A 121896-nucleotide genomic window follows, 5' to 3' on the forward strand; every position below is an offset into this window, starting at 1 on the left:
AGTTTTATTCCTAGACCCAGTCCTGTGTTCTTTTTTCCTGGCCATGACACATCCTAGGTCTACCTTCTTTCATGAATCAGCTGTCACTCTTCACTGTGAGGCCTCTCCCAAAACTTCAGCCTATAGTGACTGCTTCCTCCTCCTCTGCATGCTCAGTGCCAGCAGTACTTATTCAGTCCTGAAAATGTTCTCTTCTAGTGTTGTATGTGCATCTATTCTGGAAGTTCCTTAAAAGCTAGAATACGGTTTTGGGTCTTCATCACTGCATGCAGGCTTTCTCTAGTTGTGGCAAGTGGGGCTATTCTCTAGTTGTGGTGCTCAGGCTTCTCATTGGGGTGGCTTCTCTTGTTGTGGAGCACAGGCCCTAGGGTGTGTGGCTCAGTAGTTGTGGTGCGTGGGCTCAGTAGCTATGGCTCTCGGACCTAGCGACTCCATGGCATGTGGGATCTTCTGAGACCAGGGATCAAACTGATGTTTCCTGCATTGAAAGGTGGAGTCTTAACCACTGGACCACCAGGGAAGTTCCTAGAACAAGGGTTGTTAATCAAGTTTCAGAAACAGAGAATTGATTGAAATTAAAAAGTGCTAATTTGGGGTTTGTTAGGACTGCAGGTGGAGAAGGCAATGGCACTCCACTCCAGTACTCTTGCCTGTGAAATCCCATGGATGGAGGAGCCTGGTATTGCCTGGAGAATCCCAGGGATGGGGGAGTCTGGTGGGCTGCCATCTATGGGGTCGCACAGAGTCGGACATGACTGAAGCGACTTAGCAGCAGCAGCAGCAGCAGGACTGCAGGATACACAGATTCAAGAAGCAGTTGAATTGTGTTCTGCCAGATCACAAAACGGCTTATAAGGGAAGAAAACTGAAGATTACTATGAGTTACTTGAATTATTTTTCAAGAATTATAATTGGAGCTGGCAAGAAGTAAGGGTGCTTATTAAGTAAGAATTGGTTGGAGTCTAAAAAGGTTGCCTAGTTACAAAGGGAGACCTTGAGACCACAAGGTTGCAGTTGGCAAGTGTTGTTTTGAATACAACTGGTAGTGTCTTTGGGTCTGGTACAGTTCAAATAGAGCTCAAGTTCTCATGGTGTAGAGATGTGTCTGAGATCAGATCCTCAATGGCCACCTGACTCCATTTTTGTATGCCTGCAAGTGTGGTTAATCCATTATTTCAATTTGTCATCAGTTCAGTTCAGCCGCTCAGTCGTCTCCGACTCTTTGCTACCCCATGAATCGTAGCACGCCAGGCCTCCCTGTCCATCACCAACTCCCGGAGTCCACCCAAACCCATGTCCATTGAGTCGATGATGCCATCCAACCATCTCATCCTCTGTTGTCCCCTTCTCCTCCTGCCCTCAATCTTTTCCAGCATCAGGGTCTTTTCCATTGAGTCAGCTCTTTGCATCAGGTGGCCAAAGTATTGGAGTTTCAGCTTCAACATCAGTCCTCCCAATGAACACCCAGGACTGATCCCCTTTAGGATGGACTGGTTGGATCTCCTTGTAGTCCAAGGACTTTCAAGAGTCTTCTCCAACACCACAATTCATAAGCATCAATTCTTTGGCACTCAGCTTTCTTCAGTTTGTCATCAAGATTATATATCTTCTGCTGGTGACTCCAAAATTACTTTACTAAGGAGGCTTAAAGATACAATCTGGTCAGGAAGAGAGTGCCTAGGGGACTTGACTGGAACTTGAATTTGCATAGCAGACATACTATTTTTATATGCAGTGATTGGGAGGGTGGGTTGGGAAGAGGTTAGCTGTAGCCCCACATACCATCCTTTAAGCCACCACTGTCCTTGACTACAATGGTGATTTCCAACAAATCAAAATTACCATGGCAGTCAGATTTTAAAAAAATACTTATTTTCAGGTCCTACTCCAGACCACTGAGCTAGAATCTCTTGGGTAGAGTCTGAGATTCTAGTGTTTAAGAGTCTCTGCTGGGAAATTCAAGCTGAAGGTATCTTAGCACCTTCTTGGCAAGTAGTAACTTCTTATAAATACAGGGTGTGCATCCAATCTGGAAACATAAGCAAACACATAATAAATGCTTTAATTGCTACTGTATATTACAATATACAATTAAGTGATAATTCTGTTTCCCAACACCTAATGCTGTTAGATTAATTAAAGAAGGAGACCATTAGACTGAGGTGGCTTTCATATCACACCTTAGTACCTTATGTAAGCAAACCAAAACCTAAGGCTGAAATGCATCCAGCTGAAAAAATCAAAACCTAAGGACAACCTATCACAAACAGCCAACTCGGCTTCCCTGCATAAGGCAACCACCTAACACTATAACCAATCAAATCATTTCCTTGCTTAGGTTCCACCTTTTCTCTATAAAACTCTTTCCCTTAACTTCTGTCTGTGAAGTGGTTCCTAACCATTTCTGGTTTGACGTGGCCCAGTTCCAGTCAATTTTTGCTCAAACTTTTAAAATTTTTAGTATGCCTCAGTTTATTGTATAAGACTACAGATAGCTTGGTGTAAAATATGCTCTAGTCAAATTGATTTTGTTGTTATTGTTTAGTTCCTAAGTCATGTCCAACTCTTTGGGACCCCATGAACTGTAGCTGCCAGACTCCTCTGTTCATGGGATGTCCCAGACAACAATAGTGGAGTGGGTTGCCGTTTCCTTCTCCAGGGGATCTTCTCCACCTAGGTATTGAAACCACCTTTTCTGCACTGGCATGAGGATTCCTCACCCCGGAGCCACCTGGAAGCCCAAGGAAGGTTTTATCTTCTGTTATTCATTGTGAAGGATATAAAAGAGGAATGAAATAATGACAAATAATAACAAAAATGTTGAGTTGGCCAAAAAGTTCGTTTGGGTTTTTCCTTACCATTTCGTGGAAAAACCCAAAGAACCCAAATGAAATTTTTGGCCAACCCAGTAATAATAGCTACCATCTACTGAGCACTTAATACGTGTCATGCACTTTATTAAATGCTCTACATGCACTGTTTCATTTATTATTTACCAGACTTACCTTCTGTGGAGACTGTAATCAGGACGAACTTATCCATTATGCTCATTAGGTACAATGCCTAGGACCCACAATGCTTTTAGAGGTCCATGAAAATGTTTAAGTTTCTTTTAGAATCAGAAGGGAAAATAAAGGAATATAATCTTCCCTGGATATTAGTTTTTCTCACAGCCATAAAATGTAATTTATAATATTTTTTATGGAGTAAGCATCCATGAGGGCAAAATGCCTTTGGGCCTCAGAAAGTCATAATGTAGCCCTTGCTATAATCATTCCCACTTAACAAATAAAGAAACTGAGGCTCAATCAAGTGGAGAAATAAAACATGCAGCAGAGCAAGAAATGGTAGAGATAATTTTGGATATAGCTCTGAGGGACTCTACTGATGACCCTTTTAAATACTACGCTATACATTAGACAACATTATGTAGCAAGAAGCTCACACCAAATTTGGAAAACAAATTTGTTTAACACTAATCAATTAGAAAATACTTCGGGGAAAGGAAAGAATATAATTAACTGCCCAAATTCAGGGACAGATCCACACTAAGTAGGACCTCAGGCTTTTACAACTTGAAAGATCTTCTTTCAGAAAAAACAGTAAAGTATAAATAAAAGTTAGGCCTACAGTTTTTGGAGGGAACTGTCCCAAGAAGGGAGCCTTCAAATGGAAGCCTCATTTTGTGTGTGTGTGTGTGTGTGTGTGTGTGCTTAGTCCCATCAGTCATGTCCGACTCTTTGCTACTCTACAGACTGTATCCTGTCAGGCTCCTCTGCTCATGGAATTCTCCAGACAAGAATACTGGAGTGGGTTGCCATGCCCTCCTCCAGGGGATCTTCCTGACCCAGGGGTTGAACCTGAATCTCTTACATCTCCTGCATGGCAGGCAGGTTCTTTACCACTAGTGCCACCTGGGAAGCCTGGAAGCCCTGTTAGCTTCATGGCAAATCCATCTCATCTAAATGTCCTTGCACCTGAAGAAGGCCAGACAAGGAATGAATCAGCGTCAGCCAGGAATATCAGCAGAGATTTTTAGGAGGAGAGGGACTTTGAAGTGTGGCTGTGATTCATGCTTTTGAACTGTGGTGTTGGAGAAGACTCTTGAGAGTCCCTTGGACTGCAAGGAGGTCCAGCCAGTCCATTCTAAAGGAGATTAGTCCTGGGTGTTCTTTGGAAGGACTGATGCTAAAGCTGACACTCCAATACTCTGGCCACCTCATGCGGAGAGTTGACTCATTGGAAAAGACTCTGATGCTGGGAGGGATTGGGGGCAGGAGGAGAAGGGGACGACAGAGGATGAGATGGCTGGATGGCATCACCGACTCGATGGACGTGAGTTTGAGTAAACTCTGGGAGTTGGTGATGGACAGGGAGGCCTGGTGTGCTGCAATTCTTGGAGTTGCAAAGAGTCAGACACGAATGAGCGACTGAACTGAACTGAGCTGAGCTGTGATTGGGCACCCTGAGTGTAAAGGCAGTGGGGAGAGTGTGAACACTGTTTGTTCACAGAAGGACAGAAAATACCACCTGCCTGAAACCCACAGTGACACTGGCCAGAGGGGAACCACTGGGTTTGCTGAGGAAGGCAGTGCCTATTTGAAATGCCAGGATGGAAAGTCTGCTGGCGAATGTTCATACATTCCTTGGTCTTACAGCATTACACAGTGAAACGCATCAAAAAGATGAGAAATAAGGACTTCCCTGGTGTCCAGTGACTAAGACTCTGTGCTTCCAATGCTGGGGTCCCAGGTTCAATCCCTGATCAGGGAACTAGATCCCACATGCTGCAACTAAGAGTTCACATGCTGCGATGAAAGATTCTGCATGGCGCAATAAAGATTGAAGATCCTGCATGTCACAATTAAGATCCAGCACAGCCAAATAAATAAAAATAAATAGTTTTTTAAAAAGAAAAAAAGAGGATGAGAAATCTGGTGCCAAGGGCAGGACTCTTAGGAGGGGTGGAAAGAGGCAAAGAGATCTAACTGAAGGACTATTATGGGTTTATTTTAATGAGTGCCTTATAAATTATGGGTGGCAGAGAAAAGGAAGGAGTGAAATAAGAGAAAGAAAGAGATTAAGAATGAAAAAAGATCAATCAGGCAGATGTGAGGACTAGACAGGGCTAAGACTCTGAAATAATTTTTACATTCTGACCCTGGTCAATTGAAGGAATAGCTCTGGGACTGCCAGAAATGTAGGGGGTGGTTAGATGTGGTTCTAGAGAAGCTAAATCCAGCTATGCCAAAAACTCAAACCAACTGGGCTACATGCATCCCTGGGAGAAGCTGAGTCCTGGGACAGGGAAATATCTTGAAAGAACTTGAAGGGGCTCTGCTGGTGTATTAGCCTTTACAGTCTTTTCCACATACCAACTCCCCATTGGATCAACACATTCTTTCTCCATTATGTTATCAGCATTTAGAACCCCCAGTCAGGTCTTATCCTTCTAACTGACTTAGAAGCATTTTGCTTTTAACATGGCTTTTGTTGAACACTATTATGAGATGAGCTATAATTTCACTCTCAGGGTTTCAGATGAGCTATAATTTAACTCTCAGAATTTCAGCCTATCCTGTGCCTCTCTCCAGGTGAGTGGTCAAGAAAACTAGTCACATTGAAAATAGGAAACATAAAGAGAATAAATATGAGAGGGCATTACCAAGATAATAAAAACAGGGATATGGAATTAGAAAGAGGGTGGAGTCTTCCAATGATTCAAAATACATTGACTGCATACTCGTTCCACGTCAGGCTCTTTGCTTGGAACAAAAGATATTACTGTGAAAGAGATGCAGTGTCTGCTTTGAAGGTGTCTGAGTTTTCAAGGATGGCTGTTCAGGAAAGTGACAGGGTCAGAGAGAGGATTAAAACAGCAAATTCTAGAGGGTAGGGAGCAAGATGATGAATTTAGTCAAATTTGATGTTCTGAAAAATGTATGCTATGTCTAATACACCGTGGCGAACATGGAAATGGTGTTCAGGAGAAAAGGCAAGGCAGGGGATACAAATGTTAGGGTATAGAAACCAGCATAAAGTCAGTGTCAGAGGCAGACATAGAGGATGGAGGGTTGGTTGCTTTTTTTTTTTTTAATATTTATTTATTTGCCTGCACCAGGTAGTAGTTTTGGCAGTTGGGACTTTCAGCCTTTGTTGTGGCACGTGATTAGTTGGGACATGCAAACTCTTATTTGCAGCAAGTGAGATCTAGTTCGCTGACTGAGGATTGAACCTGGACCCCCTGCATTGGGAATGTCAAGTCTTAGCTACTGGGTTACCAGGGAAGTCCCCAGTGGAGGTTTTCAAAAGAATGACAGTTGCTTCAAAAATTAAAGAATGATACAGAATTGGTTAAAAGAAAGGAAAAGTGTTAAACAGTGGTGACTATATCACAGACAAGTTAGCCAAACTTGGAGGAGGATCAACATCAGATCTTGCTTTTTGAGATAGAAATTTCGCTGTAAGTACTTCTTTACCAACATCCTCAAATGGTGATACATAGATTGTGTAATTCCTCATTTCTAAACATTACCCCATGAATTATTTAGCTATAGTTTCTAAGTATATATGGGGTTGTATTGGTCATGATAGATATATGATAGATATAGCTATAGATATACAGATTTGACTAGAGAGAAATTTAACACAGAGAATTGATTCCATGGTGGCCACAGACTGAGAAGGCAACTGGGGACACTGAGGCAATCCAGAGATTAGCAACAGCAGGAATTCATTACCAATTCTATGTCTGCGGGGACAACAGAAGGAGGTGGCTTCACCCAAGCTTAAAGCAGAACCCATCTGGAGTGAGTTAGAGCCAAAGAGGGGACTGCCCAACAGAAGCTGGGAGCCAAGAGAGACAATCCAGAGGAACCAAGAAACATCCTTTTCCCTTTCTTCCTGCTAATCTAGGTCAGTGCTATCAGTGCCTTCCGCTATCAGAGCCCAAGGAAGCCTGGGAATTGTAGTTCCCTTTCATAGGGGGAAGAGTAAAGGGAAAACAGCGAGGAAGTGATCTTTTTGTTATTGATTTGTAAATTTATTATATGGTGATCAAAGATTGTAGTCTATTTGATAATAATTATTTGTTCTTTATTGAAACTCATTTTGAGGCCTATGACATAGGTTTCGTAAATGTTCCAAGTTTTATTGAAGCGTATGTATTCTCTATTTTGTTTGGGCGCAGTGCTCCACAAAGGTCTGTCAGACTTGGTTTGTTAGTTGTGTTGCCCACACCATAAAGATATTAATACATCTTTATCCATACAGCTATTCTGATGGTATGAAGTCAGTTTTTGAAATAAGTTTGTCAAAAATCTTTCATTATGATCATCAGATCAGATCAGATCAGATCAGTCGCTCAGTCGTGTCCGACTCTTTGCGACCCCATGAATCGCAGCACGCCAGGCCTCCCTGTCCATCACCAACTCCCGGAGTTCACTCAAACTCACGTCCATCGAGTCAGTGATGCCATCCAGCCATCTCATTCTCTGTCATCCCCTTCTCCTCTTGCCCCCAATCCCTCCCAGCATCAGAGTCTTTTCCAATGAGTCAACTCTTCACATGAGGTGCCCAAAGTACTGGAGTTTCAGCTTTAGCATCATTCCTTCCAAAGAAATCCCAGGGCTGATCTCCTTCAGAATGGACTGGTTGGATCTCCTTGCAGTCCCAGGGACCCTCAAGAGTCTTCTCCAACACCACAGTTCAAAAGCATTAATTCTTTGGCACTCAGCCTTCTTCACAGTCCAACTCTCACATCCATACATGACCACATGAAAAACCATAACCTTGACTAGATGAACCTTTAAATTCACATGCCAGTTATATGAAAAATAAGGAACATGAATGGAAATAGTTGGAAGGCTGGTACACCAGGCCAGGTGAGAAATGATGGTAGCTTAGCCTAAGATGGTAAGAACATAGAGAGAAAGAGAAAGAGAAATTAATGGTGATTTCTAGGTTTCTGGCTTGGGAAACTGGGGTGAATGAGGGTACAGTTCACATATATGGACTGCCATTGACCAGGGATTTTTGCTTGAGCAAATTACATAAATTCTCTGGACTCAGTTTTCTTATTTATAAAAATGGGTATAATAGATTTTATTTCATAGGGTTATTGTGATGGTAAAAAGAGTTAATATATGAAATGTATTTAGCACCTAGCTAAATAAATATTCTATATAAGCTTTTATTATTATCAACTAATGTATGGTTAAACAAGTGAAGGAATGGGTTTAAGGTGGGAAATCAAGATTTCCTATTGAAGCTCATTATGTTTGAGTTGTTTTGTCAGTTACCTTTTAAAAAAATACTTATTTTTATTTATTTAGTTAGTTGCACTGTCTTGGTTATGACATGTAGGATCGTAGATCTTGGTTGCGGCATGAGAGCCCTTAGTTGTGGCATGCAAGATCTAGTTCTGTGACCACGGATCAAACCTGGGCCCCATGCTTTGGAAGTGTGGAGTCTTAGCTACTGGATACCAGGCAAGTCCCTGTAAGTTACCTTTTAGTAAAGAGAGTCTGAGTAATCTTGGCAAACACTGCTTAGGAATGAAAGAGGACAGAAGTGAGAAAAAGACCACTGTAAGGTCCAAGGCCACCTACAAGAGGTGGCAGAATCAAGGAAAGGAGAGTAGACAATAGCTTCAGGAGCAAATAAGGGTCACTTCAGAATGAGATGGAATAACTGAATAACAGCCCACATGTGCTTTCTGCTTATTTTTGTTTTGCAGTGCTACAGTGTGTTGTTGTCTGGCTTGGTTCTAGCTAAGGAAGCCAGTCATCCTGAAAAGACTGCAGAAGAGCAGAGCGTTGGGGGGGGGTGGGGGGCGGGGAGGGGAATGATTGCAATTAACAGAGCAACATTAATTTACCTCGTGTGTGATTTATCATAAGATTAGCAAATAGGTTACTCTAGCAACAGGTTGTTGAGAAGCCTGTATTAAACTTGTGATACAACTGGAAAAAGTAATTAACCTGACACATATTCATGAACATGTTTATTTCTGGCTTTGAGCTACTATGTGGAATAAAAATGGAAATTATGAATTCCATAGTATGCACTGCCTTGGCAGATTTTAGTGTGTGATTATGCATGACCACACCTCTCCCACAAGTTTGCACAGGCTTAGGAATTTTCTTATTAAGGTTGTTACACAATTTGCAATTTAGCAAGGGCATAGAAATGAATGGAAATAGTATTTCCAAGCATATTCATCTTTATTTATAATTATGTGTCCCCCTTCATTGGGTTAGTGCCGAATTATTTTTTTCTTGTCTGTAGTGCTAAGAAGGGGAGGAGGAAATGGCAACCCACTCCAGTGTTCTTGCCTGGAGAAACCCAGGGACGGGGGAGCCTGGTGGGCTGCCGACTCTGGGGTCGCACAGAGTTGGACACGACTGAAGCGACTTAGCAGCAGCAGCAGCAGTGTTAAGAAGGAGAGCTTTGCTTTAAGCTTATTGTAATTGAAGTCATCTTTCATATATCAGATTTAGATTGATCTCACATAAATTATAAGCTATATTCAATAACAAAGCCATTATCACATTTCACATAAATAGAAAATAAAAAGCAAGTTCTGTGTGAAGAGAGGAGATTTAACATGTACTTTGACTCTCTTGCCCTTCTGTTAGTGGGCTAACACAACCAGTGAAGGGATATTTTAAGGCTTAAACCCAATACATGGAGAGCTGGAAAAGGGATCATTTTGGAAGTTGGATAGCAGATGAATACATAGGGATAGAATAAAAAGAGCTGAGAAAGTTGAATTCAATCAAACAATAGAGAATACTAAGAAGTAATCTGATTTACAGAGAATCAAAGACTTAGAAACTAGGATTTCCCTGCAAGTCCAGTGGTTAAGACTCTGGGCTTCCACTGCAGGGGGCACAGATTCCACCCCTGGTTGGGGAACTAAGATCTCACATGCCACAAAGTGCAACCAAAAAGGGGGGGGTAGGGGGAGCTCATCTATTCACTCATTGAACCCTCACTGTGGGCCATCATGTGCCAGGCACCAAGGACACACAATAGTTGGGATGACCTCATCCATTTTCTTGAACAGCTTAAAACCTCAGGAAGAAGAAGGTTGGGGTGGGGGATGCTGCAGTAGTTGGGGATGCCTTCTTGGAAGACAAAGTAGCTTTTGCAAACCTGTCAAGAAGAGAATAAGCAGGAGTAAAGGAGGAATACAGAAACTGCTCCTTCCTTAACTGGCAGAGTGATGGTTTATCTTTAGAATGAAATAAAATAGATGGTCTGCATGGAAAAATATCAGTGCATTGAGGGCGAGAGAGCAGGACTATCAACAGGGGAATAAATGAATGTATGCATATTTGCTTTGGAGACATGTGATGTCTCCATGTGATAACATGTGATCTTTCTCAGTTCCGAGTCCGGGACACTGAAAGCTAGATCTTCACCCTCCTGGCAGGACACCGAAAGAGTCTTCTCTGGGAATATGGCCAGTCCGTGATGAAAGCCATGACATTGGAAAGGTACTGACATCAGAAATTTCCCCAATAGACAGCCCACCCTGATGCTCATATAGGAAAACTCACATCAGACTAGCTCATCTTTCACATCCTCATAGCTTTCAGTCAATATTTTAGTATCACACACTTAAATATTGTCAAGTACAAAGACTATGTATGAGAAATCTGAGGAAAGCTAACCTGGAAGATAGAAAATAAAATAAAGGGAAAAAAATAATGTTGAAAAATTAAAGACACTATAAAGGTCAAAAACATCACAAAGTGAAATGACTGTTAACTATGAAAAAGAACAGAATTCTCAGTTCAGTTCAGTTGCTCAGTTGTCTCCTACTCTTTGCAACCCCATGGACTTCAGCATGCCAGGCTTCCCTGTCCATCACCAACTCCCGTAGCCTACTCAAACTCACATCCATCATGTCGGTGATGCCATCCAACCACCTCATCCTCTGTCATCCCCTTCTCCTCACACCTTCAATCTTTCCCAGCATCAGGGTCTTTTCCAATGAGTTGGTTCTTTGCAATCAGGAGGCCAAAATATTGGAGTTTCAGCTTCAGCATCAGTCCTTCCAATGAATATTCATGACTGATTTCCTTTAGGATTGGCAGGTTGGATCTCCTTGCAGTCCAAGGTACTCTCAAGAGTCTTCTCCAACACCAAAGTTCAAAAGCATCAGTTCTTCTATGCTCAGCTTTCTTTATAGTCCAACTCTCACATCCAGACCTGACTACTGGAAAAACCATAGTTTTGACTAGATGGACCTTTGTTGGTAAAGTAATGTCTCTGCTTTTTAATATGCTGTCTAGGTTGGTCATAGCTTTTCTTCCAAGGAGTAAGCGACTTTTTAAGTTCATGGCTGCAGGCACCAACTGCAGTGATCTTAGAGCCCCCCCCCCCCAAAATAAAGTCTGCCACTGTTTCCACTGTTTCCCCATCTATTTGCCATGAAGTGATGGGACCACATGCCATGATCTTAGTTTTCTTAAGGTTGTGTTTTAAGCCAACTTTTTCACTCTCCTATTTCACTTTCATCAAGAGGCTCTTTAGTTCTTCTTCGCTTTCTGTTCTAACGGTGTTATCATCTGCATATCTGAGGTTATTGATATTTCTCCCAGCAATCTTGATTCCAGCTTGTGCTTCATCTGGCCTGGCATTTCTCATGATTTACTCTGCATATATGTTAAATAAACAGGATGACAATATACAGCCTTGATGTACTCCTTTCCCGATTTGGAACCAGTCTGTTGTTCCTTGTCCAGTTCTAACTGTTGCTTCTTGATCTGCATACAGATTTCTCAGGAGGCAGGTCAGGTGGTCTGGTATTCCCATTTCTTGAAGAATTTTCCACAGTTTGTTGTGTTCACAGTCAAAGGCTTTGGCATAGTCAATAAAGCAGTAGATTTTTTTGGGAAATCTCTTGCTTTTTCGATGATCCAACAGATGTTGGCAATTTGATCTCTGGTTCCTCTGCATTTTCTAAATCCAGCTTGAACATCTGGAAGTTCATGGTTCATGTACTGTTAAGGCCTGGCTTGGAGAATTTTGAGCATTACTTTGTTAGCATGTGAGATGAGTGCAGTTGTGTGGTAGTTTAAACATTCTTTGGCATTGCCTTTTTTTGGATTGGAATGAAAACTGACCTTTTCCAGTCCTGTGGCCATTGCTGAGTATTCCAGATTTGCCGGCATATTGAGTGCAGCACTTTCACAGCATCATCTATTAGGATTTGACATAGCTCAACCAGAATTCCATCACCTCCACTAGCTTTGTCCGTAGCGATACTTCCTAAGGCCCATTGACTTCGCATTCCAGGATGTCTGGCTCTAGGTGAGTGATCACACCATTATGGTTATCTGGGTCATGAAGATCTTTTTTTGTATAGCTCTGTGTATTCTTGCCACTTTTTATTAATATCTTCTGCCTCTGTTAGGTCCACACCATTTCTGTCCCAAATAAATAAACAGAATTCTACCCCCCCATAAATAAACAAACAAGTAAATAAGTGGAATGCTCCAAAAACACAGTGAATGTCTTAGAAATTAAATACAGTAACAGAAATAAAAATGTTTGATAGAAAGTTTAAAATATAAAGTGAAGGAATTTTATCAGCAAAAAGAAAAGAAGACAGAAAATAGATTTAAAAAAAAACTCTAAGACAATTAAGAAACTGATCATGGAAAAATTAGCATTAAAAAAGAGAGGAAAAATAAGAGCAGATGGAGAGGAGAGATAGGTAATAATGTGAATTTCCAGACTGAAAAATTTACCAAGTGAAAACAGATTCATGCTAGTACAACATTGTGAAATTTCACATTTAGGGCAAGGAGAAGATCCTGCAAGACTGTAAAGAGGAAAAAAAGTCCAGATCATACACATAGGATCAGCAATCAGTGAGAACAGAAATGTTCCCCCAAACATGGATAAAGGCAATTGTTCTATAGTCATGATAACAAGTGGCCATTAAAATGGTTTTAAATTCTAAATCAATCAAATGCCCCTCCTCCCCCCGCCCTTGAAGAATATGCCTTTGAAAACCAACCAATCAGCATGAGTTGCTCACTTCTGATCATTGGCCCATCAGGGATGGACTCACTCCAATAAACACACCCAAGGAACTGTGATTCTGCAGATGACGGCAAGCCACTGAAGCCTCTGAAAATCCACCAGTCCCTGAACTCTGTGCTTTCCCAAAACCCCAGACAAGCTTAGCAGTCTGCTTTGCTTGGAGAAATCATGCCTGACCAGCATAGCTCTCCTGTACCATAGCAAGCAGTATATCCGGCGTTACTCTTTTATTTCAGATATTAAGTGGTGATCTCATCGGCCTTTGACATAGATTTTTAATTTCTGAACAGGAGCACCTGAAGCTACAAAGCAATAGAGGGAAACTTTCAAAATTCTTAAGGAAAATAATTAACAACTTGGCTCAGTGGTAAAGAATCCATCTGCCAATGCAGGAGATATGAGTTTGATTCCTGGGTTGGGAAAATCCCTTGGAGGAGGAAATTTCAACCCACTCCAGTATTCTTGCCTGGAAAGTTCCATGGACTGAGGAGTCCATGGGGTCATAAAGAGCTAGACACAACTGAGCATGCATGCAGAGTTCTACATCCAGCCAAATTATCATTTAAATTATAATTCTTTCCTCATCCAGAAGGTAAGCCTTACTTTTAATATGGCACCAGAACTCCAACAGCCCAAAGCACAAGATCTTTTCCAACTACTATGTCATGTTTACTAACATTTCACTGGCCAAGGAGAATCACATGGTCAAGTTAGGAATCAAAGTAGAAAATGTACTTAAAGTTGCAAAGCAAGGAACATGGGCTATTAGAAAGGGAATTGTTGGACATTTCTGTTAGCAATCTACTACAGAGTTTAGCAGAAGTTTCCAGGAGAAAATTCTCTAAGAAGATGAAACTAGTAAAATGTAACTGATGTGTCTGAACACATTAAGGGAAAATTTAGAAAGCTGTTAAAGATTTTGGTATTGAATTCATAACAAATAAAAAGATAATTAAGGAGAGAAAAAAATACAGGCCATTATTAACTCTGAGGATAACAGAATGTTGTTAGCAAATAAAACTAACCACAATTTGCAACAGATTTAGTGTTAATTAGTGTTTAATTGGTCATAAATCAGCTGGTTAATACAAATGAAAATTACAATTTGACCAGACTTCCCTGGTGGTCCAATGGCTAAGACTCTGTACTCCTAATGCAAAGGGCATGGGTTCGATACCTGGTTGGGAAACCAATACTCCCACATGCCACGCCATGCAGCCAAAAAGAAAAAAAAAAATTTACCAAATTGTGAGAAAAATGAGTACAAGAAGTGGGTACAAGTAGTGGGGCAGGAAGGATAAAAGAGTGCTGAGTCCTACTCTTCCATTCTTCTTCTTGAATGGAAAATCAAGAGATCATATCTAAAACTGGAAAGTCAAGAAAGAGCAATGCAAAAATGTTATCTAGAAAAATGGAGGCAAATACCAAAATAATCAGGTGAAACTGGTGCCTCTGGGAAGGAGGAAATGATATGTGAGGGGACCTCCTGTGTTCCACAAAAAGTCACAAAGAAATATTTGTCTTTAAAATTATGTGTATGTTCACTTAAGTACAAATAAAAACTGAAAGAAAAAAGAGAAGAAAGTGATAAGTATCTTTAATCCAGACTGATATGTAATAATCTCCGTCTAATATCAAGTGACAAAAACTAAAATGTGGAGTAGTTTGTATACTAAGCTATTGTTTGCATTTTAAAAACAGAGGCAGAGGTGTCCTCAGTGGCTCAATGGTAAAGGATCCACCTGCCAGTGCAGAAGACGTGGGTTCGATTCCCAGTTTGGGAAGATCCCACATGCCTTGGAAAAACTAAGCCCATGCACCACAACTATTGAGCCTGTACTCTAAGGCCCGGGTATCACAACCACTGAGCCCATGTGCCACAGCTACTGAAGCTGTGTGCCCTAGAGCATGCTCAGCAACAAGAGAAACCACCACGATAAGAAGCCTATGCACTGTAACTAGAGGAGCCCCTGCTTGCACAACTAGAAAAAAAGCCCGCAAAGCAAAAAAGACCCAGCACAGTTAAAAAAAAAAAAAGTAAAAAATAAGTAAATAAAATTATTTTTTATACATAGGTAAATTTTTAAAAAATGGAGTGGGGATTTCCCTGGTGATCCAGTGTTTAAGACTTCACCTTCCAATGCAAGGGACAAGGGTTTAATTCTTGGTCAGGGAACTAAGACTCCACATAACTCTTGGCCAGAAAACCAAAAAACATAAAATGAAGCAATATTGTAACAAATTCAATGAAGACTTTAAAAATGGTCAACATAAAAAAAAAACTGAAAAAAAAAAAAAAAAGAGGGAGTGGAAACTATAAATATACACTTGTGTTGCACAGAATGGGCTTCCCAGGTGGTTTAGTGGTAAAAAGTCTGCCTATCCATGTGGAAGACACAGAAGACATGAGTTCTATCCCTGGATAAGGAATATCCAGGGATAGAGGAGGAAATGGCAACCTACTCCAGTATTCTTGCCTAGAAAATTTTATGGACAGTAAAGCCTGGTGGGCTATATTCCATGGGGTTGCAAAGAGTCAGACATGACTGAGCATGCATACACGCACTCATTGCTCAGAATAATTCATCAGAAAGCTCTGTTGAGTCTATCCTCAAAATAAATTCCAGTCCCAACCATTCCTCCCCTTCCATCATTCTCATCCTCAGTAGAGCCATCACCTCTTGCCTAGATGAGGCTAGCAATCTTCTTGTTACTTCACTGGCTTCACTGCCTCCAACCTTCAATCTAATCCCCACACAGCAGCCTAAGGTATCCAGTTAAAAGGAATATTAAATGACATCATCCCCCCACCCCCCACTCTCTCCCTGTTCAAAACCTTTAAAGTGTTTTGTTTTGTTTTTTTTAATCAAGTTGAGTAAAACCATATTCCTCTCCAGGTCTCCACAATCCCCTATGATCTGGTTCTGACCTCATCTTATTCTAGCTCATTCTTACTTCAACACATGGTCCCTTTGCCTAGAGTGCTTTTCCCAGAGACTGAGTCTGGCCTGTCACCCAGATCTCTGCTCAGATGTCACCTCCTCATAGGGACCTTTCCTCGTCCTTGTCTCTGTCTCCTTCTTCCCTACTCCCCATCTACCTATAATGTCTGTCACCTTACCCTGATTTATTTTTCTTCATCGCACTGATCACCTTTTGACATTTAGTTACATATTGAATGTTTAGTTGTTTACTAGCTGTCTCTCCCGATAGCATGTGGAGTCCCATTAGGGAAGACCCCAAGCACCTAAAACAGGGCCTGGTGCAGAGTGTGTGTGCCTAGTCACTCAGCTGTGTCTGACTGTTCGAGACCCCATGGGCTAGGGACCACCAGGCTCTTCTGGCCATGGGATTCTCTAGGCCAGAATCTGGAGTGGGTTGCCATTTCCTTCTCCGGGGGATCTTCCCAATCCAGGGACCGAACCCTTGCCTCCTGCACTGGCAGGAGGATTCTTTACCACTGAGTCAACTGGGAAGCCCCTGGGGCATAGTAGCTATTAATAAATTTCCTTTGAATAAATTAACTACAATGAAAAAATACAGGAGAACCCCCCCCCCGCCCTTGCCCCGCTGGCCAAATATTTATCATGAATGCTTTGCGGAAGGCAACTAGGAACTTGGGTGTCAGGGGTGGGAGAACAAGAGAGAATTATTTTCCACTTGCCTAGGTCCCATGATCTTTAATTCCTCCAGCACCCAGAGTCCAGACTGCACCCCAAGGTGGTGCTATAGAGCACCCAGAGTCCAGACAGCATCACCATGGTGATGCTCTAGAGTGAAGAAGGGAAATGTGAGAACATCTATTTAGGTTTATTTTTTTCCTAAAAGAAAGAAGGTATTATTAACATTCAATTCATCTACTTTGAGTCCATGTATAAAATTTATAAATTATATTTTGAATTTCATGTTCAACATGTTTTTGCTGACTAGGATATGAAATTTAAAAGTTTGGTCTATAAGTTGGATCACAAACCAATGACCTTTAGGTCTTAGATAAATTGGACATGTTTGATGTGTCCCATTCTGTTTAAAAGTATACGAATCAACATTAAAATCCAGAAATTTCACAGAAAATCTCAGGCGTGTGGGTTGTTTGAGAAACCAGAGTTGTTGGCAGTGCTGGTCCTTTGATGACTGAGGGCCACATGGGCGCAGCCCCATTTAAAAATGCAAGTGGATCCTGGCTCACTGAGGTTTTCTCTGTCAGCTTCCTGTAGGTTCTCAGATTCAGCTCATCTCACTCCCTGCAGGCATTTTACTTTAAGACCCTTTTCTGAATCTTTTTCTCAGTTTCAGGCAAAGCATTTTTATCTGATAGCAGTGAAAGTGCTGAAATTTGCTAATAATCAACTTAAAACAAATAAAAGAGACTGTGTTTAGACCTATCCCTATATTCACATGACACTTAACCCTTTCCATCTGCTGAGTAACAGGGGGAAGAGCAGGTGTTGGCACAACCATGATTAATAAGAGATTGTGTCCCTATGAATCATGGTGCCTGGGATTTGTCCCAGCTGAGAGCAGACTGAGAGCCACTTCTCTGTAGCCCACAATTTCCTAATTATATACAGTCCTTCACTGTTATATGTTATACAGCCCCATAGAAACTTCTTGTAAGAACTACTGAGTGTGTAGAACTCCTGAGTTCCTCAGAGCATCAAGTACTGAAGATATTTAATAAAGGTTTGTTGGTTAAGTGAGTAACATTAAAAAAGTGGATACTGCCAGTTTTTATAACTTATATCACCACAGTTTACATAGTTAAATATATAGAGATAGTAAATGAAGAGTACATACACACACATGCACAAACACACATTTAAGAAAAGCTAGAAGGAAGAATGTTTTAGTTTTGTTTTCCTGTAGTGCCCAGGGAAGTGCCATTGCTATAACAATCAGATAAATGGATGGATACATGAATGAATGAAGTTCACAATAGCCACCTTCATCATAATCACAGATACTATTTACTAAGTATTCTCTGTGGACTGGCCACATGAGCTAAGTCCTCAACATAATTTTCTCATTTAATTCTCTCAATCATTACTATGGCCATCTTTTTAATATTACAAATTTAAAATATAAGGCTTGGAAAAATGAAATAAGTAGTCCAGAGCCACATAACTATTAAATGGCAGATTCAGGATTCAAGCCCAGGGTGTCCCAAAGCCAGTGGTCTTTACTAAGAAATACCGAAAACAAACAAAACCCACTGGATGAGAAGTTGAAATTTCTCCAATAAAATATTCTCATACAATGACATGGCTGTCACTGAAAATAAACTCTAAAGTCAGCATATTCTGCAAAAGCAGAAGTTAAACATGTATTTAGTCAAATTAATAAACGGGGAGAAAAAAAGGACATTCAGTTTAGAGCTCAGAATAAGTACATGACCAAGGGAAGCTGAAACCTTGAAAAACAGTCAGTCAGTCAATCAGTTCAGTCGCTCAGTCGTGTCCGACTCTTTGCGACCCCATGTATTGCAGCACACCAGGCCTCCCTGTCCATCACCAACTCCCTGAAAAACAGTAGACGATTGTAAATTACTTTTTACAACAGCGGGAAGCTGCTTTTCAGCCATGACTTCTATTTATTGTAGATAAGAAGAAGTGACTGAATCGTTTTTTTTTTAATGTAAAATCAAAACTCCAGTTTTCATTCATCCAACGGGAACATTTCCTTCATGACAAAGGCCCTATTGAGCTGAAGAGATCTTAAACAGTTTGAAGGCTTAGGCTCCACACCCAAGGAGTTTACCATGTGCTAGAGATGCTGAGGTGTCTACATGCAACTGGAAAAGAACACTTGGTTAAGTGAGGCCCAAGCTGGAAGGTCTTGCCAGCCAGGCAGATAATGCTGGACTGTCACTTGGGAGCAAAGGGTTAAGAGGCCACTCTCTGCCCAGGCTGCATGTAACACCACACTCTGTTTGTTCACTGCAGAGAAAAAGAGATGTGGTAACCAGAGTCCTTCATGAGATAAGATAAAAGCTTTAAGTAAATTAATCGGAATTGTTCTGAACATAAGATAAGGGGTTTAGATGACTGAGGGTGAGGCAGACTAAGAAGAGATATACATATTTCTCTAGCAGGAAAGTGTTACACAGTTCAAGGCAGCTTGCTTAATAGAAAGGAAAATATGCAACTTTTCTTTAGATGGAAAGTTGAGCGTCTGCTGTGTGTGTACATGTGCGAGTGCAGAATTATAAATGAACAATTAAAAACTTCTAAGCTGGTTGGTAGACCATTCATGGGGTGATGTAAAAGAGATTTTGAGTTTACTTTAAAAATTTTTCTCTCTAATAGAACAAATAATGCACAAATATACTTTCCTTGCAAAAATTATAAAAGTTACAGGTCAAAATAAACTCCCCTTTGGCTATCTCTCAGTTATACCCTATTCTGAATCCCAACACCTCCTCAAACGATCTTCTGAAATTTGAAGTGCAAGTACCTGTGGTATTTGAGAATAATGACAAAAAAGGAGAAAAATATTTCAGTAATAACACTAATTTCCTCTTTATTAAGTAGGTGCTATGCTAGAATTCCATGGACTATATGGTCCATGGGGTAGCAAAAAGTAGGACACAACCGAGTTACTTTCACTTTCTTTCTTTCATGCTAGATAGTCACCAAATCATTAGATCATTTAGCAAATGTTTTGTGAGCAACTAAATGCCAAGGACTAGGAATACAATAATGACCTCAAAGAACTTGCAACTACCTCCTAACTTGGTGTCCTTCTACTATATACTGATAAAGAAAGCAAGACTGAGAGCTTAAGCAACTTACCCAAGGCTGCTGTGAGATAAGTGGTAATACTGTGGTTCAAAGCCTGGACTGTACCTCTTCAAAGGCTCACTTTCTTTCTTCCTCTACCGCTCAACTGTTTTCAAACTGTTTATTTTAAAACAATAGTCTTGGGCTTCCTTGGTGGCTCAGTGGTAAAGAATTTGCTTGTCGATGCAGGAGATTCAGGTTCTATCCCTGGTTTGGGAAGATCCCTGGAGAAGGAAATGACAATCCACTCCAGTGTTCTTGCCTGGGAAATCCCATGGACAGAGAAACCTGGCAGGCTACAGTCCATGGGGTTATAAAAGTTGGACATGACTTAGTGACTCAATCACCACCACCACCCTAAAAGTTCAAGTTGTGCAAGGTCATCAGGGCTAGTGAATTCCAAACCTGAAAGTGCCTGGGAATCACAAATTCCTGTCCCTCTCCCAATATTAAGAGCCCTAACTAAATAGTACTGGTGTTCCCATAAGAACAAATTAGAACACAGTTACAGAGAGGGAAGACTATGTGAGGAAACAGGAAGAAGATTGCCACCAACCCAAAGACAGGCCTCAGAAGAAATAAGTCCTCCTAATACCCTGATTTGGAATTTCCAACCTCCAGAATTGTGAGAAAATTAATTTCTGTTGTTTAAACCACCCAGTCATGGTACTTTGTTATAGCAGTCCTAGAAAATTAACACAGGCACTATCTGGTATTATTTGCCCTTTGAATGCAGGAGAATTAATGATTCTGTAAGAGAAGAATGAGATCAAAGGGGTCAATAAAAATAAAAACAAGAAGATGACTTTCACTTTCATCAAATTCAATTTCAGGAAATGGTGAAGATAACAATAAATGAATGAGAAAAAGTGGACAACAGCCAAAACAAACCTTTGTTGAGGAAAGAGTACCAAGATTTCTTACTCTAACAGAGATGCCTGTGTTTTCAGTCAGTGGAGGAGAAAACTTCCTGAGTTCAATGACAAAGAGGTGAGGAAAGGCTTCCATGGAAGACATGGAGGTAAAGCACAAAGGAATTGAGAAGCATCATGCAAGTATGTAAAATATTCAAGAAGGAAGAATATAGGAAAAGAAATAAATGTGAGTTCTGAGATTAAAGGAAGTAAAACATTAAGAATTTAAGGAAGTAAAAGGAGTTCGAAAGAAGCCTAGAAAAGCTAAAAATAAACCATATATGTGGGCCAAGTGTTATGTAAACCGGAAACAGGTCACTGAGATAGCAGTAGATCACTCAAGGTTACAGGCACAGTTTATAGGTATCAGAAAGGAAAGATTTAGGGTATAATTTTAAAACAAGAAGTAAAGTAATATGTGAAGAAAGACTGGGTTTGGTCATCTACTTTTTCATGTTTCCTGGAGCCACTGAGTCAATAATTTCCCCATTTTGTGTCAAGTTTGAAACCAACCAAAATAATAAAATAGCTATGAATGGAGGGAAGAAAAGTGATACATTTCTTTTTTGCTATGTTGAACAGATTAGACATAATTTACTCACAATAGACCTTATGGGCAAGCCAGTCATCGCACAGATCCATTTGGGAAAACCTGCCATGTTCTACCATGCTGCTGCTGCTGCTAAGTTGCTTCAGTCATGTCCGACTCTGTGTGACCCCATGGACTGCAGCCTACCAGGCTCCTCCATCCATGGGATTTTCCAGGCAAGAGTACTTGAGTGGGGTGTCATTGCCTTCTCTGCCATGTTCCACCATGACTGTTAGCTAATCTTTTAGCTCCCAGTTCTCCTACCTCAGCTGACTGGAGCCAGGAAGGAGCATGTAACCCCCAAACAATTTTATGGATTTATGGTCTTTGAGGAGGTTTGGCATAGAACCTTTGTCCAAGTAGGGATTCTTCTGGGTTAAGCAGACACTATCTTTTAGAAATTTGACAAGGAACTGAAAGGTTATGAATAAGCTGAAGCTTAAGTTATCAGAAAAGAGAAGCTAAAATCACAAGATATTCATAGGGGAGCTGAGAAATCTGCAGGCAGATATAGGAATGGTGGCAGGGCAGATGGAGGGATGCTGAGTCATGGCAGTATGGGCTCTGAACTCACCAAGACAGGAAGATGACTCAGAGCAGCAACTCTTCACTGGATGCCTCCAGTTCCTGAATGACTGCCAGTGTTCATGAGGACTGACTCCATCACTTTTCCCAAATTCCAAGAAGATTCTTAAAAGTCTTTACTTCCACAGATGTCCTCACAGTACCTCTACTTCCAAGCCTCAAATGAACCATTGTTCTTTGTAATGAAAGGATATTGACAACATCTCAGGAATAATAGCACTGGCTAATATTTATTTAACACCTATGTGACAAGCACTAAGGGGTTAACTTACATGTTCTTGCTTGTTTAATGTTTTCAACAATCTATGAGGCACTATTATTATTCTTACCAATCTATAGGTGGAGATCCTAGTTTAGAGAAGTGATCTCTCCTACGCAAGGTCACAGTGATTCTGTGGCAAAGTTGGTTCTGTCTTCAGATTTATACAACTTCAGAACCCAAACATATAATTAAATCTAACTCCAGCCAAGTCTTATTCTCTTTCTTTGGGGTCATGTTGCAACTACAAAGTGGGATTCAGTTACTCCAAATCATAAAATTTTATATGTAATGATTAGAACTTATAGGGAAGAAAAAAAAAGATTCATCATGAATTTTACATGCTCTGCTGCTGCTGCTGAGTCACTTCAGTCATGTCCGACTCTGTGCGACCCCAAAGACGGCAGCCTACCAGGCTCCCCTGTCCCTGGGATTCTCCAGGCAAGAACACTGAAGTGGGTTCCCATTTCCTTCTCCAATGCATGAAAGTGAAAAGTGAAAGTGAAGTCGCTCAGTTGTGTCCAACCCTCAGCGACCCCATGGACTGCAGCCTACCAGGCTCCTCCATCCATAGGATTTTCCAGACAAGAGTACTGGAGTGGGGTGCCATTGCCTTAAAATAATATAATCATGCATCTTCTGAAACTTTGGAAACTTCATAAATGGAAAGTTCTGAAAAATTTCCTCTGAGCAAAACATAGTGAAGGAAAGTTAATTACTAATTTCAGATGCAAAATATGTGCTAGTTGTTATTTTAATTACTGTTTAAGGAAAATAAGTATTTTTCTAGTTTAACTCTGACCTTAATTACCCTAAACTAACTTTCCTCACAAAATCTTAAGCTCCTCAACAATGAATTCTCTACAAAGACGTTTTTAGAAACCAAACTTGGGTATAGAAGAGAAACTACTTTGCATTAAATAAAAAAAAGAGAGAAATGAAACTGTAGAGTTTAAAATATTTATATGCAAGGGAAAGAGGCTTTGAAATATAAAGTGCAAGATTCCAACTCTTTCAATTATGCTGAAGAAATAACTAAGATTTATTTCTCAAAAATTGAGAAATTTAGCAGAGATGTATATTGTTTCCTTCACTGCTGGAGTCTCTGGCAAAATAATAGGTGCTCAATAAAAATATATTAAATAAAATGAAAGATGACCAAACTCAAGATACTGAGATTACTCTCTGGATTCTATCTCTAAATTACACAAGAATTTGAACACGTCACTTAGCAACTTTGGGTACAAATTTTATTTATTGTGAGTTTTTTTTGTTTATTCAAAACATATTGCAAGAAGATATGTTCTATCAAAATTAACAGCATGGTACTGATTTAGAAATAAGCAAAAAAACTAATGGAGCAGACTAGAAGACAGATTTTTTAAAAATTGAAGTATAGTGGATTTACAATATTGTATTAGTTTCAGGTGTACAGCAAAGTGATTCAGATATATGTATCTATCTATCTATATCTATATCTATATACACACATATATAAGCACATATGTATGTATTCTTTTTCAGATTCTTTTCTATCCCTCCTTCCCCACTCCTGTCCCCTTTGGTAACCATAAGTTTGTTTCTATGTCTGTGAATCTGTTTGGTAAATAAGTTCACTTGTATCATACTTTTAGATTCTACATATAGGTGATATCATATGATATTTATCTTTCTGTCTTTGACTTACTGCATTTAGTATGGTAATCTTTAGGTCTATCCACATTGCTGCAAATGTCATTTTCCTTTCCTGAGGCTGAGTAGTATTCCATTATATATGCATATATATATATATGTCTATACATATATATATATATATATATATATATATATATGTCATGTTTTCTTTATCAGTTCAACTGTCAATTGACATTTACTTTGCTTCCATGTCTTGGCTATTGTGAATAGTGCTGAATGTAAATGACCAATAAACATAAGAATCCACCAATTATTTATATAAGTTTATATAACCTTTTGGAGGCCACTTTGGCAATATGTATCTTTTCAAATTAGAGTTTTGTCTGGAAGTGTGCCTAGGAGTGGGATTGCTGGATCATAAGGTACTTCAATTTTTAGTCTTTTGAGGAACTTCCATACTGCTCTCTATAGTGGCTGAACCAATTTATATTTCTACCAACAGTATAGGAGGTTTCCTTTTTCTCCATACCCTCTTCAGCATTTATTATTTAGACTTTTTGATGATGGCTGTCCTGACTGGTGTGAGATATCTCATTGTAGTTTTGACTTCCAGTTCTCGAATAATTATCGATATTGAGTACTTTTCATGTGTCTGTAGGCCATCTGTAGAATTAGATTCTTGTATATATGTGTATGTCAATTTAATATATATGTATGTGTGTGTGTGTGTGTGTGTGTGTGTGCGGAGAAGGCAATGGCACCCCACTCCAGTACTCTTGCCTGGAAAATCCCATGGACGGAGGAGCCTGGTAGGCTGCAGTCCATGGGGTTGCTAAGAGTCGGACATGACTGATGACTTCACTTTCACGTATTGGAGAAGGAAATGGCAACCCACTCCAGTGTTCTTGCCTGGAGAATCCCAGGGACGGGAAGCCTGGTGGGCTGCTGTCTATGGGGTCGCACAGAGTTGGACACGACTGAAGTGACTTAGCAGCAGCAGCAGCAGTGTGTGTGTATGTGTGTGCGTGTGTATTTATTATTCCATAAAGGCTGCATACCAAATCATTATGTAAAGTAAAATTGATTTGGGACAGCTGGTTATTGTTTAAAGAAAAAATAATGCTAATTATTTTTCATATCACAAACTAAGCTAAATTTCAGATAGATCAAAGACCTGAAAATTAAAAAAAATTTTTTTTTGATGTGGATCATTTTTAAAGTTTTTATTGAATTTGTTACCATATTGCTTCTGTATTGTGTTTTGTTTTTCTGGCCTCAAGGCATGTGGGATCTCAGCACTCTGATCAGGGATCAAACTCACCCCCTTTATTGGAAGGTGATGTCTTAACCACTGGACCACCAGAGAAGTCCTGAATATTTTTTTAATAAAAAAGAAAGTTATAAAACTATTAAGAACAAAATTCATAGAAATGTTTTTATAACCTCAGGGTGGTAAAATCATTTCTCAGAATAACATTAAGCCCATAAAAGAAAATGATTAAAATGTGAAAAATTATAGTTGTTTTTCAGTACTATAAACAAAGTTAGGAGGTGAAAGGCAATCTAGGAACTCGGAATTATAACAAAGAAAATAAAGAAATCATTAGCCATAATATAGAGGGGCTGTAAATCAAGAAGAATCATAACTTACATATAACATAGTAAGAAAACAGGAAAAAGGGAATTAGCAGGAAATTCAGAGAAGAAATGATATAGTTAATATATATATGAAAATCTACTAATGGCAAATATGTAAATGGCCAATAAACATAAAAATCCACCAATTATAACCACCAATTAAGTTGATATAACCTTTTGGAGGCCACTTAACTTCCCTGGTGGCTCAGATGGTAAAGCATCTGTCTACAATGCAGGAGACCTGGGTTCGATCCCTGGGTCAGAAAGATTCCCTAGAGAAGGAAATGGCAACCCACTCCAGTACTCTTGCCTAGAAAATCCCATGGATGGAGGAGCCTGCTGCAGGCTACTGCCATGGGGTCACAAAGAGTCGGACATGACTGAGCAACTTCACTTTCACTTTCTTTGGCAATATGTCTCAACAGCATTGATCTAACTAAAAATGAAGGTGCAGAGGAAAGAGCACTGGTTTTGAAGTTAGACTGAACTGGGTCTGACACTTGCCTTTGCAATCTTAACCTATCTGAGCCCTTTTCCCCCTCCTCCAGATTTCCTGCCAGCTTTGATTAGACTTGAGGAATGATTCAAGGCATATACCCTGAGAAAATAATAATTTAAAATGATACATGCACCCCAATGTTCATTGTAGCACTATTTACAATAGCCAGAACATGGAAACAACCTAAATGCCCAATAACAGATGAATGGATAAAGAAGATGTGATACATATATACAATGGAATATTATTTAGCCATAAAAGGAATGAAACTGAGTCATTTGTAGAGATGTGGCTGCAACTAAAGTCTGTTATACTGGATGAGGTAAGTCAGAAAGAGAAAAACAAATTTCATGCATTAATGCACACATGTGAATCTAGAAAAATGGCACAGATGAATCTGTCTCCAGGGTAGGAATAGAGACTCGGATGTAGAGAGCTGACATATGAACGTGGCTGGGGAAGGGGAGTTCAGGACAAATTGGGAGATGAAGATTGACATATATACGCTAATCTGTAAAACAGATAGCTAGTGAGAAGCTGCTTTTAATATAAAGCACAGGAAGCTCAGCTTGGTCCTGTGATGACCCAGAGGGGTGGGATGAGAGTAGGGGTGGGAGGGAGGCCCAAGATGGAGGGTATATATACATATATATATAGTTAATTCACATTGTTGTACAGCAGAAACTAATACAACATTGTAAAGCAATTATCCTCCAATTTTAAAAAATAATCTATCAGAGATAATTTTTCATGAATGGATAAGAAGCTTTCAAATTTTTATATACAGAAATGTTTGCAGAGGATAAAAATTGAAAGAAAAGAAACAGAGAAAGAAACAAATAAAGGATAATTCTAGGATAACTGAAAAATGAAGATGTAAACAATTATTCGCAAGCAGACAATACAGCTTAAGAAGTGAATAGTAAATTGATCAGATTATTGAAGAGACATTTTCTTGGGTCAGACAGTTTTTCTCTGTTCATTCTTAAAATATATTTTCAAATATCAAAGCAGTATGTGCACACATTTATAAAAAAGTATCAATGATGCTGAAGAGCTACTGCAAAAGGTAGGAATACCTGTTGCTACATCCCAGCCCTACCCCACTCCTTTCTCTCTATCCAAACCCTAGAAGACTCAAACTTGAGAATCAACTAAGTTTAACTTTTTAACAGCTACAATTTATTTTTTATTTTATTCTTTTGGGTGGTTACTTCCCTATCTCTCAGTAATACAGTCATAACAGGACTTTTTGTTTATCAAATAGATTTTTATCTATGGACTTCCTTCACATTCTGATACATGAGTACTTAGTTCACTTACATCCTCCCGACCCCTCAACATGAATAGCTCACTATTTTTAATTCCACTATTGTAATTTTAGGTAACACTCTTTAGTTCCTCTTTGCAATTTTCTTACTCTATGTATTTTTGTTTCCTGTTCCATTAACAAATGACCTATAGCTCTCAACCCCCCACTTTGTATAGGTCCCCTCCCCTTCCACTTCCAAAGTTCTTTTACTGCTGTCCTCTGTAAGATTTCAATGAAAAAGTTCAAAGGACCAGCATAATGGAATAAGAAGTTCAGGGAATTCCACGGTGGTTCAGTAGTTAAGACTCAGTGCTTTCACTTCCGTGGATCTGGGTTCAATCCCTGGCTGGGGAACTAAAATACCACAAACTGTGCAGCCAAAAAAACAAACAAAAAAAAAGGAATTAAAAAAAAAAACCAAGAAGTTCAAACCACATTACAAAAATTGTGAAATAGTTCATGCACACAGACAATAATAGAGACTAATATAGAAACACATATATATATCCACTACTAAGCTTTATCAAATCTTAACACTGTACATATTCACTCCCCTTAAAAAAAAACATTGCCAACCCATTAAGGGCATCTATACTATTTCTCTTTACTAGTATTTATCATTACATCAAAAACCTATCTCATTAATTCCATGTTTACCATTCTAACACATCATTTTATATTTTAAACACATACTTTGACATCTATATATATGATGAACATATTTACATATATTCATGTATATTATATATCCATGTATTATTTATTAATGATGACATTTTCAAAGTAAAAATTTGCTGGGAATTCAGGAGCACTAATGTTTCTAAATTCTGAGATTTTGGGGTAACTCTTATTGCAAGGCAAGGAAAAAGCTCCAGGAGCATGACTCACAAGGCACACGGTCTAACATAAAAGGGTAAAAAACAGTAGCTGGGTCGTTTATGAGGAAGGCTACAGTACCAAAGGACAGAATCAGGAAGGTGATTTTTTAAAAAATGTTTATCTATTTAATTATTTATTTTTGGCTGCATGGGGTCTTAGCTGTAGTACCCAGTCTCTCCAGTTGTGGGATGTGTGGGCTTAGCTGCCCCATGGCACGAGGGATCTTAGTTTGCCAACCAGGAATGGAACCTGCATCCCCTGTACTGCAAGGCAGATTCCTAACCACTAGACCAGGTACCTCAGCTGGTAAAGAAACTGCCTGCAATGCAGGAGACTTGGGTTTGATCACTGGATTGGAATGATCCCCTGGAGAAAGGAATGGCTACCCACTCCAGTATTCTGGCCTGGAGAATTCCACGGACTACAGTAGGTGACCAATATGCTACTGCAGAACAGTGGGGAAATAACTCCAGAAAGAATGAAGAGACAGAGCCAAAGAGTAAATAACACCCAGTTGTGGATGTGACTGGTAATGGAAGTAAAGTCTGATGCTGTAAAGAATGCTATTGCATGGGAATCTGGAATGTTAGGTCCATGAATCAAGGTAAATTGGAAGTAGTCAGACAAGAGATGGCAAGGGCGAACATCAACATTTTAGGAATCAGTGAACTAAAATGGACTGGAATGGGCGAACTTAATTCACACGACTATTATATCTACCACTGTGAGCAAGAATTCTTTAGAAGACTGGACTAACCCTCATAGTCAACAAAAGAGCCCCAAATGCAGTACTTGGGCGCAATCTCAAAAATGACAGAATGATCTTTGTTCGTTTCCAAGACAAACCATTCAATACCACAGTAATTCAAGTCTATGCCCCAAACACTAATGCTGAAGAAGCTGAAGTTGAATGATTCTATGATGACCTACAAGACCTTCTAGAACTAACACCTAAAAAAGATGTCTTTTTCATCATAGGGAACTAGAATGCAAAAGTAGAAAGTCAAGAGATACCTGGAGTAACAGGCAAGTCTGGCCTTGGAGTACAAAATGAAATAGGGCAAAGGCTAACAGAGTTTTGCCAAGAGAATGTACTGATCATAGCAAACATCCTCTGACAACACAAGAGATGACTCTACACATGGACATCACCAGATGGTCACTACTACTACCGATATCAGATTGACTATATTCTTGCATCTGAAGATGGAGAAGCTCTATACAGTCAGCAAAAACAAGACCAGGAGCTGAATGTGGCTCAGATCATAAATTACTTATTGCAAAATTCAGACATAAATTGAAACAAGGAGGGAAAACTACTAGACTATTCAGATATGACCTAAATCAAATCCCTTATTATACAGTGGAAGTGAGAAATAGATTCAAGGGATTAGATTTGATAGACAGAGTGCCTGAAGAAATGTGGATGGAAGTTTGTGACATTGTACAGGAGGCAGTGATCAAGAAAAAGAAATGAAAAAAGGCAAAATGATTGTCTGAGGAGGCCTTACAAATGGCTGAGAAAACAAGTGAAGCGAAAGGCAAAGGAAAAAAGGAAAGATATACCCTTCTGAATGCAGAATTCCAAAGAATAGTAACAAGAGATAAGAAAGCCTTCCTCTGTGATCAGTGCAAACAAATAGAGGAAAACAATAGAATGGGATTTCTTCAAGAAAATTCGAGACACCAAGGAAACATTTCATGAAAGTTCAGTTCAGTTCAGTTCAGTTGCTCATTCGTGTCCGATTCTGTGCGACCCCATGAATCGCAGCACACCAGGCCTCCCTGTCCATCACCAACTCCGGGAGTTCACTCAGACTTACGCCCATCGAGTCAGTGATGCCATCCAGCCATCTCATCCTCTGTCGTCCCCTTCTCCTCCTGCCCCCAATCCCTCCCAGCATCAGAGTCTTTTCCAATGAGTCAACTCTTCACATGAGGTGGCCAAAGTACTGGAGTTTCAGCTTTAGCATCATTCTTTCCAAAGAAATCCCAGGGCTGATCTCCTTCAGAATGGACTGGTTGCCAAAACCTTTGACTGTGTGGATCACAAAAAACTGTGGAAAATTCTGAAAGAGATGGGAATACCAGACCACCTGACCTGCCTCTTGAGAAATCTGTATGCAGGTCAGGAAGCAACAGTTAGAACTGGACATGGAACAACGGACTGGTTCCAAATAAGAAAAGGAGTACATCAAGGCTGTATATTATTACCCTGCTTATTTAACTTCTATGCAGAGTACATCATGAGAAACGCTGGGCTGGAAGAAGCACAAGCTGGAATCAAGATTGCCAGGAAAAATATCAATAACCTCAGATATGCAGATGACACCACCCTTATGGCAGAAAGTGAAGAGGAACTAAAAAGCCTCTTGATGAAAGTGAAAGTGGAGAGTGAAAAAGTTGGCTTAAAGCTTAACATTCAGAAAACGAAGATCATGGCATCTGGTCCCATCACTTCATGGGAAATAGATGGGGAAACAGTGGAAACAGTGTCAGACTTTATTTTTCTGGGCCCCAAAATCACTGCAGATGGTGACTGCAGCCATGAAATTAAAAGACGCTTACTTCTTGGAAGAAAAGTTATGACCAACCTAGATAGCATATTCAAAAGCAGAGACATTACTTTGCCAACTAAGGTCCGTCTAGTCAAGGCTATGGTTTTTCCAGTGGTCATGTATGGATGTGAGAGTTGGACTATAAAGAAAGCAGACCACCAAAGAATTGATGCTTTTGGCTTGTGGTGTTGGAGAAGACTCTTAAGAGTCCCTTGGACTGCAAGGAGATTCAACTAGCCAATCATAAAGGAAATCCATCCTGAATATTCATTGGAAGGACTGATGCTGAAGCTGAAGTTCCAATACTTTGGCCACCTTATGCGAAGAACTGACTCATTGGAAAAGACCCTGATGCTGGGAAAGATTGAAGGCAGAAGAAGAAGGGGACGACAGAGGATGGGATAGTTGGATAGCATCACTGACTCGATGGACATGAGTTTGAGCAGGCTTCAGGAGCTGGTGATGGGCAGGGAAGCCTGCCGTGCTGCAGTCCATGGGGTTCCAAGGAGTCAGACATGACTGAGCAACTCTCATTTTCACTTTTCTTCAAACCACCAGAGAAGTCCCAGAAAGGTGATTTTTAAATTTTGCACCAAGACAGATTTTAGACTGGGCCATCTATGCAAAGAAATGCAGTGCTGAAGTTCAAGAGGACGTTCCCCTTTGGGGTTTCCTTGCTACGCTCCTAGGGTGGGTAGAAAGAGAGTATCAGGGAGTGTGAGGCAAGGCTGATCCTAAGGTGCTTAGGATAAAGTACAGCTCACACTTCACAGAAATGAAAATTAAGGAGGAAGGGACAGGGATGTGAGCACTGACCCATTTTCAGCTTCTGTGGACAAAAAAAGTCACCATTCATAGCTAGAATGTATTACCAGAGAAGCATAGATAGCATCTAGAAGTTAAACAATTGAACTCATGCTAGAAAAGTAGAAGCAAGAGTCACCAAAGAGAACCCAAACTCAGTGTCATGGAGGCATAAGTGTAAGGACACTTATCTTTCTTCATAGCTAAATGGAGTACATTTTTACAAGCAATTTTTAAAAGTGACCTGAAATTCCCTTACTATATGGTGATTTTGTTTCTTCATGTTCCACCCCAATTTTATCCCTCCATGCCCCCATACACACAATATATATGTTTACATTTTGCCACTTTTGAAGTTTAACATGTTTTCTTCAATACACCATCAGTCATCAGACTTACATTTTCAATGTCTACATCTGGTGGCTATTGTTTCCAGTTACCTATAATTATAAATATATGCCAACAAGCACAATGGGTATTCTCAGTATAAGTAGGGGAGGAGATGCTAAGAAAATTTTTTAAATGAACTTGTTTTAAAAAGGAAAAAGTTAAATGTGAATGATTTAGAAGTTACCTTTAAGAGTCAGTTGATTCAGCAGAATCGGCTTCTTATGCTTATATATTAATTATGCACATTTTAGCAGGTATGCAGTTTGGCCCAGGGAGGATTTTTAATTTTTGAAATTTGAAAACATTTAAAAATACAGAAAAAACCATAGATGACAGTGAAAAATACACAGATACCCAGAATTAATGGACGTTCATCATATTTTTTCTTAAATACAAGAACATTCCTGAAAAGTTGAAGTCTATTTTAGGCTCTTCTGCAGTCACATGGGTAGCTTTTTAATGATTGTAAGGAATAATAAGGCAACTTAGTCCCAAAGTAGTTCACATAAATGGCGATAAAGGACTAATAAATGGGTGTGATCCATACAGACAGACTTTATCTTTTAATGGGTGGCTATTTCTAACAATTACAATAAGACTCTGTGTTTGTATAATGCATTACAGTTTGCAAAGTGCTTTTGTGGTCTACATCATAGAGGGATGTGAGGTAAGCTTCAGCCAAGGATGCTCCACTCCCTCAAAATGGATATGGGATGATGAAGAAGCAGTGGCAAGGGAAGGTGCCTATAGGAACCACACAGAAAGCAGATTTTGGAGTTCAGTTAGGGAATCTTTGCTAGTTTCCACTACTTCAAGCTCTCCTTCCATTAAAACACGAGCAGGACCAATCCCTTCTCCTTGGATCAGTGTGACTCGGAGACAGCTCAAGGACGGACACTCTGAGACGAGATGAAACTGAAAGTTCTATTTTACATACTTTACTAACAGAAAATACTCTTAAAGGCGATCAAGAGAGCAGTGCAGGGCATAGAGCATTTCCTCACAATAAAGATGACAACATTCTCCAAAGTCCAAGCCTACTTGGAAGTTGCAGAATTGCATGGAGCTTTGAAAGTAATAACAGGGGCTGTGTACTCAGACCATACAATATGGGCCTCTCCAGGTATTTCTGGTAAGGGATCCTGGGGCAATGTTGCTGGTTACAGGATGTAGTCTGATGGCTAACTCTATGACAAGCATGGTGAAAGAAATACAGAGCAGAAAATAAGAATGAAAAAGCAAAAGTGTTAGTTGTTCAGTCATGTCTGGCTCTTTTGCAAGTCCATGGACTGTAGCCCACCAAGCTCCTCTGTCTATGGAAGTCTCCAGGCAAGAATACTGGAGTAGGTAGCCATTCCCTTCTCCAGGGGATCTTCTTGACCCAGGGATCAAATCTGGGTGTCCTACAATAAAGGCAGATTCTTTGCTATTTGAGCCACCAGAGAAGCCCCAAATAAGGATGGCAGTCTTCAAAAGGAAGAAAGGAAGGTATTTAGGAGATTCAAGTCAAACAGGGTATGTGTATACATATATAAAATACATACTGATCCCAGTTTCAGCTTATTTAGAAGTCATCATTTATATCTACTAAGTAGAAAAAGCATATATTCAACCATATTTTAATGCTTGAACATCCGTGAAAGAAGCAGGAGAAAGACTCACAATAGAGCACAGTATTTGTAATATATTCACATATATACATTTATATACACGGACATGCACATGTGTATGTATATATGCATGCACACACACAAACACATATATTTGTAAAATAGAACTTTATGAATTGAAAAAATAAAAGAATTAGGACAAACCAGAAATGTCAATAAACTCCATAATATATCTCACATTCACAAAGTAACTGCCAGTTAGACCAAACATAGAGATTATAATTAGCATCAGTATTACCCCTGCTGTGAAGCCTTCTCTTAGCTCCCTTTCCTCCCATTAGAGCTGATGATTTCCCCTCTATGTATGACCCAGAGCACTTTTCACTTTGAGCCTTTTTTAGCCTCAGTCACCATCATGATAGGTTGAATCACAGGTTTCTTTTGTTCTTCCAAGTAGGCTTGAAGGATAGGATAAGGAACATGTTGTACTCACTTTAATATCTCTGAAATCCAATGCAGTATTTGGACAATGTATATACTCTATGCGTGCTTGTTGAAATTGAAACTGAACCATTGTCTCTCACAGAGAGATTTTTGTCTTGTAGAAGCAAAATCTTCTGATCTTCCAGTCCATTTCTCCCAACTTGGTTCTCTCCTTTAGGCAAAGAATCAACATCTATCAAGCTAAGTTATTTGCCTTCTTCTGTAGGGGAATAAAGATAAAGAGTTTCTCCCCAGAGGCTAAGACACTAGTTTTTCTTACATCGTGTTAAAGGGAAAAAAAAGAAAGACTATTGGAGACCTAAGACTGACTGATGATTGGAAAACCAGGGAACTCGACTCAAACAGAGGAATAGGCCTTAGGAGCCCCTCAAGGATAAAGCAAAAACACTCCAACTGTTTTCATCCCATATTAGGAAAGCAAAATGTCTTGAGTGATGTTGGTTGGCTGGTGCTATCTGAATCTACCGTTTGTGTAATTATGGGGCTGGTCTTCTTTGGGAATATGGTATATATTTGGGCCATCTTGAGATTATGGTATGTAGGCACCTCATGATCTGCCTGATGGTGATGACGGAATCCACTGGAGTGTCAGCAGGCTTGGTGGACTGGTCAGAGTTTAGCAGTGCACACAATTACCCTGGGGTATGCAGGTAGCTTTCCCATCTCTACTTTTGTCAAGAAAATCAAACTCAGTCCTTGTCACATAAACTGTGACTCCACTTTTCAACGGTCTTCCTTCTGAGGTAAGGAAAGGGATGGACATGCATTCAGTGCCCACTGTATATCAGGAACACTAGTGTACTTAGAAACTTTACAAATGACATAAAGTAAATATCACCACCTTATGGAGGATGCCACACAGCTATTAAGTGGTAAATCTAGGGTTCAAAGCCTGGTCTAGTCTAGCTTAAAAATTTGGTTGATAGTTGATAACCTCTAAAGTGCTTCAACAGCATCAACAGGCCACAGAACTCTCACACTATTAGTGAATGACCTGAGCAGTTAGTTATAACATAGAGACCCAGGGGTCCATCCCAACATGGATTTTTTTCTAGGTCTTAGAGGCCCTGTGTTACTTTGTTAAGTGCAAGATGAGAAATTTAGACAGTCAAGACACCAGACCAGTAGCATAAAATGCTCTCTAATTAGATGGAAAGTGGAAAAAAAAAAAACCAACAAAAAACTAAAAACAAAACAAAACCTTAAGTGGAAATAGCAAAAGGCTGAGAGTTTTTAGGGCATAAGAATCTAATTAACCATATCTAATGTTTTATTGATTTTGATGGTAGAAAAGCATTAAGTAAAAATACATGAAACAGAAAGTGCCCGTTATGATACAACTCACTAAAATTCAAATGAAGTAATAATGCATCTGAAAGTGTTTTAAAGGCATAAAGTGCTATATAACTGCGAGGGGTTATTTGAACAAGAAATCTTTTCTAGGAGAAACATGAAACATTGGTATTTTTGCCTCTCCTCTTAGAACGACAGCAGTTTTGAGAGTTGCTCTTTGCTGAAGAAACAACTTATGCTTATTTTCTCAGTTTGGCAGGATCAGGTAGAGAACAAAATTAGCCTTCAGGAGGAGAAACTCTCTGAGTCTATGTGAGGCTTCACAACCATATTCTGAACTGTGGCCAAAAAGTTAGCACTTTTTGGTTAGCACTTTTAAAAGTATTTTTAGAAAAAATACATAGTGAGTGTGATAATCTAATTAAACATTAATGGCATGCCTAGAGACTTTGTACAGTGAAATATTTTTACTTAAAAAAATCAATTTTTATTTTATGCCTTGTACATATTCAATCTGCTTTCATCTGAGTTCTTTCTGCCCTGTCAACCCTTACTTACTTACTCCCACCCCCTCAATCTCTGGTTCTTTCTTCTCTAGCCTTACATCTCTCATTGTACTTGGGAGAAATGTGATTTTACTATTCCTTTCTCCTAGAACTGTGTCTTCTGATTCTCTGAAGTGTCTGATCAAATACTTTCCCTCTGAGTCTGAAAGCACATTGCACCTTCTTCCCTTCTCCTTGTTCCCTATCCTTGTCCCCACCACCTTGGAGCTTCAAGTTCCCACTACAATTTCAAATTTAGAATATTTTGCTGTTCCTCCTACGAGGGAGCTTAAAATGCCTCTAATTACACTGTTTCCCAAGTCTCTCTTCTCCTTTGCAATTTAGATATAGCACAGCAGAACAGTCTGCCTGACTCTCCTCTCTGATCTGTCATGTCCTTTTGAACAATTTCTGTCCTATGCTAGTCTTGTCTCAATAAGGGCCCAGCGCCCCTTCCGTGTCCAAAAGCACTGCTCACAGGTAAAGTCAAAGGGCCAAGAAGCTGCTAAACAGCAAGAGGCTTTGTTGTTTAGCCAGTGCCATGTTGCTATTCAATTCCTGGCTGAAAATAAATTTCAGTCCTATTTACCTAAAACATTTCCTTCTATTTCCTGGGATTTCAAGTTCTTATTTCAATCTGGATGTGTCCACAAGTGTAAAGTAAGATAAAAGGTCAACTCTTTCCACTGGTCCAACGTAGCCTTCTTCAAAGAGAATGGGGTCTAGGGACTTCCCTGTTAGGACTCCAAGCTTCTGCTACAGGGTTCATGGGTTTGATCCTTGGTCTGGGAACTAAGATCCTGCAAGCCGCATGGTGCTAGATAGTTGATAGATATCCTCAAGTTTGAGAACTACATGAGAAGCTGTGGTGAGAAAAAACAACAGATATAAGTGACAGGACAGTATTTTGAACATTAACTGATATTCCCCTCATTCCCACATATTCTTCCCTGTTAGCTCTACCCCTCCCAGCACCCTTATCCTCAGGCTACTTATTATTTTGCCTTTAGGCTTTAAGAAAAGACTAAAAGGAAACACAAAGTTGATTCCTGATGTTTTTGCATTTCAAAACAGACTTCAAAATCATAAATAAGAAAGAGTTGAAGAGAACGGTCTATTGAAGGTGAAAGATTCAGTTCAGTTCCATTCAGTCGCTCAGTCGGGACCAACTCTTTGCAACCCCATGGATTGCAGCACGCCAGACCTCCTTGCCCATCAACAGTTCCTGGAGTCTATTCAAACTTACGTCCATTGAGTCAGTGATGCCATCTCTCATACTATGTCGTCCCCTTCTCCCGCTGTTTGTCTTTCCCAGCATCAGGATCTTTTCACATGAGTCAGTTTTCTGCATCAGGTGGCCAAAGTATTGGGGTTTCAGCTTCAGCATCAGTCCTTCCAATGAATATTCAGGACTGATCTCCTTTAGGATAAACTGGTTGGATCTCCTTGCAGTCCAAGGGACTCTCAAGAGTCTTCTCCAACACCACAGTTCAAAAGCATCAATTCTTTGGTGCTCAGCTTTCTTTATAGTCCAACACTCACATCCATACATGACTACTGGAAAAACCATAGCCTTGACTAAATGGGCCTTTCTTGGCAAAGTAATGTCTCTACTTTTTAATATGCTGTCTAGGTTGGTCATAACTTTCCTTTCAAGGAGTAAGCGTCTTTTAATTTCATGGCTGCAGTCACCATCTGCAGTGATTTTGGAGCCCCAAAACTAAAGTCTGTCACTGTTTCCACTGTTTGCCCATCTACTTGCCATGAAGCAATGGGACCAGATGCCATGATCTTAGCTTTCTGAACGTTGAGCTTTAAGCCAACTTTTTCACTCTCCTCTTTCACTTTCATCAAGAGGCTCCTTAGTTCTACTTCGCTTTCTGCCATAAGGGTAGTTATTATCTGCATATCTGAGGTTATCGATATTTCTCCTGGCAGTCTTGATTCCAGCTTGTGCTTCATCCAGCCCGCCATTTCACATGATGTACTCTGCATATAATTGAAATAAGCAGGGTGACAATATACAGCCTTGACGTATTCTTTTCCCTATTTGGAACCAGTCTGTTGTTCCATGTCCAGTTCTAACTGTTGCTTCTTGACCTGCATACAGATTTCTCAGGAGGCAGGTCAGCTGGTCTGGTATTCCCATCTCTTGTAGAACTTTCCATAGTTTGTTGTGATCCACACAGTCAAAGGCTTTGACGTAGACAATAAAGCAGATGTTTTTCTGGAACTCTCTTGCTTTTTTGATGATCCAATGGATGTTGGCAATTTGATCTCTGGTTCCTCTGCCTTTTCTGAAACCAGCTTGAACATCTGGAAGTTCACAGTTCACTTATTGCTGAAGCCTGGCTTGGAGAATTTTGAGTATTACTTTACTAGCGTGTGAGATGAGTGCAATTGTGTGATAGTTTAAACATTCTTTGGCATTGCCTTTCTTTGGGATTGGAATGAAAACTGACCTTTTCCAGTTCTGTGGCTACTGCTGGGTTTTCCAGATTTGCTGGCATATTGTGTACAGCACTTTCACAGCATCATCTTTTAGGATGTGAAATAGCTCAACTGGAATTCCATCACTTTCACTAGCTTTGTTTGTAGTGATACTTCCTAAGGCCCATTGACTTCGCATTCCAGAATGTCTGGCTCTAGGTGAGTGATCATATGATCATGATTATCTGGGTCCTGAAGATCTTTTTTCCATAGTTCTTCTGTGTATTCTTGCCACCTCTTCTTAATATCTTCTGCTTCTGTTAGGTCCATATCATTTCTGTCCTTTATTGTGCTCATCTTTGCATGAAATGTTCTCTTGGTATCTCTTACTTTCTTGAAGAGATCTCTAGTCTTTCCCATTCTATAGTTTTCCTCTATTTCTTTGCATTGATCGCTGAGGAAGGCTTTCTTATCTCTCCTTGCTATTCTTTGGAACTCTGCATTCAAATGTGTATATCTTGCCTTTTTTCCTTTGCTTTTGGCTTCTCTTTTCACAGCTATTTGTAAGGCCTCCTCAGACAGCCATTTTGCTTTTTTGCATTTTTTTTTTCTTAGGGACGGTCTTGATCCCTGTCTCTTGCACAATGTCAAGAACCTCCATCCATAGTTCATCAGGCACTCTGTCTATCGGATCTAATCCCTTGAATCTTATTTCTCACTTCCACTTTATAGTCTTAAGGGATTTAGGTCATACCTGAATGGTCTAGTTGGTTTCCCTACTGTCTTCAATTTATGTCTGAATTTGGCAATAAAGAGTTCATGATCTGAGCCACAGTCAGCTCCTGGTCTTGTTTTTGCTGACTGTATAGAACCTCTCTATCTTTGGCTGCAAAGAATATAATCAATCTGATTTTAGTATTAACCATCTGGTGATGTCCATGTGTAGAGCTGTCTCTTGACCTGTTGGAAGAGGGTGTTTGCTATGACCAGCACGTTCTCTTTGCAAAACTCTGTTAGCCTTTGTCCTGCTTCATTCTGTACTCCAAGGCCAAATTAGCTGGCTACTCCAGGTGTTTCTTGATTCCTACTTTTGCATTCCAGTCCCCTTTAATGAAAAGGACATCTTTTTTTGGGTGTTAGTTCTAGATGGTCTTGTAGGTCTCTTCATAGAACTGTTCAACTTCACCTTCTTCAGACTTACTGGTTGGGGTATAGACTTGAATTACTGGGAGACTGAATGGTTTGCCTTGGAAATGGACAGAGATCATTCTGTCATTTTTGAGATTGCATCCAAGTACTGCATTTTGGACTCTTTTGTTGACTATGATGGGTATTCCATTTCTTCTAAGGGATTCTTGCCCACAGTAGTAGATATAATGGTCATCTGAGTTAAATTCATGCATTCCAGTCCATTTTAGTTTGCTGATTCCTAGAATGTTGTTCACTCTTGCCATCTCCTGTTTGACCACTTCCGATTTGCCTTGATTCATGGACCTAACATTTTAGGTTCCTATGCAATATTGCTCTTTATAGCATCGAACTTTACTTCCATCACCAGTCACATCCAAAACTGGGTATTTTGGCTTTGGATCCATCTCTTCATTCTGGAGGTATTTCTCCACTGATCTCCAGTAGCATATTGGACACCTACCGACCTGGGGAGTTCATCTTTCAGCGTCCTATCTTTCTGCCTTTTCATACTGTTCATGGGGTTCTCAAGGCAAGACTACTGAAGTGGTTTGCCATTCCCTTCTCCGGTGGACTACATTTTGTCAGAAATGTGAAAGATTAAGCTTTTGAAATATCAAAGCCCATGCCTTGAAAGGACTGTGTACAGTATGTAAGAATCAGATTTTTCTGTTTCCTGGGACTAGGAAGGATCCAGGAGAGCCAGTGAGCAAGTCAGTGGTGAGTAGACTTAAGGGTTTCAGAGAAAGTGGTCTGTGAGGTATACATCCTGCTGAAGAGCAGAGAAGATGTAAGCCCCACAAGCTAAGGACCTATGGCTGATTTATCTTGAGGTTTGACAGAAAACAACAAAATTCTATAAAGCAATTATCCTTCAATAATAATAAAAAAAAAGGCAGTAAGATCCCAGAGTTCCCCATTCCTTGCCGGCTGGGAGTGGAGAGAAATGGGCCAGCTGGGCCAGACTATAACATAAATTGGAGCAATATTTGGGATAATATGTAAAACTTGCTAAGCAATACTTGTTTTTTCTTATAATTAACATAAAGCATTTTCTATTAATGCAAAACAGGATTACATTTTATGTTGTTAATACAAAGATATGTACTCACAGTCCCTACTGAAGATTACTCTAAATTTCTTTTTTAACATTAATAATAAATATAGACACTCCTAAAGGAACTGCGGGTTTTCCAGGTGGATCAGTGTTAAAGAATCCTCCTGCAATGCAAGAGAGGCGGGTTCAATCCTTGGATTGGGAATATCCCCTGGACAAGGCAATGGCAACTCTCTCCAGTATTCATGCCTGAGAAATCCCATGGACAGAGGAACCTGGTGGGCTATAGTCCATGGGGTTGCAAAGAGTTAGACATAACTTAGCGACTAAACAACAACAAAGGAAATGCAAACTTGGTAGCTACTGCTGTTTCATAAGTGATACAAAGCCTATGAAATTAGAAAGATATTTGAACCACTCAAATGAACAATGGCTTTAAATCTATCCCTTCTAAAATTATTATTAGGAGCCATTATTGCAGGCATCACAATATTTTTTTAAACTCAAGAGTGTGGACTATGAATATAGCACAGCTATCATATTTAAGAAACACTTATGTCAAACTTACACTGAGAACTAAAAAGATAGGAAAACTGGACTTCATGTGTTGTACTATAAAATATAGTCAATTCTCATTATGCATGGTAGTTATATTCTCTAAAGTTGCTGTGAACATGAAATTAATGAATAATGAACCACTGATCCTAGGGGAAATGCAGGGTTAGGTTCATGTTGACCTCTGGTCACAATATTTTTGTCAACTGAACTCATAATCTTGCTTCATGTGTGTTTCTGTTTAAAGACATATTATTCAGTGTTTAATGTTGATTAATTAATTGTCAATTTTATATATTCAACCTAATATTAACATACCCATTTTAATGATGGGGAACCTAAGGCTCACAAACACTGACTGTCCAGTGGCACACACAGCTTGCAAGAGAGACTCCGAATCTGAACCCAGATCTCTTGTTTCCATTGAGTACCAGGTATACATTTCAGGCCATAAAAGTTCTTGTAAAACAAATGTTTAACTTTCTTTACATATGTGTGTGTTAGTCGCTCAGTCATGTCCAACTCTTTGTGACGCCATGGACTGTAGCCTGCCAGGTTCCTCTATCCATGGAATTCTCCAGGAAAGAATACTGGAGTGGGTTGCCATTTCCTTCTCCAGGGTATCTTCCCAACCCTGGAATCGAAGCCAGGCCTCCCACCTTGTAGGCAGATTCTTTACCATCTGAGCTACCGGAGAAGCCCTTCTTCACTTATGTGTGACCTTAAATGCCCACCAAATGGTAGAGATTTGACTGTAAAAACAAAGGCAAATATCAGGATGATATTTCTGCCCACCAAGGAATACCAAAGACTGTCAGCAAGTCACCAGAAGCTAGAAGAGAGGCCTGGAATGGATCCTTCTCTTACAGTCCTCAGAAGGAAGCAGCCCTGCCAATACCTTAATCTGATTCTTTAGTTGCCAGAACTGTGAGACAACACATTTCTGTTGTTTGAGCCCCCTAGTTTGTGGGTCCTTGGTTACACTGGAATCTAACATATAGCCCGTCACTGGTTGAAGAATAAAACTTACCCCCTTATAGCTTCTCATTTTGCTACATTTCAACAAAACCAGAAAATAATTTACTTAAAAGATAAACATAATGAACCGAATCCTACCCAAGGTTATGAAACCATAGCATCTTTTCCCAGAGTACAAAAGTTTGATTTTGAAACCTACCTCAAAGGATGGATCACTTCTAGGCCATCTGGGCCACTGACAATTGTCCTGGACTTCCTTGCCATTAGTGTGGATGCTTTTGTGTCATGTAAAAATTAATGCAGAAAGGGAGTTTCTTGGGGGGGAGAGCAGAGGTCCCCATTGTTATTTAACATTAACAATGCTAAATGTATTTTGTTTCCTACACTGGGTGCTGATTACATCTTTCTTTCTTTTGTGCAGGCAAATATGCTTGGGATTATTTTGGATTCAACGTGGGCATGGTTCTTTGTTCATTCTGCTTTATTCCCCATGGTTTCCCTATTGATGGGAGATTACTAATGAATAAATATAAGAAATAAATGAAAGTCCCTTTAAAAAAATTAAATGACTATGTTTCCATTGCATTATATATTTCCAGCAGCATGTTCATTAGCTATTCTATACCTCTGCTGGATATTTTGGGATGTGAACCCTGAAATACCTACATGAGTTCTGTGATGATGATGATCACTTGGTTCTTTGTCTAATAATCTGTCAAGTATTATCTCTGGGGACCAGTCAGAAACCAAGTGAGATAGTTCAGTTGAGGGAATTTAATAAGGAACTGGTTACGAAGGTGCTGGATGGGCCAGAAAGCCTAACTGGGGAAAGAGGGGAAGCCCATTGAGAAGCAATAGCAGAAAGCCTCTACCTGCCACCTCTAGGGTTTGGAGAGACCAACAGAGGGATTGAGTCAACAGATCCCTGGAGTCATTTACCCCAGATGGTCCTAGAATGGGAATCACAGAGGAGAGGCAGTCACTGTGGGAGAAGCTTCCTGATTCAGAGAAAGAGGCAAATACCTTGGCTTCTCTTCTTCTGCCTGTGTTCCTATTTTATCTTTTTATCTTTCATTATCCTAATTCTTTTTTGGCATGGGCAAATGAGTCTAAGAAATGAAGCTGGCAGGAATCAGCTTCCTTCCATACCGACAGAATAAGAGAATGACAAAGAATGAATGAATTTGACAGCAAGTAGGCCAATGACTAGGCTTTCCTGGTGGCACTAGTGGTAAACAAAACAAACAAACAAATGAAAAAAACACCTGCCAATGCAGGAGACCTAAGAGATTCGGGTTTGATCCCTGGGTCAGGAAGATCTGCTGGAGCATGGCATGGCAACCCACTCCAGTATTCTTGCTTGGAGACTCCCATTGACAGAGGAGCCTAATGAGCTATAATCCATAGTGTCACAAAGAGTTGGTCATGACTGAAGCATCTTAGCGCACACATGCAAGCAAATGGCCAGCACATTAAGCCCTTATACAGTATGTTATGTTGTGCTTTGGGGTGGCACATGGTCAAAACAGGTCAGAGAAGCCAAAACCAGAGATTGGGCAAAGCCAGTTAGGTATGACAGATACTGCATACAGATTACAGGGTTATGGGACTTCCCTTGTGGTCCAGTGGCTAAGACTCCAGGCTCCCAAATGCAGGGGGCCTGGGTTTGATATCTGGTCAGGGAACTAGATCCCACATACTACAACCAAACTGAAAAAAAAAAAAAGAAAATGAATACAGAGTCATAAATAGGAGTTGAGTCAATAAAGAGAATCAGCACACATACGTCATAAATTATAAGTAGAGACATATAAAATAGTCTCCTGGAGATCAGAGGAAACAAGAAGCCATAGATTTTCATGATAATTAGGCCATATCACGCAGATAGAACATCAACACACACAGGGTAATAAGAAGGGGTCAAATAGGCTGACAGAGAGATACAATTCATTACCTGTATTACAGCAGGGATCCATTCCAAATAATCGGTTTGAAAAGTAGACATTTCTGTATTTGCTTGGAAATTGCACTTTGAAATCACTGTATTAGTTTAGTTATTTGTCATTGCTTTCTCATGAGAGTAGATTATAAAGAAAAGTTGTAACTATTTGAGTTTTCTGTTGATTGCAAACTCTACAAGTAGGATGTTTCTGTTAGGTACTCACAAGGCACTTATCTGCAGCAAGGAAGGCAAAGATAATGGGGAATAAACAAAAAAAGGAATCATCCAGTCAATGGATAGAATGAAAGCTTACATATAGAGTAATGCAACCATCAAATTTGTCTTACATTTTCTGTCCTTGTATTATTTCTTTTTCATGAGCTTGAGTAATGCTTTTCTTATTTATTCTATATAGTATCATACGAGAAAAAGATACTTTAACGTGATCATACTATTCTCCTTAAAAATAATCTCTCTGCAATCCACTCCAGTATTCTTGCCTAGAGAATCCCATGGACAGAAGAGCCTGGCAGGCTGCAGTCCATGGGGTCGCAAAGAATCAGACACGACTTAGCGACTGAACAACAAAGAGGTTATTTCTGGGGTTGCAGGCAAGGCCTCCTGGGGAAACGGTGGAAAGAGTCACGGGTTTCTCTGAAAATTGGCAAATGAGCCTCCTTGCAGACCGCAGACCGGCTCTTCAGGCTATGTTCTCTAGCCAGCTCATAAAAAAAAGAAAAATCTCTCTGGATCCACAATGTTTATTTAGATAAAATGAAATGAAAATTGTTCCTTGTCTTTAATTAATTAGATTGAATGTTTTTAAACTATTTTTTTTTTGTTAACCAAGCTCTTTTTTGGTGGAATCTAAATATAGGAGATGCCTGATCCACTAATTATACAGGCATTTATAATAATTAATGTTTGGAAGAATGCAGTGTATTTTGCATACTCTCCTTTATCATTAAAATGTACATTTTGGAAAATAATAAAGGAAGCATGTGAATTTCAGAAATACTAGTTTATATAATCACACACACACACACACAAGGGAGGCCAAAAATCTATACAGATATAATGAGGTTGCTGTAGCTATAATTATAGATATTAATAAAATTCATTCACCCAGAAATAGAGGCATCAAATATGTGCAGGCACAAGGCTAGGCTCTGAGAACATGTACATATACATAATTCCTAGCTTCAGGAAATAAATAAGCTAGAGAGAAAGTCTAAGAAGCTACTACAGAAGCTATGAGAGGTGACTATTGGCAGGGCCCACAGGTGGCACAAAGAAGAGAGGTAGAGACGTACCTAGGTACCTAGACGTACCTTGCCTCCTCCTCCCTAGGCAAGGAGTCATCCACAAGTTTTCAACCTCAAGGTTTGCAAATTGGAAGCTCTGGACCTTGGACAGCCCAGTCCCAAGCTTTGGTCTCCTGCCCATGGCAAGTTCCAGCCTGGTTTCCATCCTGAGCTAACATTACACCACTATACACAAAGCCATGCCTCCTGCTCACCTCTCACTCCCAGAACTCATGGGCACCCTTTATAAACTTAATTCCACCCCCTGCCTCCCACAGACAGACACACTTTGCTTCCCACATCAAACAGGTCATCTAGTGCTGATGACTACATTTCTCAGAAACATCTCTGAACATCTGCTTCTGCTACAGTGCAGGTACGTGCCATATCTTAATTTGTTCTATCACAATGGTCTCCTATTGGGTCTCTCCATCTCCTGTTTTGATCTGCTCTTTTGCAACTTCGCACTGACAAAGTGCTCTCTTTCCAAAACACATTATTCTCTCTCCTGGTACCCTCTGATAGACCCCCCACTGTCCATACACAGTGGCTCTCAGACTTGGATGTACCCCATTATCATGTTAGGGAACTTCTTTTTCCAACAGATTCCTCTTGAACTAAAATTTCCAAAGTGGGGCCTTGGCAATCTGTATTTTTAACAAGCTCTTCAGATGCTATTTACTGTCAGCCTGGTTCCAGTCGAGGGACCAGGGTTTTGGAACTGCAAGATGAAGTCCAAACTTAGCACACAGTGATTCACATGGACTCTTCCCCCGTAAGTACCCCATATCATGGTCATGGTTGTAACCCACTTCTGAAACTCCCAGGGTTCTTCTAAAGCCTCTGTGTCACTGCATATCTATTCTTTCCAGAATTACCTTGCACTCCTTTTTCATCCTGGAAAGCATTCCCTAAGCCCTCTTTAAAGCTTTCCTTGATCTCTCAGCTGAGTGAGCTAAGGGTCTGCCTTTGTTTTAAAAGCCCTATGCAAATCTCTTCTCATAGTGTACTTTAATTTTCACTTGTCTGTTTCTCTTACTGTACTTTGAGTCCTTCAGGGGTGGGACTGCAAATTACTCATCTCTTTAATCTTAAGAGTCCAGCCTTGTTCCTGATTCATAACAGGGACATAACAAATAAATGAACAAATAGACTAATGAATTAGCAGAATTCTGGTTACACTATGGTAGAAATTGGCTGTGTATAGATCATTACTCTTTATGAACTGAATAATTATATATCTTTCAACAGAATACTATTAAGCAAAGCTAGCAGAAGCTCATCAGCATTTGAGATAAAATGGAAATAAACAAATGCTACTACAAAAAATATGATTGCTCTCCATGTGCAGGATTGAGGGAATCATTAAACATTTAGATTAATGTATTGTTTGGCAGATGTCCAATGTTTTTTATTTTTCATTTGCCTTTGTGTTCATATATGGGCTGGTAATATAAATACTGGAGAAGAAAAAGGGCAACCCACTCCAGTATTCTTGCTTGGAGAATCCCATGGGCAGAGGAGCCTGGTGGGCTACAGTCCATGGGATCATAAAGAGTTGGACATGACTGAGAGTAAACTAATATAAACACAAACATGCAATTCATCTCTTCCTTTTTTTCGCAAAGTCAAAAATATTTTTCAGTGTATTTCTATTTTTTCGGCTTTTAGTTGGTAGTATTTTTGTTTCAATGAACATAGCATGAACCCCCAACTACTAAGCAAGACACTGACACTCAGTATCAGTTTATAATTCAATGTAAATGCAATTTTTAATGGACTTCATTTGTTTTTTCTTGCCTTACATTCATTCTCTGGGTAATAAATGCATATTTTTCCCTTTGTGACTACTCCTCCTCCACTTTCTGTACACATGGTTCTTTTTGGTGAGACTGGTTGGGGACGGGGAACATGTGACCCAGGCTTGGCTAGTTGGAGTCACAGTGAAGAGCTTAGGGAAGATGCCTGGTCCAAGGCAGCCAAGGAGAGTTAGTCCTAGTTCCTTTGCCAAGACTATTGGAAAAGATGTACTCCCTGCACTGGGACTGATACACTGTTAGAACATAAGCCATTTTTGCCACTGTGTGAGTAAAGCTGCCTAAGAATGAAGCCAACATGATAACAAGCAAAGCCAAAAGAGAAAGAGAGGCAATTTCTGATGATACTTTTGAACCTTTGCATCCAGCTGTGACTAAATCGTTTACTGCTTGAGATTTATTCTTAGTTGAGCTCTACTCACTCTAAAGAAAAAAAAATCCTTTTTATTCTTAAACTGGCTTGAGTTTGAGTTCTCTCATTTACTATCATATGTGTCTTGATTATAAGACACTATATCTGATTTTATAGTATCACTGAACTTATTATACAAGAATTGTGTGGATTTTCAATAAAGCTCTTCTCTTCTATGAATCCCTAGAGATATACTTAAGTAGAAGTAATCTACCAGTTTGTTGTCAGATCTTAGATAAATCATTTAATCCTCTGTACTTCAGCTTCCTCATTTGCTAAACTGGGGAATTATACAAAGTCCCTTCTGCAAAATTATTATTCTACGGAAAAAACACTGACACAATGTTAGAGCAACTGACTGCTATTGAGGATCATAATTCTCCAACCATAAATGCTGCCATGGCATACAGTAAGTGTCAGGGGCTGGAGGAGGAGAGGGTAGAGAAAGAAGGAGAAGAAAGTCCCATAAACTTCATTTTGGATAAACTCCAAACAGTCAAATAATTCATTATTTATCACAGTATCATTATTAGCTTCTTCTGTAATTGGGAGATGAGTTCCAGAAATGTGAGAACTGTCACAGGTTGTCAGATTTACCAAAGGATGAAAATAGATGTGTCAGGGAAAAAATGCATTCATAATTCAGTTTCTTCTCATCAAACTGGAACCAAATGCCCAGTTTTGGATTGAGAGAAGCCTAAACATATTTCAAATATGTGTTTCGAAGAGATGGCAATGCCTGAGACAAACGTAGAAAAAAAGCAATGACTATTTAAAAACCTGGGCTGCTCTAAAACCAGAAGCAGTTTTAATAAAAACCAACATAATACATTAAACTAAATGTAATGACACAGTGGGTTACATAGCAACTTCAAAGAACTCAGAATGTACTTCTTTTTATCTTTCACTTAAGAAATAATCAAGGTTCCATTTCCTGAGACATTTTTTTTCTCATGCGCATGTGTTTACATGACTTCCTATTCATCCACACCTAACAAAAATCAATGCAACCTACGATGTGTCTGTGTTTTCTCTCTCAAATTTGTATTTTTAGTTTTAGGTGTTAATACGTAGTGATCTGCTCCTAAGATACATAGAACTTGCTCAGGCTGAATTACCCTAAAAGTTTTCTATGACTATGTTTTGATATTTGCATTGGATTTCCAAGTTGGGTAACTCAGCAATTTTGCTCCTGCCTTATTAGATTTTTCTTAAATTACAAAAATTAATGTATATTCATTGTAATTAGACAGAAAATAAAGAGTTATATCAAAAGTTACAACGAAAAATTTAATCATCCTTCAATCTCATCTGCTAGGTCTCCATTGCTTCATGTGCAACTTTCTATACAGTTCCTGTTTATACCACATATGAACACAGACATACACAGGGCTCATCCTTCCTTCCTTTCTCCCTCCCTTAATCCTCCCTTTTCCCCCCCCCAGTTTTCCAAATGTTGGATCCCACTACAAATCAATGGTCACAAACTAGCAGCTCACAGTCAGGGAAAATATTTTGTTGGCAAAAGATTAGGGAAATTTAACACGAACAATCTGGACACCCATTCCTCTGTGCTGATGATGTTATCGATGTTGCGCAGGCTTTCTAATTTAACTTGGTCCTTTCCAGTCTCTATTATTCACGCCTCTACTAATCCACCTTTTTACATTCTGGCCTATCACCTGTAAGCATTTGAATTTATATCCTCCTGGTATTACTTACCAACTTGCTTTTTGCATTTAACATTATGTCATGATATTATCGATTAGAATTACATGCAGTTGCCTATAACTGAAAATGCCAAATGATAGTGGCTTAAATCCTACCAGTTTCTCTTTTTCACATGTAAAATAAGTCTGGAAGTGTGTGGGCCACAGCCTAGATGGCACTTCAGAGTCATAAGTGACCTGAGCTCCTCCTATTTTTCCTTTCCACCTTCCTTGGGACCTGGCTTCTAGTCTCAAGCTCAGTTTATCATCCCTACTGGCTAAGAACTCTAGTCACTCAATCTCGATCTGTGTTACAGGCAGTAGAAAACAGGAGGGCAAAACACAGCATGGTGCTTCTCCTGAATCAGCCTTCTTTAAAGGCATTTTCCGGAAGTCCTGCTCAAATACTTTCACTTAGATCTCATGAGCCATAACTTTGCCACACAGCCACACCTAGCTATACAGGAGGTGGAGAAATGTCCTTGACTGGGAACACAAGCACCAGAATAAGATCCGGGTACTGCTATCAAGGAGAAAACAAAAATATCAACCTCTGCTCCATATCCCTGCAGGTTAGTACAGACATATGGCCAAGACTGTCAGGGTCCCTCAAGATCCAGATGCCTCTTCTTTTAAGTTAAAAGAAGTTTCAGCTTTAACCTGGTCACACAGGTACTTGAAATGAAGGCTATATTTCTAACTCTTCAAAATTTTAAATAATACTTCATGATCATAACCTTCTCTTCCTCCATCATCAGAGCTTTTTTTTAGGATTCACCAAATGGGATTCCTAAGACTACCTTAAGCAAAGTTTAAGTTGGTTTTTTTTTTTCAGCTTATTTTGAATTGGAGGATAATTGCTTTACAATGTTGTATTGGTTTCTGCCATACAAAAATATGAATCAGCCATAAGGATATTTATATCCCCTCCCACTTGAACATCCCTCCCACCTCCTATTCCATCCCACTCCTCTAGGTTGTCACAGAGCACTGGGTTGAGCTCCCTGTGTCATACTGGAAATTAAAGTTTTAACAGATACTGGTGGTTCACTTTGCAGGAGGCTATGGCAATTCACTTTTAAGAACTGACACAATGTTAGAGCAACTGACATACACTGTTCAATACATGTCCATTTTCTATATATTCTCAGCACTGGATTTTTTTTTTCTTTTTAAATGTTGTGAATCATGGGTGAAAAATGGTATCTGTCATTGTTTGATTTGTGGTTCCCGTACTGTCAGCAATGAAAAGCCTCTTTGTCTATGTTAATTGTCCATTTAAATTTCTTCTGCAGGGAGTTTGTGTTAAAACCCTTTGCCAATGTTTCTGTTGGATTATTTGCCTTGTTCTTACCATTTTGACTTTGTCATACATGATATAAATATTTTTCTAATCCCATAATTTCTAAAAAAAATCTTTAGCCACTGGAAATTTATGTAACCAAATCTTTCCATGAATGGTGATGGATTTCTACTTTTACTTAAGAAAACATCTCTTCCACTTTCAGATTATTTTCCTAAAATTTCTTCTGATTTTCTGATATACTTATATTTTTATCTTTATTATCCAACTCATCCAGTCAACTATTTGTTGACCACTTATTATATGCCAGGTCCTCTTCAAATTCCACTGGGGATATTTTCCTAGTTGGTAAAATGGACAATAATGCAATGAACTGATATAAAACATGAGGAATTTCACCATAGAATTAAAACATGGTGATGTGGTAGGGTGAGGCGGGCCATTTCAGATTGAGTGACCAAGAAAACCTTCTAAGAGGAGATAAGATAAAACTGATTCAGGAATAACTACTGATTAGGGGAGAAGATGCAGGTGGGAATGGCCTTGGGATGTGTGATGAGCTGGAAGGCTGATGTGGCCAATGGCTCAAGGAGAGGAAAAAAATTTGAGAGGGAGGCAGGAACCAGAACATGGTGGGTTTAGCAGACCAAAGAGGAGTAAAGATTTTATTCTACATTGAGGATTTATAGTTTATATGGACTTTTTTTTTTTATATGTAATATGGTATGTGTCTAGGGGGTGTCTAACTATGATTTACTTTCAAATGGAGAGTTCTATTTTAAATAAACTATTCATCATTTGCAGGTGGTGGTGGGAACTAGGGTGATATTCTACAGAATCTCACCCCATTTCAACACTGTACAGATAAGATTACTAAATAAAATATTTGTTCAATTGAAATTAAACATAGAATGAGTGTAATTTTTGTTTTGTGTTGTTTTGCTTTGTTTGTTTGTTTTTGTTGTTGTTTTGGATTTTGGCCATGCAATGTGGCATGCAGGATCTTAGTTCCCTGATCAGGGAATGAACCCATGCCCCCTACAGTGGAAGTGCTGAGTCCTAACCACTGGATAATCAGGAAAGTCCCCATGAGTATATAATGTTTTTATCTCAGGGATGTGCCTATTCAACAAATCTTTCTAGAACTACTTTTTAGAAACATGGTCAGAAGCAGTTTTTAAGTCATCTCGAGTTAATACAGTTCAGTCACTCAGTCAAGTCCGACTCTTTGTGATCCCATGGACTGCAGCACACCAGGCTTCCAAATCCATCAACAACTCCCGGAGTCTGCTCAAATTCATGTCCATTGAGTTGGTGATGCCATCCAACCATCCCATACTATGTCGTCACCTTCTCCTCCTGCCCTCAATCTTGCCCAGCTTCAGGGTCTTTTCCAATGAGTCAGTTTTTTGCATCAGGTGGCCAAAATATTGGAGCTTCAGCTTCAACATCAGTCCTTCCAATGAATATTCAGGATGGATTTCCTTTATGATTGACTGGTTTGATCTCCTTACAGTCCAAGGGACTCTCAAGAGTCTTCTCCAACACCAGAGGTCAAAAGCATCATCTTTGGTGTTCAGCTTTCTTTATGGCTCAGCCCACAAATCCATACATGACTACTGGAAAAACCACAGCTTTGACTAGATGGGCCCTTGTAAGCAAAGCAGTGTCTCTGCTTTTTAATATGTTGTCTAGGTTGGTCACAGCTTTTCTTCCAAGGTGCAAGCATCTATTAATTTCATGGCTGCAGTCACCATCTGCAGTGATTTTAGAGACAAAGAAAATAGTCTCTCACTATTTCCATTGTTTCCCCATCTACTTGCTATGAAGTGATGGGACCAGATGCCATGATCTTAGGTTTTTGAATGTTGGGTTTTAAGCCAGCTTTTTCACTCTCCTCTTTCACTTTCATCAAGAGGCTCTTTAGTTCCTCTTCGCTTTCTGCCATAAGAGCAGTGTCATCTGCATATCTGAGGTTATTGATATTTCTTCTGGAAATCTTGATTCCAGCTTGTGTTCATCCAGCCTGGAATTTCACGTTATATTCTGTGTGTAAGTTAAATAAGCAGGGTGACAATATACAGCCTTGACGTACTCATTTCCCAACTCAGAACTAGTCCATTGTTCCATGTCCGGTTCTAACTGTTGCTTCTTGACCTGCATTCAGAGTTCTCAGGAAGCAGGTAAGGCGGTATTTCCATCTCTTGAAGAATTTTTCAGTTTGTTGTGTATCACATAGTCAAAGGCTTTGGTGTAGACAATAAAGCAGAAGTAGATGTTTTTCTGGGATTCTCTTGCTTTTTCTATGATTCAACGGATGTTGGCATTTTGATCTCTGGTTCCTCTGCCTTTTCTAAAGCCAGCTTGAATATCTGGAAGTTCTCAGTTCACATACTGTTGAAGCATAGCTTGGAGGATTTTGAACGTTACTTTGCTAGTGTGTGAGATGAGTGCAATTGTGTCGTAGTTTAAACATTCTTTGGCATTGCCTTTCTTTGGAATTGGAATGAAAACTGACCTTTTCCAGTCCTGTGGCCACTGCTGTGTTTTTCAAATTTGCTGGCATATTGAGTCCAGCACTTTCACAGCAGCATCTTTTAGGACTTGAAATAGCTCAACTGGAATTCCATCACTTCCACTAGCTTTGTTTGTAGTGATGCTTCCTAAGGCCTATCTGACTTTGCATTCCAGGATGTCTGGGTCTAGGTGAGTGAGCATACCATTGTGGCTATCTGGATCATGAAGATCTTTTTTGGATAGCTCTTCTGTGTATTTTTGTCACCTTTTCTTAATATCTTCTGCTTCTGTTAGGTCCATACAGTTTCTGTCCTTTATTGAGCCCATCTTTGCATGAAATGTTCCCTTGGTATCTCTAATTTTCCTGAAGAGATCTCTAGTTTTTCCCATTCTAATGTTTTCTTCTGTTTCTTTGCACTGATCACTGAGGAAGGCTTTCTTACTTCCCCTTACTATTCTTGGGAACTCTGAATTCAGAAGGGTATATCTTTCCTTTTCTTCTTTGCCTTTTGCTTCTCTTCTTATCTCAGTTACTTGTAAGGCCTCCTCAAGACAACAATTTTGCCTTTTTACATTTCTTTTTCTTGATTATGGTTTTGATCACGACCTCCTGTAGAATGTCATGAGCCTCCGTCCATAGTTCCTCAGGCACTCTATCAATCTAATCCCTTGAATCCATTTGTCATTTCCACTGTATAATCATAAGGGATTTGATTTAGGTCATACCTCAACGGTCTAGTGGTTCTCCCCACTTTCTTCAATCTACGTCTGAATTTTGCAATAAGGTGTTCATGATCTGAGCCACATTCAGCTCTTGGTCTTGCTTTCGCTGACTGTATAGTGCTTCTCCATCTTTGGCTGCAAAGAATATAATCTATCTGATTTCAGTGTTGACCATCTGGTGATGTCCACATGTCGAGTCGTCCCTTGTGTTGTTGGAAGAGGGTGTTTGCTACAACCAGTGCATTCTCTTGGCAAAACTGTTAGCCTTTGCCCTGCTTCATTTTGTACTCTAAGGTCAAACTTGCCTGTTACTCCAGGTATCTCTTGGCTTTCTACTTTTGCATTCCAGTCCCCTATGTTGAAAAGGACATCTTTTTTTGGTGTTAGTTCTAGAAGGTCTTGTAGGTCTTCATAGAACTGTTCAGCTTCTTCAGCATTACTGGTTGGGGCATAGACTTGGATTACTGTGATATTGAATGGTTTGCCTTGGAAATGAAGAGAGATCATTCTGTCATTTTTGAGATTACATCCAAATACTGCATTTTGGACTCTTTTGTTGACTATGAGGGTTACTCCATTTCTTCTAAGGGATTCTTGCCCACAGCAGTAGACATAATGGTCATCTGAATTAAATTCACCCATTCCAGTCCATTTTAGTTCTCTGATTCCTAAAATATTGATGTTCACTCTTGCCATCTCCTGTTTGACCACTTCCAATTTGCCTTGATTCGGGGATCTAACATTCCAGATTCCTATGCAATATTGCTCTTTACAGCATCAGACTTTGCTTCTATCACCAGTCACATTCACAACTGGGTGTTGTTTTTGCTTTGGCTCCATCTCTTCATTCTTTCTGAAGTTATTTCTCCACTGATCTCCAGTAGCATATTGAGCACCTATTGACCTGGGGAGTTCATCTTTCAGTGTTGTATGTTTTTGCCTTTTTATACTGTTCATAGGGTTCTCAAAGCAAGATTACTTAAGTGTTTTGTCATTTTCTTCTCCAGTAGACCATGTTTTGTCAGAACTCTCCACCATGACCTGTCTTGGGTGGTCCTACAGAGCATGGCTCATAGTTTCATTAAGTTAGACAAGGCTGTGGTCCATGTGATCAGTTTGGTTAGTTTTCTGTGATTGTGGTTTTCATTCTGTTTGCCCTCTGATAAATAAGGATAAGAGGCTTATGGATGCTTCCCGATGGGAGAGACTGACTGTGGGGGAAACTAGGTCTTGTTTACTGGGCAGGGGCATGCTCAGTAAATTTTTAATCTAATTTTCTGTTGATTGGTGGGGCTGTGTTCTCTCTCTTTTGTTTGACCTGAGGCCAAACTGTTGACCCATGCCTCCACTGAGACTCCTGGACACTCACAGGCAAATCTGGCTTAGTCTCTTGTGGGTACACTGCTCCTTTCTCCTGGTGCACACTAGGTTTTATTCGTGCTCTCCAAGACTCCGTTTCCCCAGTCCTGTGGGAAGTTCTGTACTCAAATCCCACTGCCCTCCAAAGTCAAATTCCCTTTGTTTTCTCCTTCCCTTTGCCCGATCCCAGGTTATAAATTTGTTTTGGATCCTAGAACTTTCTTAATAGTGTGAGAATTTCTTTGGTATAATTGTTCTGCAGTTTGTGGGTTGTCTGCTTGGCAGCTCTATGGTGGGGCTAATGATGACCTCCTCCAATAGGGCTTATGCCACATGCTGCATGACACAGGTCTGCAGCAGCCAGAGCTCCTGTCCCCATGTCAGGCCACTGCTGACCTGTGCCTCCATGAGAGACATGCAAACACTCAAGGGCCAAGATTTGCCACCAATGAAGATATTTAAGGGAATGTGCAACAGGCTCTGAAGGCAAGTCTGAAGGAAACCTTCTAAAAATATTTTGCATGATGGTAGCGGCTGCCGTCTATGGGGTCACACAGAGTTGGACACGACTGAAGCGACTTAGCAGCAGCAGCAGCGTTAAAAGAGTAAGCAGACGGGCCCCAAGATCATTTCTGTGAAAAGAGGGACAAACTTTAAAACTTTACGTCTGTATAAGTAATAAGTAAAAGAGTCATTACTTTATAATTCAAGCATGTTCCTTTTGATCTTTTCATATAGTTGTTTTATAATCTGCAACATGCTTTTTAAAAATTTATGCTTTACAACAACTCTGTGAGTTACATATTCCTACCATTTTTTAAAGATGAAGAAACAGATTAATTTAAGAAGCTGACATTCAAGTCTCTTGATTCCAAGGTCAGTGCTCTCTCTACACACTAAGTTATTTAAAGTCACACGACTTGAGTAGGAGAAGCCACCGTTCATAGCTATCATCCTCTGTGACCACTGGGCTGCATGGACATCTTGACCATTTATCTAATCTGCCTTAATCAATGCTCTCTATAGATTTGATTGGTCTGACAACTTGCAAATAGTCACCTGTGCAACAAGTACCCAATTAAAAAAAAAAAATATTGTTTCCCACTTTAAAATAATGGAAATGGAGTGCTGTGAAAGTCTTGGACATTTAAGATTCAGAGACATTTGCTAAATTGATGTTAAAGAACAGGAATGACCTAGGAAATCTCATGGTAATCTGTAACCAGTATAGCAGTCAAAATTAAACAATGCTTGTGGCATTATAACTTAAGAGTCCTGAAAAGGGGTCAGAACTGGGTTTTGATCTGGACTCTGTTTCTTAGTTTCTCTAAGATATTGGGAAAATCATTTAAACTCTCTGGGCTTCTGTATCACTTAGAGCTCTTAAATTTATGCAAGTAATGGAAACTGACTGCTGTTAACTTAGGCAAAAGGGGATTTATTGGAAGGATACTGTAAGATGGACAAATGCTTAAAAGGCTAGGAACTGGGTTTGGAAACTGACAAGAACAAAGCACCTAGCTGACCTGAACTAACAGGAAAACCAGAGTACTAATAGGCAGCAATGAATTTAGGGCAGTCAAACAAATCCCACTCATCCACCACTGCTTTCCTCTTCATATCGATCAAGGATCATCCCCAAGAGGCCTTCTAGCTCTGACATCCTCTGCTTCTCAGTATTTGGAGAAGGGTAAGCAGGAAGAGGGGGGCATATGCAAACAGGGTGGTCAGAAATGCTTTGGCCGGATATGCCTCAGAAGGTTCTGCATAGCTGAAGAAGGCTGAGCCACCACAGCGGTACAGACGCTGACCAATGTGGCATGCAGCAAGCAGGAAGTGGAAAGGGTCTTAAGCAGGCAAAGCGTTTGGGTAGGTGAGTTATGAGGAACCTCCACAGACAGTTTTCACAAGTGCTGGAAACTGAAACACTTCTAACAAGTCACTCCCTTTACAGACGAGGGACAGGTCTTGACTCTGTGAAAGAGACTGCAGCAGGTCTCCTCATGTCTACGGAATGAGACACAGTAACTACCATGAACACAAAGCTCATATTTGAATGTAATACACCGGTATACATTAAACAGTCTCTTGAATCAAACATTGAAAATGGGTAGCCTGGGGGTCAGATATGGTCTTCAAAAAATTAGTTACCAACAGATAAAAATACAGGTATTTCCAACTTTTCTTGAAAAAAAAAAAAAAAAAAGGGAGGTTTTGGCAACAGAAGGCCTACAATCTTACATGGCAACAATTTTCTACTGTCTTCTGTGGGGTCTCCATGTTGCCACACCCTCCTCATTGCCCTCTTCACTTAATGAGGCTGCCTGCCTGGATCATGGAGCATTCTAGTTTCTGAACACTGATACAATTACTTTCATGACAACCCACCCAAGACCAGCATTTTGGACAGCCATTTTGAGGATCTACTGCTACGGGCTTCCCTGAGCAGGAGAACTTCCCTGAGTTCAAGTTCCAAATCTCTATTCTTGAGACCCCTTTGGTAAGATCTCGTTAGTCCAGACATACTACCTGTCATACTGGAAACAATCATTTGCTGTACCCCAACCAAACCACATCTCCGTCTTCTGTCAGGGCCAATCTTCGGGCATCTGCTCTCCCCCAAAACCTTAAATACTTGATGGTGGAAAAGGCAGCAAAGAGTCCTCATATACCATCTTCTATGTATAGTGAAAAAACAGAAGGCACCTGAACAAAGAACCACTTCTGTTTGACTTCTTGAAAGACAAATCTTTGAGGAAAGCGGCCCCTGAGATTTATTTATTTGTTTGTTTATTTCATACGAGTAGCTGTGGATGTACTGGGCACCAGTGGATGGTAATGATGATGACACCCCTTAGTAAGTCTCCTTTGTACACATCTAATCCCATCTGGATGCTACTCCTCATATTTTCTCTCTCTTAATGCCAACATCATATATGCTATATAAGCATTCACTTCACTCTTAACCTTGTAGAATCCATTCCTTACAAAGCAGGCAAACCATTTCCTTAAATCTCTGATGGATTCCAAGTTGCTTTTAGGCTAAACTTTAAGATGCTTTAAGAAGTCTACAAATCCTCGCATGATTCGATTCCTCCTTATCTCAGGCTTTACCTCCCATTCTGTCTTCTTCCCTGGCTCACTTCACTTTGAACACTTGGAACTTCTTTAAACTTGTGGAAGAAAAAAGGCTCATTCTCACCTCAGGGCCTGGACTCTTCTCACTTCCTGGAAGGCTCTCCCCTTCTTCCTCACTCTCCTCCCTATCTATCATCTTCCGGCCCTCAGTTTTTAAATGTTTCCCTGATAGCTCAGTTGGTAAAGAACTCGCCTGCAATGCAGGAGACCCCATGTTCATTCCTGGGTCAGGAAGATCCACTGGAGAAGGGATAGGCTACCCACTCCAGTATTCTTGGGCTTCGCTTCTGGCTCAGCTGGTATAAGCATCCGCCTGCAACGCAGGAGACCTGGGTTCACTCCCTGGGTTGGGAAGATACCCTGGAGAAGGGAAAGGCTATCCCCTCCAGTATCCTGGTCTAGAAAATTCCATGAACTGTATAGTCCATGGGGTCACAAAGAGTCGGACATAATTGAGCGACTTTCACTTTTGTCAGAGAAGCCTCTCCTACCTTTTGGTTCCCTCCCATTCACTCACCCCTCCTCCCCATTTCTCAGAGCCCTCTGCTTTATAATTTCTATTGCTCTTAATACAGTTTGTATGTTTCTCCACTAAACTGTAAACTCTGCAGCGCAGAGAACTTGTTCATTTTGTGTCTACTTAATATTAACGGTCAGCATAGTCCCTGCCTTAATAGAATGGGTGAGCAATTCTTATTTGCCAAATGAATGAAAAGCTTAAATTACATTGCCCAGCCTGGTCTAACACCACTCTATGTTATCTTCTGGAGTAATGAGACATCCTTTCTTAGGAAAAATATTTTTATTTCAGTCACCTATAAGTGAATCCACATGGTTTATCAGAAGAAAAACCAGAAGAGAAAAAAGCTATTAACATTATAGGTTTCCTAGGTGGGGGGAGGTCCCAGACCAACACCTAGGAACTGGGTAGAAATGCAAATTACCAGGCCCCACTCCAGACCAAGTAATCAGAGAACTCAGGGGATGTGGTTCAGCATTCTGTACTGTAACAAGCCTTCCACGGAATTCTGATGCACACTTTGAGAAGTTTAAATGCCATTTCTAGGCTTTCTAGTTTTTAATTTTTTTTAATTAAAAATTTTGGTCCTTAATCTGTGGTTTCATCCTGCAAGTAGAATAGTACAATCTAAAACTACCCCGGAGAGTACTTTTTTCTCTTCATTCAAAGCCACCAAAAGCTTATTTGTGTAAGGTGTTTACCTGTACATTCCTGTGAGGTGTGCCTTCCTAGTGGGCACAGGCCTGCCCTCCGGGTGGCCTACAATCTAACCCTTGTGGTAACACTTGTAATGTGCCCCGATGTAACAACGCACAAGTGTAACTGAAGAAAAAACAACAACAAAAAACCAATACCAAGGCAGAGGAGCCACGGCGCAAGCCTTTGTTCCTCTCTCAGCCAACAGCTCACCCTCCGTCAGATATAGCTCTTTTCCAACCAGAAAAGGAGCCGCTCAAGATATAAAAACGGATGGGTGCCGCTGACAAGGTTTTCAATTAGGCCGTTTTCCCCGGAGCACCGGAGGATAGTTGTGGCTGTGGAATGCGATTCCAACGCTTCCTCAACCTAGCACAGAAGTAATTGCAACGAAAAACCCCTTCCAGTTTCAGAAGGAGAACTGGAGGCTGGGGCAGACCTAGCCGCCCCTACCTGGAGAACACCCGAAGTGGACCACCTCACCTTCGGAATGGGAGCGGCAGCCGGCGGCGCTCCTCACTGCGCATGCTCTCTCGCCCCGCCCGCTCGGAGCCGGAAGGGGGAGCGCTCGAGGCCTAGGCCTGGCCTGGCCGGGGCGTCGGCACCGGCGGCCATCTTGGCTTCCCGGGGAAAGGCGGTGTGAGGGGAAGAAGTTGTAGGGTGGGGGCAGGAGTGGGGAGGAGGGGAGAGGGGGAGGAGGCCGCGGCGGGGCAGGGCGGGGACTGCCTGCCTGCCCGGGTTGCGGAAGTGGTAGCCGCTGACCGAGACTGCTTCTCTCTCGCTACTGCTTCGGCTTCCCGGCTCCCCCCCAGACGGAGAGGGTGGCCCGGCCGTGGATGATCAGATAGCTTCTACCTCCCGCCGCCCATCCCTGGCCCCAACCGGCACGGAGCAGACGGCGGCAGCAGCAGCAGCAGGCGAGGACGAAGATGGCGGGACGGCTGCCGGCCTGTGTGGTGGACTGTGGCACGGGGTAAGGGGGCTGATGGGCGGGGGTGGGGAAACTGAGGCGGAGGCAGGAAAATGGCGGGGCCAGGAGGAGGCCGGGAGATGAATGGAGCGGCAAGGTGCTGCCGCCGGCCGTGTCAGCCCGTGCCGCGCCGGGTGGCGAGGGGTGGGGCCCGCAGTCAGGGCCTCCCTCATCCCCTGCGCTTCACCCTCTGGGAGCCGGGCGGCGGCGCGCGGCCCAGAAACCCCCCCGGGAGCGGCTTCCTCCGCGCGACCCCTCCCGGCCCTTCCCCCACCGCGGTGGGCAGCGCCGCCCGAGGGGCTGCGGGGACGGTCGCCTCCCCGGGGCCCGCGGTCGCGTGGGGGTGGTCGTCGAGCCCCGCGCAGCCGACCCTCCTTTGCCCCGTGCCCCTTCCTGCCCGTAGGTTTGGAGGCCGAGGGGAATGGAGCGCGGGCACTGGCCGGGCAAAGGAGCGAGAAAAGAGAAGCGCTCCTTTAGGTTTTGCAAGATCGCTGTGACAACATTCTACCCGGGGTGTGGGTGGGGAAAGGGAAGAATCGGACCCTGAAAATGGGAACCTAGATGGGGGCTTTCATTGGACCACCCACCTCCTCTTCCTTTTCGACTCCCGGTCTTTTCCATCTCCCACTACGTTCCTACCGGCCAAACAAGTCACATTTTAATTTGAGAGAAAGATGTCATGTGTTACTTCTCTTGCCTCAAAAAAGTCCCCCAGTGAGCAAGCGCGCTGCAACTTCCTTAGTTTTGTCAAAGCCGCTTCCTGCTTTCAGTCTTTTATACCCTTATAAGGTAGTTTTTCGTTTCCAACCTGAACACATCTTATTAGAACTTTCAAAATCAAGCAGTTTTCAAATAGGCTGAGATACTGGTACTAGGTATGAATTTCTGTGAACGTAAAAAGTATATTTGCGTTGCATAGAGAGGGAGGAGGGGAAGCACCCAGGAAAATTAAGTTGTATAGGTTCATTCTGTGACCATGTCTTAAGGAGAAAAGGAAGGTAATAGAGTTGTAAAGGAAGGTACTTGCTTTTCAAGGAGTTGTTTATTATAGATCTGCAGTGTAGTTTACTAAAGTATATAACGGTGTGGAAGTGGTCGTTCCTTTTGTATTAATAGGCATTTATAGCACACTTTATACTAACGTAGAAAATATTGCCTGTGTTTTAATGCAGAGTGACTGCTTTATGTTTCACTATTGGAAGTGTTTTCTTTTGTGCTTGTGAATACTGTCTGATACATGATGACTTCTCCAATTCCCCCAGTTTTGGAGGGGGTTATGAGAAGTAGATTGTCAGCCTTTCCCTTCCCTTTTTACTCTTTAGCAAACTATTGTTACTTAAAGGATGGTATACTCCTCACTTAATTTGTTCTGTGTGAACTTTCTCTATAATCCTCATGATCATACCTTTATGAAAATGTGGCAGTTTGTAAAATCCCAGCCGTGCAGAAGGAAATAAGCGATTTATTAATATAATAATAAACCAGTGTCGTTTAGCCATGAAACTTCTATGTAGCTTTTTGATGGACGGCTGATTAAAGTTATTTTTCTTAATCCAGTTTTATTTCCTTAAACCAGTGTTTTTTTTCCCGCCTTCCTTCTTAGTCCAGTTGGTGAGTAGTTTTATGTTTAGGGTCAGTTTTAAAATTAGATTTGGCAGCTTGACTGAGAAAGAATTTTCAAGTATGTTTTGTTACAGTGAAAAATATTGCTACATAGTTAATATTCTATGCTTTAGTAATTATTGCCTTGTCAGTAAAATTAGTGTAGATAATTGTTGCCCTAATGGTAATATCTTAAGGTGTTAACTTTTTCTCATTTAATTTTTTCCCTTTTGAAATACAGTCTTGGTTATGTTTGAATTAGTATGCTGGCTTTCTCTTTGAGGTTGACTGTCTTTAAGTGCCTTTCTGATAGGGCAGCCTTGAATTTAAAACACAGACTGAGTGACCAGGAGGTGTGGGGGAGAGGGGTTCAATCTGTACTTAGGATGCTGCCCATGCTTAGTGGTTGAGTTGTATCCGACTCCTTGTGGCCGGTGGACTGTAGCCTGCCAGGATCCTCTGTCCATGGAATTTTCCAGGCAAGAATTCTGGAGTGAGTTGCCGTTTTCTACTCCAGGGGATTTTCCCCACCCAGGGATCGAACCTGTGTCTCCTGCATTGGCAGATAGATTTTTTACCACTGAGCCACCTGGGAAGCCCCTTATACTTAGGATATTTTTGCTTTAATGATCAGTTACTGATTATATTACTACATTAGTTTTATCTCATAGGGAGAGGTTGTTATCTGGACAGTCATGATTTAAATGAAACTGATCTAAGAGTTCTTCTTTCTTTTACCACCTGTCACAGTCTGAAATTCCACCTTTAGAGATCCATTTATTTGTTTATTTTTAATTTGATTGCCCATGCGAAATGTGAGATCTTAGTTCCCTGAGCAGGGATTGAACTCTTGCTCCCTGCATTGGAAACTGAGTGTTAACCACCAGGGAAGTTCCAGATATACACTTATTGTGGTTTTCAGAAGGCATTTTGGTCTTTCTTGTTGCCTATTAATACAAATCCTGGAAAGTTACACCTTCAACTTTAATAGCGTATAGAAGATAGCTCATTGAAATTGGACCTTTGATAAACATCTGTAAATAAGCCCTTAATAGAGAGTTTTATGTTCCAGAGTACTGTAGTTTTCCAGATGCAAATTATGCACCTACAATGTGTGTGTTCTTTTGTACTTTAGAGAATGCATTCATCAACCACAATTACCATTTACATAAGTGAAAAATTATAATGAGTTCAGATACTCATTCCATTTCATTATGTAAGATAAGCAAAAGGTGATAAAAAGAATGGCTGTCTATGAAATTTGGTGGGCTTAGGTAAGAAAAGCTGTAAAAGTTAGGAAACAATGACGTTTAATCCCTAAATTTAGAGATCCTCCAGTGATCCTGTATTTCAGCATAAGATAAAGAATCACCTAAGCACAGATCATAAAAGAAAATAACTCCTTTTAAAAAGAATTTAGAAAAAAATACTTCTTTCATATTGATACCATGTCTACATACTTTTGGGTGGAATCTGTATTGGAATAGTAACGTAAAATAAAATTTGGGAACAGATTATTATTGATAGAACAGGTTGCTTAAGAACTAAGGTGCGGACTCAAATGGGCTGGATACCAGTGGTGAGGAAAACTTTTTTTTAAGCATTTAAAAAATACTGTAATACTTGTAAAGTTAAGATTATCCTAAGTTATCTTTTGCATATTTTCCCCCAGAATTCTTCAGCATTCAAGCCATATAAAGGAACTCCTTACATGCTTTTATTTTGTTATACTTGTTTGCAGAGCTGTGCATTGTGAAATTTCTTTCCCCTTTAATGTCTTTTTTTTTCCTAATAAATACTGTATTGGTAAATTATTTCCATTAACAGAGTTATTATAGTCTTATTGTACATATATCCAAGAGCTCTTGGATGTATTTGGATCTAGAATCAATTAAGCAGTTTTCCTAGTTGAGTTAAACTTCTTGGCCATCTTGAAATTTAAGCATAGTATTTTGTTGGAGTTGGTGGTTCATCTTGTAGTCGCATTCTAGCTATTAGTACAGATGTTCATGTTTGAGAGCAGTGAGGAAGAGCTGAGTGGGTGGGAGAAAATATAATTGGGAAGTCCATGTTTCTTAAATAAATTCTGTATGTAATATGTAATAATAACGCTATTTTTCCAGTTGTCTTGAAGAGCAGAAACAGTCACAGAATCTAGTTGTTACCAAAACATTCATTAAAACTCTTACTACTTCATGGGTCTTGTTTTGCATGCTGTTTGCAGTAAATATAACAGACATGCTCCTGTTGAAAAGTCAGATTCTTACTTGGTCTTGTCTAAAATCTCTCCTTTCCTTTCCTTCCAGTCTTCTTCTGCCTGCCAATTTTGTGTTGGAATATTGACTTTGGATTGGGTATATGTTGTATCTAATGAACTTTTAAGCCTTATTGTAAAAGAGTTTGGAAATTTTACTTTTAAGCACAGAAGGGAAAGATCCACTAGTGGAGGATCTGTTGGTCAGGCTTTTTACTTATTTAATCTTGTGACAGCTATTTTTACCTCATCTTACAAGTGAGAAAATAGGATAGAGAATTTACTTTTTTGGTATCATGTAGTTAAGTGTGAGCGTTGCTATTTGTATTTAAGTTTATTTTATTATTATTATTTTTTTTTTGGTATTTAAGCCCCATGTTCTTTCTGTTAATACTGTGGGGATTCCTCTTAGGAACTATGCACATTGATTATTTGTATTAGTAAAGTTAACTCTATCCTTGCTTCAGTTCAGTTCAGTTCAGTCGCTCAGTCGTGTCCGACTCTTGCGACCCCATGAATCGCAGCACGCCAGGCCTCCCTGTCCATCACCATCTCCCGGAGTTCACTCAAACTCACGTCCATCAAGTCGGTGATGCCATCCAGCCATCTCATCCTCTGTCGTCCCCTCCTCCTCCTGCCCCCAATCCCTCCCAGCATCTGTCTTTTCGTAATCTTATTTAAAAAATCCTAGCCTTACTAAGGTCATGGCAACCCACTCCAGTACTCTTGCCTGGAAAATCCCATGAACGGAGGAGCCTGGTAGCCTGCAGTCCATGGGGTCACTGAGGGTCAGACACGACTGAGCGACTTCACTTTCACTTTTCACTTTCCTGCATTGGAGAAGGAAATGGCAACCCACTCCAGTGTTCTTGCCTGGAGAATCCCAGGGACGGGGGAGCCTGGTGGGCTGCCGTCTATGGGGTCGCACAGAGTCGGACATGACTGTAGTGACAGCAGCAGCCTTACTACTTCGGAGAAGGCAATGGCACCCCACTCCAGTGCTCTTGCCTGGAAAATCCCGTGGTTGGAGGAGCCTGGTAGGCTGCAGTCCATGGGGTTGCTAAGAGGCGGACACGACTGAGTGACTTCACTTTTCACTTTCATGCATTGGAGAAGGAAATGGCAGCCCACTCCAGTGTTCTTGCCTGGAGAATCCCAGGGATGGGGGAGCCTGGTGGGCAGCCGTCTATAGGGTCGCACAGAGTCGGACATGACTGAAGTGACTTAGCAGCAGCAGCAGTAGCAGCCTTACTAATTAGAGAAACCTTTCTGTGCAAATTTGACTTACTTTAGATTTTTCTTTTTCTGAATATGTGAATTCCCTGACTTATTTTGTCACTTTGTTTTAGAAATGATTAAATTTAATCTCCAGAAAAAATTTACTCCAGGTTTTGTTTATCAGGAAATACTAACAGCTAACATTTACCAGGAATTATGTGTCAAGTGCTGTGCTAAATGTTCTGTGTTATCTCATTTACTTTTCATATTGGCTTGAGAAGTATTACCTCCGTTTTTAGACTGGGAAATGTAGGTTTAGAGAAGTTAAACTACTTGACTCAAGGTATTGCAGCAAATACCTGTGGTAGAGACACTGTACTATGTAAGTCTCCTTACATAGAGGATGAGCTTTTGACAGTTTTAAATCATTTAGATATTTTTTAAAAGAAAAATATATATTGTTAAAAAGGCAGAAAGCAATGTAACTTAAGGATTACTTGCACAGGTGGGAAAACTGGTGTTGTCATATCAAGGCTAACTATATACTTAGCAGGGGGCTTTCCTGGTGGCTCAGTGGTAAAGAATCTGCTTGCAGTGCAGGAGACCCGGGTTCAGTATTCTTCCCGGTAGGATCCGATGGACGAGGAGCATGGCGGTCTACAGTCCATAGGGTTGCATAGATCCGACATGACTGAGCGACTAACACTTAAATACTTAGCAGGTCAGAAACTCTTGGAATTATAATGAAAATGTGTAGTACAATCAGCTCTCAAGAATCTCAATGAGACAAGAGTGAAAAATCATTCAAAAGAAATTAGAGGAGCTTTGCTGGTGGTCCTGTGGTTAAGAATCAGCTTTCCAGTGCAGAGCATTTGGGTTTCTAACCCTAGTTGGGGAACAAAGATCCCACATGCCTCAAAGCAACTACCGAGCCCTTGTGCCACTGTTAAGACCTGACAGCCATAAGTAAATAAATATTAAAAAAAAAAGGAATTTAGAGGATGTATAAGACTGTACTTAATAAAATGTTAAGATATTTCCTTTTCTGGCAGTAGTAATTCCTGTCCTATAGGTTAGTAAGGAAAGAAGAATTATTGTGGTCAGGATGAGTCGAGGAACTTGCAGTGAAGATAGAATATAAACTCTTCCTTTAAGGATTTGTATTGAGGCAGGGGAAGGAAAAGCACATACAGTGGGGAGTGGGGAGAGCTGTTTGTGTTTAGTCCTCTTAGCAAATGTTGCACCATTTCCCCTACGTTATGGATTGAAGTCTGTAATAACAGTGCAGATCTAGATTATGTAATGCGAAAGGTACTGACATTTATTGAGCTCTTCTTGTGTATCAGGTGTTCATTATATGGCAGGAAAGCTTTGATCAAAATAATTTTACTTGATAGGGCATAATAATCTAGTACACAGATGAGTGAATGTGGAAAATAGGGTTTTTAGAGTATTTCTGGAATGGAATTTAGTCGGAACAGGTGTAGAGGAGATATTTGGGATGAATTTACCGGACTTGCTACATAGTAGGAACCTGAATCGTTGTTGAATGAATGAATGAATAAATGAGTGAATGAGCAATAATTAGGGATATGGTTTTTAAAAAGTGCATCAGAAACTCCTTTTGCCTAGTGGTTCAGAATCTTATGGATTGGGCCTAGGAGCATTTATTTAAATGGGCTCCCTGTGTGATTTTTAAGCACCCCTCTCAGTACCTGTTTTGCAGGAATTCTGAACTAAGGTGTTGGCAGTGGGAATGGAGAAGAGATCAATTTGGGAAAAGTTGCTGCTTTTGTTTGTACCTTTCTTTTGGCAGCTACATTGTTTTGTATGTTTTATTTATGGTTAGCAAGGGCTTTGTAGTCAGAGCTATTTTTGAGTTCAAGCTCTACCATTTTCTAGTTGTGTGATCTTGTACACTTCAGATTCTACAGATACTGTTTTTGTCACTTGGAGATCATAGTATCTTATGGAGTTTTTGTTTTTTGAGATAATGCATGAAGATGGTTCAACCCAGTGCTTGGCATATAGTAATAGTTCAATATATTGTAATCATTACAGTTATCAGTTAGCTCTTTTTATTGAATTGAAAAGTTCTTAAGGAAGGGAACACATTGTCTTATGCTTCTTATTTCCAGCAGGCTTTGTCTACCATGGTTTTTTGCTCAGTCACAATATTTTTGTTGATTTGGAAGATGGAGGTATAGTTAGGGCTTGGCATTTGTTTCTGGTGTATTGTAAATAGGAATCAATGAAGATTCCAGATTGTGAGTTTGGAGTGGGACATGAAGGAGTTGGTTTTAAGAAGCTGAGTAAGGTTGAAATTTGTATTTGTGAGCCATAATTGGAAATGTTCCAAGAGAAGTTAACGATATAGGAACTTCAGGAGTGAAGGTGGGGATTTGGCAGTCACCATTATAATTTTTAAATTGAAGCTAATAAGATGACAATTTAAAGAGAGAACAGAAAGGTTGAATATTTATCTTCTTTTTTTGAAAAAAAATCTTGGATATGTGGTCTGGCTTCTTGAACATCACAAAAAGAAGAATAAGAGAGCTCTGTGGCTTGACATGGTGAGTGATCTCATCCCACTTCTTAAGAGGCAAAGTGCTTAGAAGAGTTTAGCTCAGGGTGGGTTATATTTTACTCCACCGTGTTTCTTCTAGTCCAGAATGCTCTAGTCTGGGATGGTTAAAATGTTTCTTTAGGCAATATATTTTCTGAAACAAAATTCCCTTGTAATAAAAGCATTGGAATGCTCACCTGCAGTTCTTTTGGAACTTGTACCCTCTTTTATGATACTGTGGTCTATAATAGCCACTAACATAGAGGTAAGAGCAAAGCAGTCAAGTAATAATAGCGTTACATTAACATGCTTTCTAGCTTACCAAGAACTTAATAATTCATGAATTATTAAGGAATGGTGCAAGATAGGGTGATGTTATTGGATTAATGTTTCCAATTTGGTTCTTAAGTATGGTTCCGATTAATACTATTTTTTGTGTTGCTTGTTTTATGTCTTTGTGCTTGATCACTCAGTTATGTCTGACTGCAGCCGCATGGGCTTGTAGCTCGCCAGGCTTCTCTGTCCACGGAATTTTCCAGGCAAGAATACTGGAGCTGGTTGCCATTTCCTACTCCAGGGGATCTTCCCGACATAGGGATTGAACCCACATCTGTTGTGGCTCCTGCGTTGGCAGACAGATTCTTTGCCACTAGCACCGCCAAGAAAGTGCTTTATATCTTTATGCGTGCCTTTATATCATAAAATATATAAAATGTGCCTGCATAACTGATTAATACCAGTGAAGAAAGGCAAATAGTATCTTAATTTTTTTCAAAGGACAAAATTTTATGGAATTTTAATAATTTTCTTTCAAAAGCTTTCCAAACTGTTCATTTAAACACAAGTCATCCTTGGAACCAGGAAGGGAACAGCCTTGAATATATCTGGTCACATACTCTTTTTCACTCTTACTCCTTCTGTCCTTCCTACTCACAAACCATACCCCAAAGGATATTTTCTTCATTTGTTGTAATGCTGAGCGTTTTATCTTTAAACATTCTCCTTGCAGGCTTCTTGCCCTTTGTGAAAGCGTGATACTTTTGAGAAGGATGTCTTTAACACTTTTTCAGTTATAGTAATTATGTGAATGAAAGGTTGCTAGAAGGAGGGTACGTCTTCAAAAGGGGAACTAGGATGCAAAATACCTTACAGTTTAGAGTTGGTTTGGAAGCTGTATAAAAATATAAACTATGTTTTTAATATTGGTCTATGACAAAACACAAATGTTAGCTTACTTAAAGTTTTAAAATTCAATATAATTAAATACAGTGCAGTTTTTCTTCTGCTATAAACATTTAAAAAATTAGGTTACTTTGAGGGTATAAAAATGGTATTTAATGTGTATTTGTAACACTTCACTTACACTTTAGTGAATTAAGAAAAGTGCCTAATTACTCACACAGAATTTGGGAGCTGAAAAAGACTTTGAAAAATAATTTAATGCACTCTTTATTTACAAATTAAACAGAGGTCCAGAGTTGAGAAATGTCTTTCAAGGCCCTTGTAACGGTTTTATTTCTGAGATAACTTTTTATAACAGTTTCAGAAACCTTGCTAAATGGGTACTATTTATAATTATCTTTTTAAAGATGAGGAATGTGAGGTATGGTGAGCTTAAGTAACTTGCTCAGTTAAGTAGTAGTCTAGAATTGAGCCCTGTGGCAGTCTGACTCCAGGGCCCACTGCTGTACTACCCTAATTTGGGATATATTCAACAGGGATAGTTAAATTGTTCACCCAATTTTTTAAATAGTGTTCAAAGTTTAAGCTACATATTTAGAAAAGCAAATTTCTACTTTTATTTCTTTATTAAAAAAATTTAAAGGATACTGTGTATTTATATATGGTTTCACTGGGTCATCGCTGCTACTTGCAAACTTTCCTAGTTGCGGTGAGTGGGGGCTACGCCGCCGCCGTGGCAGGCTTCTCATTGCGGTGGCTTCTCTTGTTGCAGAGCACAGGCTCTGCACATGGGCTTCAACAGTTGGGGCTGGCGTGCTCTAGAACGTGGGCTCAGTAGTTGTGGTGCACGGGCTTAAGTTGCCTGCGACATGTGGAATCCTTCTGGACCAGGGATCTAAGTGATGTTCCCTGCATTGGCAGGTGGACTCCTATCCACTGTACAACCAGGGAAGTCCTAAATTTCTACTTTAGAACTGCATTTTTTGGTGAGGGAGGCAGGACTGTGCTGGGTCTTCCTTGCAGGGCACAGGCTTTCCCTAGTTACGGCCCAAGAGGGTTCCTCTAGTTGCAGTGTACAGGCAGAGTTGCCCTCTGCATCTGGGGTCTTAATTCCCTGATCAGGGATCTAACCCCAAGTACCCTGCATTGAAAGCTGAATTCTTAACCATTGGACTGCCAGGAATGTCCCAGAACTGCTAACTTTGAACAAATATGAAATATTTAGGGAGGTCTTTGTGACCAGTTCATTGATTTTACTAACCAGAACCACATGTAAATTACATAGCATAGAATTATTTATTTAGCCTCACGAATATTATAAGGACATATATTGTATTTAACATAATGAAACTGACAATTGTTGGTTTATACAGGACAGCTCAATTAAGGAAATGATGTCTAATTACATATAACTTTAAAACGAAGAGCATATTTGTTAAGCTGCAATTTGAAGATAAATAATTGATGCATTTAAAAAGTCCTTCCTCGTTAATGATGGCATAAAACACAGAAAGAAATGGTTGAACCCAAGAGTAAAACTAGCCTTAGAATCTAGGACTATAAAAATGATTTTTGTATTAGACTCAGAGGACTTAATACACATTTGTAATGTGTATTAGGAATACAGTCTTAGGAGTAAAGTTTATAATCATAAGACAGTAAATGGTGGACATTTCACTCATGACTTTGATTTTATGGTCCATGTTCTTACCTCCCTACTAGTGTAAAGGTATTAAGTTTTAGCTCTAGAAGAATTGAAAGAATATTTCTGTTGATATTTAGGAGTCCAGATTCTTCCAGTCAGCGTTCTTGTACATGTTTTTGTGTCAGGTTAAATAGTGACTTTGATGTAGTGAGAAGAGCATTGGAGGAGATTGGAAATGCTCTTTAAATAATAATTGCTAGTTATCTTTATAGCTACCATTCCCTGTTAACTAGATACTACCTTCTTGTTCTGAAAGTTCCTTAACACCACAAGTTAAAGAAAACTATAGCTAAGCTGAGAATTGAGGTATTATGAAATTTGACATTGGGATTCATTTGTATACCTCTTTTTTCATTTAAAATTTGAAAATCATTTGTTTATTTTGTAAAAATCTCTATGTGTATGCTTTACTTTGTTTTTATAACATATTAAGGGTGGAAGCTGATCATTCGTACTGAGGTAAAATTCTTTCAACTTTAAATTAATGGTTCTCACTACCAAGAAATTTTAGAAAATGGATTGTACTGTTATTAAGGTTCTTTGCACTGTAAAGTTCTAGGGTCTAGGGTCTTTTATTTGTTCTGTTGTATGGTTTAAAATTGTTGCAACATTTCAAGTTAAAACTCTACTGCTGTTTTTCCCTTATGTAGTCTATAGAATCAAGTACACCATACTTAGTATAATAAATTCAGTTTATTCTTTTCTTGAATGATTTTTGTCCTAGCTTTCTATCCATTTCATTTTTGAAATGTGATTTTTTTCAAAGATTCTCTTTAATATTCTCATTTAATGGTTTAATGTCAGCAACTAATTGAGATCTTTAAGTAGTTTTTGCTGTGATATGTTTTTCAAAACAAAAAGAAAAGTGAACCATTGTATTAAGTAAAAAAAAGTACTTTTTGTCAACTAATGTTTTTAATAAGGAAACATGAATTTGTAGAATTAAAAGTAATACCCAACATGTGGGGTGCTACTGCTTTTATATTACAAGCATCACTGATTTCACTGTTTAAAAATATTCTTTCATAAATTTATTCCTTTTAGAAAGATACAGTGAATAATATAACATATACCCCTATTTATCAGAATCATTACCTGATAAAATTTTATATTTGTTTCATCTCTTTGTTTTTTAAGAATAAGAGAACATTATAAATGACTCTCCTCAAGCCCACTTTTCCCCTGCCCAGAAGCATTTAGGACTACAATAAATTAACCATTTTTTGTATAAAATTTTTTTTTTTTTTTTGCTGTTCATTTCTATCAGTCCAGGTCTTCCCTCACTCCCGACTTGATTACATTACCACTACTGCTCTTCTAGTCACTTTGATATAATTTCAGAAGTGCTTTTGAACTCTCTCTTTTATTGTATTCCTTTCTCAAAAGCAATTTCTAACCTTGCTGCTCAAAACCAGCATTGTAGATTTTTTCTCATTGCTGCTGCAGTCCAGGGAGATTTTTCTGTATATTCAACTTGCTTCCCTGGGCCACAAAGGAAAAAATTTGGTTTAATTTTTCTGAGCATTATATTGCCCTTATCAGTTTCATAAACTTAGTATAGCTTTGTCTTTTTCATTTTATGGTCTCTTTAAAAACCATTTAGAAATGACACTTTCTTTTTCTAAGTATAGGAAGGCTTAAAGAAGAAGAGTCATGATTTCACTACCCAGGTAACCCAGTGACATGTTTTAAATTAAAGTAATACATATGCTTGTCTGTGTGTGAAATATCTCTGGAATACATAAATGATTGACTCGGGGTAGCAACAGACTGGTTAGTAGATCAGCCTTGTAGGGAATTTTTTTGTATGGTAAAGATACTAACTTTAGTACTTCCTGTTTTATTTATTAAAATTTTTATCATGTGCTCGTGTTACCTATTCAGAAATTCTTTTAAAAATAATTTATGTGTATGGTTATACTATTTAAGACAAGTGTTAATTTGTAAAACAAAATTCTGACATCCTGCTATCTGTTGGTAATCAGACTTTACTATTTCTTCTGTAGACTTTCAGAAGAAACCGTGTATGTATATTCTAGCAATATATAATAGAATTATTCTTGATGTGTAATTTTATTTCTACTCTACATGTATATGTAAATTTTTGTTTATAGTTGACAAAAATACTTGACATGAAAATATAAGGGTATTCACAACATGTATTTTTCCCTGTTTAGAACTAGGTTTGAAAGTATTTTTGAGACATTTTAAAGTAACAGTGTAATGTAATTAATACTAAGATACAGACTCATGTACATGCACAGGCACATACATACACACACACCATTTATTAAGAAATAGCAAGTTGGAAGGCTTTAGGACTCTTACTAATTTTGCCTGGGAATCATGCTGTGAAAATCAAATGTGTCCAAAAGGACTGATGAAAATGGAAGATTTGAAAAGGACCTTTGAAGAAAGAAATGATTAGGATAAAACAAAAACAACAATGAAAAGAGGATGGAGCATTTATAAGTGCTAGGATTTATGTTTCTGTTCCCAAATACAATTTTCAAGACTTTATAATAGTTATTCTTTCTGCTTCAGACATAACAGAGTGTATTTCAGGAGTTGAGGATTAAGAAAGTGAACTGTGGGTATCTAGATGAGTCTGAGAAGGTAAATAGGCATCAGATCATACATAGCTTGTTGAGGAGTAGTCTTCAAATCAGTGAAATTCATTGAGGTGTTCTAAAAAGCAGAGCCTTGGTTTTTTGTACTGTTAATCCATGTATGTGTGTGCAAGGCTCAGTTGTGTCCAACTCTTTGTGACCCCATGGACTATACAGTCCATGGAATTCTCCAGGCCAGAATACTGGAGTGGGTAGTCTTTTCCTTCTCCAGGGGATTGTCCCAACTCAGGGATCAATCTCAGGTCTCCCCCATTGCAGGCAGATTCTTTACCAGCTGAGCCACAAGGGAAGCCCCTGTTAATCCATGCTTGAAATGTAACTGTTAATAGGCACGAGCATTTAAGACTGTTATGTCTTTTTGACGAATTTATTGCTATATTATCATAAAATTTCTCTTTATCTTTGGTATTACTCTTTTTCTTAAAAGTTTCATTTGATGTTAATATAGCCACTTCAGACTTATGCTTACTCTTTGCCTTTCATCCATCTTTTTTCATTCTCCATCTTCATATTTAAAGTGTGTACCATGCAGACAATATATAGTTGGGGCTCCCTCTCTCTTCCTTTCTTCTCTTCCTTTTTCTTTCATCTGTACTGATTGTCTGTCCCCTTTAATTGGAGAATATAGTCTATTACATTTAATGTAACAATTAGTATAGTTGGATTTGGGTATGCCATTTTATTTTTTACTTAGCGTGAATAAAGCTTAATGCAGAGTAGAACCCTTGCGTCTCTGTAGATTTATCAATACTAACTCTCTTGCCACTCCCTCTACCTTATGGTGTAGTTATCATAGGTGTTACATCTACATATGTAACCCCACAATACAATTTAATTTTTGCTTTAAATACTCAAAAGTATGTCAAAAATTAAGCAGAAAAAAGTCTCATTTACCTGTTTACCATTTCTAATGTTTTTCATTAATACCACAGTTTCCCCTCTGGTGTCATTTCCCCTCAGCCTGAAGAACTTTCTTTAGCTCAGGTTTTAATGGCAATGGGTTTTCTTTTACTAGAAAAATGTCTTTATTTCACTTTCATTGTTGAAGGATATTTTCGCTCTTAAAGATTTCTGGGTTGACTGTTTTTGTACCTCTTTCAGACTTAAGGAATATTACTTCACTATTTTTTGACTTCCATAGTTTCTCATAATGTGCTGGTAGTTTGAATTTTTTGTTTCTGTTATTGGGGCCTTTTTCTCTGGCTGCTTTTAAGATTTTTCTTTATCTTTGATTTTTAGTAGTTTAATTATGACATCCCTAAGGTTTCTTTGTGTTTTTTCTGTGTTTCTCCCCTCCCTCTCTCCTACCCACTTCCCTCCCAGCCTCCTCCTCCCCACCCTTCAGGAACTTCATTGTGTCACCTTTCATTTTTTGTTCCCTAAGTCTCTGAGGTCTGTTCTTTTCTCTTTGTGTCTATCTTTTTAATGTTTTTCCTCTCTCTTTTCAGATTTAAAAATTTTTACTGATCTGCCTTCAAGTTCATTGATTATTTCCTGTGTTGCCTCTATTTTGCTTTGCTCATTCAGAGAACTTTTTGTACCTGGCATTGCATTTTTCAGTTCTGTTATTTCCATTTGCTCTTTTTACAGTTTTAGAGTTTCTTTGTTATTTATCATCAGTCATTACTACATTGTGATAGTCACAGCTGCTTTCATGGCTTTATCTGTTAATTCTAACATTGGATTATTTCATCTTCTGTTGAGTGTCTTTTCCTTGGAAAATGGGTTACATTTTCCTGATTCTTCATATTAATAGAATAATTTTCATGTGTATGAATTAACCAACCTTTTTTTTTTTTAATTTGTTCTCTTGTTGATGAATATATGCTTTGCTTCCAGTTTTGGGCCATCACGAATAATGCTCTTGTGAACAAATGTGCACATATCTTTGTGTGGGCATATGTTTTTGTTTTTCGTGGGTGTATACCTAGAAGTCAGATCGCTGGATCATATGGTAAATGAATGTTTAACTGTTTTCCAAAGTGGCTGTTTACAAATGATTTTGATTTTCTGTCATTTCAACTACAAATGTATGAAATTTATCTCAGTGTACTTTTAATTTGCTTTTCTTTTTTTAAGCCTCGTGGAGTTGAGCATCTTTTTGTTTGTAGCCATTTACATTTCTTTTTCTTAAGTGGTTAGTGTCTTTTACCTTTCCTTCCCTTATTTCCTCTTCCTTTCTTTGCCTTGTTGTCATCACCTTCTAGTTTTAGTGTTTACATGTAGGTCTTTGATTTATTTTGAGTTGTATGTGGTATAAGATTAAAGTCCAGTTTTCTTAGCACCATTTCTTGAAAAGACTGTCGTTTCACTGAATAGTTTTGGCACCCTTGTCAGAAATTATTCAACTGTATATGGCAGGGTTTATTTCCAGGCGTTGTTCTATTCCAGTTGGTCTATATGTCTGTCAGGCCACACAGCTTTGGTTACTGTAACTTTTTAAGTTTGAAATCAGAAAGTGTGAGACCTCCAACTTTGTTCTTTTTCAGGATTGTTTTAGCTGTTGAGATTGCATGTGAATTTTAGAATAGATTTTCCATTTCTCCCCCCAAAATTGTTGGAATTTTGATAGCAATCACATGGATCTGTAGGTGGAGTTCAGTAAATAGCTTGCTATTGTGCAAGTTTGACCCATGTCTGAGTCGTGTACCAAATAATGTTATCCAGATGGCAAATTTAAGAAAAATCCAAGCTATTTAATCTCATGTCTGTCTGAAGGAAGATTTTTTCCTGAAGGTGTTACCAAGCAGTGAGGCCAAATGAACCGAAACATTGAGTTTGGAGCAGAGAAAGGTTTATTGCAGGGCCATGCAAGGAGACTGGTACCGTGTGCCTCCCAAACCCTTAACTCCTTGAAAGATTTCAGCAAAGCACTTTTAAAGGCAAAACGATGGAGTGGTATGTTGGCAACTGTTCACATACGCCAGGTTATTTCTGTAAGCCTTTAATAAGACCAAAGATTTCTGCAACTTTTTATCTCTGTATGAATAAGGAGGTATTATACTCTAAAAGGTCAAAGAAGCCTTGAGAATCTGTTATCCTGTATATTTCAGATTATAGGCAATGTTTTTTTTTTTACAAAAGTGCGGAGCTAGCATGACTAAGCATAGGAAACAAAGCACAAAGGTTAATAAAGTATATAAAAGGAACAGCTCTAATATGGAGTCAGATTTGTTCTTCCCTGTTACAAGGGAAGTTTAGAAAGATTTTGATGTGTGTATGTGTGTGAATGTTTGAAATTTAGTATAATTTAGTTAACTGTTATTTTCCCAACATGCTTAATTATATAAGTGACTTTTTGAACACCCCAAAAACTTAGTAGAAAATTGCAAGGGCTGTGGAAAAATAAAGTGTACTGACAGAATCTATGAATTCAAAACAAAAATTTGCCTTGTAAACGTAAGGTTAGAAATGGTTTGCTGTGATATTTGGTCAGTATTTGTTTTTAAGTCTAAGAAACGGTATTATAACTAAGAGAAGAACGTGTGTATGCCTACAGAAATTTTTTTTTTTTTCAAACTTTTAACTTTGTATTGGGTCCAGAGAAATTCTTAATATGAAAGTTTGATTTGAAATGTTTGCTTTACTATAAAAATTGAATTAATTGTGAGAGAGGAGTTTTTTTGAGTAAGAAAAAAAATGAGAGAAGCTCTTCTGCCATCTACTTATACAGTGTTTCTTCTCTGTGGTGACTGGAGAATTTTGACAGCTCATTGTAAAAATACCTTAAATCAGTCATTTCAAGTGTAAAACCTGATAATATTTAATATTAAGTTAGGTTAATGAAAAGCTAGTTTATATTTGAAAGCTCTAAAGAAATTTAGTATTTAAAGTCTTTCCTATTTTTTTCTTATATTAATATAAAGAAAATTTAAGTGAAGTTTCAAAGCAAACCTCTTATAGCTATGTTCTCAACTCCCCTCCAGTTTATTTATATGTGCTCTACAAACATTACTGTATCTTGTATGCATTGATATGTAAAGGGTTGGAAAGCTTTTTAGAAGCTAAACAACTTGTAAAAGTAAACTAGGACATTTTCCCTTACATTTCTTAAAAATGGGTGTAAATATTGTCCTCTGTGATAATCTCAAGTATTATTATATAGTGGTCTCTATCTGGTGTATCTAGACTAGATGATTTTGTTCTTTGGGGTATTATTTAAATCCAGGGCAGTAGAACATTATGTATGTGTGTTCAGTTGCTCAGTCATGTCCTACCGTTTGCCACCCCATGGACTGTAGCCCCCCAGGATCCCCCAGGACTGTAGCCCCCCAGGCTCCTACTGGAGTGGGTTGCCATTTCCTACTCCAAGTAGAACATTAGTAAATATATTTGGCTGCTGTTCCCCCCATTCCCCCAGTTAAAAAATTATTTTGCTAGATTTGTTTTAAATTTAATAGAAATGATTAAATGTTATGGTGTATCCATATAGTTGATATATTATCTGTAGTTACCTTCATGTTTGGGGGAAGAACATACTTGTTTTGATTATGTCTTGACTTTTGTATTAAGTTTATTATATCCTTCTTTCGGTGTTTGTTTTGAGAGTAGGTTATTGCTGAATATGCTCAACCTAGGGAATTTTACTTTGATCAGGAATAGAGGATTGATTTACCTGGTGAACTTGTTAAATGGAAGTTTCTTATGGTAATGTGGTTTCTACTTCAAGTTTCTTACTGTTATTCTTGGGAAATGGTATTTACACACATAAAAATAACATAGGCTTGTATATATATGTTCATCAAATGGTTGAGAGAAGTTTATTGAAAGAAAAGATGACTCTTAGTTAAAATGATCAGGAAAGGCTTCATGGAAGACTCTTAAGCTGTGATCTGAGGTTTTTGAGAGGGTGCAGTGAGAGCACAGATAATATGTGAGGGAGAATGTGCAAGTCATGTGGGGAAAATGAGGAATAGGTACAGTGGGCTTTGAGTTGGGTTCATGGAAGTAAGTGATGGGAGACACTTTTAAAGTTGAATTGATTATTTTGGAGAATCTTAATACTTAGCTGAAGGAGTCAGAGTCATAATTTTTTATCTACAAGGTACTTTATGAACTATTTACAGTGGCTCATTTTATAGACACAGAAACAAGTTCTTAATCTTGTGGGTCATAGAGCCTCATTTGAAGATTTTCGTTAGGCAGTGACTTTTCAGGGAGATTATCCTCCTTTGTGAGAGTCATAGAACTGGAAGGAAGTCATTCTGTTCTGTTAGGGTACTGTTGTATATAATTGCTTGAACAGCTTTGGGAATAAAATGGAAGGGACTGGATGAAAGAGTAATTAGTATTCATTTTTCCACTGTGTTGCTAAGACAGTAGTGTCTTTTAGGGTTTTATAGCCTCAGGCAGCTTTAGACTGACTTGGTTTAACCAAGTCTTTGTTTTGATAAGGTTAAAGTAGTTCTTTTTTCCCACTGTGGATGGGGTGGGACAAGGTATACTGTTGGCCCTCTTCCTTTCAGTGTCATGGTAGCCTCTACTTTATCCAGTACTGCTTCCTAGGTGGTGCAGTGGTAAAGAATCTGCCTGCCAATGCTGGAGGTATAAGAGAGGTGGGTTCGATTCCCTGGGTTGGGAGTATCCCCTGGAGTAGGAAATGGCAACCCACTCCAATATTCTTGCCTCCAGAATTCCATGGACAGAGGAGCCTGCCAGGCTACCATCTGTGGGGTCACAAAATGACTGAGCACACACACATACCCTCTTACTTCAAGTAGGTTACTGTTAGTTTTAGTGAGTTCAATGGGGACAGATTATTCATGTTAGTTGATGGTGGTTTTGTGTGTTTGAATAATTCTAATTTTTTTGTACCGAAACCAGAGGATGTGAGCAAGTGGTTCAATCATGCTGACCTCCATCTATTACAGGAGTTCTATTCTACCACAGTTGAAGGTTTTACATTAAGGAGAGACTGATTTGGAAGTATAAAAAGTGTGGGCATTAGCCCTCTGTGACAACCCACACTCTTGTCTGTGGAGTATGTTTTTCCCAAGACTAGTCTTGCCTTATGAGATGGTTCACACTCTGTCTGTGGAATATGTTTCTCTCTAAATAAATCTACTTCTTGCCTTTAAAAAAAAAAACAAAAAAAACAAAAGGCAGTGAAAGGGTTGAAAAAATAGATATAAGCACTAATCTGAAAAATCTTCTACAGACTAACTTTCATTTATGAATACAGGGATAATTTGTATCATAGTGATAAGCCAAGCTTTTGAACTGTGGTGTTGGAGAAGACTTGAGAGGCCCTTGGACTGCAAGCAGATCCAACCAGTCCATCCTAAAGGAGATCAGTCCTGGGTGTTCATTGGAAGGACTGATGTTGAAGCTGAAACTCCAATACTTTGGCCACCTGATGGGAAGAGCTGATTCATTTGAAAAGACACTGATGCTGGAAGGGATTGGGGGCAGGAAGAAAAGGGGATGACAGAGGATGAGATGGTTGGATGGCGTAACCGACTCAGTGGACATGACATGGGTTTGGTGGACTCCGGGAGTGGGTGATGGACAGGGAGGCCTGATGTGCTGCAGTTCATGGGGTCGCAAAGAGTCAGACACGACTGAGCAACTGAACGGAACTGATAAGTATTTAGAAGTTCAGTTATCTGCATGGCCTTTATCTGATTATTGGGGAATGGAAATTTTGGAGAGAATGCATGGACAGAGTAATTAGAGTTGACATGTATTAAGTGTGTCCTTTATGCCAGGTGCTGTGCTTAATGGTTTACCTTGGTCTCCTATTAAATACCCTGAACAGTCATAAGTTACTGCTCTTTATTGTACAAATGAAGGAATTAAGGCTTAGGAATTATTAGTAAACAATACTTGTACTCACAAGGACAGAGGTAATCAACTATGTGGGAGGTTGTGAAAGTTTTCTTATAAAAGCAGTGGCATTTAACCCGAAACAGTGTTGATAGTGGCTCTTTGGCATGGCATGAGTTGGTCTTTTTGGAAATTGTTAGTATTTTTATGGTTTGGTAGTGTGGTGTGGTGTCAGGGCTGCTGGAAGAGGTTGTCAGGAGGCAAATATTAAAGGGGGTCTTTTGTATGTCCTGCAAAGAAGTTTTATTTATTTTTATAACATGTACAGTAGGGAATCTTTGTAGAGATTTGGTCAGTGGAGCAGTATCACATTTTGAACAGTCTATGTTCTCCCCTTATTTTTAATGTGTTAGTCTGTTTAGCACTTCCAGATCTTGAACTTAATTTGGGGGCTAAAATGTACCCCAAAGAGAGATCTTCCCAATATTAAAAAATATTTATGCTGAAACTATTAAAATCCAAGAATATCACAGTAATTTACCTGCCTCCTGTTTAGCAGTGTGTTTGAATATGGAGTCCAACTCTGTCTGTGTAGTGTGTTACTCAAAATATTGTAAAGCCTGCTTATAGCCAAAAAGTATCCAGCTGTCTCCTAAGTAGCCGCCAACATGCTGCTTGTGGAAGCTCTGCTTTTCTAGACATCCTTGTTGTTATTTTGTTAATGTTGATTAGTCACTAAGCTCTGTCCAACTCTTTTTGTGAGCCTCTGGACTGTAGCTGGCTAGGCTCCTCTGTCCATGCGATTTCCTAGGCAAGAATACTGGATTGGTTGCCATTTTCTTCTACAGGGGATCTTCCCGACCCAGGGATTGAACCCATGTCTCCTGCATTGGCAGGCAGATTCTTTACTGCTGAGCCACCAGGAAAGCCATTGTAAGACTGTAGGTTGAATCTATTATGGCAAACACTGTAAAATTTATACTTTTTTTTTTTGAATAGTAATGAATTCAATGGTATGAAATAATATGTCATAAAAAAAACTTTTTACCCTTGCCTGTTACTTAGTTCTGTCCTCTAGAGACAACCAAAATTATGAATTTCTTAATACTCTTCCAGAGATATTCTGTGCTTATACAGCGAAATATGTTTTACCTGTACCCTTTACTTTTTTACAAATGTCACACTGTTCAGTACCTTGATTTTGCTCAGTTAACAAAAGCATTTTGGAGATTGTTCCATATCTGAACATAAAGAGCTTTTTCAATCACTTTTTAATAGCTACCTAATATTCTGTGGTTTAAACATAACATTTAATTAGCTTCTCATTTGATGGCTCTTTATTTTCACTTTTGCTATTATAAGCAAGATTGTAATGAAACGCCTTATTATATGTTACTTTGTACATTATGAATATCCCTATAGGATCAATTTCTAGAAATGCAGTTTCTCATGAAAAGCTGTGTGTACTCAGTTACTCAGTTGTGTCCGACTCTTTGTGACCCCATAGACTCTAGCCCTTGAGGCTCCTCTGTCCATGGGATTTTCCAGGCAAGAATACTGGAGGGGGTTGCCATTTCCTCCTTCAGGGGATCTTCCTGACTCATTCCTGCATTGGGAGGCAAATTCTTTACCACTGAGCCACCTGGGAAGAAACAGGGGACACAGAAAGACCCTAAAGCCCCATAGATTCCTGCTTAGTTTTAATGACTTGTAGCCAGGTAGCCAGTTGCCTGGCTTTATAAAAAGTAAGATTATAGTTACTAGCTGCCAGCAGATACTGTTTTGATAATTTCCAATGGCATCCAAGCCTGACACGTCTCAGAAAACTCAGCTTGTTAGCAATGCAAAGACTAGCCTGAAAGTACACCCATTGTGTCACCTCATTATTTCTTTGGATGTCTGAACCATAGTTACTCTGAGTTTTGACTTTTAATATTTTTCTTATTAGCCAAAGCAGATATCATCTTTAACAATGTTAGTGTTTCTCTGTGTATGAGAAGATGCAGGAATTGGGACTCATAAAATCTTTTCCTGAAGATATCCAACTTTCTGAAGGCCTGTTCTGCCAGTTTTTCCAGAGCACGGAGTGCCTGATTCCTGATCTCCACCCTTATCTTTCAGTGGTGTTGAAGGTCAGCAGCTGCAGTGGCCATGATTTAATCTTTGTAGAGGTAGATGGCAATTGCCAGTTTCCAGTTGGCAGGGTCCCTTCGTGTCATAAATTTGACCGTGATTTGAGGCTGCTATTTCGTCCTGTTGTGCTGAGAATGCTCATTCCCAGGTCTGGCAGAGATATTGCTTATAGGCCACTCAGTGTGCTCTTACTGGACTAGGTCATAAAACACTATCCAAAATTCTCTGGACCACCTGTATTACTAGCTTCTCTATCCAAGAAAATATTCCCTCTTGTTGCTTCTTCAGTATCTAGAGTTTCACTGTTAAAATCATTGATCTCATATGGAACTATATATTATTTTATCAGAGGCTTAATCACCCATTTGGTAATACAAGAGACAGCAGTTTTGTAAAACATGAAATACAAATAACAAATAAAAGTTATGGGTACTTATAATTTTGAAAGTAGAAATGTTTAAATAAATTGAAGCTATGGGATTTTGTATAGTATTCACCCAGAATGGAATCTTGCTTTGTAACAAATATAAATCTAAGAATTAAATTCATAATTGCCAAGATATTAGTGAAATACTTATAAAATTCTTTTTGTTTTTCAGGTATACAAAATTAGGATATGCTGGAAATACGGAACCACAGTTTATCATCCCTTCCTGTAAGTATTTCTTAAGTCATAAATAAGCTGACTTAATATCTTTTTCTTGATAAAGTAAAAAAGAAAATAATCATTTCAACACTCTTTAAGATTTAGTCCTTTAGAAACATGATTTGCCAAGTTCTAAGTGTGGCCTCATTTCTGTACCTCTGACCATTTATTTCAGATCTCTTTTTAGCTCTTCATTTACTAAATCTACCAAATACCTTTTAAAGACAAAAATGAATGAGCTGGGACTCTGCTTTGAGGATATTGCTATTAATAATGTGTGTATGTTACTATTAAGTAATGCATTTCCCATCACACGCTTACAAAGACCATCCTTTGGTTTGTGCTCCTGATTTTTGCGGGGCTTGTGCTTGTTGACATCCCTAACAAAAGCCCATGCTTCAAAATAAGGATGGCATCTCATCTTTAGAGATGCAGACTTCAGCTGTTCTCTAATAACTTTATAACCTTACTTAGGTTATTTTTGTTCTGTCTTATGTTTGTTAACTTCACTTGAACTGACTGTCCAGTTTCAATAATTTATCTTTCAGATGTTTTTAAAAAATACTCTCAGACTTGGTTTGTTTGTGCTCTTATTTGTTAGCCTGGGCTATGTACCTGGTCCTTGATGGACATATTTTGGACGTCTCATTTAGACGGTTCACCTTTTGCACATTGTATAGTCACATTTCTCAACTACCTGACCTACCACCAGGTTAAGACTTCAGCATATCAGACAGCAAACTTTTTGAGCCATTCCTTGGTGGTGCTAACTTCTAGGTGGTTTAATTTTGGAAGTATCACTAGTATTTGTGTGACTGAATATTTTTGTGTATTCTTACTGATTTATGAAAATGAGAAGGAAACAGAAAGATAAACATGCAGAGAATAGTGAAAGCAGCTTAGGATTCAGAGTCTGTGATATTGAGAACAAGGTAGAAATTACTAGACTTCCCTGAGCTACAGATCTCTGGACTCAGTTGGGCACTCATCGGACATGAACAAGTAGTTTTGTTGTTTATGTACGGCAAGAACAAAGTTAAATGTGTGAAGATGTGTCAAAATTATCTCTAAAGGGGGAACTATTATATATTTCTTTCATTCTCTAGAAACAGACCTGTTTGACTTTTGCACTTCTGATAAACTTTTGATACATTTTTTTCTAGGGATTGATTGTCTGTGAATTTAGGCTATTACCTAAATCTAATGCTTCAATACATGGAATGGCTTTTAGCTGACACTGATGAAATAACTTATTCATAGGAATATAGTGGTATTAGTTTGTAGTACTGTTGTTTTTACCCTTTATTCAAGTATATTTGTTATCTACATGGAGGGACAGATTTGCTTTTTTTCACTTTTGTCCCAACTTTACATATCAATATATTGATAGTTTGTTTAAGATTTTGATGACAAATATTGGCTCTGTTGCTGACTAAAATAGAGTACTTTTGCAAACTAGTAGTTGACGTTAGTTATGTTTGAGTTTAGTTTTATACCATGTGTATGCTTATATTAGTTTCCCAACGCTGCCAAGGCAAAGTACCAAAAACCAGATGGCTTAAAATAGCAGAAACTTGCAGTACCGCAAGCAAGAAGTCCGAAATCAAGGTGTCAACAGGGCCATGATCTTGCTGACAGCTCTAGGGGAGAAATCGTCTTGGCTCTTAAAACTTCTGATGTGTCTTGACAATCCTTGGCATTCCTTGGCTTGTATGTGCATCACTCCAGTCACACAGCTAACCCTATGTGTCTTCACATTGTTTTTCTTCTGTGCATGGATATGCCCAAATTCTGTATTTTTATAAGATAACCAGTCATTGGATTGTAGCCCATCCTAATAACCTCATTTTAACTTGAAAGACCCTGTTTCCAAATAAGGTCACATTCTGAGGTAGTAAGAATTAGGACCTAAACATATCTTTTTGGGGGCACACAACTCAACTCTTAAAATGCTGATCTTGCTTGCAATCTCTTAATTTGTAATTTTTTATAAGGCATTGTATTGTGATTAAAACATTTATTTCAGGAGATTCCTAATGTGTTAACTCTGATTCTTGCAAAATTTGCTTTTGCTTATATTCTTCAGTGCTGTATTAAGTCTTAGTTGGAAGCCCATATAATTTTGATATTTTAAACTTTTGGTTCTCATCACCATTATATTCTTTTTCTGTTTCATCTTTCTGCCAAAATTTGCAATTTTAGTTTTCATTGTCTTTCTTATGAGAGGTTGAAGCATGTTAAAAATCCTTTTGTGTATGAAAGAAAAGATTTTTGATTATGGAGTTTTTTTTACCCAACTAGTTTTAATGCTGCAAGTGTAGTTTTATAATGAGCAGATATAATCATTGCCGCTGATGAACATGGATATTTGATCTGGAAAACCTGTGGATATGATTCATAGTTATTTTCATAATCTTTGTCTTCTAGGAAATTTGTAGTGACGCATCTGGATGTCTGTGTGTATTATGCTAGAGAAGCAGCATTTAGAAGTTGATTGGTTTTAGAATTTTCTTCTGTATTTTCTACACACCTTATTAAGGATATAAATTGTTATTAACTGAAAGTGTAACTGTTTGAATGGCCCATCAGCTTATGTGCATGCATGTTTTTGTTTTTTTAACTTATGTTTTTTAACTTCACTTGAACTGACTGTCCAGTTTCAATAATTTATCTTTCAGATGTTTTTAAAAAATACTCTCAGACTTGGTTTGTTTGTGCTCTTATTTGTTAGCACTCCTCATGCAGGATCTGACCAGGGGTTGCACCCATGCAGTAGAAGACCTGAGTCTTAACCACAGGACCAGCAGGAAAGTCCCCATGCAGATGTTTTGAATGAAGAACTGTTTAATTTCAAGGATTCAGACATTTACAACTTAGTTAAGAAATTTATAAGTTTTAGGTCTAGAACTGTATGCTGTTTTTTGAAATTATATAAGGAGATTGCTGTGGGTTTTACCTGAACGATTTGAAATTTCCCTTTGTATATGTGGATTAAAGTTTAACAGGTCCTTACGCCAGTGTTAAAAGTAAGCTAGTTCATAGTAGTGCAAACAGGATATGAAAAAGTTTTAAAAAAATATTTCCCCATGCAGTTTACCTACTTTTATTACTGGTTTTCAATTTTTTCTTTCTGATTGTCCATCAAGCCTTTGTTGACTTGGTGGAATTACAGTTTTACTCAGATCAAAATAGAGCTTACATAGTTTTTAAAAACAAAACTGAAACATTCCCACAGCAGTACTTCTCTTTTGGGGGCTTTTTATATTTGAGGTCTTGTTTCTGGGTGGAAGTTGAGATTTCATTGTATTAAAGGAATTTTGTCATTTTTTTATTAATGACCTTTTTGCTTTAATTTAGCAGTTTAAATATACTAGATCATGTTCTATGTAATAATACTTTATTATGAAAAAATACAAGTGAAAAATTTGTCTCACTTGAAAAAAATAAAATTTTTTACATACATAAATAACTTCTATTTTAAAGGTATTGCTATTAAGGAGTCAGCAAAAGTAGGAGATCAAGCTCAAAGGAGGGTGATGAAAGGTGTTGACGACCTAGACTTCTTCATTGGTGATGAAGCAATAGAAAAACCTACATATGCAACAAAGGTATATTTTTGTGATTTGTATAAAAATAAATAACATTTTATTTCAAAAAATTAGTTCGTTTAGTAATTTTGCCACTCAATTACAGGACTAATACTCTCAGCCTCTTCACAGTAGAAATTTCTTCTTCCTTTGTGACTTCTTCCAGCCTTGCTTTAACTGTATTTCTCCCCCACCCCCACCAAGAGGAATATTTTAGCTCCTTCACATAACTGGTATTTACTTTTTCAATCTCAGAGTTATCAATGTGATTGACTTTCTCTTGCCTCCACATTATCATACCTAGAAATACTTCCCATCTTTATTCAAACCCACATTATTTTTCTCCTGTTGAAGCCTGTGTCATCTGAAAGTGCACTGTTTTTTATCTTTTTCTTGTTTGTTTCCTATCCTTCATCCTCCTGCTCCTTTTTTATTGAGATATAATTTACATACTATAAAATGGGTAAGGCTTAGTTATACAGTTAAAAAAAAATTTGTGACTGTAATCATAAAAGTTCAGGATAGAGAACAAATCTAGTAACCCAGATACCTTCCTTGTGTCTGCTCTCAGAGTCACTGTCCCCACCTGCACCAAAAGGTAGACACTGTTTAAACTCACTTTGCCTGATCTTCGCATTTCTTCCTTTATATGTCTTTTCTTCACTTTTCATAATTTATTCATTAACAAAAAAACTACCATGTATAAACAACTTTATTTAAAGTGCTGAGATTAAATAAGAAAAATGGATTTCTTGACTTCAAGACTATTGTAATGTGGTGGAAAGAAAGCTCTTGAAGAAGTAATTATAAGTGGTTTGCATTTATACAGATATTTGGCTCTTGGAGCTTATAAACAAGACAGAACTGGAGATAAATATTTGGAAGATATTAGTGACCTTTGGAAGGGGTAAGATTCTCTAGTGGTAGGCCTAGGACAGAGCTTGATCAATGCACCACTGAGATTTGGATGGAGGAGGAAAGCCTACAAAGGATTCTGAAAAGGCATAGTTAGACTGGGTAAACAGGAAAGAGCGATAAACAGTGTGGCATGCTGCTATCAGGTGATCTAGAGCCCATACGTTACTTGCTGTCTTTAGCTGCAAGGATGTTATTTGTAACCTTAATAAGAATGGTTTTAGAGGACTAATGAGTCTGGATTAAAGTATAGGTTAGATTGTGAATGGCCAGAAAAGTAGGCCAGGAAAAATGAAAGGATTATTTCCATGAGGTTTGACTTTGTTTGGGAAGGAGAAATAAACAGATAAGTTGTGGGCATAAGATGGAAGAGATGCTTAAATGCTAATGTGAGAGAATTATTAGAAAAAGAGATCAAAGTAACAGGAAAGACAGACTATAATACAGGTCGATGACAAAGCTAGAGGGATGGAATCCAGAGCACAGATGATCTACTTCATACATGTTGGTGAAGGTGAAGTCGCTCAGTGGTGTCCGACCCTCAGCGACCCCATTGACTGCAGCCTTCCAGGCTCCTCCGTCCATGGGATTTTCCAGGCAAGAGTACTGGAGTAAGGGGATCTCTTAAATTATAAAAAATTGAAAAAGAAAAAAGAAATAAGTGCAGAATCAGTTTTACAGATTTGGTGAGGAAAGTCGGTTTGGCTTCTTGACTGTTAGCTCCTGATTTCCTTGTGAAACACATGATGACATTTTCTCTACTGCTCAGGAAATAGAGGGGAAAAGTGCAGTCTGAGTGATGGGGAGAATATTTAAAATCATCACTGTGGAGAGTAAAAATGAACAGAGTGGGGAAACAACAGCTTGCCAGGTATATTTATGTGCATTTGGAAATAGTAGTTATGAATTCTTAGTTTTATCAGCCGGTTCTGTGTCATTTGTATGATCAGCATTCTGGATATAGGTTAAGTTTAGGGTAGGATCAGGTCAAGTTGGGTTTTGGTAGATGGAATGACAAAAGGAAATATGAGTAGAGTAAGGGAGCCCAAAATCTAAACTGTGTGTTGTGAGGAGGGATGGGTTTTGGCTAGAGAAAAAGTATATTAGCCTGTGGACTGCAAATCAAGAGAGATGTAGTGAGGTGCTGGAGTATGCTAGAAGGATAAGAAGTTGTGATCAGAGAGGGGGTGTACTTGCATTTCAGAAATGTAGAGATGATAATGATACTAAGATCTAGACTGTGGCCAAAATGGAAAAGACACCTTCAGAGGTGGTGAAGTCAGTGAACTGAGAGGCCATAGTTCCTCTGCATTGATTCTGTTCTCTTAATACACTTTCAGGTCTTCCAGATGCAACAGGCGAATGACAAAGCTTCTTACAGTCCTGCCTTCTTTCCTCAGCATGTTAGCTGTTGTTTTATTTTTCCTCTTTGTCCTTTTAAAAGCAAACTTATTTTGATAAGCTCTTTGTTAAATCCAATTACATCTAGCAGTCTTCATCCTTCTTGATTTGTCTTTCTTTCACAAGATTACTCTGCTGGCTCTCTTCCTAACTTAGGCTATTCTTGTTATTTGTTACTGTTCATTTTTTCCCCTGTACTGTCACTGGTTCTTCTTCCTTTGCCTGCTGCTGCTGCTGCTACTGCTAAGTCACTTCAGTCGTGTCTGACTCTGTGCAACCCCATGGACTGCAGCCTACCAGGCTTCTCCACCCATGGGATTCTCCAGGCAAGAACACGGGAGTGGGTTGCCATTTCCTTCTCCAGTGCATGAAAGTGGAAAGTGAAAGTGAAATCGCTCAGTCGTGTCTGACTCTTAGCGACCCCATGGACTGCAGCCTACCAGGCTCCTCCATCCATGGGATTTTCCGGGCAACAGTACTGGAGTGGGGTGCCATTGCCTTCTCCTTTCCTTTGCCTACTACTCAAATATCAGTATTTCCCGGGTACTGTCCTTGTTCTCTCTTATTTAAGACCTTTTGTAGATGATCTCATCCACACCTTCATCTGCAGGCACAGCTTAGATCTCTACCCAATCCCTTGACCCCATTTCCAGCTGCCTACTGTCACCTACCTATTCTCTGGCTCTTGAGTTTAATATATTCAAAACAAAATTTTTTATATATACTCCACCCTTGCTATTCCAAGATAAGACAAAATACATTTTTGGTATCTTGATTAATAATAGATCCTTTTCATCCTGATTTGATAGTTAGAAACCTATTGATATCTTTGAGTTTTTTCTCACAGTGACAGAAATCTTCAGTCTGGCCTAACATCATTTACAGCACAACTGGGGCTCTTATTCTTTTGTTCTTTTAAGATTCAGTTCAGCTTTCCCAATGTTACTATAATTATCTTCTTAAAAATCAAAGCTACTCTTGTTTACCCTGATAGAAAATTTCTGCTGATGTTCTGTTTCTTATAGAATAAAACACCAGTACAAGGCAAGTAATAGTTTTTGAGAACCTGGTCCCCTTCATCTAGAAACAATCTACCTATCTACACCCCTTTCCCTAAAGGCACAGGTATTTTTCATTGATAACTGTTGTGTTTGTATATTATGCAGTGTTTGTACATACTATTTGCTATTCTCTATTTACATTTTCTTCTATCTCCCACTCTGAAAAGAAAATTAACAAGATTGCTCCTATAAGACCCAGCTTAGATATGACCTCCTCAGTCATAGACAAATAGGAGCCTTCATATTTTCCCTCTGAAGGCAAGTTGTTCATCTTGTCCTAGGTACTTTATTTCTTTAAAAGCTAATAGTGTAATGTTTGTATCTGCTGTATTTCTTTCATTAGATAGATTCTTATGGCAGGATGTTCATGGCCTTAGCATTTGTGCCAATGATTCATAGTAGGTGCACAATAATACATGATGAATAAATAGCATTTAGAACATTAAAATATGTAAACTTCCAGTAATGTTATAAAATGAATGATGTAATAAGTACATTTTTTTCCTTTCCTAAAGCAAAGTGAGGAGTTCAGTTCAGTCGCTCAGTCGTGTCTGACTCTGCAACTCCATGGACTGCAGCACACCAGGCCTCCCTGTCCATCACCAGCCCCCAGAGTTTACTCAAACTCATGTCCATTGAGTCAGTGATACCATCCATCCATCTCATCCTCTGTCATCCCCTTCTCCTCCCACCTTCAATCTTTCCCAGCATCAGAGTCTTTTCCAATGAGTCAATGAGGAGTAGAAGTTATTTTTTAAGTGTAATGCTTTAAGAAGTATCTATTAGAAGGCTTTGGTGAAATGTGGTTATTAGAAATGAATAGATAAGAGGTTTAATGATGACTAAATGACAGTAGGATATTTTCTTCACTAGTGTATTCATCCTTAGGTACTGAGTGTATATTTATTCTATGTGCATGGAAGTATATTTTTAAAAATGTTTCTTTTGTAAAATTTTGGAAGATTTTTGCCTAAGCTTTTACTTTGCTTGTTTAAGGAATTCTTCATATATTCAGAATACTAATTTTTACTTTAGTTTTATGTGTTGTGAAACTGTTTTATTGCAGAGGTTCACGAACTTTCTTAGTGCCTTTAGTGTCTCAGTAAAAAGTTTTGACAGTTTTTTGTCGCTTAGAAAGAAATTTCTAACAATCTGTTAAGTAGCAACGTAGCTACTTGAAAAAAAAAGACACTTCTTTGAAAGGAAAATATTTTTGTTAAATTGTTAATTAGTTACTATTAGGATGCATGTGCCTGTCAGGTGGGTCACAGTTTCTCACACCTGGAATTAGATTTTGTATCCCCATCCTCATTCTTAATTTACTTTTTACATTTCTTATTTTATGGATTTTTGGGGGGAGGGATTTAATTTTTATCATAGCAACTGCTGGTAATCCAGTTTTTCAAAGAAGTGATGTTACTGACTGATGGTTGAAACTGTACTGTTTTAAACTAGTAGATATGTAGTGTCAAACTGATTCTGAGTATCACCAAATTTCCCTGGAAAATTTAAAATATTTGCCATGTCTTTTTGAATTTGCTGTAGTTCTGCCAGGTTCAGTTTTGAAACTGAGTCTATATAGATATGTATGACTTGTCTTACAAAATTTTGCTTGCTTGATTTACGATTATTCTTGCTGTTTATTTACCAACTGTTTTTTATATATAAAACATGCAACAAATATTTGTGAGAGCTAATAAAGATTAAGCAAATTGTCATAACCTGTAATTTTCACAAGCTGAATTTTAATGGAGTATGTTTCTATTATAAAATTTTCAAAAATCCAGAAAGACTGGTGCAGTCTTTCATCTAGATTGAATAGTTTTTAACATTTTGACATATTTGCATTTTTTTAATAGAAACATCTGAAAATATGTAGAAATCATTTCCTTTATCTCTAGTTAAGTATGCATCTTCTAATGAGCTGTGTGTCATTACACCTAAGAAATGCTTCCCTCATCTACTATTCACTAATGATTTGTTTTATTTTTGATATTAATAAAGATTTGATTCCTGTTTTATTTTTTTGTTTTAATAGTGGCCAATCCGCCATGGTATAGTTGAAGACTGGGACTTGATGGAAAGGTTTATGGAGCAAGTCATCTTTAAATATTTAAGGGCGGAACCTGAAGATCATTATTTTCTTTTGGTAAGCACAACTTATAATTTCAGTGAGGAAATTTTTGAAGAAGCTTAATGAGAATGTTTTCATTACATCTGTACTCAATAGGCTATAATTTATTTGTCATGTATCTAAAAACATTGTGATAAATCTGGATCATATTTAGTATCTTCAACTGTAAATTTGAGGGGAAAAAGTTGGAAACATGGCACTTTTTTTTTTTAATTAAAAAAATGGTGTGATTTTTATTTCATTTGTGATTCTTGCTAATAAAATATGTAATTTAATTTTTAAACTTTTTTTATCAAAGCAATGCATGTTTATAACTTTAAAAATTTAATCGCTATAGATTTAACTTTAAAAAACAGCATATTTCTTCCTAACCTCTCCCTTCTCTTAAAAACTTGATTCTCCAGAGGCACACACTTGAACATTTTAAAGAGTTTTCCCTGATAGTTTTCTCATGTATTTCATTTGTTATTTTAAATATTAGATACTGTAATTTCCTACTAGGAAAGACGAGCATTTTGTTCTTTTCCTTTTGTCCCCCCTCCTTAACACAATATCCTTATCTTCTTCCTCTTTCTGTGATATAGTTATATCATAATTTTGGGTAAAATTAATATTTTATTATGGTGATTGTGAATATATATATATATATATATATACACATGAATATGTGAATATGCATATACATAAATACAAAGTTCAAAGAACCTTGCAGTGAGCACCTACAATCTAGACTCAGCATTCAATTTTGCTGTAATTGTCTTAGAACATCTGTTTATTTGGTTACCTTTCTATTACTCCATCTTACTTTTTAAATCACCACAAAGAGTTGCAGATTGAGTCAATTCACTCCTAACTACTTTAGCATACATTATCATCAACTAGAGTTTATTATTGTTTACATTTTTTTCTTTTCTGTAAAATTTACATTCTGTAAAATCATACATCTTAACCCTATCATTTTATTGGTTTGACCAGGCATTGGCAAACTTTGTCTAAAGGTAGATAGGAAAAGATTTTTGGCTTTGTGGCCCATGTGGTCTCTGTTGCAGCTGCTTAGCTCTGCTGTTGTAGTAGGAAAGCAGCCATATGCAGTACTTAAATGAGTGGCTGTGGCTGTGTTCCAGTCAACTTTTATTTACAAAAAGAAGTGGTCGACTAGATTTGGCCTGCAGGATGCATGATGTATTAATCGTTGCCCTTCTGTAGTTTCGACAGATGCATATGTCTTTGTAACCCAAACCCTTATCAAGATACAGAACATTACTGTTAAGCTGCAAAGTTATCTTGTGCCCTTTTCCAGTTAATTCCTACCCCCATCTCTTGGAGGCAACCCTTGTTCCAATTTTTTTCCCACACATATACATTTTCCTTATTTTTGAGTTGCATATACATGGAATTGTATAAAATGTGCTCTTTGGTAAGACTTCATTCACCATAATCTTGAGATTCATACATGTTGCATTTGCTGCTTTTTTTTTTGCTGGGTCATACTCTGTTGTATAAATATGCCTCACTGCCCATTTCCCTGTTGAAAATCACCTGGGCTGTTCCAAGTTTTTGATAGTTGAATATTTTGGGTATTGTGAATGTTCTTATACAAGTCTTTTGTGAACATGTTTTTATTTCTTTTGTGTAAACACCTAGATAAGGAATTGTTGTGCCATAGGGTAGCTATATGATTGATTTTATAGGAAAGTTTCAGAACTTTTCCCAAAGGATTGTACCTTTTTGCACACCCACCCACAATGTGTTATTGAGTCGGTTACTCTGCGTTCTATCTAACATTTGATATGTATCAGTCTTTTTAATTTTAGCCATTCTGGTGGGTGTGAGCTTTCTCATTTTGGTTTTAATTTGCATTTTTCTGACGACTGATAACATTGAGTACTTTTTCATGTGCTTATTAGCTATTTGTATATTTTGCTTGTGAGATCTTCTGATTAAATTTTATTTTGTATAGAATTCTGGAGTTTATAATTTAACTGCCTTGGTTTTTTTAGTTTGCTTAATTTTACACATAACTATTACTAAATTATCTCCAAATTCTTGAACATAGTCCAAAGCCTTCCTGCTGCTGCTGCTAAGTCGCTTCAGTCGTGTCCGACTCTGTGCGACCCCATAGATGGCAGCCTACCAGGCTCCCCCGTCCCTGGCATTCTCCAGGCAAGAACACTGGAGTGGGTTACCATTAAGTTTAAATACATCAAGTAGTTTAGAAGTTAAAGGTTGTATGAATGGAAAAGATCTAATCCCAGTTAATTGAAAAAAAAATTTCTATGGTGTCTAGAACATGATTTTATTTGCAGTGAATTTTTTTATCTGTCTTTCCTTTGTTGTGCTCATTAAATTTAAGGACTTTTTCCTTAACCCCAGGTCAAAAAGATAATTCTGTATTTCTTAAATTTAAAGTTTTGCATTTCAAGTTTAATGAGATAACAAAAAGAATTGAATAGTAAAATCAGATTCATGAGAATAATATCTTATGTGGTTTCAAGCTTGGTGATATAAAATGATTTAGGTGTTCCTGAGGCAAAGGTGAAGCATGAAGTTCAGGATTTTGGGTGCTGTTCCTTAGGTCCTTTCTTACCTCACTGGGATAGCTTCTGACCCAGACTTACCCCATAGGTTTCTAAGTGGTGTGGTGTATGCAGTCACATAACTTAAACTGAAGAGAACTGTGTAAACATCTCCATTTTACACTCTAACAGTTACATGTATGTATAGATCTATTTGAATTCTCTACAGTTTTTCATTAGCTTTGTACCTCTGAGTTTAATGACTTTTATATAAATATAGTGTTTGAAATGCATTATTTCTCACTTACAAATTGTGTATAAAGTTATCACAGTAATCTGATATTGCCTATTTAAATGTTATTCAATTTCATAGACTGAACCTCCACTGAATACTCCAGAAAACAGGGAATATACTGCTGAAATAATGTTTGAGTCTTTCAATGTTCCTGGCTTGTACATTGCTGTACAGGTAAGCAAGTTTAGATGTCAAAATAAGCATGGCTCTTAAATTTTAACCTGGTTTAATTTAACCTTAAAATATTTGTGTATTTTTCTTAATTTTAAAACATATCATAGTTTTCTATTGACTTGATAATTTAGAAATCATTAGAACAATGGAACTATTTAGTGAGTAAAAGAGAAGTGTTAAAAGGAAGTAAGTTGATGGTTTTTGAATAAATTAATAAGGCCTTTCGTAAAACAGAAATAAGGGAACTAATATTTATTCAGAGTTCATGTCAAAAACTTTGTATACACATTTATTTACCCTTATAACATTCATTGTGTCCTTTTTTGTAGTCTGCTTTAGTTACCACTACATATGTTTGACCACTGTCGCCATTGTGCCCCTCTGTATACTGTATATCACAAATCCCTATAATTTTTTAAGTTTATAAGTTTTGTCGAATTTAATTTGTATGGAAATAAATCTGTGTGGAACAGTGGAATAGTCTCTCTCCCCTCTTAGGAACAGAGCTTACTTCTTACTTGTTTCTTAACCCTGTAGCAAATGTGATCCCTGGCATATCACAAATGCTTAATAAGTATATAAATTATTGTGTAGTTCTGTTAGCCCATAATGATTATGGTGTGATCCAGTGTTAAAGTAAGAGGATGGTCTAGTTACCTTTCTAGATTCCTTTCAGCTATTATGTTGCAAGTAGATAAAATAAAGCCAACTTAGTACTGTTTTTAATTAATTATCTTGATTGAGGCTTGGATTTATATGAGATTTAGTTTTTTTAATTGAACTAGTTACATTAATTTCTTAATTTGTAAATGGAAAAACTTATACTTTATTGCTTATGCCAAGATTTTTTATAGAAAAACATTTCATCAACTTTGTTTTCCTAATTAAATCATAGTATTTGGAAGTGTGCAGTGGTCTTTTCTCTGGTTATATCGCTTGTTACATATTCCTGAATGCATGTTGCATTTAGAAAATTTGGAGGTAATAAGAGTGATACTTGTGTATAGCCATCTATGTATTGAATAACTAATGGTTGGTGGTTGTGTGCTTCTCTGCCTTACTTTTACTTTTGTGTTTGTTATAGGCTAGGCCATATACACAGAGTTTAAGTCCTATACTGTATTATCTCATGTTAGTCTCCTATATGTTAGTACTGTAGTATCTCATGTTAGTCTTCCACTTTTTTTTGGCTATAGGAGGAAAATGGCCCTCACTAAAATGTGGAAAATTTATAAATATGCCCCTAAAAACTAATGTAAGGCTTTGTCTTAATAATATATAGGATATAAACAATTTTATTGTATAATGTAAGTTAATTCTGTGTATTTCCTTTCCAAAGATACTACATTTACAATTGAATGAAGTTCTACAATAAAATGAAATTTTCTATTAACTCTTTATTTTCTTGCCTGCCATATTTCTTTTTTTCAAGGCTGTTCTTGCCTTAGCTGCATCTTGGACCTCCAGACAAGTAGGAGAACGGACGTTGACTGGTACGGTAATAGACAGTGGAGACGGTGTCACTCATGTCATCCCTGTGGTAAGGATATTTTAAAATTACTGAACAAAATAGCAGTAAACATCTAGCAAAGTTTAATTATATGGATTAATGCCACCTTTTAAAAAAACTTGAAATATTATATTTATTTACTATAATTTGATCATTGCTCAGCTATAGTTGTGTTTTGCTCACATTATTAGAATTTTATAAACAAATTCCAGTTTTTTTTTGCTATAGGTTTGCCTGTAGTTAAAAATAATTAGAAAATTACTAGAAGTTTCCAATTTGTAGTTAGGAAATGATGAATTACAGTATCTGGAATGGAAATGTGCCTTTCTTTTCTTAAACATGGAATTCAGTTTTCTAGTTTGGATTTATGTTAGCCAGTGAATGTGCTAAGTTGCTCAGTCATGTCCGACTCTTTGCGACCCCATGGACTGTAGCCTGCCAGACTCCTCTGTCCATGGGATTCTCCAGGCAAGAATACTGGAGTGGGTTGCCATTTCCTACTCCACAGCCAGTGAATAGTTTTTCTTATTCTTCTTAATTAACAGATTTCATACTTATGTTAGCTTTCTACTAAAATGGCAGTTAGTTGAAAGCACATGACCATCAGTGACTTTTGGGGAATTACATTTTTTGAATTAAAAAGCTCAAGTTGTAATTGTGCTTTACATGGATTCAATCAAGCACATTAAGAAAAATGCATCAGATTTGATTATTTGTGAGAGAGGGCATTTTTCTGCCAAAGCCTTTCTACTTCTAATTTTTAATGACAAATTAAATTTTTTCATTTTGCCATTAGATTCAGAATTATTACTTGAATTCATACTGATCTCTATTGGGTTGGTATATATAGAAATGTTTCTCTTTAAAAAAATTTTTATGTTATATTGAATATCATGTAAAGAATGAAATTGTTTTGAACTTTTATTTCTTCATTATTCTTATTCTTCATTTTAATGCACTGGGCAACCTCTGTTGACAATTACATCCTCAGAGTGATTATTAGGTTCAGTTCAGTTCAGTCTCAGTCATGTCCGACTCTTTGTGACCCCATGAACTGCAGCACTCCAGACCTCCCTGTCCATCACCAACTCCCGGAGTTCACTCAAACTCATGTCCATCGAGTCGGTGATGCCATCCACCCGTCTCATCCTCTGCCTTAGGTTAGATGTCATAATTCACCCTCCTGATATCATAATAGTTTTAGTAATACTTGCCCTTTTTAAAAAAAAAAATAGAAGCTTTTTTGAGATGTAATTCACAAACCACACAGTTCATTCGTTTATAGTGTACCATGCAGTGTTTTTTGTATATTCATAAAGTGCATCATTACCAGAGTCAATTTAAAAAAATTTTTATCACTCTAAAAAGAAACCTTATATCTTTTAGTATTCACTCTCCCCCTTACCTTTAGCCCAGTCTACCTTTTCTGACTCTCTAGTTTTGCATGTTCTGGATATTTCATATAAACAGAGTCCTACACTCTTGTGATTGTCCTCTCACATAGCCCAGTGTTTTCAAGGTTTATCCATGTTGTAGCATGTCTAGTACTTTACTTATTTTGCCAAATAATATCTTTTTATATGGCTATTCTACATTTTATTGTATTGCATTGGGGGATATTTTAATATCTTGGAAATTAGGGTTATATCTAATATTTTGATAGCTTTTTATAGTTTAGTTGGCATATTTTTCTTAGTGCTACATATTTTTTTCCTTTTTTTTTTTTTCCAGAATGGGAACAAGAATAGCAACCTGTTTAATAGAACTGTTTTGAGGATTAAATAATGGATACATGTATGCTGCTTAGAGATACATAAAGATTCTTAAATTGTTCATTTAAAATTCTCATTTTAACCTCAAGATCTATGTTGTAGATTATATTATCCTTTAAGGACCTCAGTTTACTTGCTTATAAAATGCAAATGAGTTCCTTAACATCACCAAGTAGGTCATGGTGCTAGGATTTGAACTTGTTCTGCCTGACTGCAGCCTTTTCTTAATATCTACACAGTTAAGCAATAATATCTTTATCCTTATAATTAATATTGGAGTAGATAATTTACAAAAAGAAGCTACCAACTTGGAATAGTTTTATGAAGCATATTAAGAATTGGGTGTTCCTATTATTTTTTCCTGCATTCTTTTGAATTAATGGAATGTTTTTTATAATTTCATTTTATCTTTTTTACTGACTTAGCTATGCTGTGTATTTCTTTGTTATTGTCATTTGATTTTGGTGAGTTTTGCTGTATGGTTTATAGTAAACATCTCTAACTTATCATAATCAAATAATAATACTCTACTTTTTCATAAATGTTAATAAAATGTAATTTTGCTACATTATTTTTGTACTTCTGAGTTGTAGTAGTAAATTTATGAATTCATTCTGTAAAATTAAATTATTTGGAAGTATTACAGTGCATGGACTATCTCAGACTTAAGTTGGAACCTACTTCATTATCAAAATGATAGAAAATGTGTGTTAATGATTAAATTTCCTACAATGCAATTTAAATTTTTTGCTGAAATTATAGAAAATTTAAACAGTAATATCCTATTTGAAGTCTGTTATCTAAAACCTTTAATACTTCTGAAATTCACTATTTCTTTGCTGTTGAGTCATTTCAGTCTTTGTTATAAACTCTTATCAGTGGGATAATAAATCGTGGTGTCTGTACAGTATTGTAAATTCTGTGGTAAGTTAGCTGTAAAGAATACAGTTGAGGAATAAAGACTAGAAGAATTTTCCTGGAATGAAGCAATACTTAAGGATACAAATGTAGTAATCTAAGAAATTGATCTTTAGTGATTAGTTTAGGTGATTCTTGAAAACACTGAAAGTAAATTTGACACTTTTCCCCCATCTAGGCTGAAGGGTATGTGATTGGCAGCTGTATTAAGCACATTCCCATCGCAGGACGAGATATAACATATTTTATTCAGCAATTGTTGAGAGACCGAGAAGTAGGAATTCCTCCAGAGCAATCCTTGGAAACTGCTAAGGCAGTGAAGGTAAAAAATAATGCTGAGAATATAATTCAGTTAGAAATTAAAGTCATGTTTATAATATTAACAGGAAAAATTCTTAAGTCAAGAACAGTAGTTTAAAAAAAGCTTTTGTTACCCAGTTACAAACCACTGTTCTTATTTATATTTTTTCTTTGTATTTCTTAGAGGAAATTTTGGGGGCTTAGCAACTTGTTGCTTGTTCTCACCACATTTCACATTTGAGAGGACTAACATATAAGGACATTTATACAAACTGACTTCAACATAGTTACTGTCTTAAGTAAAATAAATGTAGCATGCCTTGGAGGTACTGTGGGTTCTGTTCTGTCCCACTGTGGGAAAGCGAGTATCACAAAAAAGCAAGTCAGACAAATTTTTTGGTTTCCCAGTGCATTTAAAAGTTATGGTTACACTACAGTCTATTAAGTGGCAATAGCATTATGTCTATAAAATGTACATACTTTAGTTTGGAATCCTGTACTTTAATTAAAAAATATTTTTTGCTAAAGCATGCTGTCGTCTGATATGCAGATGCCAGATATCTTCAGTTTGTAAAAAATACGCTATCGGCAAAGCACAGTAAAATGGGGTATGCCTGTTATTAGTTCACTTCAGAGTCCTCACATCTCAATTTTCACTGATTTATTTATTTCTGATTCTAAGAGTTGTCTGTTAGAATAAAATTTTTGGTGTCATTGATTCATTGGGCTATAGGATAGATGCAGTGGTAGGTTCAAATGATATGGCAGATAGAAGAAAAATGTGAAGGCTGTGTAAGGTATTTTAATAATTTGTAGGCTACACTAGGGCTTATGCAAAATACAAAATATTTAGCATTGCTTTTTAAAATTTTTCATTTGTCAACATTTCTAGAAAATTTCTTATATGTTTAAAATTTCATATATGTTTTCGTATATGCTTTTCGTAAAAGCAAAACTTACAAGGTAAAAATAATTCCATTGATTTGACAATCTTTGCATGATTATAGTGCATTAATGAAGCATAGTTGCTCTAATATATATGTTACAGGTGTACAGCATAGTGAGCCATAGCTTTTAAAGATCATAGTTCATTCAAAATATTGGCTATATTTCCCATGTTGTACAATATATCCTTGAAGTTTATTTTATACCTAATAATTTGTACCTCTTACTGTATTAATTTGTGTGGTTAAGTCAGGTATTTATTCTGCAATTCTTTTGTATTTTATGTTTTCTCTTTTCTAAAATATAAAGTCCTTTAATTATTGAAACAGTATAAAATTTTGTATGACATTAATGAGTGCTTTCATGAAGTAGCACTGAAATATTAGAAATCAACTCTTTGTTAAATCTTATTCTATTTGTATGTGAAGCCCAGGAGATGAGCTGTTTATTTGTACTATACATATGATAACATCCTAACATAAAATTTTCTTCATCTTAGTCTCTGAATTTTATTTTCTGAAGATATTTTTTTGTTTGATTGTAGTTTACTGAAAATAAATACCATTCTGTTTTGCTTTTCCTAAAACAAGAGGGAAAAATTACTCTTCGTTTTCTAGGAGCGCTATAGTTATGTCTGCCCAGACTTAGTAAAAGAATTTAACAAGTATGATACAGATGGATCAAAGTGGATTAAACAGTATACTGGAATCAATGCTATCTCAAAGAAAGAGTTTTCCATTGATGTTGGATATGAAAGATTCTTGGGACCTGAAATTTTTTTTCATCCAGAGGTAAGTCTTGTTTCTTTTTTTAAGATAGACTTGTTTTGAATTATTCTGCAGAAAATACCAGTCAATAGTATCAGAGAGAGTTAATCTCAGGAACTTTCTTTTGAATGCTAAAGTGCTATAGTGAGTAATCTTTACATCAATGTATGTTCTCATCAGCATTGTAAAGTGCTTCCATTTATATAGATTTTTGCCAGGTCATAGTATATGTTTGGCTTTACATTTTTGCTAATCTGATGGTTATGAAATGGTATATGTTATCATTATTTTAATTTTATTTCTTTTGATATCTCTGATTTCAGTGTCTTTAATTTGAATCAGAGACCAGAATTTAATATTTCTATAAATCCTTTATTTTTTAACTGAAAAGTTTCTTAATTTTTAATTGTGATATTTAAATCAGTAGTGGTCTAATCTCTATCATGTGTCCAACTTACTTTTCAGTTTGCTAACCCAGACTTTACCCAGCCTATCTCAGAAGTTGTAGATGAAGTAATTCAGAATTGTCCTATCGATGTCAGACGTCCTCTCTACAAGGTCAGTGTTTATAGCAAAATTGTATTCTAAGTCACACTTTTAAAAAACGTCTTTATTTTCTCTCTGTTGGTGAATGTAGATTTAAAAACACGTCTAAACTTCTCTTTATGTAAAAGTTCTATTTATTTATTTTTCTCTACTAATACAGAATATTGTCCTCTCTGGAGGTTCAACCATGTTCAGGGACTTTGGACGTCGTTTGCAAAGAGATTTGAAAAGAACTGTAGATGCCAGGCTGAAATTAAGTGAGGAATTGAGTGGTGGTAGATTGAAGGTAGGTTTTCTCAATTATTGGTGGAAAGGTTGAGGGTGCCTTGATTATTGTATTGGAAATGTAGAATGTCTGCCAGCTTTTCTTTGGAAGGTAAGAGGAGCCTGAGGTATCTAATGGAAAGTGGTTAATTTTATAGATTCATATCCATGATATTCTTGGTCATTCCATTCCTTTAGGATATTACCTATATTTCTGGAAAATACGACAACCCACTGCAGTACTGTTGCCTGGAGAATTCCATGGACAGAGGAGCCTGGTGGGCTGTCATGGGGTCGCAGAGTCAGCCATGACTGAGTGACTAGCACTTTCACTTTTATAGCTATGAGAGAGATTTTTTTTAATATTTATCTCACAAATAATTTACATATAGTAGATTTGTTGCATATTCCAGGAATAATATTCTTTATGAGTTTACAAAATATTAAATACCTCTAATAGCAGGACAACAAAGCAGTTGAAAGAGAGAGACTGTTGTGTGATTTCACCTGTTTTCACACACTGACTTTATCCTCTCCTATAGCAGCCTCATAGTGTGAAATGAGATTGGTGGTACAGGAAAATAACCTTTCAATTTCTGTCCTGTAATTTTGGGCTTGCTGTCAAAAAAAATCAAAATTAACTTCAAATTCTCAGATGACTGCTTTATATATTTATAAGACAAATTTTCAGTAAATTTGTTTCATTTTCATTATGGGATATTGTGGGATATTGAAGCAAAACACTGATTCAGAAGATATGTTACTAAGTAAAACACATTTATGCAACTTGGAAAATTACCAAGAATGAGAGCTTCATCCGAGACTACCAGTCACCCAGAATTACTTGAAAGCAGTAGATACAACACTCTGGTTTACTGCTGTTTGAAGAATTGCATGATAGCTGACTACTTTCAGCCCCTAAATTTTGATTATCTTTAAACTATTCCTTGGAGTACAGTAAAAAGTGGTGGTTTAGTTTGTCATGACTCATTGCAGCTAAATAAAAATGTTAAATATTTTTATGCTTCTTACACATTTCTAAATAAGAACTGATTTTTTTTTTTTCTCTCAGTGATGTCAGCACTATGCTAACATATCTAATAATATAGGAAAAATCATACATACTGGAGTACTCCACCTCCTTCCCTTTTATTTTACTCAGTAGTTATTTTTATGGATCTTTATAACATCTTTATATAGCTGTATTTAAATCTGGCTTTTTTTTCTGTCAATCCAATTTTAAATGACAGTCAAATAGCTTTTTTTTTAGTAACAAAAAGCCATATCTTTTTGTGATACATAAATTAAAAATTTTTTTTATTCCAAAATAATTTCATACTTTAAAACTATTGGCAAATTCTAGTGGAATTCCTATATATTCCTCTCCTAGATTTCCAAATTTTAGCATATTTGCTTTATTTTTCTATTTTTATAAATATATGTATGTATACATGTATCTTCCTGAACTATTTGAGAGTGAGTTGCAAATATAGCCTATTACCCCTCAACGTTAGTGTGTATTTCCTAAAAACAGGCCATTACAATTATCAAAATCAAAATATATATATATATATATATATATATATATTTTTTTTTTTTTTTTTTTTTTTCTGGCTAGGATTCAGTCCAAGATATATGTTTGAATTTGGTTTCATTTCCCTCTTATCTGGAAAAAGTACTCATTTTTTTTTTTGTCTTTTATAATTTTAATATTTTTGAAGACTACAGGAAATTTATTTTGCAAGCTGTTTCTCAGTTTGGGTTTGTCTGATGTTTTCTTATGATTGGGTTCAGATAATGCATTTTTTGCAGTAATAGTACAGAAGTGATATTGTATTCTTTTTACTGCATTGTATTGCCAGACGCATGATTTGTTTTATATGTTAACTTGGATCACCTGGTTAAGTGTATCAGGTGTCTCTATTATAAAGTTACTATTTTTTCCTTTATATTTAATAAGAATCTTATTGATGATACTTTCAGATTATGTATAACTGCCTTGTTTTTCATCAAAGCCTCAGCCACTGCTTATAACATCATATTTAGTTATTGCTGTGGTAGTTGCCAAGTGGTATTTTGCAAATTCCATTATTTGGAATTATTTTTTGGAATTCCAAATTCCAAAAACTAACACAGTATTGTAAACCAACTGTACTTCAATTAAAAGAAACCAAGATTTGGACACTAGATATATATTCAGTTGTTACTGAGGGGTCAGTGCATCTAGGCCTTGTTGGCAGTCACGTGTAGTGTGTGTGTGTGTGTGTGTATGCATATAAATCTAGTTCTCTGTATAAACTAAAAACTACAGATTCATACTGATAATAGAAGTTCCAGAATACTGTAAGGTTCATTCTAGCCTTATACCTTCCCGTATTTGTAATGCTCTTCTCTGATGGTGAGAAACCAGCCTTATGTTTGTTGTTTGCTCAGTCCTGGAATACATATATAGTCGTTTCAGAGTTATTGATCCATGCCACTGTGAGAAATAGACCGACTAATGAGAGTTCAGTGTTTGCTTAGTTTTTAGCTTAACCTTGATGGCGTAGTCCTAATACTGTGTTCATGGGTTACCTGGATTAGTTCATTTCCCTTACTTTACCGTGGTTATATTTTTTTTAAAAATAATTTGTTTCTGTTACATTGTTTTGCTTAATTTGTTTCTGTTACATTGTTTTGCTCTATGTACACCCCCACCTCCACATCTTTTTTATTTATTTTTGAGTATGTACAACTAAGGTTAAATAATACAAGAATTGTTATATGAGTTTACCATTGAACTGATCTTACTACATCTTTTATAGCCAAAACCTATTGATGTACAAGTCATTACACATCACATGCAACGATACGCAGTTTGGTTTGGAGGATCTATGCTGGCTTCCACAGTAAGTGAGATGAAGCTTTAAAATTTGACCTTTTTGTTTTAAAGATAAAGTAATTTATCAACTTAAATAATTTAGAAGAACAAGAAAAATTTCTTAAATTTTTATGTAATATTGCACAGGAAAGTTTTAAAATTGAACACAGATAAACAGTATTTTTCAAAAGTGGAATTTATTTGGACTTAATGGTTTTTGGGGGTTTTTTTTGTTCTTGCTAGACATTTTTTGAGTGAGCAGTTCTTTTTAAAATTTATTTAATATATTTTTTTTTGGATGTGCTGAATCTTCATTGCTGCACGTGGACTTTTTCTAGTTTCAGCAGCTGGAGGCTGTTCTTCATTGCAGTGTGCAGATTTCTCATTGTGGTAGCTTCTTTTGTTGCAGAGCACAGGCTTAACTCGGTAGTAATACAGGTATCAGAAGGTCATTGTTTTTTCTGTGCAAATATTTTAAAATATTAAGTTACCACATAAAAAGTATGATGTTCTAAACTTGAGTCAAGGGAATTAATAAGATACCTCTCTCAAACCAAAACATCTTAAAGTCCCTTTAAAAGATACTTTAAATTTTAACATCCTTTACCTCGTAAGTAGTGGTGCTCTATCCTGTAGTACCTGGAGAAGGAAACGGCAACCCTCTCCAGTATCCTTGCCTGGAAAATCCATGGACGGAGGAGCCTGGCGGGCTACAGTCCATGATGTCGCAAAGAGTTGTACACGACTGAGTGACTTAACTTTTTTAGCTTTATCCTGTAGTACACAGTATAAAATAAAATGTAAGAACTTTTATTTGAATTATTGAAAACTATACAACCTTGGATTTCAATAAAAGCATTTAAAAATAAGAGGTAAAAGTTATTTTCTTCCTTAATTTGAATTGTCTTCATTTGTGCTGTCTCTATCACCTAGTTGAGTGTGTAAATTTCCCCTTGGAGAAATGAGGTAATAGACTCTGGAATAGTCTGTCTATACCAGACCTTCAGTGAGGAAAGCAAGTTCATCTAGAAGTTTTTGGAGCATGACCTGAAATATATCATCTGTAACTTACATGAATGCTGCTGCTTTTCTTGATTCAATGTACAGTATGGGAAAGCCACAACAGAATAGTTGGGCATTTGAGATTTAGCCTTCCATTCCATTCAATTTTTTCAAAATTGAAAAATTCCAGGAGAAACAGACGTTGAGGGAGGGGGATTGGAGAGACTTTTGTCAAATGCTCCTTTTCAGTTTTGGTTATAGACTTGTAGCTGATTTTGAGTCACAGTTGCTAGAATTTCACATTTTGTTCAGCTATCATAAATGGACTGATAAACGTTTTAGATTTAAAGTGGTACATTTTTGACCTTTCCAAAAATCTGTTTTTATTTTCAGCCTGAGTTCTACCAAGTATGCCACACCAAAAAGGATTATGAAGAAATTGGACCTAGCATTTGTCGTCACAATCCAGTGTTTGGAGTCATGTCGTAAAATTGGCTTCATAGTTATTGGGGTTAGGGAGGTGGGGAAGAAATAGTCTTTCTGATTACCTGTTTTGTCTGGATGGCTGGTTTTGAACCTGACTTGAAATAATAAGACCAAACATTAATTATACAGGAATATTTTAATAAGTATATCAACAAGCCAATGTAGAGGAGAGCCAAAATGATTAAGTGTTTTTCTTTAGATTGAATATTTGAATCTTACGTGTATCAAAAAGAAGTGGGTTTTAGTTCTTTCTGTGCCCTGGTATTTTGTATATTATTGAATTATCCAAGATTTGATGGGATTTATCAGTATGTAGATAGCTCTATAATGCTTGAATTGTACACTTTGAAGTGTGTGCAATGCAAGAGCTTGTTTATATTTCATACTTTTTATACTTTGAGGAAAAAAAGTCAAAGAAAAACTAGTATGTGAGGGTAAAAATAAAAAAGTGACCAAGTAAAGGATAAATACAAAAAATAGCCTGTGAGACTTGGCGTACACACACACTCATGGGATTCCAGTTATTATGAAGTGCTTCCACCCTCCTGTGCCCCCCAATGGTTTTCTTTGCAAGTGCTTTTGGAACTAAGAAGCTAGTGTCTTGGATTAACTGATGCCTGCTAGTGCTTTCTGATTACTCGCATTCTGTTTTCTCGCTTTAAAGGAAAAGTAAAGACAAGACTGTTGGACCAGTATTGCAGTTCTGTAGTGTCATTTCTTATTAAAAAATGAATAATTTGATTACCCAAATTGGTATATTTAAAGCCTAACACCATTCTAATAAAGGCACAAATTTCTTTTTAATACTTGTTTCAAGCTCTTTAATCTTTATAAGTTAACTAATAAATCTATTTTCTTCAAACCTCTGCAATAGTTCTTTAAAATCTCAACAGTTGGTTAGTGAGCTGACTTTTTTATGTGCTCTAAACAAATAATTGTGAACTTTTAATATGTTGAGTGCTTTCATTTTGATAACTGGATCTCCATTTGATATTTTCATTTGTATAACTCATTTGCAGTCCAAAATTTTTTTGGGCCAGTCCCTGACATATCATGGAAAGTTAATTTTCATTACATTTTAAAATAATCTGGATCATGAAGAACAAGTGATGAAAATAAATTAAAACTGAATTACCTTTTCTTATGTTTTTTTTTTTTTAGAAGCAGTGTCGTTCTACTTTGTGTTTATATATTTATATGCTTTTTATTTCTGTTGAAATAGTAGAATTCACTGAAATCTCTCTATATGGTAGAAAATTTCTTGTGAACTTGAAATTTTGCCAGTTATTTATAGAAGACTAAAATGAGAGATGTTTTATAGGCTTTTAGAACTTAAGCAGTAATACCAGTGAACACTTGAACTTCATTAACCATGAAAAAACACACAGGATTAATATTAATATATACTTCTGTCCAAAAATCTAAGAACAATTAAAGTGTTTTTGTCTTTAATATAGATTTGAGGAGTGAACTTTAGTTTTTATTTAGAGTGAATAAGGATGTTTAAAATTATATTAATCATTTATGTGAATCTTAATTCTTTTGAGTGTGGCAGTCAGGAACATACTGTATGTTGTAAAATGGTAATCCTGTCAGGATCAAAGATCTTGTTTTATTTGAAAAAGTATTTCATGAACATTGTTAAAAAAAAAAACTGTTCAAGTAGTACCAAAGAGTACATAATGAAAGATTTCTTTCCTACCCTAGCCTCGTTTTTTCTCATCATTACACTCTTAGAATGTCTTTTATGTCCTTGTAATTTTCTGTGCATATAGGAATGAATATAGCTCCCTTGTTTTACAGAAATAAGAGCTTACTATATATATACTGTTCTGCACTTTGCTTTTTCAAAGCTCTTTTGATACAGAACTAAATTAATAAGCATTAAAGATTTTATCCACCTGGCCCAAAACAGTATTATTATTAGTATTGTCATAACTGTCTTTTCCATCTGAGATGATTGAATAGTAAATAAATAAATTTGAGGGTCAGAAATTTTGTTTTAAGCTTAAACTTACTTGGGGAAACAAGAAGTCTCTAGCCTTTCCTGTATGTTTCCTGGTGTATAATATGATAGAAACAGTGGTCTTACGTCCTTTACATCTCTCCTGTCATGGTATATCATTAATTTATTGCACCCTTGGTTGTATATGTATAGAGGTTGGCCAAGGTGATTAAAACCTATAACACTGGTATAAGAGACTGCGTAAGCATGTTACATTGGAAAAACACCCGACTGAAGCCTAAAGCCAATTGTTGAAATTTTTATTCTAGTTCTGCAGATTGATAATACAAGTCCTTCAACTTTTACTATTGTTGTTATTGTTAAAACATGAAAAAAAAAATTTATATAATCATGGACCTATTGTTTGAACTTGCTCGACCTTAATTCAATTTATCTTTAAGATAGTAGTGTTATCTGGGAGCTTCCCTGGTAGCTCAGCTGGTAAAGAATTGCCTACATGCGGGAGACCCTGGTTTGATTCCTGGGCCAGGAAGATCCCCTGGAGAGGGGATAGGCTAACTACCCACTCCAGTATTCTTGGGCTTCCCTGGTGGCTCAGATGGTAAAGAATCCCCCCGCAATGTGGGAGATCTGGGTTGGAAAGATCTCCTGGAAGAAGGCATGACAACCCACTCCAATATTCTTGCCTGGAGAATCCCCATGGACAGAGGAACCTGGCAGGCTGCAGTCCATGGGGTTGCAAAGAGTTGGACACAATTGAGTGACTAAGCATAGCACAGCACAGTGTTACCTGGATTAACAATGCAGTTTTTATGAGTTGTGAGACTATAACCTAGTATTTTTGATTAACCTGTTTGTGGTAGTAAAGATGTTTTTAAAGGTCTCTTTTTTGATAGGCAGGACTTTTAATCAATTGGAAATACTAACGGACAGAAATAAAATAAATGATGGCTCTCTCTAACATGATGTTTACTCTTTGGTAAGTACAGCTTACCCTTAAAATGTCTAAATGATGTATACTGCAAGTAATCATCCAGTTCTGATCGATCTTCCTTTTTGATAAGAGATAAGGCAGTTAATATATTCAGGTCCCTTAATATACATTTTTTGGTTTGTTTTCAAAGCTACTTTAACAAATGGAAATAAATTGTTCTTGCAGTTTCTAGAAATACCTTCAGAAATAAAATGAACTGTGTGGATAATAGGCTGTTATGTTCTCTATTCTTTACTTAATTTCTAGAGAAGTCCTAGAGAATATGTCTGTATGAATAAAAACTTTCAGATAACCCTAAAGGTGGTACTAGAGTACTTGTAACAATGTTGAGGAAATTATATGTAATGTAAAAGCTTATTTGTGTCATTGTAAAGAGTGCTGTTACAAATACTGGACTTTCTGTCACTAGTGAAGTCCAGTGATTTTGTGATTTTCTTACCATCCCATCTCTGACTCTTGTGACCCCATACTCCCTGATATTTTGTAATTCATCATCAGTAAGCTTAAGTACCTTGGATAGCCCTTGGCAGTCTCTTCTTTAACTGTTAACACCAAGAATCTCAGCTTCGGTTAACAGGGACTAAATATATTAGCTAACATACAAACCAAAATATGTGCCAACTCTAGGAGTGAAGCATTCTCTCATTCATATTGGAATCCTGTGTTTTAGAATATGTTTCTGTGTAATAACACTTACTCTATATAGTTGGCCTGGGGCAGAGTTGTTATTGAGAGTTTATAAGGAACTTTCACAGCAAATTCAGAAAATAAAAATTTATTTTTATAATTAGTTCCGTATCACATCTAAGCTAACCTTAAGCAACAATATTTAGATCTGCTTGTGAGTATGAAAAGTTTTTAGACATTAGTGGAAAAGGATTTCTGCGACTCATTGTTAATAACACCACAGTACTATATAAATGTTCATCTCTCTTACATTTTCCCCCAGCATTCCAGAGTTTTCTTCATAACCTGCTTGGTCTTGGTAGAACCTTAACAAAAAACAAATTAAAATCTATGGTTGTCTTTGGTAATTCTCTGTGGCATAACCCAGTGTAACTGATACATTTTTAACTTGGAGCTGAAAGGAAATAACACCTATTTTAATTTAGAATTACTTTAACATTGTTCCAGTGTCACAGGCACAGTAAAAAAAAAAAAAGAACAAAAAAACAAAAATAGAAATGAATGATTTAGAAAAAGTGGCAATTGGGGGAAAAAAACCTGAAAGAAGAAAATAAGGAAATTAAAAATGGAAGAAGAAAAGTATTGTTCTTTAGTTTTGATTTAGCAAATTATTATTCTTATACTGTTTTCCAGTGTTTCTTCACTTTTGGTGATTTTTATATATTACATTTAAAGCTAAGATGCTGAGTCAAAATAGTTTTAGTTTTATTCAGACACTACAACTCATTTATACTCTATATAGTGCATCAAATCTGGGGCCTCTAATCTCATGGGCATTTCTTGACTACATACTGTGATTCAGGCACTGCATGAGGGTGAATAGAACATCTGCCCTGAGCTCAGAGGCTAATGTATTAGTAAAGATGCTCTCAGAGGAGTGAGGAATATTTTGCCCTGAGTTTTGCGAAACATCATGTTAACTTAGAATTTTTTGTAAAGATAGTGGTGGTGGTAGTGGATTTTAGGGAGAAAACTCAGGTGAAGTGGAAAATACACCCACAATATAAGTGTGCTAAGTCACTTCAGTCCTGTCCGACTCTTTGTGATCCTATGGATTGTAACCCACCAGGCTTCTCCGTCCATGGGACTCTCCAGGCAAGAATACTAGAGCAGGTTGCCATTTACTTCTCCAGAGGATCTTCCTCACCCAGGGATCAAACCCGTGTCTTAGTCTCTTGCATTGGCAGGCAGGTTCTTTATCAACAACCCCACCTGGGAAGCCCAATATAAGTGCGGCTGTGGTTTAAAATTAGCTTCCCTGATGGCTCAGAAGATAAACAATCTGCCTTCAATGCAGGAGACCCAATTTGATCCCTGGAATGGGAAGATCCCCTGGAGAAGGGAATGGCTGGCTACCCACTCCAGTATCCTAGCCTGGAGAATTCGTGGACAGAGAAGTCTGGTGGGCTACAGTCCATGGGGTCACAAAGAGTAGGACACTACTGAGTGACTAACACTTTCAACACTTTATGGTTTAAAATTAGTATTTTATGTGTGCCTGAGATTCTTAAAATACTGATAAATGTTACCCAACAATAGTTGACAAAAGTGAAATCTCAAAGTAGGGTTTGTCTTAACTATATACTCTTTCTAGGGCCTTACAGTATTGCCTGGCACATTGTGGTGGTTAGGTGGCTATGTCTGATAGATGAATGAATAAAAGCCATTTTTCACTTTGAAATTAACAGTTTGAGTTACTTGAGTATACAGCTTTTTTCCTTAAAAAAATATCTGTATCAGAAAACTTAAGACTGAATTATTAATGTTTTTTAATGCCAGTAGTTTTTGCCTTAAAAATAAAACAGTGATACTTTACGTAAAACAGTGGGGAATTATTTAAGTGATCAAATTTTCTGAAGTAGATCTTCAGTAGTTCCTTAACTAGGTCTTTGATCATTTTGAAATCTCTGATGTAAATGACCATGTCTCTGAAAATCATTGCATTGTACAAGGCTAATTGAAATGCCCCGAAATGTTTTGTAACATTCAATATCAACAGTAAAAAAACTACTGGTTTCTAGCTCTGGTTTTTATTGATCAGTTATGATTGTTTTGTTCAAATTTAATTTTAAACCAATTTATTTAGAGGTGATGACTTCAAAATTGCTTCCATTTTCAATTAATAAGTCAGTGGTATGGTAGGCTGTTAATCTCTTGGAGGTTTATTAGAAAGTTAATACTGGGATTAGAACCACACAGTCTTTCTCTTATTGGACATACATGGTATCATTCCCAAACAAATTATTAAGAATCCATTGTTCAGAAGGCTGGGCAGTAAAAAAATCTGAGACTTGTTTTTGGTGCCGTGATGCTTAGCTGAGATGTCACATATATTCATGAGATGATGGAAGTACTTCACAGGGAAGTACTTCACTTTGTATTGAAATACTACTGGTCTTTCCTGAGATCCTGAAAGAAGAATAAGATTTGGTAGTTGGAGAGTAGATGGGGAAGATGTTTTAGTTATAGAAGAAACAGCCTGTGAAACGATTAGTAGTTGGGCAGAGAGTGAGCAAGTGATTGTAGACAAGTTTAAAGAGTGGGGCATAAGATGAGACGGTGTCTCCTTCAAACACTGACTGACTTAAAAGTTGATGCAGTTAAGGTTGATATCACACCCAAATTGACATCAGTATCACTGGGGAATTTTCAGAGTTTGGTCTACTTAAACTCACTTTATAGATGAGGAAACACATTGTGTGAGACCACTTTAGTAGTCGCAGAATAGGACTTGTTGGGAATGATATTTGTTTATATTGAATAGCATATGATTTTGTTTTCCAAAATTTATTTGGCAACATTGCTTAGCCTCTCAGACTCATCATTCTCTTGGGAGAGCTCATACCAGCATTCTTGTGCTAGATGCTGTTTATAAGAGGAAGGTATTAAATGACTTAATGTCTACCAAGTCATGCATGATGCCCATAGTTACCAGGCCAAAGGGCTGAATGAAGAGCAAGAGCCTAAAACTCAGGATGTCTATTTGAGACTGAATTAGATGTTAAGAGGCAATGGTCTTTAAAAAGAAAGTAAAGGACACTTCATATACAGAACAAGCTTTGGAATCTTAAACTGGCCCAATATAGGTGAAATGGCATATTTGAGCTCTTACACATTTTAGCCATGTATCTCTAAAATGCTAAATTTATGTACCATATTTCAGCTCTCACTAATACTGAAATTTAAATTTGTCAGTGGCATAACTGTTTTTTTATTAATTAGTACCTGAACTGGTTTTAAAAACAGAGGAAGCATTTTTAGACTACAAATAAAAGTGAAGTTTATGATAATGTTAGGAAGTTATCATGGCATGTGGGAAATGCTCAGATATTTCTTGGAAAAAAGATCTGGTTCAAAAAAGACTTGTGGAAATGATATTTCTGATCTTGTCACTGTTTTGATCCAGTAATTTAAAAGAATACTTACAATGCAGGCAGGGGGATATCTGTTTTAAAAATAGGTCACAAATTTGGCACAAATTAAAAATTTACATATCCATTTATAGCTGTCTTTAAAATTCATCTTTTGTAAGATGGTTCATTGAAAAAGTAGTTCAACACTTTATGTATATTTTATATTTTAATAACTTAAGGATTTGCTAATGATTCCACATTTGGATTGCATTTGAGTTGTATGTCTGAATTCATCCGTCACTGATATATCTAAAAAAATACATATATGGTTATTTGATCTGAACAGTACTATTTTCCTACCTAATTTTCTTTTCCACCTTTATAAAATGGAAGTAACAACTCTGGACATTATTCCTTAGGGCATTGGAAGAATGAATTAGATGGTTTTAAGTACTTTTTCCCCAAGGAGAAAGATATGACTTCTTAAACCCCACGTAGGAGACTACACTTAATCTTTAGCATTTTTATATTATTGAAATTGAAGGTACTACTTGTTTTTACCTATTTCACAAAGAAGACACATGACTTAAAAGACATTTAACAGATGGAAGGAGTGGCAGAGGTAGCTTTTGAGTTTAGTCTTTGAATCCATCCACTAGATGTCTCTCTCTTCTCCATTAATAAATGAATATATTTCAATTAGATTTGCTGCTGTCAAGAGCAGTTTGGATCTGAGTTATACCAAAAACATTCACTTTCCCATTTAAAGGATGCCATTTTCAGCATGGCTTTTAAAAATGAAATATTCCTTAGGCTGTTTCATCGTTCAGAGTGTGATTTATTCTGCAGTATTTGTTTGGAACATTCTGTATTCTAAGTACTGTTCAAGATGCAGGGACTATAATAGCAAAACAGAAGTGGTATTTGCTACCTGAGACTCTTCTTTAAGGTTAGGCTTTGTTCAGTTTCTCTTTAGTGATGTAGATCATTGGAAAAATGCCAAGTTAATTGCAAAGTCAAAGAAGTCTAAGATTGGTTACATCTCATGTTACAAAGACATAATTTGTTAATTGTCTTGAATACATGCAGACTTGAGACACCCACCAACTTAAGTTTTCTAAGGTTAGTATATAAAGGATAAATGAAGGTTTCTTACCAGAAAAAAAAATTAAAAATTACCTCCAATTAGCAATATGTGATCAAGAGCTCCTTGCAGTGGTGTGTTTTACCCATCAAACTGAACCTTGGGTGAAACAGCATGAATTGGTTTGGCCCATTGCTCTTCCTGTTTTAGTCTGATCTGAGGTACTGTGCTTTGGCCTCAGGATTGTGATTTCAGTTTTATATTCCAGAATATATTCAAGGTATGTATACCCTTTTCTGGACATTGGTTAGTCCTTTACAACAGAAAATCTCAACTTTTTTTTTTTTAACTGACATCATAAAATTACAACAAGAACTGGGAATTTATGGTGTTCTGAGACCAGGGGCTATGTGCTCTGTGTCACCTACATTCTTGGCAAGATCATTTCCCATTCCCCAGCAGCTTTCCTTCTTGGGCCCTTTGTATTCTCAAAATGAGCACCAATAGCAAAAGGAGATGATTAAAGTTCCTTCAGTATTAATAAGTGCCCTTGAGCCTTAGTAGCAAAGAAATGAACTGAAGTTATACTTTATCAAAGAAGCAAGCATTTTTATTTCCTTATATGCTGTTAGGTTTTCTCCCAGCGCTTCCTCATAAAATGTGCAAGGTGAACTCCAGTAGCACAAGCCTAAAGCTAACTCTTAAACGAATGCTTTATTGTGAGTTTGAGGGATGGCACTTGAGATTGAGATAGAGCTACCTGAAGTTTAATGCAAATATTTTGTGAAGTGGAATAAATGGCCTGTGTATTGTCTTGACAATACATAGATATTAGGATTTTAAGTGACCTTGACATAACTCTGGAGAAAGAACTTGCACATTGAACCAGGCAGGAGACTCCTGGCTCTATGACACAGCTGCAGTAATACATGTCTCTTGTCACTCCCAATTTCAAGAAGGGGCTCTACAAATTGACTGAAAACAATCTTTTATGGGGAGACGCCTTGCTGACATCTGTCACCACTTCTGCCTCTGAACATTTGTCTGTTCTGAGATCGGGGGCCAGTTGCCCTAGATGTGGCTGGTCAACAGGGCATGGTAGAACATCAGTACTGTGCTTAGTCACTCAGTCATGTCCAACTTTGCAATTGCATGGACTGTAGCCCACCAGACAACTTTGTCCATGGGAATTCTCCAGGCAAGAATGCTGGAGGGGGTTTCCATACCCTCCTCCAGGGGGTCTTCCCCATCCAGGGATTGAGTCCAGGTCTCCCGCATTGCAGGTAGATTCTTTACCATCTGAACCACCAGGAAACCCCAGAACATCAGTAAGGAAGTCTTGTGTTCACCACATTGTAGTACATTTACCTTAGAATTATTAAACTCAGAAATTCTAGTGCCATGTCTTTTTATGTATGCAGACAGCGTGTCTTGTGAACTACAGCTTTTTGTACTGTCTGTTGGTTTACGCTCACCAAACCAATTTATAGACATGCCCTACCAGTGTGTTAACATTTCATGATGCAGTGAGTGGAAAGTGTTCTTAACACACAAAAACCCTTAAGTGACTTTTGAAATAGTTTGGTGGTGGTTTCAGGGACTTTGAAGAGCTCCAGCACCATAGTGCTTTATATCAGCACGGAAAGAATTCAGCAAGAGGCAAAGCGATAGGTAAGAAATGATTTATTAGAATAGGGCACTTCTGAGGCTTACAAGTGGGTGGGTGAGAAGATGCTGTGCTCCAAGAACTTACTGGGCTACAGTTTTATAATCAAAGGAAAAGTGGGGAGGGGGAGAAAAACATTTTTTGGTGTAGATGTCACCCTTCCATCATCATCAGTTCCTCTTGCAGGTTGAGCCAGGAAGTTTTCTTGTCCCTACATGGTCAAGCTAAGACCACAAATTATTGTTTTTTATGTGTGCAGAGAGCATTTCCTAGGCATCATTAACTTACTAAGCCCACTGGGCAGGATGTGGGGCTCATGCCACCATTGTGTTATTGTTTGGGGCATGTTTTGTGCTTCATGGTTTTGCTGCTAAGCAAGCCTGCTTGGTTTTGTGGTTAAGCAAACCTACTTTGTTGAGTAATCGGTAATGTATAGGAGTTTCCCATATATAATGTATATAGTCCTGTATATATAGCAGATTGTGCTGGGTCTTCATTGCTGCATGTGGGCTTTCTCTAGCAATGGCCAGTGAGGGCTACTCTGTTGCGGTACGTGAGCTTCTCATGGCGGTGGCTTCTCTTCTGGAGCCAGGCTGTATCTGTGAGGGCTTCAGGGTTGCAGCACATGGACTCAGTAGTTGCAGAGTGCAGGCTCAATTGCTCTGAAGCATGTAGACTCTTCCTGGACCGGGGGTCAAACCCATGTCCCCTGCAGTGGCAGGAGAATTCTTATCCACTGTACCACCAGGGAAGTCCTCCTGTATTTTTTTTACTTAACAGTCTCCTAGTGGGTTTAACCATTTATTCACCTACTTTGTCCCTTTACTCTGTCCCTATCACATTGGGGTAAGAACAGGTTTCCACTCCATGCGGTCTTATTATATTCTCTGTAATGGGTGTGATTATCTAATGATGACACATTGGAGCTGAGATGATGTTACATACATCATTTGAGCAATAAAAACTTAATAGGCTATGCCTTTTCAAGCAATTAATGTGTGTCCAGGGTAGGATAAGACAGGAAGAAAAGGCTGATTACTGTCCCCATTCATAAAAAGAACAAAATCTAAAAGTTGCAGGTTGAAAGTATCACCTTATTTGTGTGAGCAGGATTTACACAGAAGGCTAACCTGATTCATAGCTGCCCATTTCCTTTTAGAGTTCTTTTTGTACGTGCAACTTTGCTGAATGGATTCCTGTTGAAATCCTGTTAAATCACTGTTCCTTCCACCTGAGGAAGACTGGCCTGCCTTCACTTTTGAAAGTGGGGAGGTCTTTTGTTGTAGCTTCGTAATCTACTGCTTGACTCAGCCTCATCTTAGTTTTGGTTGGGCGTGATGTGCCATTTTTGCTGAACTTGAAATATTGCTATTCCTTGGTAATCAAATTCAGTCCAAAAAAATATGTTTGAGCATTCATCACATAGGAGGCACTGTGCTAGACAGTGAGGACACAGAGCACTTTGTATGTGTAGCTTAACTTGGAGACAGCCCTGAACTAACGTTACTAAGCAGAGGCAGGACACTGCATTGCCCTTCATGAGACACAGATAAAGCCAGCTGCAGAGTTAACAGGAAACAGTGTTTCTCCCATGGATATGCTGCAACTATAATATAACAATCTCCTTAAAGTGTCTACTGCTTTTTTGCTCATTGAGAAACTTTGTTTTCTAAGTCTTATAGACCATCAGAAATTTTGTTACTTAAAATTTGTCAGTAAGATGAAATATTCCACATTTTTGTCATTTACTTTAATACAAGTTGCCCTGGCTTCCAGATGAGGGGCAGAGCTTCAAATAAGGGTTTGGGAACATGTCATGGCACATGTCAACTCTAGTTCCCAAGGATACAGAACCTTAGGTCCAGTTGGTAGTCCAGACCTTATGTTCAGCCCTTTACGGAGCCTTGCCTTGCTCTGAGCCTATCACAAGGTTGATTTATTGAAATTTCACCCTTTCCCCAGAATTTGTAATTTCCACATTTCCTTCATGTGCAGGTATTTTTACAGTAATGGGTATTGTCAGACTGGTGACTTGGTCAATTTATTGGTTTGCTCCTGGAAGTCTTAATGGTGATTGGGCTAGGACAGAAATCTATTCCAAGTATAAAACACAAAAGGACAGAAAATCTGATTTTAACTGAGGATTCAGGATTGCTTCAAGAAGGCAGCTGAATTAATAATTTATTAGGTGGTGTCACCTTTTAAACAGCTCAGTATTACAGATATGAGACCAAGTAAACTGAAGTGATTTTTCCACTTTGACAGTTCTCAATTTAGCATTAAATATATGTATATGTAATGCATTTACATACTATATACACTAATATATACCTGTATCCTGTGTTTTCACTTTTAGTGGTTTTATATATAGATAGATAACTTCTCTTCCACTAAGTAATACCTCTTCATGGAGGGTGGAGTTTGTGCTTAAAATTCCATGTAATTTTTTTCCAGTGTCTTGACCAGCGTTGTGCATATAGTAGGTGTTCAATAAATACTTTCCAAGACAAATATCATATGATATGGCTTATATGCAGAATCTTAAAAAAAATGATACAGTTGAACTTACAAAACAGAAACAGACTCATAGACTTGGAAAAGAAACTAATGGTTACCAAAGGGGAAAGGTGGCAGGGGAGGAATGAATTGGGAGTTTGAGACTGACATATATACGCTATATTTAAAACAGGTAGTCAGCAAGGACCTACTGAATAGCACACGGAACTCTGCTCAGTATTCTAAAACAACTTAAATGGGAAACAAATTAGAAAAAGAATAGATGTATGTATATGCATAGCTAAATCACTTTGTGGTACACCTAAAACTAACACAACATTGTTAACCAACTGAACTCCAGTATAAGGTAAAAATTAAAAATAAATAATAAAACATTTAAAAGATAAACACTTTACACCTTGAATCAAAGAAGTTTCACATCTTTGCTATTTCCTTGAGACTTTCCCCAAATTTGAAACCTAAGGTATTGTGGCATCCTCTTCCTCACATTTCTGTCTCTGTATAAAGTACAAGTTACCCTGATAGTGAGGCGCTGTGCAGTTGAAGCTTTTTGTAGCTCCATCTGTCTAAATGTCAGTGGATAGATGTATTTGTCATAATGTGTGGTAAGTGCAAATAAGCCCCCTGTTAGTAGTATCACTAGAGATAAAATCGATACACAGGAACTCAAAGAGGTGATAAGCTGTCAGATTGCCCTCTAAGGAAATACACAATGTCATTTGTAGCTGAAAATGTGCAGAAGTAAATGCACAATTTCTCACTCCAACCTGATTTGTTTTTCAAACCTCTGTGTATTTTACTTTTGTTCATTCACCACTTTGGTTGAAATAAACCTTTAATTAAAAACAGCTCAGGAAAACCACTGACGGCATTAATAGATCTCAACACAGCAGCAGCGCAGCAACAGTCTGAATTCACTGACTTGCCTTCCAGGCGGGCCTTGCCCTTTCTGTAGAGGCTGGTGGAGAAGCTGAAGTCTCTGGCTCTTAGTGGCTGCTGGGGGATCTATGTCCTTGATCTACTTATACCTAAAGTAACACTTTTCCTTGAAACTTGGCTATTCAAGGATTCATAAAACCAGCAGAAGTAGGAAGTAATAAACCTTTTGAGTAACCAGAAAGGATTGGATAAAAGCCCACATTCTGACCCTTCGCTCTTTCCTCGTGGTTGTGCCCTAAAATTCATGCTTACCTGACACATGGTCTGAAAGCTCTCTGTTCTAGTGTTTTGTTCCTGATGAGTGTTAATATATTAGATTTTGAGTTAGTGTTCCTGTCCCCACCTTCCTCTGGACTTACTAGGTTGTTTGGTGAAGCCTGATCACTTCAGTAATGTACACCTGGAGCGGTTTTATGTTTTCTCACTGAAGGCAGGTGAAGGAACCAGGAGGGAGTCTGTCCCAGTGTTTGCTGTTGCACTCATTGGTGTAATGAGTATGTGTATGTGAAAAATAATGAAGATTTCCAGTCATGATCCTAAGCTGCTTCGGTTTTGATAATTTTTCCACAGAAAGATTCAATTCTGTTCAATAAGTATTAAAAAATAGTTGAAAAGGGGAAGTGTAAAAGATAATGTTTAAAGGATTTTTTGCTACCTGAAGAATGAGGCTGACAAGTAGTTGAAAATAAAACTACTGAGAATTCCTTGGCAGTTCAGTGATAGGACTTTGTGCTTTCACTGCCCAGGAGATGGGTTCAGTCCCTAGCTGGGGAACTAAGATCCCACAAGCTGTGAGACATGGCCAAATTAAAAAACAAGACAGGGCTTTCCTGGTGGCTCAATGGTAAGGAATCTGTCTGCCAATGCAGAAAACATGGGTTTGATCCCTGGTCTGGGGAGATGCTGTGGAACACAAGCCCATGTGCTACAACTATCGAGCCTGTGCTCTGGAGCCCAGGAACTGCAACTACTGAGCCCACGTGCCACAATTACTGAAGCCTGAGTGCCCTAGAGCCCATGCTCTGCAACAAGAGAAGCCACTGCAATGAGAAGCCTGCACACTGCAATGAGGAATAACCCCTGCTTCCCACAACCAGAGAAAAGCTCCCTCAGCAATGAAGACCCACCACAGCCAAAAATAATTACAAAAATTTTTTTAAAAACAAACACTACTATCTGTTGAGCACCAACTCTGTGCTAGGCAGTGTTTTGGATTGTTGCTGTTTAGTCACTCAGTCACGTCTAACTCTTTGTGACCCCACGTACTGCAGCACGATAGGCTTCCCTGTCCTTCACTATCTCCTGGAATTTGCTCAAACTCATGTCCATTGACTTGGTGATGCCATCGAAACGTTTCACCCGCTGTCATCCCCTTCTGCCCTCAGTCTTTCCCAACATCTGGGTCTTTTCCATTGAGTTGGCTCTTTGAATCAAGTGGCTGGAGCTTCAGCTTCAGCATCAGCCCTTCCAATGAGTATTCAGGGTTGATATTTCCTTTAGGATTGACTGATTTGATCTCCCTGCAATCCAAGGGACTCAAAGAGTCTTCTCCAGCGTTTTGGATACTTGACACTTAATCCTCACAGTCACTCAATGATTTGGGCGTCACTAACTCCATTTACAGAGAAGAAAAATGAAGCTTAGCAAGGAGGAAAGACTTGACCAAGGCAGGCTCCATTTGGATACAATAACAGAAAATCAAATTCAAATAGATTAAATAAATAAGAATATCACCTGGTGTGGAAGCAATCTATAGATAAGTAGCTCCAGGAGTGATTAACCTGATAGTCCACTGGCATCATCCAGAACCCCATTTCCCCCCTCTTTCTGTTGTGTCATTCTCAGCAGGAACTGTGTTTGGGTTCTCTTCCTGTGGTTGACAATGAATAGTTGCTGTTTCAGGCCTCTTATCCAGACACCATCGTATCTAGCAGCAGTAGAGACAGCTCATCCTGGATCGTCGTTTTTTAAGAAAAAGGGCAATTAGCTACATACCTCCCAGAAGAGTTCTTATGTGTTCCATGGTCAGAATTACAGCATGTGTCCATGCTGAGTGGATTTCA

At 38.0% G+C, this 121896-nt stretch overlaps 1 protein-coding gene and 1 long non-coding RNA gene across 3 annotated transcripts; one reads left to right on the forward strand and one right to left on the reverse strand.

Moving 5' to 3' along the window:
- Positions 1-34793: 34793 nt before the first annotated feature.
- LOC129646524 (uncharacterized) lies at positions 34794-60198 on the reverse strand. The gene is made up of 3 exons (XR_008712000.1): positions 59987-60198; positions 44018-44239; positions 34794-36718 (listed from the first exon to the last, which is right to left on the reverse strand). It is a non-coding gene; the product is annotated as an uncharacterized LOC129646524 (long non-coding RNA).
- A 22-nt stretch (positions 60199-60220) lies between these two features.
- ACTR3 (actin related protein 3) lies at positions 60221-107322 on the forward strand. Of its 2 annotated transcripts, XM_055572869.1 has the most exons (13): positions 60221-60476; positions 83128-83183; positions 85906-86050; positions 86658-86782; positions 92177-92287; positions 95162-95257; positions 96690-96797; positions 99636-99779; positions 101320-101493; positions 101935-102027; positions 102176-102301; positions 105084-105167; positions 106535-107322. In XM_055572869.1, the coding sequence occupies exons 4-13, from the start codon at positions 86711-86713 to the stop codon at positions 106628-106630; spliced, it is 1104 nt and encodes a 367-aa protein (XP_055428844.1). In that variant the 5' UTR covers positions 60221-60476; positions 83128-83183; positions 85906-86050; positions 86658-86710; the 3' UTR covers positions 106631-107322. The 2 variants fall into 2 exon arrangements, with proteins under 2 accessions (XP_055428844.1, XP_055428843.1); XM_055572868.1 differs by lacking the exon at positions 85906-86050.
- The last annotated feature ends 14574 nt before the right edge of the window (positions 107323-121896 follow it).

Source organism: Bubalus kerabau, chromosome 3 (genome assembly GCF_029407905.1).
Source record: "Bubalus kerabau isolate K-KA32 ecotype Philippines breed swamp buffalo chromosome 3, PCC_UOA_SB_1v2, whole genome shotgun sequence".
Taxonomy (NCBI): domain Eukaryota; kingdom Metazoa; phylum Chordata; class Mammalia; order Artiodactyla; family Bovidae; genus Bubalus; species Bubalus kerabau.

What these genes read in the sequence shown, in the direction of transcription:
- ACTR3 (XM_055572868.1), top strand. Translation starts at nt 60,433, where the DNA reads ATGGCGGGACGGCTGCCGGCCTGTGTGGTGGACTGTGGCACGGG. An exon ending in TCAGACGTCCTCTCTACAAG is followed by an intron (nt 102,028 to 102,175) that starts GTCAGTGTTTAT and finishes CTACTAATACAG; the next exon opens with AATATTGTCCTCTCTGGAGG. An exon ending in TGAGTGGTGGTAGATTGAAG is followed by an intron (nt 102,302 to 105,083) that starts GTAGGTTTTCTC and finishes CATCTTTTATAG; the next exon opens with CCAAAACCTATTGATGTACA.